The 121,234-nt window shown below is 43.4% G+C and overlaps 3 protein-coding genes across 3 annotated transcripts in view; 1 reads left to right on the top strand and 2 right to left on the bottom strand.

Moving 5' to 3' along the window:
- Nucleotides 1-18: 18 nt before the first annotated feature.
- On the top strand, nucleotides 19-13,679 carry LOC135529137 (uncharacterized). The gene is made up of 19 exons (XM_064958018.1): nucleotides 19-75; nucleotides 353-599; nucleotides 1,864-2,175; nucleotides 2,903-3,211; nucleotides 4,256-4,318; nucleotides 4,424-4,477; nucleotides 4,718-4,765; nucleotides 8,625-8,642; nucleotides 8,767-8,814; nucleotides 9,007-9,060; nucleotides 9,156-9,212; nucleotides 9,904-9,996; nucleotides 10,159-10,177; nucleotides 10,288-10,319; nucleotides 10,430-10,534; nucleotides 10,815-10,843; nucleotides 10,953-11,019; nucleotides 11,430-11,470; nucleotides 11,615-13,679. The coding sequence occupies exons 1-19, from the start codon at nucleotides 19-21 to the stop codon at nucleotides 11,705-11,707; spliced, it is 1,746 nt and encodes a 581-aa protein (XP_064814090.1). The 3' UTR covers nucleotides 11,708-13,679.
- Nucleotides 13,680-37,428: 23,749 nt separating this feature from the next.
- LOC135526985 (voltage-dependent calcium channel subunit alpha-2/delta-3-like) lies at nucleotides 37,429-92,552 on the bottom strand. The gene is made up of 38 exons (XM_064955659.1): nucleotides 92,431-92,552; nucleotides 91,390-91,471; nucleotides 84,301-84,417; nucleotides 81,671-81,730; nucleotides 75,709-75,871; nucleotides 74,186-74,317; nucleotides 72,811-72,871; nucleotides 72,320-72,470; nucleotides 71,886-71,960; nucleotides 71,599-71,688; nucleotides 61,819-61,932; nucleotides 59,137-59,215; nucleotides 58,282-58,415; nucleotides 57,158-57,175; nucleotides 55,109-55,180; nucleotides 54,912-54,992; nucleotides 53,356-53,430; nucleotides 48,242-48,325; nucleotides 47,447-47,518; nucleotides 46,283-46,344; nucleotides 45,517-45,584; nucleotides 45,306-45,351; nucleotides 44,430-44,527; nucleotides 44,145-44,238; nucleotides 43,774-43,869; nucleotides 43,542-43,660; nucleotides 41,426-41,503; nucleotides 41,164-41,225; nucleotides 40,992-41,036; nucleotides 40,738-40,800; nucleotides 40,564-40,634; nucleotides 40,394-40,469; nucleotides 40,191-40,231; nucleotides 40,021-40,076; nucleotides 39,792-39,909; nucleotides 38,650-38,762; nucleotides 38,253-38,335; nucleotides 37,429-38,057 (listed from the first exon to the last, which is right to left on the bottom strand). The coding sequence occupies exons 1-38, from the start codon at nucleotides 92,550-92,552 to the stop codon at nucleotides 37,965-37,967; spliced, it is 3,264 nt and encodes a 1,087-aa protein (XP_064811731.1). The 3' UTR covers nucleotides 37,429-37,964.
- A 10,048-nt stretch (nucleotides 92,553-102,600) lies between these two features.
- LOC135539680 (voltage-dependent L-type calcium channel subunit alpha-1D-like) overlaps nucleotides 102,601-121,234 on the bottom strand; it is a 123,509-nt gene continuing 104,875 nt past the window's right edge. The window contains exons 40-49 of the mRNA XM_064965719.1: nucleotides 119,295-119,428; nucleotides 114,939-115,055; nucleotides 113,933-114,345; nucleotides 113,028-113,051; nucleotides 111,499-111,624; nucleotides 111,131-111,297; nucleotides 110,757-110,863; nucleotides 107,418-107,572; nucleotides 106,505-106,691; nucleotides 102,601-106,276 (exon numbers count right to left, since the gene is read on the bottom strand). Coding sequence (XP_064821791.1) covers nucleotides 105,971-106,276; nucleotides 106,505-106,691; nucleotides 107,418-107,572; nucleotides 110,757-110,863; nucleotides 111,131-111,297; nucleotides 111,499-111,624; nucleotides 113,028-113,051; nucleotides 113,933-114,345; nucleotides 114,939-115,055; nucleotides 119,295-119,428 — 1,736 coding nt within the window. The 3' untranslated portion in view covers nucleotides 102,601-105,970. The remainder of the gene's footprint in view (nucleotides 106,277-106,504; nucleotides 106,692-107,417; nucleotides 107,573-110,756; nucleotides 110,864-111,130; nucleotides 111,298-111,498; nucleotides 111,625-113,027; nucleotides 113,052-113,932; nucleotides 114,346-114,938; nucleotides 115,056-119,294; nucleotides 119,429-121,234) is intronic.

Here is a 121,234-nt window from a genome sequence, read left to right as displayed (position 1 = left end):
TCCCAAACCAGTAACAAAATGCTCAGTTCCTCTGTCCTCTCAGAGCTTCCTCAACACAATCTGGAATATTTCTATGTATGTTGCAATAAGCCACTACTTAAAACAATATATACTTCATACTATAATTATATGTAGGAATGGGCCTTATTATCAAAAACCTTTAGTCTAAATAACATGAAGATAAATGTTTTTAGACATTAAATGTTGATAGATTTACTTGATTTTATAGACATATTTAAATCCAATTGAATGGTTGTTAGTACATTTCTCAAAACAAGTCAAACATTTGAAATACTCCTCTCTTCTGATCTTACAGGCCCTCCTCTTCCCAGGTTGACGGTGAGTCCTGCAGTCATCAGAGAGAGACTCAGTTCAGCTGAGCTGTGAGACTCCTCCATCCGTCTCCGTGTCTCAGTGTTATCTCTTCACTGAGAAGGGAGACTATAAACCATCCTGTCGGCAGACACTCACAGGGACTGAGCTCCTCTCGTGGTCAGATCAACGTTCACCTGCTGTGGTCAACGTGAGATGTTACTACTACGCTATTGGTAGTTCTTCCCCATCCTCTCACAGTGACCCTGGCTCAGTAACTGTCCAAGGTAAGCAGGTTATTTACATCATTGTGAACATAACCCTCCTATTACATATTACCATATTCTGAGATTCAATCAGCAACAATACATTAACCTGCAACAATATCATTCTGATTTCAAAGACAATGTTTCACAAAATTATTTACTGTCTTTTTACAATCTAGAAGTAATTTGTGTGATGAGTCATGTTCTTGAAATGCTCACGTCTGTTACACATGAAGATTTTATGTACATAGTAATCTGTTGAATATTAGATTAACATACTAATTCCCTCTGAACTCACAGTCCCTCCTCAGCTGACAGTGAGTCCTGAAGTCATCAGGGATACGGACACAGTTCAGCTGAGATGTCACACTTCTCAATCTACCTCTGTGTCTCAGTGTTACTTCTACATAGCGGAAAGACAACATCTCCAATATCCTACATCCTGTCAGCAGTCACTCACAGGGACCAAGCTGCTTGAATGGGCAGGTCATGGTCCAACCACCAAGGTCAACATGAGATGTATCTACTATGCTGTAGAGATGTCTATCTACTCTCCTTACAGTGACCCTGTCTCAGTCACTCTCCTGGGTAAGCAGGGTAGTTTATGTATTATTATACCCCAGTGTTTTTCTATTCTGGTCCAAGATTAACACACCAGATTATTTTATATTATTTATATAATATACATTTTAAATACTGGCTGAAGTAATAAGAGATGAAGTTATGCACTTTTAGATTTTAGGGTTTATTATTTCATCCGATGTATTTTAGCAAACTGTTGAGTGGTTTACTTCCTGATTCTGATATTACAGACCTCCCTCAGCCCAGGCTGACAGTGAGTTCTACAGTCAACAGAGAGAGAGACTCAGTTCAGCTGAGCTGTGACTCTCCTCCATCTGTCTCTGTGGCTCAGTGTTTCTTCTACACAGAGGTGAAAAATCCTAAACCCTCACCCTGTATGAGGTCACTCACGGGGCTGAGCTGCTCTCGTGGGCAGGTGAACGTTTACCTGCTGAGGTCAAACTGAGATGTTTTTACACAGTAGAGAATCACTATCCATCGATGCACAGTCATCCTGCGCCTATCACTATTCTTGGTAAAATAGTATTATTATTATGAATACACTGATCTGATTGGCTCACTGTAATCAGATTGGAATATGTAATGTCATGCTAACATATACAGACTCTTTAGTTCTTACTCTTTTCATTATCTGGTAAAGAAAGAGGTGTGTATTCTCATTAAGCTAAAGTAATGGACAGTTATTGATGTGTCCTCCTCACAGGTAAACTGCAGAAACCAGACATTAGTGTCAATGACGAATCTTCTCATGACATCACTATTGCCTGTGTACTTCCTGAGTCTGTCAGTGATGGTCATAGCTGTAACCTGTACACTGGAGACCAGCCTCAGGCCTACAAAGAGGTTTTGGTGAGGAGATTTAACGCAGCATCATCCAAACTATTCTGTACCTTCAGTGTTACTAAGAATGATCTGTTCAGGCATCTGCAGTTGGAGAGAGATGTGAGCTGTGACTATAGAGTGAACACAGGATCACACTCTCTGTCTCCCCGCAGTGATAAATACATAATTACTGGTAAGATACTTACACAAACAAATACAGAAATATGTATTATATGTAAAAAATTTAAGTTTAGAATGGTATGGGCAAAAACTGGTTGAATCAATGTTGTTTTCACGCCATTTCAACAAAAAAATATACATGTATAAATATGTTTTTCCTTCTGATGACATTAAATCAACGTGGAAAATGTATTGGATTTGCTGAAATAATTTGGGGGAAATTTGTCTTTTTTTTCACCCAACTTAAAAAAGAAAGTAAAAATTGTATTATTTTTACTCCCCTTTTTCTCCCCAATTTCGTGGTGTCCAATTGTTAATCTTTACTGTCTTGTCTCATCGCTACAACTCCCGCACGGACTAGGGAGAGGCGAAGGTCGAGAGCCATGCGTCCTCCACACACACTCCTGCATCCAACCCGGAAGCCAGCCGCACCAATGTGTCGGAGGAACCACCGTGCGCCTACCAACCTGGTCAGCGTGCTCTGCGCCCGGCCCGCCACAGGAGTCGCTAGTGCGAGATGAGACAAGGATATCCCTTCCGGTCAAACCCTCCCTAACCCGGACGACGCTAGGCCAATTGTGCGCCGCCCCAAAATAGTTATACAAATCATAAGTCCATGTCATGTTTATCATCATCATGATTTGACTTTGCATAGTGAAAGACTGCGGGCTCTACAGTATATTGTTATGTGCAGAATAGTGTGCCTTGTACTTCATTAAGTCGTTGTCCTCTCCCAACAGGTCAGAAACCAAATATTACAGTCAGTCTGAAAGGGAACCTCATCCTCACCTGTTTAATTCCTGGCTCTGTCAGTAATGACACCACCTGTAACCTGTATGTTGGAGAGAAGAGTAAGTGTCTTTTTAGAGCACAAATCAGGAAGAAGAAACACAAAGATTCCGAATGCTGGTTCTGTCAATTCTCTGCGGCTGAGAGTGATCTGATCAGTTGTCTACAGTCAGTGAGGCGTAAGGAGGTGAGCTGTGACTACAGAGCGAGCTCAGGACCAAACTCTCTCTCTCCACGCAGTGATTGGAACAGCTTTACATGTGAGTCATTATCTATACAATAATAATCTATCAGTGCAGCAGGTCTTCATGTTCTGACTCCCCTTACATTTTTTAGTATGACTATATTCATTCTGACCCTCCGTCCCTCTGTCCCTCCATCCCTCACTCACTCACTCACTCACTCACTCACTCACTCACTCAATCACTCAATCACTCAATCACTCAATCACTCAATCACTCACTCTTCGCTCGCTCCTTCGAGCACAGCACCTTGACATATGGATCTCTACACTGTCTTATTCTGGGCCAGGTCCCAGGCTGATCTGGTGTTGAGTCCCAGGTTGTGTAGGTCGTCCCCCAACTGGCCGGACAACCTGGCTCTCGGTCTTCCTCTTGGGTGTGACCAGTTGGGGGAATGCCCCCTGAGGATGAGGGCAGGCAGGGAGCTACTGCCACCAAATAACATTCTGGCCCATTTCCAAACCCAAAGTGGTGGTAAATCTAGTGGGAGTTCACATCATTGATCCAACAACTACACAGACAACCTCTACAGCAGGGAGACAAAAGGGGGTTAGCTTTGGTAATGTGTAGCTGTTAGAATGTCTTTCTCTGTAGTTCATTGTGTTAATAATGGAGGATGTTGTTAAGAACACTTTACAGTAGAAACCTTATGTAATTTGTTCATAGATATGAAACCAGTCTCATCACCAACGCCTGGAATCATTTCCACAAGAATTACAAATTATTTTTTGAACTGGTTCAGTGTTTAGATCATGTCTGTACACTGTTCAGCTTCAGCTGTTAGTTACATGGGGACCTTATTCTAGGAAGCTGATAACAACAATCAACACCTTATCTGTCCTGAAAGACTTGATCACCTTATGAATTGGTCTTATCATCTCTATAATGAGGAGAAATATAATCTACCAGGGCAGGAAGCAATCTGTCCGTAGTGATTTTATAGTCCTTCTTTTCCCACTTTGAATAGACAAGTCATGAAGGTATTTCAAAGGCCAACAACACCATGATGATCATTAATACAATCATGAATAAAATGCTAATTTCATTAATGTGTTTTCTCAGTGGGTTTGACTCCAGATCCTAGATCTACTTTGCCTCACAGCACGACAGTGAGTCCTACAGAAGGTGTGTTGGGCCTCTAATTGACCATCTCTGCAAATACCAATTGTAGTCAAGGGTTTAGATTAATGCTTTATCTTATTCTTGTGTCATCATATTGCTTCCCACTAGTTTTGACTGTTACTTCTACTTTGATCCTAGACACCACAGTGAGACCAACTACCAGTAAGTAGATCCACTCATTTTAACTGACATGTATATTTTTTGTTTACATTAATTCACTAAAGCTCCATCTGATTTATGAATTGACCCATTCATAGCTGCTGTAATTTCGTCTAGATTTGTGCACTTTTAGTCCATCTGATTTGTAGGTAATGTGTAGTGTACTTCTCTCTTTCTGCTTATTGAATGACCTAATAAATTAAATGAATTTACATTTGTTATTGTGTAATCTCCTTTCACCAGGTTTGACCTCTCCTTTGACCCCCAGCACAGCAGTGAATCCTACATCAGGTGAGTTGGTCATCTTTCTCTAGTTAGCAGATAGGACCTAAACAAATAGACTAGCTTTATTGAACCCAGGTTTTAACTCACAAATTTCCCCTGATTAAAAAAAGATGTTGATATTTCATTAATTAAACCCTTTTGTGACTAGGGGGCAGTATTTTCATTTTTGGAAAAATAACGTTCCCGTAGTAAACGGGATATTTTGTCAGGACAAGATGCTAGAATATGCATATAATTGACAGCTTAGGATAGGAAACGAAACACTCTAAAGTTTCCAAAACTGTAAAAATATTGTCTGTGAGTATAACAGAACTGATGTTGCAGGCGAAAACCTGAGAAAAATCCAATCCGGAAGTGCCTCATGTTTTGAAAGCGCTGCGTTCCAATGCGTCCCTATTGAGCAGTGAATGGGCTATCAACCAGATTACTTTTCCTCCGTATTCCCCAAGGTGTCTACAGCATTGTTACGTAGTTTTACGCATTTATGTTGAAGAATACCCGTAAACGGCTACATTGCGCAACTGGTCACCTGATGCTCCCAGAGAGATTCTCGCGTAAAATACAGAGGTAGCCATTATTCCAATCGGTCCTACTGAAAAACTAATTGTCCCGGTGGATATATTATCGAATAGATATTTGAAAAACACCTTGAGGATTGATTGTAAACAACGTTTGCCATGTTTCTGTCGATATTATGGAGCTAATTTGGAATATTGTTCTGCGTTTTCGTGACTGCAAGTTGTCACCTGATGCTCCCAGAGAGATTCTCGCGTAAAATACAGAGGTAGCCATTATTCAAATCGGTCTGACTGAAAAACGAATTGTCCCGGTGGATATATTATCGAATAGATATTTGAAAAACACCTTGAGGATTGATTGTAAACAACGTTTGCCATGTTTATGTCAATATTATGGAGCTAATTTGGAATATTTTTCGGCGTTTTCGTGACTGCAAAAAAAAAACTCAATCAGGACTTACCAGTGACTCGCTCAATACTGAAGTGGTCAGATGACACGCATGCTAAGCTAAAAGACTGTTTTTCTAACACAGACTGGAATATGTTTTGGGATTCATCCAATGGCATTATGGAGTATACCACATCAATCACCGACTTCATCTGAACGTACATATGCCATCCAGAAGCCATGGATTTCAGGCAACATCCGCACTGAGCAAAAAGCTAGAGCTGCCTCTTTCAAGGAGCGGGACACTAATCCGGATGCTTATAAGAAATCCTCCTATGCCCTCCGACAAACCACCAAACAGGCAAAGCATTAATACAGGGCTAAGATTGAATCCAACTACACTGGCTCTGATGCTCGTCGGATAAAGCAGGCTTGCAAACAATTCTTCTACGGATTACAAAGGGAAATCCAACTGTGAGCTGCCCAGTGACGAAAGCCTACCAAACGAGCTAAATCCCTTCTATGCTTGCTTCAAGGCAAGCAACACTGAACCATGCATGAGATCGCCAGCTGTTTCGGACGACTGTGAGATCACGCTCTCCGTAGCTGATGTGAGTAAGACATTTAAACAGGTCAACATTCACAAGGCTGCAGGGCCACACAGATTTCCAGAATGCATATTGAGAACATGCACTGACCAACTGGCAAGTGTCTTCACTAACATTTTCAACCTCTCCCTGACCGAGTCTGTAATAACGACATGTTCAAGTAGACCACCATAGTCCCTGTGCCCAAGAATGCCAAGGTAATCTGCTTAATCAAATCAAATGTATTTACATAGCCCTTCGTACATCAGCTGATATCTCAAAGTCCTTTACAGAAATAACTACTTGCCAGTAGCACTCACATCGGTAGCCATGACGTGCTTTCAAAAGCTGGTCATGGCTCACATCAACACCATCATCCCACCGTCTCCACACCGCATTTTCACACCTGGACAAAATGAACACCTATGTGAGAATGCTGTTTGTTGACTAAAGCTCAGCGTTCAACACCATAGTTCCCCTTAAAGCTTATCACTAAGCTAAGTACCCAGGGCCTAAAATCCTCCCTCTGCAACTGGATCCTGGACTTCCTGACGAGCCGCCCCAAGGTTGTAAGGGTAGGCAACAAAAAAATCTGCCTCATTGATACTCAACACAGGGGGAAGTCAAATGTGCGTGTTGAGTCCCCTCATGTACTACCTGTTCACCCACGTCTGCGTGGTCATGCACGTCTCCAACACCGTCATTAACTTTGCCGACGACACAATGGTGACATTGATGAGACAGCCTATAGGGAGGAGGTCAGAGACCTGGCAGTGTGATGCCAAGACAACAAGCGCTTCCTCAGCCCCCCCCATTCACATCAACAGGGCTGTAGTTCGAGAGCTTCAACTTCCTTTGTGTCCACATCACTAACAAACTATCATGGTCCAAACACAGCAAGACAGTCGTGAAGGCGGCATGACAATGCCTATCCCCTCTCAGGAGACCGAAAAGATTTGGCATGGGTCCTCAGAGCCTCAAAAAGTTATAGAGCTGCACCATAGAGAGCATCCTGACTGATTGCATCACCGCTTGGATTGGCAACTAATCGGCATCCGACCGCAAAGGTTAGTGCGTACGGCCCAGGACATCTCTTGGGACAAGATTCCTGCCATCCAGGACATCTATATCAGGCGGGGTCAGAGCAAGACCCTTAAAATTGTCAAAGACTCCAGCCACCCAAGTCATGAACTGTTCTCTCTGCTACTGCATGGCAAGTGGTACTGGATTGCCAAGTCCAGGTCCAAAAGGCTCCTTAACAGCTTCTACCCCCAAGCTATAAGACTGCTGAAGAGTTAATGAAATGGCTAACCAGACTATTTGCATTGACCCCCTTTTTTAATTCTGCTGCTACTCTTTGTTTATTACCTATAAATAGTCACTTTACACCTTCCTACGTATACATATTACCTGAATTTCCTCCTTTATATTGCCTCGCTATTGTTATTTTATTGTGTTGCTTTTTTTTAAAGTTTTAAAAATTAAACAAAGGTAGCAAATATTTTCTTACATTAAAACAATGCATTGTTGATAGTAAGTGTTTCATGGTAAGGTTGTATTGTAACACCTGTTGTATTCGGTGTATGTGCATAACGATGGTCATTATGGCCAAACAGTTACATTTTTCTTTCATCAGACCAGGGGATATTTCTCCAAAAAGTACGATCTTTGTCCCCATGTGCAGTTCCAAACCATAGTCTGGCTTTTTTATGGCGTTATTGGAGCAATGGCTTCTTCCTTGCTGAGCGACCTTTCAGGTTATGTTGATATAGGACTCATTTTACTGTGGATAAATATTATTTTGTACCTGTTTTCTCCAGCATCTTCACAAGGTCCTTTGCTGTTGTTCTGGGATTGATTTACACTTTTCGCACCAAAGTACGTTCATCTCCAGGAGACCGAATGTGTCTCCTTCCTGAGCGGTATGACGGCTGTGTGGTCCCATGGTGTTTATACTTGCGTACTATTATTTGTACAGATGAACGTGGTACCTTCAGGGGTTTGGAAATTGCTCCCAAGGATGAGCCAGACTTGTGAAGGTCTCCAATTTTTCTTTAAGGTCTTGGCTGATTTCTTTTGCTTTTCCAATGATGTCAAGCAAATAGGCACTGAGTTTGAAGGTAGGCCTTGTAATACATCCACAGGTACACCTCCAATTGACCCAGATGATGTCAATTAGCCTATCAGAAGCTTCTAAAGCCATGGCATCATTTTCTGGAATTTTCCAAGCTGTTTAAAGGCACAGTCAACTTAGTGTATGTAAACTTCTGACCCACTTGAAAGCCTCGTTATTGTTATTTTATTGTTACTTATTTAAATGTTTTTTATTTGATTTATTTAGAGTTTTTTAGCAAATATTTTCTTACTTTCAGCAATGCAGTGTTTTAAAGGTAAGTGTTTCATGGTAAGGTTGTATTGTAACACCTGTTGTATTCAGAGCATGTGACACAAAAACATTTTATTTTATTTGATATGAAACAAATGTACATTTCTCTTCTCATCTCTTCTCACCAGGTTTGACCTCTCCTTTGGCCCCCAGCACAGCAGTGAATCCTACATCAGGTGTGTTGGTCATCTTTAGTTCGTAAAACTGAAAATAATTTAATGATTTTATCTTACCCAGGTCTTTGTATACATTTTTTGAATCACAAATGTGCCTAATTACTAGAAATTAGGTTGATATTGGATTGATTAAATCATCCCATAAAGATACCTTATTGTATAACCAGATCCAATGACTTTGCTTTGCACCAGATTTGACTGTTAGTCCTACTTTGACAACTGACACACCAACGAGTCCAACTGAAAGTGAGTATGGCCACACGATTTTTGTTTATTGGTGTTGACTAAGTTGTGATGTGTGTTAACTGTTAACAAACTGTCTCTATCTTTTATGCACACAGGAGGTCAAAGCTCCACAGACAGCGTTGTGAATTCAAACAGTCAAAAAAGAGTTTGGGGTAAGTGTCCTTATTTAGTAATTCCACAGCAAAAGTGAGCTTGTCTTTTTCTGCTAGCTCTGACTTTGCTGATAACTACTTTGTTGAGGGAAAATGTACTTGTTGTGATTGTGATATGTTGTTGCCTCACCAAGCTATCTTCAAATGAATACACGTAAGTCGCTCTTGATAAGAGCCTCTGCTAAATTGCATGTCGCGGAAATTACCATCAGGGACACCTGAAGTCAATATTAAATGAATAATTATTTATTATCAACAAGCTGGAGAGGCTCCAACAAACTTAATGTACCATAGTACACGTTGGTCAGGAGATCCACCGGGATGTCCCATTAGTTGTCTTATATACTGCTTAAACAGACAAGTTATATTTGCAAGATTTAGCTTATTCATAATTCATAATTAATTCATCATTAACATTTAGTTCATGGATTCCTCCCAGTCACGATCAATCAGTCAGTTGCATGGACCCAGTCCAATTGGTTATTAGAAACGCACAAACATAACATTTTCCTTCACAGACTCAAATGTAAAACGCTTAGCTGACTAGTTGTCTTTTCTCACATATATGAAAACAGAAACGTTTACAAAGACTACTAATAAAGTGGTATTCTAACACCTGTCTACAATTGAAGTATTTACATTTGGATTAAGAGCTAATGACCTCTCCTGATGACATCATGTCACCAAACAGCGGTGCAACTATGGCAGGCAGCAGTGGGTGTGGCTTCTGGAGTGGGCGTGTTCCTGATGGGATTGACAGTTGTCTATCTCTGCAGGAGGACCAGTGAGTACTTCTGATTCTGCATAACAAATAACTTGCAAACATTTTCATTCTCATATTAATGTAAGTGCCTTTGACATGGGTTAATCTTTCAACTCCTTTTGGTGATATTGTGTAGTGTAGGCTATATTCAATATCATTCATTTAGCCTCATTTGTTTTTCAGAGAAAACCAATTCTCTGAGGTAAGAATTCCCTTGTGAATATGATGCAGATTGTATCAACCTTTAGTTCTGTATTGTCCATGATGAGATTTTCTGACCACAACCTTCTTATATACTGTTATGTTGTACAGCCCTACAGCCAGACAGGATGAACACAGCCAATGTATGTTCCAAACAAAATACATCAAACATACACACACTACAAACACAACTATACATATGCATGTCCAAACACTTATCCTAATTTAATTTTTAATTTTGTTTCCGTTGTAGGTGATTTGGTGATGGGAGCTATGAGCAGTGCAGTCATGTTGGATTCAAGGGATGCTGGGATCAATTCTCTCATCACCTCTGTACCGTCCACATTTTTGCACTCAGGTGAGTTTGTAACAGAATGTCTTCTGTCCCTGTCTTCCTGACATGGGAAGTGAATTTGGGACCCTCAGCACAATAACACTTAATCACTCAATGCCAACCTTACTAACTTACATTTTTAGTCAGAGCATCTTGAAAGCGTGAGAACAGAGCTGTCAGTCTCCAGGGTGGTTTGAGTCAGGAGGAGAAGTGTGAAGTGACATCAAGCCCTGTTATTTTCACTTCTTCTGACCCCCCCCCCCAACCTCTTACTTGTGGCTTTGTCTCTCTCTGTGAAATGCAGGTCCTGTGCAGCAATCTGCAAATGAAGATGTAAGTACAGCACAAATAATAGCCTTGGATATAGATACAAACTTGTATCAGACAGTCTGACAGACAGTCTGAGGGATAATAAGGATCTTTCTCTCTCTCTTTCCTCCAGGCTGATTCAGAGAATGCAGGGGTCTACAGCCGGATCACTTATGTACCATCCAGAACTTTACCATTAGGTTTGTCTATTTAACTCTGTCCTAATGTTTCATAACATGTAGGGCTTTTTATAGGACTCAACGTTGTTTAGGCTTGTTTGTTGGTCTGAGGTAGTCATATCAGTAAGCATGTATGTGTATAAGTTATACATAAGATAATGTGTTAGAGCATGAGAATAGAGCTGTAGGTCTACAAGATGGTTTGAGTCAGGAGGAGAAGTGTGAAGGGACATTAAGTACAGCAAAGTGACATGCAACCACACATCACTCACTCACTCACTCACCACCACCACCACCACTCACCACTCACCACCACCACTCACTCACCACCACCACCACTCACTCACTCACTCACTCACTCACTCACTCACTCACTCACTCACTCACTCACTCACTCACTCACTCACTCAGGATCCCTCTGTGTTGTACAGGTCATTTTGAAGAAAATGGAAAGTCATCTGAAAACGACAATGTAAGTTCAGAATCACCCACTGTGTTTGGTGAATGTGAACGGCTCTCAGTTTCAGATTGATGTTACATCCTTTTAAATTACATTACATTTACAGTACTGTAGAATTAAAGGACTGATGCTAAACTGCTTGTTTATTTTCTCTAGTCTGATATGTACCATGTATACAGCTCAATCCCCGACAGACCAGAAACCTCAGCCCAGCCGGATGGGTTTCACAGTCTTCTGCAGACACACTGAAACTACACCACTGGCTCTCTGTATGTCTCACAGAAAAGTGGTTTCTATCAGGATGTCCTTTATTTATCACACATCATGTTACTTTAAATAAGTAGCTAAAACATCTACCACAGTGCCGTTTCTGTTTATAAGCGACATACAGTAAGCAGCCGCTAGAGGCCCCTCCCCCCTCCAAAAACAACCGTAGGATAGTAGAATACACAACGTGCAGTTTCGAAATGTGGTTCTTCGTCAGAAGTTTTTCTCTTGTTATGTCAGTCACTGACAGTCACTCAATAAATCCCATGACAGCTAAGATTTTATAGATTGCTAGGCCCAGTTAGTCTTGCCAGCTATCTAAGCATTGTAGTAATGGCTGAATTACTGCCCAGGGGCCCTGACCTGCAGGGGGCCCCCAATAATTTTGTTAGTCACTCTCACTCAGATATCAAATGAACATAGCATAAGTCATGGCAAATGTTTAGAATTGCAGTAAATTAGCTTTAAAACCGAATGTTATTATTTCAACGACAATGGCATACTGTGTTGAATTGCAGGACATTAAGTTCTCTCCGCCCCATGGCAAAATGAGTAGAATTGCAGGACATTAACTTTAAAGCTCCAAATGTTTCTCTTCACCGCCATGAGCGGGGCCACTAAAATGTTTTATCGGTGAGGTGGGCAAATCTCGCTTAGGGCCCTCAAAATGCTTGGAACTGACGTAATTTACTGTATCACACATTGAAACCTGGATTGTGTTACATGCCTATCCATAATATCTGTTAATATGTTAGTATTTTTATTTGGGGATTTTGGAGGTGTCCGGGGCATACTCCCCTTTAAATATTTTTAAGTAAATGCCCAAATAAATATACACTGTATTTATATATATTCTGTCATCTGTGTGATACCTCCTTCCATAACGGTTTGATAAAATTTACTAAATAAAATATATTTGTGATCAAAATCGATAGATACAGACAATTAAAAATCAATAAATATATAACATTCACACAATGCAAAAAACAGGTAAATAGGAAATTAAGATCAATTCATTGAAATTAAGTCATTAAGATCCAAAGTGGTATTATTGATAAGACATTTTTCTTGGTGAAATTCATCTTGTGTTTAAATATGCTTATTATATAAGGCCCCCCCCCCCCCCACACACATAAAAACTGGGGAAAAAGTCTGTTAACTTTTGGTGCAAAAATTGTTAAATTATCAACCCCAAAAGCCTGATCTTATAGCAAAAGTATTGATATTGATATTTCCCACATACTTTGTTACAAGCTACAAAATATAACATTTTGGTTTTAAAAATGTTTACATTGTTGGTAAAACTGAAAAATATAGATGACCTAAATGCTATTCAAATCTCCAAACTTCTCCATGTTTACTTGTTATTTTCCAAGTTCCCAGATGAATTTAAACTTACTCAGAACATCAGTCGCTCCTACAATGTGCAGTGTTGTAGACACATTCTAGCCTTGAAGTCCAATGACTGCGGAGTGGTTAAGATGTAAACGGTGTGAGAACACAACTTCATTACATTGTTTTCCAGTTACCATGAGCTTACATTCTGTTTCGATGCACACTTGAGCCCAGCGGTCAGGGATTATGGTGATGGCTTTGTTTGTTGAAAAGGGGTGGCTCCCCTTCCCCTCCCATATACACTGTACACACTGTGCATAGATATTTCTATTGTGTTATTGACTGTACGTTTGTTTATGTGTAACTGTGTTTTTGTTGCACTGCTTGGCTTTATCTTGGCCAGATCGCAGTTGTAAATGAGAACTTGTTCTCAACTGGCCTACCTGGTTAAATAAAGGTGAAATAAAATAAAATATAAAATAAATCCCTCTTCAATGAGACCTTTAAGTTACAGTAAATACAAATCCTATGTATTTTTGTTTTTTTTTCAAATCCTCCATTTGAAATGCTCTCTTCTGTAAAACCAAAAAGTGAGAAGAATAAATTGAATACAACCATTCCCTCATCTTTGTTAGTATTTTACATGATTTGATTTTGATCTTGATTATTCAAGATAATGCAAATAATATGTACTGTTGTAAACGTCACATTTTCTGGCCAGTGGTAAAGATCAAGGTGCTATTTTTCTTTCAGTCCAGATACAGTGCATTTGGAAAGTATTCAGACCCCTGACTTTTTCCACATTTTGTTACGTTATAGCCTTATTGTAAAATGGATTAATTAGTCCGTCCCCCCATTAATCTACACTATCTTTCCAGAACGTCTCAAGCTCTGTTAGGCTGGATGGGGAGCGTCGCAGCTCAGCTATTATCAGATCTCTCCAGAGATGTTTGTTCGGGTTCAAGTCCGGGTTCTGGCTGGGCCGCTCAAGGACATTCAGAGACTTGTCCCAAAGCCACTCCTGCCCTGTCTTGGCTGTGTGCTTAAGGTCCTTATCCTAGTGGAAGGGAAACCGTCGCCCCAGTCTGAGGTCCTGAGTACTCTGGAGGAGGTTTTCATCAATAATCTCTCTGTACTTTGCTCTGTTCATCTTTCCCTCGATCCAGACTAGTGTCCCTGTCCCTGCTGCTGAAAAACATCCCCACGGCATGATGTTGCCACCACCATGCTTCACCATAGGTATTGTGCAAGGTCTCCTCCAGATGACGTGATGCTTGGCATTCATGCCAACGACTTCAATCTTGGGTTCATCAGACCAGAGATTCTTGTTCTTCGTGGTCTGAGAGTCCATAAGGTGCTGTTTGGCAAACTCTAAGCTGGCTGTCATGTGCCTTTTACTGAGCAGTGGCATCTGTCTAGCTACTCTACCATAAAGGCATGATTGGTGGAGTGCTGCAAAGATGGTTGTCTGTCTGGATGGTTCTCCCATCTCCACAGAGGAACTCTGGTGCTCTGTCAGAGTGACCATCAGGTTCTTGGTTACCTCTCGGACCAAGGCCCTTTTGCCCTGATTTTCCCAGAGACAGAATGCTTAGTCCTGGACTAAGAATATTATTCAAAGGACAATTTATAGATTATTTGTACTGTGGTTTGGTTCTACTGCGAGGGAGGTAAAGTGGCCTGCATTCTCCTGCAGCAGTCACACAGTCTACAGATCACATACCAACCAGTAAGTGTGTGCTGCCACGTATCCACACCTGCAATCAGGTGCACGAGTGCACACATGCACACGCACCCACACACACACACACACCACAGTCGGGTGGAAAGTTAGACGAGACTCTTGCCACATCCTGTCCTTCTGAAACTTCAGCCCATCATATTTCAGAGACCAGTTGTGTTGAGGAGATTGACAGAAGTACTGTTGAACCAAACCTCAGATACATCTAACTGAAACTATTCAAATACTTTACCAGACATTTTTAGCAAGATATAAAAAAACTCAACTAAATTCACTCCAAAATCACCATTATGAGAAATGTATTCATGCTTCTGACCATCACAACAAGCATCTCACGAGTGATGAAACCCCACTTGTCATGTTATATTTCCATGGAAATATTCAGTGTAGTTGTTTACTGCTTATGTATCTGCACCTCTTATCTTATTAAGCTAATAACTACAGTAGACAGGAAAAATATTGCCTCTAATGCACAATATGGAGAGTCATGTGGAGACACAGCAAGACAAAATCAAATCAAATTTTATTTGTCACATACACATGGTTAGCAGATGTTAATGCGAGTGTAGCGAAATGCTTGTGCTTCTAGTTCCGACAATGCAGTAATAACCAACAAGTAATCTAACTAACAATTCCTAATCTACTGTCTTATACACAGTGTAAGGGGATAAAGAATATGTACATAAAGATATATGAGTGAGTGATGGTACAGAGCAGCATAGGCAAGATACAGTAGATGGTATCGAGTACAGTATATACATGTGAGATGAGTATGTAAACAAAGTGGCATAGTTAAAGTGGCTAGTGATACATGTATTACATAAGGATGCAGTCGATGATATAGAGTACAGTATATAGGTATGCATATGAGATGAATAATGTAGGGTAAGTAACATTATATAAGGTAGCGTTGTTTAAAGTGGCTAGTGATATATTTACAACATTTCCCATCAATTCCCATTATTAAAGTGGCTGGAGTTGAGTCAGTGTCAGTGTGTAGGCAGCAGCCACTCAATGTTAGTGGTGGCTGTTTAACAGTCTGATGGCCTTGAGATAGAAGTGGTTTTTCAGTCTCTCGGTCCCAGCTTTGATGCACCTGTACTGACCTCGCCTTTTGGATGATAGCGGGGTGAACAGGCAGTGGCTCGGGTGGTAGATGTCCTTGATGATCTTTATGGCCTTCCTGTAACATCGGGTGGTGTAGGTGTCCTGGAGGGCAGGTAGTTTGCCCCCGATGATGCGTTGTGCAGACCTCACTACCCTCTGGAGAGCCTTACGGTTGAGGGCGGAGCAGTTGCCGTACCAGGCGGTGATACAGCCCGCCAGGATGCTCTCGATTGTGCCTCTGTAGAAGTTTGTGAGTGCTTTTGGTGACAAGCCGGATTTCTTCAGCCTCCTGAGGTTGAAGAGGCGCTGCTGCGCCTTCTTCACGATGCTGTCTGTGTGAGTGGACCAATTCAGTTTGTCTGTGATGTGTATGCCGAGGAACTTAAAACTTGCTACTCTCTCCACTACTGTTCCATCGATGTGGATAGGGGGGTGTTCCCTCTGCTGTTTCCTGATGTCCACAATCATCTCCTTAGTTTTGTTGACGTTGAGTGTGAGGTTATTTTCCTGACACCACTCTCCGAGGGCCCTCACCTCCTCCCTGTAGGCCGTCTCGTCATTGTTGGTAATCAAGCCTACCACTGTTGTGTCGTCCGCAAACTTGATGATTGAGTTGGAGGCGTGCGTGGCCACGCAGTCGTGGGTGAACAGGGAGTACAGGAGAGGGCTCAGAACGCACCCTTGTGGGGCCCCAGTGTTGAGGATCAGCGGGGAGGAGATGTTGTTACCTACCCTCACCACCTGGGGGCGGCCCGTCAGGAAGTCCAGTACCCAGTTGCACAGGGCGGGGTCGAGACCCAGGGTCTCGAGCTTGATGACGAGCTTGGAGGGTACTATGGTGTTGAATGCCGAGTTGTAGTCGATGAACAGCATTCTCACATAGGTATTCCTCTTGTCCAGATGGGTTAGGGCAGTGTGCAGTGTGGTTGAGATTGCATCGTCTGTGGACCTATTTGAGCGGTAAGCAAATTGGAGTGGGTCTAGGGAGTCAGGTAGGGTGGAGGTGATATGGTCCTTGACTAGTCTCTCAAAGCACTTCATGATGACGAAAGTGAGTGCTACGGGCGGTAGTCGTTTAGCTCAGTTACCTTAGCTTTCTTGGGAACAGGAACGATGGTGGCCCTCTTGAAGCATGTGGGAACAGCAGACTGGTATAGGGATTGATTGAATATGTCCGTAAACACACCAGCCAGCTGGTCTGCGCATGCTCTGAGGGCGCGGCTGGGGATGCCGTCTGGGCCTGCAGCCTTGCGAGGGTTAACACGTTTAAATGTTTTACTCACCTCGGCGGCAGTGAAGGAGAGACCGCATTTTTCCGTTGCAGGCAGTGTCAGTGGCACTGTATTGTCCTCAAAGCGGGCAAAAAAGTTATTTAGTCTGCCTGGGAGCAAGACATCCTGGTCCGTGACTGGGCTGGATTTCTTCCTGTAGTCCGTGATTGACTGTAGACCCTGCCACATGCCTCTTGTGTCTGAGCCGTTGAATTGGGATTCTACTTTGTCTCTGTACTGACGCTTAGCTTGTTTGATAGCCTTACGGAGGGAATAGCTGCATTGATTGTATTCAGTCATGTTACCAGACACCTTGCCCTGATTGAAAGCAGTGGTTCGTGCTTTCAGTTTCACACGAATGCTGCCATCAATACAAGGTTTCTGGTTAGGGAATGTTTTAATCGTTGCTATGGGAACGACATCTTCAACGCACGTTCTAATGAACTCGCACACCGAATCAGCGTATTCGTCAATGTTGTTATTTGACGCAATACGAAACATGTCCCAGTCCACGTGATGGAAGCAGTCTTGGAGTGTGGAGTCAGCTTGGTCGGACCAGCGTTGGACAGACCTCAGTGTGGGAGCTTCTTTTTTAGCTTTTGTCTGTAGGCAGGTATCAGCAAAATGGAGTTGTGGTCAGCTTTTCCGAAAGGGGGCGGGGCAGGGCCTTATATGCGTCGCGGAAGTTAGAGTAACAGTGATCCAAGGTTTTTCCGCCCCTGGTTGCGCAATCGATATGCTGATAAAATTTAGGGAGTCTTGTTTTCAGATTAGCCTTGTTAAAATCCCCAACAACGATGAATGCAGCCTCCAGATAAATGGTTTCCAGTTTGCAAAGAGTTAAATAAAGTTCGTTCAGAGCCATCGATGTGTCTGCTTGGGGGGGGATATATACGGCTGTGATTATAATCGAAGAGAATTCTCTTGGTAGGTAATGCGGTCTATATTTGATTGTGAGGAATTCTAAATCAGGTGAACAGAAGGATTTGAGTTCCTGTATGTTTCTTTCATCGCACCATGCCTCGTTAGCCATAAGGCATACACCCCCACCCCTCTTCTTACCAGAAAGGTGTTTGTTTCTGTCGGCGCGATGCGTGGAGAAACCCGTTGGCTGCACCGCATCGAAACCCGTTGGCTGCACCGCATCGGACTGTTTCTTGTTTCTTACTTTTGGATGTTGGCAATATATACTGTAGTTGTATATGAAACCTGCTTTTTATTGTGCAGTGTAGCTAAAAAGAAAGCCTGAATAAAATATAGTTATTTCCTCTGACAGATAAGCAAATGGTTTTGGCTCATGTTAGGAGCAGGAGACATTTACCTCTAATCACACCAGTTGATGGACTTTCGTTGTGGTTTCCTGTGAGCAGGCTCCTCGTCTTCCTCTCTATTAAATACATTCTCTCAGTCGCAGACACAGTTCATATTTCATGTGAATATTGTTCACTGAGTATACAAAACATTAAGAACACATGGTCTTTCACAAATTATATTTCAACTCGGGTGAAAAAATATCATTTTTTTTTCAAATCCAATGAATTTTCCACATTGATTCAACGTAATCACATTGCATTTTTTTGTTGAAAGGATGTGGAATCAAAGTTGATTCAACCAGTTTTTGCGAAGTGGGTAGTTACTGACTGATGGCAATCGATATAAATGTTAAACGTTTGTTCAAGAATAATATCCCCACCATGTTTTTAATGTTCTTTTCTTTCAAAACGTGACCCACCAAGCCGTGCTTCTTAACACCCGCTTGCTTAACCTGGAATCCAGTTGCAACAATGTGAAACACTGTTCAACTGACAACTGCAGTCAGCCTGCAAGTGCCCGGTCCACCACAAGGAGTCGCTAGAGCGCAATGAGCCAAGTAAAGCCACCCCAGCCAAAGCCCCCAGCCAATCGCGCACCACCCTATGGGACTGCCCGGTCGTGACACAACCTGGGATCCAACCCCAGGCTGTAGTGACCCCGCAACACTGCGATGTGGTGCCTTAGACCGCTGCACCACACAGGAGGCCATTAAAGAACATTCTAAAATAATCCCTCCCTTTTAGTATGCCGTACACTTGAGGATTCCATTGATCATTTGGTGTGTCTCAATACAAAGTGCCATTGGTGTAACTCAATTTTATTGTGAGCAAAACTATTAATCATATCGATTTAGTCAATTATTTTGAAAGGGTATTTAACTAAAACGACCAAAACATTGTCATTGGTGTTACTACTCTACTGATGGCACAATGTTACCATCATGGTAAACATGATTTAAAGTCATTGAGCTGCCATATCAGTTGATTTATAATGGGAAGATGTACCCAAATACATTAAAATTAATAAAAAAATCAACAAGAATGTATTAATGCCCAAATGCCTTCGCATTTCAAGAACGACTGTTGAACATTCAAAGTGTCAAACCAACAGTTGGTTGACTGCTGTTCCAGACAGACAGACAGGATAACTAAGATCTCTCTCTCTCTCTCTCTCCTAGGTGGAATCAGGGGATACAGGAAAGTACAGTCTGATCACTTCTGTACCATCCACATTAATGCCCACTGTTGGAGTGGATACGCAGGCATCTCAACAAGTAAAAATGAGCCATAATTTGTCTAATTCACCATCACCCATGTGATTGTGTTCTGCACTTCAAATTGTTCTTACCATATCATTTATATGCAAAATACCGTAGGCCAAATTGTCAAATTGTCTCTTTCTGTCTTGTAGTCTGATATGCACCACGTATTCAGCTCAATCCCCGACAGACCAGCAAACTCATAGTGAAACCACAACTGTCACTTTCTCTAGCTACAGATCCCAGATACCCCTCTCATATAATGTCATATGTCTGTTCTGCTCAACAAGTTAAATGCTCGTCTCTCACAGGATGCTGTATATAGAGCATGTCTTGAGTTTAATGGTCAGACAATAAGACCTGTTAAACACCTACCCATCTCTTACGCCTGTCTAAGTGATTCTATTTTTGGTATTTCTATCTCTCATGCTTTTATTCTGATAAACTGAGGTGGCTTGGGGTTTTTCATCTGTTTAGCTAATTCCATTAGGTGTCAGTCAAGCAAACTGTAAAACAACACCAACATCCAACCGTTGAAGTTGAACCAAACCTCAGATACATTCAACTGACGCTATGGTTACATTTAACATTTCTACCAGACTATTTTAGACATGAAAACCCAAACTAAATTCACCCTCTAAAAATACCAACATGAGAAACATACGAATGCTTCTGCAAGCACCTCAAGATGTCAACAGAAATGTAGTGTTGTTGAGTTACAGAGCCAGACATGGAGTCACAGCCAGAATATTAACTTTTGCGTGTTGCCAATGCTGTACATGAACCTTACTTCTTTTTATCAGAGTTGTCGCAGTCGAATAGGCCTCAAACAAAACATATGAATTTACTCGGACAGTGAAGCTAATGCTTTTTGGTTCATTGTCAATTATTGTAGCAAATTATAACTACAGAACATTGACTGATTGACCTTCCCCCAACCTCATGATGCGAGACACGACTTGATAGTTAATGGACTTTGTTTGTGGTTTTCCTGCAAGGAAGTTTCTCATCTATCTCTCTATTCAACCCGTTCTCTAAGTCACAGACACCATAATCCTAGTAGTTTGTGAGAGTCGATTACTATTGTCGGAACGAGAAGCACAAGCATTTCGCTACACTCGCATTAACATCTGCTAACTATGTGTATGTGACAAATAAAATGTGATTTGAGTTGGAGGATCTGTGAAACTGGTATTGTTCATTCCTGATATGGCTGGTCATCTGTTTTTGGTCATCCTCCTTGTCTGTGAGTTATTCCTCCGTTCCAAGTTCTTGTAGCATTCTACAGCTGTGGTAAGTTGATGTTTCATTTTATCAGTCCATTCTACTTTGATTTGAATGTTATTTTTCGCCTAGAGGAGTTTTGCCATTACTACTAAATAATGTGAGTTCAATTGAAATAAGATGTCAGATCTGAAGTAATAATGTCATCAGCTTGTGTGAATGGTTACTAACATTATGTTACTATAGAACTGTGACTCATGCCAATCTATACTGCTTTTGAAAAAAACAAACATTTTTTTTGTTATTTCTAGATACCTTTTGAATTGGAAGCACAAGGTCAGTATCATCATGGTCAAATAACTTGACATGGTCAAACAACTCAAGCATAGATTGTAACTCTTTTTCTAATTTGGCACACAGAAACGAGAGGCCATGAGTAATTGGTCAAAAAGATTGGCCTATAGGTGGAGCTGTTAGAAGAAGACTCACTTAAAACCTCATATCCGCTGCCCCGTTTGACCAAGAGCAGGAGTGTCAAACATACAGCTGGTTTGAGTGAGGAAAAACAAACTCAATATTCAGTGCATTCGGAAAGTATTCTAAAAACCAGTTTTTTCTTTGTCATTATGGGTCATTGTGCGTAGATTGGTGAGGGAATTTTTTTTAAATTCAATATTAGAATAACAAAATGTGGAAAAAGTAAAGGGGTCTGAATACTTTCCGATTTCATTGTACTTTAAAATTACTAAAATCAAATCTAAACTTTAGAAACAGTAATAAACCTACATTCATACAGTTTCTTGACGGTCTAGATTTCTTGTAATCACCGAAATGAAAGCTAGACAGTCAGGGAGCTTACATTTTTTTAAAGTGATGGATGGAGGACTATTTAGGGACATTTTACACGGCAAGGAAATATAAACAATTGTCAGCGGGGTCCTCCGGGCCTCGTTTATGACCGAATGCAGCCCCTGGGGAAACATTTGTTTAATACCCCTGACCTAGATACTTGAAACTTTGTCTGTAGGTGTCTGTCCTCAGGCTGAACATATTTGGCTCAATGACATGGTAGATTGTCCTCCATCTTGGAAATCTTTTCAAAACTTTGAAAAGTGTATTCTCAGGAAAGGTCCAAATAACACCCAATTCGGTAAGTAGTATTTGTTAGGGAACACCTACTCTGTGAAGTACACGTGTGCAATAACTCAATTTGCCCCTGCACTCCTTCTAAACAACGTCTTTGCCAAAGGATAGTCTGTAAAACTTAGTCCACTCTGTTCATAACAGATTTTCGTTTTGGGAACAGAAAACTGTTTGAGATCAAATGTTTTATCGATGATAAAAATTAGCAGAATAACAGACAAAAATCCATCTCACTCCAACTTCTCAGGCACCATTTCCATGTGGGACCCATATCGGTTAATGAAGGGCTGTTCCACGGGCCCCATTAGAGAAACCCAACAGTGGGCCCACTAAGTTTTGTCCTCAGTATCAACATTGGCCCTTATGTCGGTTCATGTTGGTCTTATTGAGACCACAGTGTGCAAATGTATGATAACGCACGTGGGCCCCAGATTTTAACCCAAGTGGGTTACCCTGTCTGGGAACGACAACAGCCAATGAAATTTCAGGGCGCCAAACTTAAATCAACAGAAATCTCATCATTCAAATTTCTCAAACATACCAGTATTAGACACCATTTTAAAGATAAACTTCTCGTTAATCCAACCACAGTGTCCGATTTCAAAAAGGTTTTTCGGTCAGCACCTAATCACAGAAAGCATACAGCCATTTTCCGAACAAAAGAGAGGAGTCACAAAAAGCATAAATAGAGATAAAATTAATCACTAACCTTTGATATTCACTTGCCTTTGATGATCATCAGAATGCACTCCCACGAATCCCAGTTCCACAATAAATGTTTGTTTTGTTCGTTAATGTCCATCATTTATGTACAAATACCTCCTTTTGTTAGCGCGTTTGGTAAACAAATCCAAACGCGTGTGCAAGTCCAGCCGAAAGGTCGGACGAAAAGTCCAAAAAGTTATTACAGGTCGTAGAAACATGTCAAATGAAGTATAGAATCAATCTGTAGGATCTTTTTATCATAAATGTTCAATAATGTTCCAAATCAGAGAATTCCTTTGTCTGTAGAAAAGCAATGGCACTCGAGCTAACTTTCACATGAATGCGCGTCACAAGATCTTGGCACTCTGCCAGACACCTGACTCATTCCCCTCTCATTCCCCCCTCCTTCACAGTGGAAGCCTCAAGGTTATAAAGACTGCTGACATCTAGTGGAAGCCGTAGGAAGTGCAATATGACCCCACAGACACTGTCTATTAGAATGGCAATAAGTTGAAAAACTACAAACCTCAGATTTCCCACTTCCTGGTTGGATATTTCTCAGGTTTTTGCCTGAAATATGAGTTTTGTTATACTCACAGACATCAATCAAACAGTTTTAGAAACTTCAGAGTGTTTTCTATCCAACACTACTAACAATATGCACATATTAGCATCTGGGACAGAGTAGCAGGCAGTTTACTCTGGGCACGCTTTTCATCCAAAAGTGAAAATGCTGCCCCGAAGGGTTAACACTTGAGCCCTCATAAAAGAATAACCACAAGGGGCCCACAAAGTTGTCCTAAATAACCACGTTGGCCCCACATGTGGTTGCCATGTTGGGCTTCATAAGTCATCCTAGCGGGGGAATTGAGGACTTACTTGCATGGGTCCCAGGTGTTTACCCAAATGGGTTACCCAGATGTAACCCATTTGGGTAAACACCTGGGACCCAAGTCACCAATTTTCCCGCTAGGACAATAAGTAGGCTGTAAATGTTGGTTTCAAATGGGCTGTCCACCTGGGACCAAACTGGTTTTATTCTCAGTCTCCCCAGATGTTGCTGCCCAAGCTGCTTTCCTAAGAGATCCCTCTAATTGAAGTGCCTTTATTTAGGACAAAATTATAGTTTTTAAAATAAAGTGTATTTATATCACATCAAATGCATTGTAGGAACTTCAACTAGAGGGATAGTTCAACATAATTACACCTTTACAAATTGGTTTCCTTACCCTGTAAGCATCCTTTTGACAAGGTATGACAACAATCCATGCTTTGCTTTATTTACCTGACTACTATTTCCAAATGCTAACTTTTTACAATTTGTAGTACAAAACCAAACGCAAATAAATTATACAAACTTTAGCATTTTTCGCACTTCATGTCTAAATCATCTTAAATCAATAATACAGTATGTACAATGTGTATTTTCAAAAGGTCTAAAGTGTAACTGCCCGTTTCTTTTATCTAGTCTGGTATGTACCACATATACATCTCAATCCCCGACACACCACTAACCTCAGCCCAGCAGGACAGCCTACTGATGCAGTTTTGAAACCACAACGATGACTTTCTCTACAGTGCCATGAAAAAGTATGACCCCTTTCTGATTTTCTCTATTTTTGTATATTGTTGATACTGAATGTTATCAGATCTTCAACCAAAACCTAATATTAGATAAAGGGAACCTGAGTTTACAAATAACACAAAAAAGAAATATACTTATTTATTTAATGAACAAAGATATGCAACACCCAATTCCCTGTGTGAAAAAGGAAATTTTCCCCTTATACTCAATAACTGGTTGTGCCACCTTAAACTGCAATGCCTGCAACCAAACACTTCCTTGGTTTTCGTCAGACATAATGGGACACATCTCATCCAAAAAGTTGACTCAACTTTGCCAAAAAGCACCTGGACGTACCTGGATGATCATCAAGCCTCTTGGGAGAACGTTCTATGGACAGATGAGTTTAAGTATAACTTTTTGGACGACATGGGTTCCCGTTATGCCTGGCGAAATCCAAACGCTGCGTTCCACAGTAAGAACCTTAACAACTTCAAGCGGTGGTGGTGGAAGTGTGATGGCTTGGGAATGCTTTGCTGCCTCGGGACCTGGACGACTTGCCTTAATAGAAGGAACCATGAATTCTGCTCTGTAGCAGAGAATTCTACAGGAACATGTCAGGCCATCCGTCTGTGAGCTGAAGCTAAAGCACAGCTGGGTCATGCAGCAAGACAATGATCTAAAAACACACAAACAAGTGAAAAATGGCTAAAAAGCAACAAATGGGAAGTTTTGGAATGGCCTAGTCAAAGTCCAGACCAAATTCCAATTGAGATGTTGTGTCAGGACTTGAAACGAGCAGCTCATGCTTCAAAACCCACAAATGTCACTGTGTTAAAGCAGTTCTGCCTGGAAGAGTGGGACAAAATTCGTCCACGGCGACGTGAGAGACTAATCTACAACTACAGGAAGCGTTTGGTTTGAGTCATTGCAGCTAAAGGTGGCACAACCAGTTATTGAGTGAAAGGGGGCTATTACTTTTTCCCACAGGGGCATTGGGTGTTGCATACCTTTGTTTCTGAAATAAATTAAATATGTAATTGTGTTATTTGTTCACTCAGATCCCCTTTATCTACTATGAGGTTTTTGTTGAAGATCCGATAATTCAGTATAAAAAAAATATGCAAAAGTAGAGAAAATTTGAAAGGGGAAAATACTTTTTCACAGCATTAGCTACTGATGGCAAAATGTCCTGTGTCTGCATACCCTTTGAGCCTCTTACAAGATGTATGTAGAGAATGGCTACAGTATTATCACTGCTCTCTATTATCACCTGGCTCAATGATTGTATTTATACTTATTTCATGTTTTACTAGTTCATGTTTTTGTGTAAGATCATTATGATAAACCGTAAGGGCTAAATACAGTAGCTTTTTCCATGAGGGTAACTGTAAATAAACACCCACATAAATGCAACTGTTGAAGTTAAGTAAAGAATTGGAGCTGAAAGACAGATAGAAAATATTGATTTGTGTTTATTTAGATAGTAGCAGCGTCCTCAAACGAGGGGGTTTGGGATCGGGGTAAGCATTAAGGGTTATAGGTTACAATAAACATTTAAAACATGCAAATGTTCTTATTTTCAGTTTACAGCCAGAGCTCTGAACTTTATTCCTTTCACGTAACTTAAATGTATTTTATATTATCCTTCACATGCATATTTAGAATCTGTTTAAGATGTTCTCTGCTGTAAAATTTAAAGCAGGCAGAATAAATTGACTTCAACCATCCGCTCGTCTCTACACCATCTTTTTTTACAGTTTATTTTCAATTGTATAGTACTCTTTTTTTAAGGTGGATTTTTTTTGTTCTTTTAATTCATATAACTACCTTGACGTAACTCTTGTTATTTTCTACAGTGCATGTACAGTACACAGGGATATTGATTTCTTTGCTCTGGCATCCACAGAGGGACCTGTAATGTGCTCAGGATCTCATCATTGCTGTCAAAGTGCTTTCTCATCCTTTTTGTGATCCAGAGCCAAGCTGTGAAACCTTTTGTTATTCTTCATCTTTCCCCTCTTGACATGGTCAAATAACTTAAGCATAGATTGATCATTTATTTCTATTTTTTTTGCATGGAAACTAGAGTAACTTGGTCAAAAAGAATGGCACTGATTGGCCTATAGGTGGCACTGTTACAAGCAGTCTAACTTAAACCTTCATATCTGCTGCCCCGTTTCACCTAGTGACAGGAAACTTTGTAGGTAGGTGTCTTTCCTCTTGGTGCACACATTTTCTTCAAAGACTCATAAGGTCTGTTTGGATAGATTTTCCTCCATCTTGGACATTTTGGAAAATCTTTGAAAAAGTCATTCTCATGAACCATAGGTCCAAATAAACCAAATTCCGTGTGTAGGCCTATGGAACATCGTTAAATTTAGGGTTATTGATAAATCTTGAATCAGATTGTACGTGTCCATTTAAATCCTTTGTAAATCCACTTCACAATGGCCTATGAACGTCAAACATTTTAGGGTCATCAAAGACATTACGTGATGAGCCATGTTAAGTTCCTGTCGCACATTGTCAAGACAACCATGAGACCAGACATAACCCTGGTGTCAGAGTCCACAATGACCATCATTATTGTTGAGCTGACAGTCCCTTGGAAATATCGTCTTCAGGAGGCGTACGAGAGGAAGAGGGCAAAGTACGAGGGACTTGTCAACGACTGTCAGAAGCAGGGTTGGAAGGCTAGGTCCATGCCTATCGAGGTAGGCTCCAAGGGTTTTGCTGGGCAATCCCTCTACAGTGCCTGCAGCGCACTTGGCATCAAGGGAGTGAAGAGGAGAAGAGCCATCAGCAGCACAATGTCTCTGGATCAAGAGAGGAGATCCATTGGGAGCAGCGTAATGCTACCTGGAGACAAGTCAGGATCTGATCAACCTTGGTTGGGTCGCCTGCGCGAGGGTGTGTGATGTTGACCCGAAACACCCTATGACTCCAGGTTACATCACTGATTATGTGTCCAGGAGCATCAAAATATGTATTCATTTGATTTTTTTTAAAACAAGGAAACTATTAACAATTCCCTGTTACTTATCTGTCGTGATTGGTTTTAAGGCTTCTTTGGTGCGTGACGTCACTCTGAGCCCTTACCAAAACACCAAACATGGCGGAGAGATTAACTCGTCATCTGAAACCAGTAGTGACCACTAACTTCAATGACAGTTAATAACATTGCTGCCGAGGAGGCCTAGCTTGCCAGCTACAGTGTTTGTGGAATCTCAGCCGTTTTCTTGTTAAACAGAATTAGCATTTCGCTAGCTAGCTAATGCGTTAGCTAAACTGCTTCTAGGTTTGGGATCTCATGGGGGCTTCAGGTGCCAGCAGGTTTGAATTTAAAACTAGATCCGTGTTTAGCTAGTCCTTGCTAGTTAGTGAGTTATTTGCCCAGTTATAGCAGATTGTTGGTCAGCAAACAGGGTTCGTTTGGTCATGAAAGTCGAGGGGGCTGTTGCTCAAGGAGAGAGAGACAATGCAGCAGCAGGTAGGCTAGTCTATAGAATAAATAAAGAAATAGATAGCCAATTCAAAACATATCATGTAGCCTAGTCTGGCTACTTACAGTGTTTAACTACACTGAACAAAAACATAAAGACAACATGTGAAGTGTTGGTCCCATGTTTCATGAGCTGAAAAACCCCCCAGAATCTTTCCATACACACAAAAAGCTTATTTCTCTCAAATTTTGTGCACAAATTACATCCCTGTTAATGAGCATTTCTCATTTGCCAATATAATCCATCCACCTGACAGGTGTGGAGTATCAAGAGGTTGATTAAACAGTATGATCATTACACAGCTGCACCTTGTGCTGGGACAATAAAAGGCCACTCTAAAATGTGCAGTTTTGTCACAACACAATGACACGTCTAAAGTTGAGGGAGTGTGCAATTGTTATGCTGACTTCAAGATGGTCTGTCCACACGAGCTGTTTACGGAGAATTTAACATTCATTTCTCTGTTTTAGAGAATTTAACTGACCTTTAACAACGCAGACTACATGTATTGCATTGTGTGGTTGAGCGGTCTGCTAATGTCAGCATTGTGAACAGAGTCCCCCATGGTGGCGCTGGGGTTATGGTATGGGTCGGCATAAGCTACGGACCAAGAACACAATTGCATTTTTTATCGATGGCAATTTGAATGCACAGAGATACCATGACGAGATCCTGAGGCCCATTGTTCGGCCATTCATCCACCTCCTTCCTGTTTCAGCATCATAATGCATGGCCCCTTGTCGCAAGGATCTCTACGCAATTCCTGGAAGCTGAAAATGTCCCAATGGCATGCATGCTTACTAGACATGTCACCCACTGAGCACGTTTGGGATGCTCTGGATCAACTTGTACGACAGCGTGTTCCAGTTCCGGCCAATATCCAGCAACTTCGCACAGCCATTGAAGAGGAGTGGGTCAATATTCACAGGCCACAATCAACAGCCTGATCAACTCTATGTGAAGGACATATGTCGCGCTGCACGAGGGAAATGGTGGTTGCACCACATAGTGACAGGTTCTGATCCATGCCCCTACCTTTTTTTAAGGTGTCTGCGACCAACATATGCATAGGACGGCTCACCTCTCACAGTCCTGGGCGACTTTAACCTCCCCACGTCTACCTTTGACTCATTCCTCTCTGCCTCCTTCTTTCCACTCCTCTCCTCTTTTGACCTCACCCTCTCACCTTCCCCCCCTACTCACAAGGCAGGCAATACGCTCAACCTCATCTTTACTAGATGCTGTTCTTCCACTAACCTCATTGCAACTCCCCTCCAAGTCTCCGACCACTACCTTGTATCCTTTTCCCTCTCGCTCTCATCCAACACTTCCCACACTGCCCCTACTCGGATGGTATCGCGCCGTCCCAACCTTCGCTCTCTCTCCCCCGCTACTCTCTCCTCTTCCATCCTATCATCTCTTCCCTCTGCTCATACCTTCTCCAACCTATCTCCTGATTCTGCCTCCTCAACCTTCCTCTCTTCCCTTTCTGCATCCTTTGACTCTCTATGCCCCCTATCCTCCAGGCCGGCTCGGTCCTCCCCTCCCGCTCCGTGGCTCGACGACACATTGCGAGCTCACAGAACAGTGCTCCGGGCAGCCGAGCGGAAATGGAGGAAAACTCGCCTCCCTGCGGACCTGGCATCCTTTCACTCCCTCCTCTCTACATTCTCCTCCTCTGTCTCTGCTGCTAAAGCCACTTTCTACCACTCTAAATTCCAAGCATGTGCCTCTAACCCTAGGAAGCTCTTTGCCACCTTCTCCTCCCTCCTGAATCCTCCTCCCCCTCCCCCCCCCCCTCCTCCCTCTCTGCAGATGACTTCATCAACCATTTTGAAAAGAAGGTCGACGACATCCGATCCCCGTTTGCTAAGTCAAACGACACCGCTGGTTCTGCTCACACTGCCCTACCCTGTGCTCCGACCTCTTTCTCCCCTCTCTCTCCAGATGAAATCTCGCTTCTTGTGACGGCCGGCCGCCCAACAACCTGCCCGCTTGACCCTATCCCCTCCTCTCTTCTCCAGACCATTTCCGGAAACCTTCTCCCTTACCTCACCTCGCTCATCAACTCATCCCTGACCGCTGGCTACGTCCCTTCCGTCTTCAAGAGAGCGAGAGTTGCACCCCTTCTGAAAAACCTACACTCGACCCCTCCGATGTCAACAACTACAGACCAGTATCCCTTCTTTCTTTTCTCTCCAAAACTCTTGAACGTGCCGTCCTTGGCCAGCTCTCCCGCTATCTCTCTCAGAATGACCTTCTTGATCCAAATCAGTCAGGTTTCAAGACTAGTCATTCAACTGAGACTGCTCTTCTCTGTATCACGGAGGCGTTCCGCACTGCTAAAGCTAACTCTCTCTCCTCTGCTCTCATCCTTCTAGACCTATCGGCTGCCTTCGATACCGTGAACCATCAGATCCTCCTCTCCACCCTCTCCGAGTTGGGCATCTCCGGCGCGGCCCACGCTTGGATTGCGTCCTACCTGACAGGTCGCTCCTACCAGGTGGCGTGGCGAGAATCTGTCTCCTCGCCACGCGCTCTCACCACTGGGGTCCCCCAGGGCTCTGTTCTAGGCCATCTCCTATTCTCGCTATACACCAAGTCACTTGGCTCTGTCATAACCTCACATGGTCTCTCCTATCATTGCTATGCAGACGACACACAATTAATCTTCTCCTTTCCCCCTTCTGATGACCAGGTGGCGACCGCATCTCTGCATGTCTGGCAGACATATCAGTGTGGATGACGGATCACCACCTCAAGCTGAACCTCGGCAAGACGGAGCTGCTCTTCCTCCCGGGGAAGGACTGCCCGTTCCATGATCTCGCCATCACGGTTGACAACTCCATTGTGTCCTCCTCCCAGAGCGCTAAGAACCTTGGCGTGATCCTGGACAACACCCTGTCGTTCTCAACTAACATCAAGGCGGTGGCCCGTTCCTGTAGGTTCATGCTCTACAACATCCGCAGAGTACGACCCTGCCTCACACAGGAAGCGGCGCAAGTCCTAATCCAGGCACTTATCTCCCGTCTGGATTACTGCAACTCGCTGTTGGCTGGGCTCCCTGCCTGTGCCATTAAACCCCTACAACTCATCCAGAACGCCGCAGCCCGTCTGGTGTTCAACCTTCCCAAGTTCTCTCACGTCACCCCGCTCCTCCGCTCTCTCCACTGGCTTCCAGTTGAAGCTCGCATCCGCTACAAGACCATGGTGCTTGCCTACGGAGCTGTGAGGGGAACGGCACCGCAGTACCTCCAGGCTCTGATCAGGCCCTACACCCAAACAAGGGCACTGCGTTCATCCACCTCTGGCCTGCTCGCCTCCCTACCACTGAGGAAGTACAGTTCCCGCTCAGCCCAGTCAAAACTGTTCGCTGCTCTGGCCCCCCAATGGTGGAACAAACTCCCTCACGACGCCAGGACAGCGGAGTCAATCACCACCTTCCGGAGACACCTGAAACCCCACCTCTTCAAGGAATACCTAGGATAGGATAAAGTAATCCTTCTCACCCCCCCTTAAATGATTTAGATGCACTATTGTAAAGTGGCTGTTCCACTGGATGTCAGAAGGTGAATTCACCAATTTGTAAGTCGCTCTGGATAAGAGCGTCTGCTAAATGACTTAAATGTAAATGTAATGTAGCTGTATTCCCAGTCATGTAAAATCCATTGATTATGGCTTAATGAATTTATTTCAGATGACTGATTTCCTTATATGAACTGTAACTCAGTAAAATATTTGAAATTTTTGCATGTTGCATTTATATTTTTGTTCAGTATATTTAGCCATTAGCAGCATGTATTATTGTCATGTCCTATGTTCTGTCCCTGTTTTGCTGTATGCTCTCACTCTCTCCCTACTTTGTGCACCGGAGTGAAGGGAGAGACTCATTCTGAAAGTGCAGGCACATGACAGTTGAGCAAGATTTGAAAATGTAAATCACAGCTAAAACACCGTTTTGAAAACAACTACTGTTACTATTTTAAAAGAGAGGGGAGACTCAGCTTTTGGTGAGTATAAATATTATATTTAAAACGTTCAATGTCATGTCAGATGTCCTCTTTCGTTGGCCTAGTCTTGTTAAATGTTTTGAAAATATAACGTGGGGTTTGTGGGGCAAACAGAAAGGGGATTCCAGACTGCATTTCATGCACTCTGCCTTGTGTTGTTAATAAAGATAATTGTTTTCGATATCTGTGTTGAGTTTGTGTCCTAACCTCGCTGGACCATACCAGTCAAACAAAGATGGTGGCTGCATCACACTACTTTGCTCCATCCAGTAACTGCCCCACCTATCGTGTGGTCTTTCGAGCATTATTACACTGGTGGGATATATATTTATATGTCAGACCATGAGGACACAAACTTAGGCACAGGTGCGGCCCAGATGGTAGCCCCCGTCCCACATAATGGTCAGCCACTTCCCCCCCAACATGCAGCATAAAATGTATCTCTGTTACTATCAGGGTGGGCTCGGGACATTAATAGCGGTCTCTCCGTTGATGATAGACGTGACTACACAGTTGAAAAATGGTATTGGGAAATGTTTAGACCCTTGTGACAGTCAAAATGGGAACTGTGCTAACTTCCTGGCTTGGAGGCTGCATAACGAAACAGCCTGTGAATTTGGCAATGCTCTATGCCGGTTAATGGAGAAAGCGTACCCAACTGCAGATGCCACTACTCTGGATATGTTTACACGTGATCATTTTATTGATTATGTATGTAGTGGGGACTGGCGAGTCAGTCTTCGTTCTGCTAGGCCCGCTACTTTGGAACAAAGCAGGTTTGCTTCTTTGGAACAAAGCGGGTTTGCTTATGACCGAGGGAACAGAGGCTGAAGGAAATTCTGCTAGGAATGTGGATGTAACCTTCATACACAAAGAAACTGCCGCTACCTGCCGGAAAACTAGAGCGGGTGTGCACGGCAGGCCAAATGCTCACCCCCTCCTCCTTCTTTTAGAATGGCCTCTCAATGTGACAAGAACACTTCTGGGGTGTACCTCAATGTTAAACTAAGTGGGCGGGACTAGCGTCTACCAGTTAATACCTGGGCTCAAGCTTCAATTGTTTCCATTGCTAAAAAACACTAATGGAGACACTGAGTTGATGGGTTTCCAGGGCTAAGTTGCTGTAGCTAATGGGGGGGGGGGGGGATTGAGATCCTGGGCTGTTGGCAGACCATTTGTCAATTTGAATCTTTAGCTGTAGTTACTGAATTCTTATGGTGGATATCCTGCCCTAAGACATTTTGCTTGGCACTGACTTTATAGCTACATTTGGTGATGTGATTGATATGGGGGAAGATGAAACCGACTAATGGGAAAGAAGCTAACTCTTGTTGTATGATGCTAACCAACCCAAACTTGTTACTGTTCACTATGATACAGTACTCTCACCCTGTTGAGAAGTAATTATCCCGTGGGCAGTTGAAGGTCTTCCCAAGAAGTACACCAAAGGCATGCTGGAACCCTCTTCCTCTTTGCTCAACCGTTGTGATGTCAAGGTGGCTCACGTCGTGTGTACAGTTGACCAGGGGATAATGCCAGTACGTGTAATTAATATGACTGATGAGAACCAGATTCTAAAACGGGGCATGGAAATTGCCATTCTGTTCACTGAGGTGGAGGTAGATAGTGAGACAGTGGACTTCAAAAAGTGGAGTAAAGAGGACATCACCACTTCCTGGTCTGTAAACACCATTGTGGCACAATTTGGTTTGGAAACGAGAGGTCTTGAACGCACTTCATTCCATTCGTGAACAGGAGATACGGATCTGGGGCAAACTCACCTTACGATGCATCAGATAGATACTGGTAACGCAAAACCCATTAAAATGGCCCCGCACAGGATCCCCCTCCAACTGCAACAGGAAGCCGTAGACCACGTTTAGCAGATGCTAAAGCATGGCATCATCCGCCCCTCATGTAGCCCCTGGACAGCCCCTGTCGTTCTGGTAAAAGAAAGAGACTCAATGATGTCACTGAGAAGGATGCTTACCTGCTCCGGAGAATTGAAGATGCTCTTGACAGTTCAACAAGGCTCGCTGGTTCTCCACCCTCGAGACAGTCGGGTTGGACCCCAAAGACAGATCAAAAACGATGTTTCCTTCCAGACGTTTTACATTTTGGTTTATGCAATGCACCAAGTACCTTCCAGAGATTGATGGATGTTGTCCTAGCAGATTCACAGTAGACCACCCGTTTAATTGATTTGGATGACATTGTATCCGTTCGTACCGTTCAAGAACATGAAGTTCTTTCCAAGCTGCGCCAGGTCAATCTTGCCCCTCTCTGCATCAGCGTACTGAGAAAGGAAGACAGTTTCAAATGGCAGGAAAACTGCAAGCGGGCCATTGACGCAGTTGAAAGTTAGCCTCACTACTGCATCAGTCGTGTCCTACCCAGATCCTAACAAGACCTTTATCCTAGGTACCGATGATAACAATGAAGGAATTGGAGCTGTACCATACCAAAGAAGGAAGGATTGGAGTGTATGGTAGCATATGCTAGTCCAGCTCTGACAATGCAAGTATGCTACAACGAAGGAGGAGCTGTTGGGCATGGTTACTTTCAGAAGATACTATAAACATTACCTCTTAGGCAAAGAGTTCATTCTGCGAACAGACCACATCCTCCTACGATGGCTTTGGAGTGACTCAGGGACAGTCTTTTCCATCCAGGATGGGGGACAGTGGGTTGAACTGGGATGTTCTTCTACCATATGTCATGATGGTCTATCGTAGTAGAGTTCATGGAAGTACCGGTTTCAACCCATTCAAAGTGCTGTTTGGTTAAAACATTGTGACTAGGGGGCAGTATTTTCATTTTTGGAAAAATAACGTTCCCGTAGTAAAAGGGATATTTTGCAGGACAAGATGCTAGAATATGCATATAATTGACAGCTTAGGATAGAAAACTCTAAAGTTTCCAAAACTGTAAAAATATTGTCTGTGAGTATAACAGAACTGATATTGCAGGCAAAAGCCCGAGAAAAATCCAATCTGGAAGTGCCTCATGTTTTGAAAGCGCTGCGTTCCAATGAGTCCCTATTGAGCAGTGATTGGGCTATCAACCAGATTACTTTTTCTCGGTATTCCCCAAGGTGTCTACAGCAGTGTTATGTAGTTTTACGCATTTATGTTGAAGAATACCCATAAGCGGCTACATTGCGCAACTGGTCACCAGATGGCTCCCAGAGTGATTCTTGCGTAAAATACAGAGGTAGCCATTATTCCAATCGGTCCTACTGAAAAACCAATTGCCCGGTGGATATATTATCGAATAGATATTTGAAAAACACCTTGAGGATTGATTATAAGCAACGTTTGCCATGTTTCTGTCGATATTATGGAGCTAATTTGGAATATTTTTTGGCCTTTTCGTGACTGCAATTTCTGGGCGATTTCTCAGCCAAACATGAAGAACAAACGGAGCCATTTCGCCTACAAAAGTAATATTTTTGGAAAAAAGGAACATTAGCGATCTAACTGGGAGTCTCGTGAGTGAAAACATGCGAAGCTCAAAGGTAAACTATTTAATTTGATTGCTTTTCTGATTTCCGTGACCAAGTTACCCGCTGCTAGCTGGACAAAATGCTATGCTATCGATAAACTTACACAAATGCTTGTCTAGCTTTGGCTGTAAAGCATATTTTGAAAATCTGAGATGACAGGGTGATTAACAAAAGGCTAAGCTGCTAAGCTATAGAGACACTTGTGATTTTCATGAATAGGAATATTTGAGGAATTTTTATGTCTGTTGCGTTATGCTAATTAGTGTCAGTCGATGATTACACTCCCTCATGCGGGATGGGGAGTCACTAGAGGTCAAGAAATTGTTCTTCTCGTCAATGTGATGCTTGACATAGATCACAGGAAAAAATGTACATCCGTCAGTGAATATGTATTATGGCTGGATGACACTTTGTCAAAATTAGTGCGGTCAGTGAAAAGACACCAAGCTAGTACCTCTGGTCAGCAGAAGGCTAGCTTTGATTTTCGGGCCAATTATCTATATTAATCTGTGGGTAAATTGGTTCGGGTTCGAAATAAGGCTAAGAAGCAGGGGGTATGTCCTAGGTTTCAGAGGTGCTACTGTAGCCGATGTGAAATGGCTAGCTAGTTAGCGGTGGTGCGCGCTAGTGGCGTTTCAATCAGTGAAATCACTTGCTCTGAGACCTTGAAGTAGTGGTTCCCCTTGCTCTGCAAGGGCCGTGGCTTTTGTGGAGCGATGGGTAACGATGCTTCGAGGGTGATTGTTGATGTGTGCAGAGCATCCCTGGTTCGCGCCCAGGTCGGGGCGAGGGGACGGACGTAAAGTCTATATCGTTACACTACAAACACCCTTTCCAAGTGGTAGAGCAGGTTTTAGATGTCCTGTGCCGTATAGAATTGGCAGAGAGAGAGAGATCCTGAAACTATCGTGCATTTCAAACAACTCAAACCCTTTGTTCCTTGTTCATTTGCAGACACTCCGGTACGACCCGGCTGGGTGGGAGAGAGAGATTTCCTGCCCAACCTCACAGGCCATCCCGCCGACTGGAGGTCAACCCAATTGGGTTATCACAGGCCGGAGTTCCATTCTGCTGTGTATTTTCCCGGAGAGAGGCTGTTCTGCATCCAGGACTGCTGTTGCCCGCTGTATCTAGCACACGATAGGGGTCATCTGACCTCCAGCATCTACGAGACGGTACTTCCAGCCTTCTTCAGCAACGGGAAGCACCAGCAGCATCTCTTTCAGTGGGAGGAAGGTCAATGGGAGCCCAACAATCTCAGGGAGCATGACCAGTGCAAGACTGGCAGCCACCAGCATAGTCCAAAGTTACCACATGGCTTTGGAACAACTCAGGGATGGTCTTTTCCACCCAGGATGGGGATAGTGTTATGAAGCTGTAGGACAGCTTGTAAGGGAAGATATCACTAAATCATGAACTAATTGCTCACACCTGTGCCTGCTTACAAGACTCTGACCAGAACTCTGAGACACTGACATAAGGCAGAGCCAAGAGTACAGGCAGGTCTTGGCAGGGGAGCTGTGCTTTGATGAACGCTGGACTTGTAGCCTTTGCAAGTATCTGCATTACACTCACCTTAATAGAGGGAGGTTTTGGCCAGTTCTCCTTAACCATTCGGACAAGAAAGAAAAAAAAGAAAGAAAAATAAGTCGTTCTTATCTGAAGGACACGTTTCAGAAAAAGTTCATGTCAAGCCCTGCAGATAATTCCACCATGGGTAACTGGCTATAAGAACTGAGCCGATGGACGAGGGGCAATGAAATGTGGTATGTCAACCTTATGTATGTCCTTAGTAGCTGTGTGAATATAAAGTCACTGCAACCTTAGATGGCTGCACCAGACCAAATGGTGGCACTATAGATCTCATCGTCACCAGTGTCACAATATTATACTGTATTAGAGCAATAACTAGTGATCAAGTGACTTTGTCGCATGCAATAAATTGTGTCCAATATTGTGTTTAGTATATCTGTACAATCACATATCGTTGCCCGTGTTATGTTGTCTGAACGTAGGGAAAAGTGGATCTTTTATTCTGTAAAATCCTGTCTTGCCGCTTGCACAGTCAGCGTATTACAGCTGTGAGAGTGTATTGAAGTATTTTGGAACGCTAATGTGGAGTGAACCAACTGAGATTTAAATCAACATGGTAATGCTTTCACTGACTGCACATAAAGGAAGATAGTTCCTACATCACAGAGGGCTGGCTTTGTTATCCAACTGATCTTGTGTCCTTTCTGTCATCCTGTGAAACCCGTTCATTGCTGCTCTCAGGTATATTTTCTCTGTCTAATGTCCATATTGTTTTCCCCCTTTGAATATTGTTCTGTTTCTCTTGAACAATGTCTAATTTGTTATTTCTCTGCTGGTCAGGGAGATGGCTTTACAATTGGTCCATCTCTCTGTTGGTAATAAGTAACTCAGTTGTGAGCAAGTTCTTCTTGTTGGCGAGGCTCCCTGTGCCTTGTCAGCATTTGATGGTGCGCCAGTCTATCAAGCTCTCCAGTGTTCGGTCCGGTGTTGGGTCCAGGAAGGTGGGCCTCGAGGGCGGTGTGGTCACCTGCTAATGAAAGTGGCCAGTAGGGGGAGCAGTGCTGCTGTAAGGGGGGCAGAGAGGCCTGCTGTTCCTCCACACTCCATGGCATTCTCCTGCATCAGACACAGGGGGCATCACAGGAGTTTCAGACCATAGAAATGAATTAATATATACAATACATGGTTCAGACAATATACAGATGGTCACATGCTTAATTTCTTGTTATTAAACACTCATAAACAGGCGTTCACGTACTTTCCGTGTAATCACAGAATTGTGACGCAGACACGTATCTACACACTGCGTACCTCGGGGTGAAAAGGATGACACGTTTCTGGCCGCTTTCTGTCTTTCTGAAACTTCAGCCGATCACATTTCAGAGACTCATTGTGTGCAGAGGGGTTAAGGATAGAAATACTGATGATGAACCACACCTCAGATACCGCCGATACATTTAACTCATAGCGTGGTGACGGTTTCTGCAACATCATTCTAGCACGATGAGAGAACCAAACCGTAATGCACGCTTCATAAATAGCTACATGTATGAGAAATGTATTAATACCTCTGACAATGAAGAAGCTATGCGCATTCTCAGAAAACTAAAGTCTAAGTTCAGAGTTCACTTACAAAACATGTATACTAAAAAACACCCAAAGGCTTTGTTATAACAATACACTCAAACACCTCAAACTTAAAGGATATAGATAATCTCGATGGGATCCATGGAAACCAGGGGGGCAGAGCTGCAGTCACACTTGTTGTCCACGACGACCATGAAGAGATTACTGCTGGGAATCTGCTGAATTACAAAAGATCTGAGGAGTGAGATAGAGAGAGAGAGTTGAGTTGATGCTTTTAACATAAGGCTAGGTCCCCATTTTCTCCACTTCCTGTCTGACGTGCCCAAGGTAAACTGCCTGTTGTTCAGGCCCTGAAACCAGAATACGCATATAATTGTACCATTGGTAAGAAGACACTTTGAAGGTTGTAGAAATGTTAAAATAATGTAGGAGACTGTAACAATAGACATGGTTGGAGAAAACCTGAAGAAAAACCAACCGGAAATGTGTTTTTTTGGGGTGGGGGGGGGGGGTCTTCTAAAATGAGTAAGAAAAATTAGTTTCACTACAGGGACACAGACTTGGAAATTTGTGTATGCGCACGTTGACACGCACATGTTAATATCATTTTCCTATTGAACATAATTCTTTCCGTATTAAATATTATAGCTTAATTACATGTTACGGTATCTGAGGATTAAATTGAAACATATTTTGACTTGTTGAAACAAAGTTTAGGGGTAGATTTTTGGATTCCTATCTTGGCATGTTGAACGAGTGGATTACTCAAATTGATGGCGCCAACAAAACACTTTTTGGGATATAAAGAAGGATTTGAATCTAACAAAACTACACTACATGTTATAACTGGGACCTTTTGGATGACAAATCAGAGTAAGATTTTCAAAAAGTATGTGAATATTTAATTTGTGTATTTATGAAACCTGTGCCGGTGGAGAAATATTTTGATGTGGGGCGCCGTCCTCAAACAATCATATGACATGCTTTCGCTGTAAAGCCTACTCTAAATCAGACAGTGCAGTTCTTAAGCTTTCAACCGATAGAAGACGCTTGTATGTACCTAAATGTTTAATATCCATAATTGTTATGATTATTTATTTGAGTCGCGTGTCCTCCAGTGTCACCGGAAGTTACGCTAGCGGGACGCCCTATCCCAGAACTAACGCATGAAATTACCCTGTATTGTGTATACACCTTCAACACACAGGCTAAGTGAGTTTATCGGTGCCTAATACACAGATAAGGTAACTGTGTTACAAGTACCTGGCACACCCCTCACAGTCGATGTTCCCCGTGGTCTCTTTGATGGTACGCTCAGAGACAAATGCGGGGTACTCCGTGTCACATGGCACCATCATAGTCTTTCCCCTCGACCTTTGGGCTGGAAATGGGACATGTAAATCTTAACATAATAAAAATAAAAAAAAGACACACTCGCATGTGTGCAAGCACCCCCACACACCCCTCAAGGTATATTCTTGCACACACTGACCTTTGACTGAGAGATCAACATGCCACCAGCTGTAAAGGTTGAACTCCAGCAGGAAACTGAGGAAAGCACAAACATACATTGATATAATAATACAATAATATGTACTGTGGTTGATAATCAGTGCATCTCATTATTTTATCATATCAAGGTGATTATTTTATTGTTCTCACATGACAAGTTTGGTCAGGAGCCATTTCACGATGGAGAAGGGCTGGGAGAGAAGAAATTAAATAAATAGCATCGACTGGCTGTATGTAAGTCTGATGAGTGGTTTCGGGACAGTATATGCATGTGATAATATTTAGGGATAGTACTTACATGTGATATTTAGGGAGAGTCCTTATATGTGACAATATTTAGGGACAGTACTTACATGTGATAGAGAGCGTGCGCTGTCACTGCTGCCAGCATACACTCTACAGAGAGCCTGGTAGTCATACAGAGTGATCCTAGAGAGAGGAGAAAAATAGACCATTCATTGTGTGTGTGTGTGTGTGTGTGTGTGTGTGTTCAGGGTATGACTAACATGATTTCTCCTCTAACCTTTTGAAGGAGCCCATGAGAAGCAGCTTGTCCATAACAGCACTCTCCACCTCTCCGAAGAACAGCCCTGTCTGAAGAAGTTTATTTAAAGGCAAATACTAAGAACCAGGGCAGTAACAGGACACACACACACACACACACACACACACACGTCTAGTATATAATTCATGGTACCTGAGAGTAGTCCTCTGTGACCAGAATAAATCCGTTGTTGTCAATAAGGTAACACTTGATGTCCTGTTAGAAATAATTAAAGGAACCATTAATTCAGATCTATAAGGCATGACGTCATTTAATAATTCAATACTGAGAGGAAACAGAAAGGTCAGACAGTACAGACAGGAAGTAGAACATCTGAGACATGGACCACAGGCTAAGAAACAGGAAGTAGCATGAGCCAGTGATAGACAGCTACTGTCTGGTCTTACCTCATTATCACAGCTAATGGTGCACTTCCCATCCAGAGCAGCACACTGGATCGAATCAATAAGATGAATAAATGATTAGAATAATCCATAAAGCATGTCTCACAGCACTGGATATTGTGTGTGTGTGTGTGTGTGTGTGTGTGTGTGTGTGTGTGTGTGTGTGTGTGTGTACCTGTCTACTAGCGGTCCAGAACTTCCTCTGAAAGAAATCCAGCTTCATCTGAATCCCAACGGCTATAGTGGGTTTTAACAAAAACAAACAGAACAGTCAGCACACTGTACATATAGAAGAGGATTTAAAAATGTATTAAAGAGTTTCTTCACATGTCTTCAAAGTTTTTTTTATATAGTTTAAAACATTAGTTACAAGCCTATAACAGGTACAGTAGCCCTCTATGTCAGGGAGAAGTTAGGGTCTTTTTCAGGGAGCTTACAGGCAACAATAGGCGACTTCCTGTCATCCAGCAGTTGTATGGCAGTGCTGGCTAAAACCACACTCTTATTCTCATTTCCTGGAGTAAAACAGGAACACAGAAGCACAGATATTAGCCTCAATCAACAAATGTTGTGTAAATGGAAAACAATTCCTACCATTTCAAAAGATCTTATAAAATACACTATGTATTCCATTCCACCCTCAACACCTCAGCATAATCACAGCTGGAAAACCAAGTCACAGAAACAAAAGGGAATACTCCTTTTTTAGCCAAAAGATGGCACCATACCCACAGCTTTCAGCAGGCAATAGCAAACCACAGTACTACACTCAGTGATGGAATCCCATCAGTAGCCTACAACCAGGATGTTTGACGTGATTCTGACAGAGGGATGTGTTCTTGTGAAAAATAAACAGTTCCGGTACTAGCACTACAGAACCTCTGGGGACAGGGATTGTTGGAGGAGGTTATAGAATTAAACAGGGGAGGTGATAGTAAAGGAGGGATATTTTACAGACTAAGGGATGAGAGCAGTTAGAGGAAGGTAGAGGCTGGTAGGGAACAGTGTGATCCTAATCCTCTCTTTCCCTCAGTGGGAAGAAAGTGGGGCACATTAATTACAGACAGCAGTGAGAGATGAGCTGTACAACACAACCCAGCTTCTCTAATATACAGTAGCTCACTCTCCCTAACTTGTAATTGAGTGTCATCTGTAGCCTGTTTTCCCCACTCAATAGATCTCTTTAGTTAACCCTGTGTACTGTATCTCTGATCGGTTTTACCATGACGATTCGCTGTATCTGTGTCTGATATAGGGTGTAGTTAGCCTCGTCGCTGAATGAGACTTGTACACATTAATCTAGTCTCCTGTCACTGCAGGCCACATCCTGTACCCCGATAACATATTTATCAGCCCCTCTGACCCATTTCCGTGAACCTTTTCCCATCACAAGGCAAAAATATAATACGGAATGCCTTACCGATCGGTACGGGCTATAATGTGTGTGAACTATGGTAAAAATAAACGTTTAAATCCACATTTTCCAAAAGTCACTCCCTAGTCCCATACTCCGTAGTTGTCCCCATGCAAGATTACCGCGTAATCTCAGCTGGCAACGAACCTTTGGCTTTAGGGCGTGTGAGGGCTCAGACGGGTCAAGTGGTCCGACTGCGCCCTCTGCTGGAGGTGGGCTGCAGCACAGCCACTACTGATGTGCTCACCTGGGGCCAATTGACTGATTATTGTTTGTGCTCTCGAAAGACCTGACTGAAGGGGCAGAGGGGGGAGAGTGATGAGCCAGAGACTATGGTGAATTCCAGGACAGTAGGATGTCCTGTTAATGGTTTGGCTCAAGCTGTTGATTGGCGTTTGGTACCAACTGTAGGTTTTTACGGTCCCAGGGAGAGTTGAAAGAACACCGAATACAGTCCTTTTTTTGTTGAAGTCACGTCTCTGCGTCTCATTTCGTGCTGTCCTGCCTAGGATTTTGTCAGTGAAAATGTACGGTTTCTCACAGGTGACATGGTGTGAATTCGGTAAACTCTGGAAAAGTTGGATTTAAATGTTTATTTTCACAGAGTGGATAGTCCGTAAAAACTGGTAGGGCATTCCGGGTTATAGATTTGCCTTCGGTGACAGGAAAAGTTGATCGGAAATAGATAACCAGAAGGCTGGTAAATATGTTTTTCGGGGTTCACGATGTCACCTTCAGCTACGGGAGACCAGATTAATGTGTGCATGTCTCCCAGAGTGACGAGGCTAACTACACCCTATATCAGTGACAAATACACTAAATCTTCATGGTAAAACCTATCAGAGACACACCGAATCTCTACGGTAACCCACAGAGATACAGTAGACAGGGTTAACTAAAGAGATCTATTGAGTGGGGTGTGGGGAAAATAGGCTACAGATGAGACTCAATTACAAATAGGGGAGAGTGAGCTACTGTATATTAGAGAAACTGTATATTGATTAAAGTAAAATGAAGTTGTATTTCAAAGACAACATAATTGAAATACAGTGCAAGTAAATGATGGTGTAACATCTTGTGTTAAGTGCGGGGATTCTGGACATAGAGTAAAGGTACGTTTTGTGTAAGTGTCTACATACCTCCAAAGGGGATGGAGTAGACGAAGGTGCCGGGAACCTGCTCTGCAGCTCTCTTGTACCACAGAGGGAAGTGGTCAGCGTTGAACACCCCCTCCTTATCCTCTGCCGTCAGGAAGTCTCTGATGAGACACAGGAGGACATGAAGGAGTCAGAGGAGAGACTACAAGTCACTGGTACATTGCTTTGTCTCAGTTGTTGCACTGATTGGCCAGATGCACAGTATCGTACTCACTGATTGGATAGGTGCTCTGGGACAACAAACAGGCTGGTTCTAGAGAGGCCAGTGCGTGTGCCTAGGTAAGCAATCTCCACTCCTTTGTCTGAGTTCCTGTTGGGGTGATGCAAACAATGAAAACAGAGTAATACATTCAGCACATTAATCACGATACCACAGAGTAGAGAGGATTGTGGGAAGAGGCGGGAACCACAAGAGTGATCAAAGCAGAGAGCCCTAGTGACGCGCTGATGTCGTTGATGTTTTGAACTGTTTCACGACGACTACCAACCCCGCAAAGAGCTGTGAGAGCAACAGAGGGAGGCGTGTTGCATAAAGGAGTTGAGGAGGAGTTAGTTCACGTTCAGGAGTTAGTAGGCTAGACTCACTCTGACTTGTTGAGGGCCAGGCCGGTCCAGTAGGCCTCCAGTGGGGCTGTGACCACAGCATCAAACAACACCTCCTGGATCAGCTCCCTGTCACCTACAGCAGAGAGGGAGTGGTTCAGTCCTGGAAACACACTACCAAGTCCTCTACAGACAGGACATAGGATATAGGGTTAGGGTTAAGGCTCGGATTGGAGCGAGGGTTAGGGTTACAGCTAGGTTATATGATTTCCCAGGATGTATAATGAAACCCCAGTAGCCTATAGATCCCAGTGTGGTGTAACTTACATTTGATGTGTGGCTTGCGTCCGGTCAGGTAGAGTTTAATGGCCTGGATCTGGGAGAGGGAGCGGTGCTCATGGTGCTCATCTGTGTTGCAATACGTCCTGTCAAATGAATAGGTAGACACACACCCAAAACACTTGAGGAGCTGACCAACAGAACCTAAATTACAGAAAGAAAAATATAGAAAGTGGCACACTATTTCAGGCAAATAAACCATGTTGCTGTGTTTCAGCTGAACAGAACATAGACAGACATGCTGTTATATCACATGGCTCAACATAACATGCCTACTAAGACAAACATAATTTCACTCCATCTACTCAGGTTTCAGAGCACTCTTGACTGAGTACCAGAGCGCAGAATAACTGATGAATTTACGAACGCGCAAACACTCGTTGAATATGACAGGTCTCAGTAAGTGACGGCAGATAAACATAATTCAATTATTGCCAGCAGCACAGCTACAGTCACCAATGCTCTAGATACCATGAAAGCAGCCGAACCAGCTCTGCTTGGGCGAGTAAAATGGTCAGAGTGATGTGTTCTCTCATTTGTGTCTGGAAGTAGCTAGCAAAGCAAGCTAGCAAGATTTAACCCGTTAGCTTGGGTGCTTGACAGCCTTTGAGGTCAAAACGCTCGGATCAACCCTACTCCTCGGCCAGAGCGTCCAATGTGCACTCAGAGCAAAACTCTGAATTTCCTAAAAGACAATCTTACAAAGCTCTTAATTTACAAAAGTCCAAAGCGCACACTGAGAGCACTCTGGCATTCCAGAGTGAATTTACGAACACACCCACAGAAAGCAATAACCTATATAATGCTTGACTGACCAATCCCAAGCTCATAACCCCCCACATTACCCAAAACCCCCTGCATTACCATTCATCTGCCAGCGCAACATCTGGCTGTTCCAGGTCAAGGAGCCCTGCAAAACACATGAACATCAGATAAGTGACGCTTCAACAGGGCCAGGCTGAGTGCCCTGATATATGGCCTTAAGAACAGGCAGACCACAGGTACAGAAAATCCATAAATGTCTATGAAACTGATGAAGCTCTCATAGTTTGTTGAGTGAGTGAGTGACTCTTACCTGCTTCCACTGAGACGTTTCCTCTGAAGAAGAATTTGCCATGGCCTCTAGACAAAGCCACTCCGACACTGAACACAGAAACACACGGCCGGTTGAGCAGCAGAGAGAAGTCAACGGTTACACTCTTAGGGCTGGTTTCCCAAACACAGAATAAAGCCTAGTCCTGGACTAAAAATAATGTTCAGTGGGGATTCTCCACTGTGGCGCAGCGGTCTAAGGCACTGCATCACTACAGACCCTGGTTTGATTCCCGGCTGTATAAAAACCAGTTGGGATTGGGAGTCCCATTGGGTGGAGCACAATTGGCCCAGCATCGTCCAGGTTAGGCAAAATAATTCTCTTAACTGACTTTCCTAGTTAAATAAAAAATAAAACTGCTTTTCAGTCCAGGACTAGGCCACAGGAGGTTGGTGGCATAATAAATTGGGAGAATTGGCTTGTGGTAATGGCTAGAGCAGAATAGGTGGAATGGTATCAAATACATAAAAACACATGGTTTCCATGTATTTGATGCCATTCCATTTGCTTCGTTTCAGCCATTATTATGAGCCTTCCTCCCCTCAGCAGCCTCCACTGGACTGGACTAGGCGTTATCTGTGTCTGGGAAATGGGCCCACAGAGACACATGGCACTTAAACACTCACTGAACCAGCCATTGTGTCAACTCTCAGGACAGAGTATTAATCCAGATTTATAGATGAATCAATGAATGTGCTGAAAAACTAAAGAAGCGTTTGTACCCTACTCTCAAAGCATCTCCCCTTACCTGAAGGGAGTTCCCTTGACTTCAGTGTAGAAATAGTCATTGTGCATCTTCAGGAGTCTTTTCTGAAAGCACATAGAAAAGCATGGAGAATGAGGAGTCACCCAGTGGCTCTCATTAAAAGATGAAGTCCGTGCCCCTGCGGAAATCAAATTAGCATAATCAAAGAATCCCCATAAAAAAAGATGTCTGTTTACGCTAGAGACTTCTGTTTTGAATGGGCTACGCCGGTGTCGGCGTTTCCGAATCTGCGGTGGAAGGTGGCAGAGCTACAGTGGTGGACCAGGAAATATCCCGCAAATCGGTCTTCTTATGAAAACGTCTGTAGCGTCCAAAGATGAGATTCTCACAAACACGATGAAGTTCTCCGTTTTGCTCTACGACCCCCACAAGCGTCAGTCGGCACCACCGATCTGCCAACTTCTTGTCGGTAGCTTGTGAAACGCTTAGCCTACACACTAATACAGGGCTTGCCAAACTCGGTCCTTGGGACCCAAAGGGGTGCACTTCTTTTTTTTCGCAATAGAACTACACAGCTGATTCAAATAATGATCTAATCATCATCATTTGAATCAGCTGTGTAGTGTTAGGGGGGGAGGGAAAAGAGAACAGAGTTTGGGAAACTTTGCACTAATATGACCCCACCATCAACAGGTGAGACTGTCACGAACACGTACATGCTGGTTGTTTTGCTCTAGGAAGCCCACCCCAAAAGCCTCATCTGAAGGTAGCCCGGTACCAGTTTTAAAAAGAAATGGAAGCATATATGGAAGTAGTTTAGAACATAAAAAAGTGGTTCAATTTGGTTAAAACCTTCTTTTTTTTAAAGATATCCTGATCTTACGTAGATCTCTCAGATATAGGACTTACACTGCAAAACATAGTTCCTTTTTAATTATTTTGGGGGATATCTGTTTGCAATGTGTTCAATGTGTTCCTATGGGCTAATAGCATTAAGGCCACATTTGATATAATAACTTTTATTGCAACTTTTTTTTAGGGGTCCTAAAATTCTAAATCAAATAGCTAAATGATCCTTGGTTTGACTTTCTTAAAACAATTCCATATGTTAACCCATTCCCGGGCCCATAGACATTAAGGGGTTCAAAAAGGAGAGTGTAATATTTTCTTTAATTGTCAGAGTCAGAATTTAATCTTCAGTCTCACCCCTTTGTCCACTGTCTTCTTCACCTCCATGGAGAATGTCCCAGTTTTCCTGTTGACCATGGCATTACGCAGCTGTAACATAAGAACAGGATATTTATCAAGATGCAAAGAGTCCATGCTGGAAGAGTATACAGCGGCAGGGTAGCCTAGTGGTTAGAGCATTGGACTAGTATCCGGAAGTTTTCAGGTTCAAATCCCCGAGCTGACAAGGTACAAATCTGTCTTTCTGCCCCTGAACAGGCAGTTAACCCACTGTTCCTAGGCCGTCATTGAAAATAAGAATTTTGTTCTTAACTGACTTGCCTAGTTAAATAAAGATTAAAAAAAATAAAAACTCCCTGGAAAACATTGGCAATTCTTACTGAGTGGACGTTCCAGGTTATGTAAATAAATAGGGATACCTCAGGATTTTGTCAATGAAGCCCTTTATCTACTTTCCTAAGAGTCAGATGAACTTGTGGATAACATTTGTATGTCTCTGCGTGCTGATTGAAGAATATTGCGCAACTGCTAACCAGCGTTAGCACAATGACTGGAAGTCTAAGGTGACTGATAGCATGCTAGTAGATACCATAGACCTCCAGTCCTTGCACTAACGCTACAGTAGTTAGCATGGGCTCACGAAACTACCTCTAACTTCCTTCATACTGGATGCAGAAACATAAAAATGGTATCCATGAGCTCATCTGACTCTGGGGACGTTATCCCGAAGTATCCCTTTAAGTATAATAAAGGCAGTAGTAGTTTAACAGGAGTGTGTGTCAATTGTTTTGTTACGTCATGATTTACACGTACAAAGTCATCCTTGTCCTCCCACTCCACTTCTGACAGGTCCACACTGCTGTAGTTGGGTTTCCTCCTCTTCTGGCCCTCCTGGTACTGAGGCACAGAGGAACACACATTTGATGGGAACAGTTGAGGAAGTCTAGATTTCGTTGTGGATGGTTTGGGTGCACAGCTAAGTTAAGAGTGAACCTATACAAGGCTTCGTTCACATAGTCTTGCTCTAAACCAGAACAATCCTAGCCAGGTTAAGCAGTCTGACCGCTGTGCTCAAACCAAATGTGAGCTATCGTGAGATCAGGCTGGTTCCACCAGGCTAGAACTCCCCAAAATTCAATCCCAAATTGATCAGTTCAATCAACAACCAATAACATAAACATGTCCAGTCCCACACACAAAGTCCAGTAGGGTCTAGTACAGCCTCAAAAGAGACAACCACAGTCACAGGCACAGAGAAACACACACTTACAGTACATAGAAAACCAACACATTCTAAAACACATATACACACACAAACACACACAGTGTCACAGAGAGGTACTAACATCACATAGACACTGTTACACACAGATCCACTAGCACCAGTTTCCAGTGGAACCCATGCAGGGTCCCAGAGAGAGAGTGAGTGTCTGTGGTCTAGTCTCTGTATGGTACAGTTACAGGACAGGAGGGTTACCTCTGGGTTAGTGTTAGCTCAGTTAGCCAGGGCCAGCCAGCCCTACAGTAGTAGCAATGGCCTGTATCCCTCCCTGCATGCATACATCAAAGGAAAAGGTGGGCATTACAGATTGAGTCTCCCAAACTTCCTCGGTAATACACACTCACACTGTTTACGTGTATGAGGTCAACATAGTCTGTCATGTAACAGAAAAGGACACTTTTTGTTTTTCAAAACACAGGCATTCAGTGTCTGTATTTAAACTATTTATCTAAAGAGATTCTCCGGTACTTTTTCTATACTTTACTTTTTAGCCAGTAGTTCTGAAAGTAAATGCTCACGAGCAAAAAGTTGTCTGAGAAAATGGTGTACTCACATACAGTGCATTCGGAAAGTATTCAGACTCTTTGACTTTTCCAAATTTTGTTAGGTTACAGCCTAATTCTGAAATAAGTTTAAAAAATCCTCATCAATTTACACTCAATACCCCATAATGACAAAGTGAAAACAGTTTTGGGGGAATTCTTTTCTAATTTATAAAAATGTAATAAACAGAAATATCTTATTTACATAAGTATTTAGTCCCTTTGCTATGAGACTTGAAATTGAGCTCAGGTGCATCCCGTTTCCATTGATCATGTCACGCCCTGGCCATGGAGAGGGTTTTATTCTCTATTTTGGTTTGGCCAGGGTTTGACTAGGGTGGGAATTCTAGTTTCTTTAGTTCTATGTTTTCTATTTCTTTGTGTTTGGCCGGTTGTGGTTCTCAATTAGAGGCAGCTGTCTATCATTGTCTCTGATTGGGAATCATACATAGGCAGCTTTTTCCCATCTGTGTTTTGTGGGTAGTTGTTTTCTGTTTCTGCACCTGACAAAACTGTTCGTTTTTTCTCTTTATTATTTTGTTCTAGTGTTTAGATTTTAATAAACATCATGAACACGTACCACGCTGCGCTTTGGTCCACTCCCTCTTCTTCAGACGAGCGTTACAGAACTACCCACCACCAACAGACCAAGCAGCGTGGTAAGGAGGAGCAGCGTGTAATGGACTCCTGGACATGGGAGGAAATCCTGGACGGGAAAGGACCCTGGAGGCAGGCTGGGGAGTATCGCCGAACTGGGAGCAGCTAAAGCTGAGAGGCAGCGTTATGAGGGAACATGGCTGGCAAGGAAGCCTGAGAGGCAGCCCCCCCAAAAATGTTTTGGTCAGGCACCGTGTTATGTGGTGGAGCGCACGGTGTCTCCAGTACGCGTTCTTAGCCCGGTGCGCTACATCCCAGCTCCCCGCATCTGCCGGGATAGGGTTAGCATTCAGCAAGGAAGGATTGTGCCAGCCCTGCTCTCCAGACCTCCAGTACGTCTCTACGGCCCAGGACATCCTGCGTCGGCTCTGCACACTGTGTCTCCAGTGCATCTGCACAGCCCAGAGGGTCCTGTGCCTGCGCCCCGCACGTGCCGGGCCAAAGTCACCATCCAGCCAGGACGGGTTGTGCAGGGTCTTAGCTCAAGATCTCCAGTGCGCCTCCACGGCCCAGTGTATCCAGTGGCTCTGCCTAGGACAGGGCCTCCTGTATGTCTCTCCAGCCTGGTGAGTCCTGTGCCTGTGCCCAGAACTAATCCTCTTGCATGTCTCCTCAGCCAGGTGAGCCCTGTGGCAGCTCCACATACCAGACTGCCCATACGTCTCCTCCATCCAGTGATGGTCCATGGCAAGAAGCCTCCAGTGATGATCCATGGCACGAAGCCTCCAGTGAATATCCATGGCAAGAAGCCTCCAGTGATGATCCATGGCAAGAAGCCTCCAGTGGTGAGACATGGCACAAAGCCTCCAACGAGGGCCTCCAGACCGGAGCCTCCAGCGCCGCCCTCCAGTCCGGAGCCTCCAGCGCCGCCATCCAGTCCGGAGCCTCCAGCGCCGCCCTCCAGTCCAGAGCCACCAGCGACAGCCTCCAGTCCAGTGCCACCAGCGACAGCCTCCAGTCCAGAGCCCTGGCCATAGAGGGTTTTATTCTCTATTTTGGTTAGGCTAGGGTGTGACTAGGGTGGGCATTCTAGTTTCTTTAGTTCTATGTTTTCTATTTTGTTGTGTTTGGTTCTCAATCAGAGGCAGCTGTCTATCGTTGTCTCTGATTGAGAATCATACTTAGGCAGCTTTTTCCCACCTGTGTTTTGTGGGTAGTTGTTTTGTTTTTCTGCACCTGACAGAACTGTTCATGGTCATTTTTGCTCTTTGTTATTTTGTTCTAGTGTTCAGATTTTAATAAACATCATGAACACGTACCAAGCTGCGCTTTGGTCCATTCCCTCTTCTTCAGACAAGCGTTACAGATCATCCTTGAGATGTTTCTACAACTTGATAGGAGTCCACCTGAGGTAAATTAGATTAATTGGACATGATTTAGAAAGGCACACACCTGTCTATATAAGGTCCCACGGTTGACAGTGCATGTCAGAGCAAAAACCAAGCCATGAGGTCGAAAGAATTGTCTGTAGAGCCCCCGAGACAGGATTGTGTCGAGGCACAGATCTGGGGAAGGGTACCAAAACATTTCTGCAGCATTGAAGGTCCCCAAGAACACAGCGGCCTCCATCGTTTTTAATTGGAAGAAGTTTGGAAACACCAATACTCTTCCTATAGCTGGCCGCCGGACAAACTGAGCAATCAGGGGAGAAGGGCCTTAGTCAGGGAGCTGACCAAGAACCCGATGGTCAGAGAGCTCAAGAGTTCCTCTGTGAAGATGGGAGAAACTTCCAGAAGAACAACCATCTCTGCAGCACTCCACCAATCAAGCTTTTATGGTAGAGTGGCCAGACGGAAGCCACACCTCAGTAAAAGGCACGACAGTCTGCTTGGAATTTGCCAAAAAGGCCCCTAAAGGACTCTCAGACCATGAGAAACAACATTCTCTGGTTGGATGAAAACAAGATTGAACTCTTTGGCCTGAATGCAAAGCGTTACGTCTGGAGGAATCCTGGCACCATCCTTATGGTGAAGCATGGTGGTGGCAGCATCATGCAGTGGGGATGTCTTTCAGCAGCAGGGCCTTGGAGACTCGCCAGGATCGAGGGAAAGATGAATGGAGCAAAGTACAGAGAGATCCTTGATGAAAACCTGCTCCGGAGCGCTCAGGACCTCAGACTGGGGCGAAGGTCTACCTTCCAACAGGACAACGACCCTAAGAACACAGCCAAGACAACGCAGGAGTGGATTCGGGACAAGTCTCTGAATGTCCTTGAGTGGCCTAGCCAGATCCTGGACTTGAACCTCATCTCTGGAGAGACCTGAAAATAGCTGTGCAGTGACACTCCCCATCCAAGCTGACAGAGCTTTGGAGGATCTGCAGAGAAGAATGGGAGAAACTCCACAAGTACAGGTGTGGCAAGCTTGTAGCGTCATACCCAAGAAGACTAAAGGTGCTTCAACAAAGTATTGAGTAAAGGGTCTGAATACCTATGTAAATGTGATATTTCTGTTTAGTTTTTTTAGAGATGTGCAAAGATTTCTACAAATGTGTTTTTTGCTTTGTCGTTATGGGCTATTGTGGATAGATTGAGAACTTTTTTTAAATCCATTTTAGAATACGTCTGTAACGTAACAAAATGTGGAAAAAGTCAAGGGGTCTGAATACTTTCATAATGCACCATGTGTACACATACTGTACATGAAATATGTCACTGTGCTCTCTCTCTCTCTCTCTCTCTCTCTCTTGCTCTGCTGTGTGTGCATCTTGCTTGTGTTCCCTCAAATGGTGAGGGGCTGAAGCTCATTGGCAAGAACTCGAATTGCTAGGAGGCTGACCCACTTGGGGGAAAATGTAGGGAAAATAGTGCAGCACAGCTTCCAGAAAAACAAACTCGGGATTTCGTGGTTAATTGAGGTAAGCCAGTAATTGTGCTCATAGATTATGCATGTATGAATTACACACTGACACATCCGACCCAAAGCAGGAAATAGTCGTCCAGTAGTCGCCAAAGTTCCGGAGAATGTCTTTAAAGGTCCAATGCAGCCATTTGTATCTCAATATCAAATGTCTGGGTAACAATAAAGTACCTTATTGTGATCGTTTTCAATTAAAATGTTTTAAAAAATGTTTAAAAAAGAATTTTGTTAGGACTCTCTGGGAGGAGTTTGAGTGGGGAGGGGAAAACTGTAATGTACTGTAGCTGTTTAACCACTCCAAAGATTAGTATGTGTAAAGGCTTTTTGGGTTAGGGTTAGTGCATTGTGGCAAGGCTTGGGTTAGGGACAGGGGTTAGGGACAGGGGTAGGGGTAGGCTCGCAAAATTCAGGCTACTTTCCCAGAATTCCCAGGTTTTCCAGAAATCCTGCTTCGACGATGCCCGGTATAAGGAGGGCATAAGCAGGAAATCCTGAATCCTCTACCCATTATTTCTGAGGAAACCTTTGATTTTACAACCTTAGGCAGGGGACATAGTGTATGAGTGTGTTTAAAAGACAGTGTGTTACCAGTGGCCTCAGGTCCGGATGGGTCAGGATGTAGCCGTTGTTTGTGATGGCAAAGGCGTAACCGTGGATACCCAGCTGAAGGCACAAAAACAATATATAGAGTAGAAGTCGACCAATTAATCGGCATGGCCGATTAATTAGGGCCGATTTCAAGTTTTCATAATAATCGGCAATTGGCATTTTTGGCATTTTTATAAAAAACAATCAATCTTAACATAATCCCGGGTTAACTACATATGGTTGATGATATTACTAGTTTAACTAGCTTGTCCAGTTTGGCAAATAATCAATGTGGTGCCTGTTCACTTATCATCGAATCACAGCCTACTTCGCCAAACGGGTGATGATTTAGCAAGTGTATTTGCGAAAAAGCGCTGTCGTTGCACCAATGTACCTAACCATAAACATCAATGCCTTTCTTAAAATCAATACACAAGTATATATTTTTGAACCTGCATATTTAGTTAAAAGAAATCATGTTAGCAGAAAATATTAACTAGGGAAATTGTGTCACTTCTCTTGCGTTCTGTGCAAGCAGTGTCCGGGTATATGCAGCAGTTTGGGCCGCCTGGCTCGTTGCGAACTGTGTGAAGACCATTTCTTCCTAACAAAGACCGTAATTAAGTTGCCAGAATTGTACATAATTATGACATAACATTGGAGGTTGTGCAATGTAACAGCAATATGTAAACTTATGAATGCCACCCGTTCGATAAAATACGGAACGGTTCCGTATTTCACTGAAAGAATAAACGTTTTGTTTTCGAAAATTATAGTTTCTGGATTTGACCATATTAATGACCTAAGGCTCATATTTCTGTGAGTTTATTATATTATAATTAAGTCTATGATTTGATATTTGATAGAGCAGTCTGATTGAGCGGTGGGAGGCAGCAGCAAGCTCGTAAGCATTCATTCAAACAGCACTTTCCTGCGTTTGCCAGCAGCTCTTCACAATGCTTGAAGCACAGCGCTGTACAGCAGGCAATACTATGGTGCCTATAAGAACATCCAATAGTCAAAGGTATATGAAATACAAATGCTATTGAGCGAAATTGTCCTATAATTCCTACTGTATAATAACTACAACCTAAAACATCTTAACTGGGAATATTGAAGACTCATGTTAAAAGGAACCACCAGCTTTCACATGTTCTGAGCAAGGAACTTAAACGTTATCTTTTTTACATGGCACATATAGCACTTTCACTTTCTTCTCCAACACTGTTTTTGCATTATTTAAACCGAATTGAACATGTTTCATTATTCTTTTGAGACTAAATTGATTTTTATTTATGTATTATATTAAGTTAAAATAAAAGTGTTCATTCAGTATTGTTGTAATTGTCATTATTACAAATATTTTTATGTATATAATCGGCTGACTAATCAGTATTGGCTTTTTGTGGTCCTCCAATTATCGTTATCGGCGTTGAAAAATCATAATCGGTCGACCTCTGATATAGAGATACTTGATTACATAAAGTAGAGTACAGTACAACAGTAAATGACAAGGCATCTAATGGGTCATAAACATGGGTTAGTAAACCCAGTACCAGGTGTTTAGGGATGATCTTCATGAGTTCCTGAAGAGGAATGTCTGTGCCCACTACCCCTAGGAGAATACCCTGGTTCTTCTGTAGAGGAGAGAGGAGAGAAAGAGTGAGTATAAAACAGACAGACAGACAGACAGACAGACAGACAGACAGACAGACAGACAGACAGACAGACAGACAGACAGACAGACACTTACGGTCTCGTTCTTGGTGCTGAACACAGGCATGGCCACAGTGGTCATCAGGCTTGGGCCCTTCTTGTTTCTGGACTGAGATGGAACACAGTGACAGTGACAGAAAGTGGCAAAGACCGATCTCGATTGCATTACTCCTCGCGCCCTCTTTCCTTGTCTCCTTCTCAAAACCCATTGGATAAGAAAGCCAGAGGTCCCTCCCCTCTGACCTTCTCCTCCAATGGGTTTTGAGAGGGAGACGAGGAGAGAGGACACGAGGAGGTTGCAATCGAGATTTTCCAATTATGTTAACCATCAGAGGCTGTTGCTACAGTATTCTACAGTATTCCATGTCTGACTGATACTAAATGCTATCTTATTCGTTGTCAATAGAGGAATATATGCACCAGTGTCCATCCCTACCAAGTAGGCTTCATCACAACACATCTACAGTCCAGTAATTTCATCAAAATAAACTTCACGGAAAACTGTGTCACCAAATGCTTTTTATACAAAATAGAAGTGAGTCTGCAGTGTAAATATATGGTAAATGTTGCTTGCGGTTTTACAGTAAATGCACAGTGAAGCTCCAGTTTAGAGCGATCCCCTGTGTGAGTGTGTGTGTGTGTGTGTGTGTGTGTGTGTGTGTGTGTGTGTGTGTGTGTGTGTGTGTGTGTGTGTGTGTGTGTGTGTGTGTGTGTGTGTGTGTGTGTGTGTGTCTTCATTTTGAGAGCGGGGCTGTGTTCAGCAGGATGAGAACTGACATGATTAAACACATGAGCTCACTGAAACTAGGTCTGCTATTCCCTCACCTCAGAGGCTCATGGCCACAGCTGTGAGTGCACTGTGTGTGAGGGTCATAGCCGCTGGAAGTAGAGGTTCTAATGGTGCTCCAGCACACCCTTATAAATCACAATTAAACAATAATGAATATAACAATTATAAATAAATAGTTTTAAAAATGTCATCTACCAAATTAGTGCACTCCCACCCTTAAACATCTTCCCGCAGACATGGTGAGTGTGTGGCTATTTGTGTATGTGTGTGTGTGCTTGTGTGTGTGTGTGCTTATGTGTTTGGCTATTGTGCGTGTTCATGTACGTGCGTACGAGAGAGGCAATGAACGGTTACTAGGGTGGGATCGTCTTGGCTGCTCGACAAAATGACTGATGGAGAGTCTCACCATCGACCAACCCGCTTCCCCCAGAGTGACAGCCTCCAAAGCCTAGTCTCACCTGTACAGGTAGACCCTGGTAGAATCCCCCAGTCCATCAGAGGAGCTTAGTAAAGACACACTGGGTATACGCAGCAGTAGATACGAGAACTTTCCGGGAAACGACCTTGTGCTAGCCCCGCCGCCCCCCCCGTCTCCCCGTCCCCTCTCCTTCTCTCTCTCCCTCTCTCCGCTCCAATGTCAGTTTTATTACAAGCTTGAGGAGATAAAAGGCAATGATCCACAGAATGATGAATGGCGATTCTCTGTGGCTGAGATACAAGAGCACACACGCCAGAGGACAATCCCCCCCCAGCCCTTACCTCTGTGTGTGTGTGTGTGTGTGTGTGTGTGTGTGTGTGTGTGTGTGTGTGTGTGTGTGTGTGTGTGTGTGTGTGTGTGTGTGTGTGTGTGTGTGTGTGTGTGTGTGTGTGTGTGTGTGTGTACTGTGCACAATACACATAAAGTTCTGGACAATCCACATACTGAGTAGAAGCAGAGCTTTACACATTACAGCAGTTTCAACTGCGGCTGCAATGCCTTAACTACACAGCAGGGGAGAAACTCACTACTCAAGGACCCTCAGCAACCAGATTACAGACAAAGATCCATGGCAACCATATAACACCTCAAATAAGGTATCCATGGTATACACCATAATGGAAAATAGTCCAAATGTGCACAGTAAATACTCTCTAAATGACAAGGAAATGAGAGAGTGAGGAAGAGAGAGTGATAGAGAGAGAGAGAGAGAGAGAGAGAGAGAGAGAGAGAGAGAGAGAGAGAGTGATAGAGAGAGAGAGAGAGAGAGAGAGAGAGTGATAGAGAGAGAGAGAGAGCAATAGAGAGAGAGGCTTTACCTTGTGTGCCTGGGAGAGCTGCAGAAGGAGACAGCAAAAAATGACAAATGAGAATTGAGCTCTCCTCCTGTACAACAGACAGACAGACTGCTCCTCCTGCATTTTAACATTCTAGACATAGAAGTGCAGAACATTCCAGTCAGAATTAATGAAGCTCATAATGAGGAATCAATCCTGTAGCATGAAGGGGACTGATCAGAGAGGACACGGACGCACACACACACACACACACAGATGCAGGAACACACGCGCACATGCACATACACACGCGCACGCACGCACCCTCGCACACACTCACCGATACGCAAGCATGTTCGGGCATGCATACATACAGTATGAACTCATATAGAGGGTGGAAACCAGTGTTGGGATTACTTACTTGAAACAGCAATATATTACATATTACTTGTTACATTTAATTTTATTTTTTTTAATTCCGCGTTACATTGCATTACGACTCAAAATCGTTCAGTTTGTTTGACTGTCGGAGGGAGCAAGGCGAGCCGCGTGCTCTACCAAGGATGTGCTACTTACTAACCCAGCTTTGATCGCTTGTTTCTCCTTTCATCTGTGGCGCTGCTTTCCTGTGCTCGTCTACAAGTGCTGCGCTATATAGGGGCTGCTTAATTAGCCGTATATATTGTTAGCCAAACATCTGTACCGATTCCCTATCTTTCCGTTCAAAATCTTTCTCTCGAGCTGCCAGTTCTGGTTATAGACTGCACATACACGATGGACTCATAGAGGTGTATAGAGGGCACACTTTCCACTGGACGGAAATGCCCTCTATGGGCTTTGCTATCACAGAAGCGATCAATGGCAAAGATGAGGGGTGCGCCCTCTATACATTTCTCTGGACAGCAGCTGTCATGACATTTCTCCAAACATCCTTTCTCCGCTCGCGGTCGAGATTGGATCATGGAAATATAAGCCCTGCAGAGATATGATTCTGAAAGCTGTTTGACAAAGTAACTGTAATAATAACACCCAATTTGAAAAAGTACCGCAGTCACTTGACTTCGTTACTTATAAAAAGTCATCTGATTACGTACACTGTACATAATACAGTACATTATGTACCTTACACACAGTCACTAACTTTTTCCACTCACTATGAAACTTACAGTGCTGTCCACGTAGGCCTCCGTCCAGACCGTGTCATGCTCATGGTCGATGACTTTAGGACGACTCATAACATGAAGATACCTCATCACATTTTCCTGTACGTCAGCCAGTGTGGAGATCTGACTGAAATACCCTGAGGCAACAAGCACACACACACGCACACACACACACACACACACACACACACACACACACACACACACACACACACACACACACACACACACACACACACACACACACACACACACACACACACACACACACAAACACTGTATCACTGTATTTCACAGGCATTTCCCAGTAAGTGTGTGTTACTGTGAGTATCAGAATAAGGTTAGACTAGCTGGGCTGTGTAATCCCGCAAGTCATCAGTTTTCCTGACTGTGACTTTCCCAGTCCAGAGCGTTCTCCTCTCATCCGGAGCGTGGGCACACGGGAGCCATCAGCGGCAGGCGGTCAGGGGGAAAGGCTCTGACAGGAAGAGGGATGAGGCAGGGATGCCCCCTGACCCCTCTGTGTCACTCCAATGCTGCTCCGCTCTGCACTGCTCACATCAGCAGCACAGCCACCCCCAACACCTCCAAACACACACTAAAACCTGCATATCTTCGCTCCCCACACCTCACACACTAACACCCACCAATTCCCCCCTCCCCAAAACACACTCACAATCTAACACCTGCGTCTCTTCTCTTCCCTCCCCAAAACTCACACACACACACACCTCTTTGACAAACACACACCAATAACCACAATTCCTATCTACCCGACACACACTCACACCCACCCACACATTTACACACAGCCAAGTGTATGTGTTTCTTATGGTATAGTACGAAGAGGATACACACCTTTATTAGCACAGGCCATCCATTTCATGTTATCAGCAAAGGCAGACTCTCGGCCAATCAGGTAAGGGAATATGCGCACCTATACGGAGAGGAGACGTTTACAGGGTGGTTGCCAGCTCAGATTTAAATAGAGAGTGCATAAACATTCACCGTGACGGAACGACATGGGGCTCCATCTTCCTGCTCTCATTTTATCTGTCTGGAGAGAGGAGATGAGGGGTGGCTGTATGCACTACTACAGTGCTAGATGTGCCTCACGAGGAAAGACCAGTGCTCCGTAGCTATTTATCTTTATTTCTCCCTTCCTCTCCTCATCCCTTTCTCTTTTTCATTGTTTTTCCCTTCCTCTTGCTCCCTTTCTTGCTCATCCATCCATCCATATATCTGCACGCATGTGCTTCATTAGATCTCTGTGTATGTATAAACCTAAGTTGACAGCACGGAGAGACAAGAGGCAGGTTACGTTCTCTCTGTGGCGTAAGCCAATCAGAGGGCTTCAAGCTGGACATGGGAACGGGTCCATGTGTGCACTTTCTGTGACTCTGCCAATACGGCACGGCTCATTGGCTCCAGATGCTATGCTAAGCATATAGGAGAACCGGAGTGAACGGCTGCCAAATACTGCCCCTCTGGGTATGTTTGGGGAAGGGGGGGGAGTTACACTGCCAAATACTGCCCCTTTGTGCGACACGCATTTGCTTGATAGTACTGGACAAAAGGGCCGTAAGCTGCTGTTTTTATTGCACTGTGAATAGCACAGCAGCCCATTTAATTTCAATTGCATTTGCCTAATGCTTTCGCCCAGCCGTTTGTCACAGAGTGGCCCAGAAAACACCCCCCCAGAAAGACCCTCCAATATAGAGCCAGCCTGGGGCGACAATGACAGAGGCTGAGAGGCAGAAGCAGGGCGAAGCCTGTGGTACTGGTGGAGGAGATTCAGAGATTCTATTGCCAGCCTGGGGAGCCAGAGGCGGAGGCAGGGGTAGAGGCAGGGGAATGACTGAGAGTAGATGCAGGAGGAGAGGGGCTCCACAGCACAGAGCTACAGTCTGGGGCAGTATAGCGGTAGAGGCAGGGAGAAGGCTACTCTATGTGGATACGTACAGAAGAAGAAGAAGGGCTCTAGAGCACTGAGAGCCAGCCCGGGGTAGTAGAGGCAGAGAGAAGACAGGAGGAGAGAGGCCAGACACTGGAGTACATTCAGTCCTCTTCCTCCAGCCAAGCACACGCAAGAGCAGAGTTCGCTGTCTGCGTGAGTGGCTGATTGTGTCAGGCCAATCGGTCGTTGAGGTGGATGGGAGGTCAAACAGAGATGCCACTGGACGCCAGGGACAAGCTCTCTGAGCCATCTCCGCAGCCCCTCCATTGTGACTCTTTATGTCACGCTTATAAAGGCTTTATGAATGCTACGTAATGTGTTGTCCGTTTTGTCCTCAATTATTTATTTTATTTTATCCAAGCCCCGTCCCCACAGGAGGCCTTTTTGCCTCTTGCCAGGCCGTCATTGTAAATAACAACTTGTTCTTAATTAAATCAACCAAAGCAAAGTTGCCAGAATGTTTGAATTGCAAATGTTTGGTTGATAAGAGCAACAGTGTTGCCATGGTGATTATATTGATTAGAATACAATTACATTTGAAAATGATGATATAGCAATTGAAAATGGAATGTTGAAATGTTTGGTTGATAGGCACAAATGTTGATTTTACCAGGATTTGGTTCATTGCTTATTTTTGTGTTTTACATGTTTCGAATGCATTTAGGTACATATCAGATCATCAAGTTCCTGCAGGAAACCAATGGACTCCATTTGAATTCAAATTCTATCACTTGAATCTGAATGAATGACTCGACTGCCCCCCACATGAAGAAAAAGCATTTCTGTGGGTTTCTGTTGCATTTATGTAAATCACGAAGTCCATTTGCACTCATTTGCATTTTCCTGTGGAGGAAAACTTTCTGCAACAAAAGGGTGATGAAAGGAAGTTTTACGAGGATGGAGTTTTACGAGGATGGAGTTTTACGAGGATGGAGTTTTAAGAGGATGGAGTTTTAAGAGGATGGAGTTTTACGAGGATGGAGTTTTACGAGGATGGAGTTTTACGAGGATGGAGTTTTACGAGGATGGAGTTTTATGAGGATGGAGTTTTACGAGGATGGAGTTTTACGAGGATGGAGTTTTATGAGGATGGAGTTTTACGAGGATGGAGTTTTATGAGGATGGAGTTTTACGAGGATGGAGTTTTATGAGGATGGAGTTTTATGAGGATGGAGTTTTACGAAGATGGAGTTTTATGAGACTTTTCTGATGAAGAGATTGAGTCCATTTCAGGGGTGTTGGAGATGGCTGTGAATCTCTGAGTTATTTTGCAGAAGAAATGAGAAATATAAGATAGGATTGGTAGGTATAGTAAGTTTGATAAATGCAAGTTATTGTCCATTTTATAGCAATACAAATAAAAAATAAAACATTGCAGGTGTGTGTGTGTGTGTGTGTGTGTGTGTGTGTGTGTGTGTGTGTGTGTGTGTGTGTGTTGTGTGTGTGTGTGTGTGTGTGTGTGTGTGTGTGTGTGTGTGTGTGTGTGTGAGTGAGTTAGTGAATGGTTGTTTGTATGAGAGAGAGAGAGAGAGAGACAGAGACTACCTATTGTAGCGCCTTCCCAGCCATGACCAGTATCTCACCTTTCTGTCTGGCCAATTGAACTTGGCGAAGACATCGTCGTACATCTGCGTTGCCCCGTCAGTCACCAGCATGATAGCCTGGCTACACACACTGCCATGCCCAGTCTGGTTAAACTACGCACACAGAGAGAACACACACGCTTACACAGAGATACACAATACATCGTTAGGAACTTGACTCTGTAGTTTTAGGCAGATTTTGGTTGATTAAAGTTCAGATGATTAATTGATATAGATGATCTACTATTGACTATTTTTCTAATAAGGAAACTCATTGAGTTGAACCAGATGGGAACATCACCATGGTTGTGCACCATGGTCTTCCCGACAGCCAGATGTCTATCCCCAAAAAGGAGCAACATCTATTCACGGGGCATGTTCATCTCTCCTCTAATCCTATCCCATCTCTGTCTCTGACACCTGGGCTACCTCCGAGACAGATCTGGGTTCAAACACTATTTGGGCTTGATTACCTGGGCTTGATTGAGCTAGTCTGACACAATTGAACCAATAGAATACTCGCAAGGAGTGCAAACCCTGCCCATCTCGACACTCCAAACGAAAATGCTAAAAGTACTTGAACGATTTCAAGTAGTGTTTGAGTATTTGAACCCAGGTCTGCTCTGAGACTCTGTGCCTGTCATCTCTGCCCGTGGCCGTGTAATAGCTGTTTTCACTGCTGATGTCTGATGATGTCTGATACTGGCGCCCGGCGTGCCCGCGGGCCCCGTCGGGGACTAAAACACAGATCATCTCTTTGTAAATAAACCGGGAAGTGCAGCCCACATGAATCTGATGGAAGAAGATGCATGGCGGTAATTAACTGGTTTATTGACCTGTGACAGAGGGAATGTGGAGAAATAGAGGTTTGTGGAGGGAGTGCCTTTATCGCCGTCCGAAAGCTGCTGAGCTGAGCACGACTCTGCTCCCAATACACACCAGCATAGCAAGAATGTGTGTGGACACACTGTCTCTTTTGACACCCACACCTCTTACACATCCATGCACAGTGGTCTCCACTGCGGATTACCACAAGTTTTTTTTTTTTTCACCTTTATTTAACTAGGCAAGTCAGTTAAGGGCATTCTTATTCACAATGACGGCCGAGGAACAGTGGGTTAACTGTCTTGCTCAGGGGCAGAATGACAGATTTTTACCTTGTTAGCTCGGGGATTCGATCTAGCAACTTTTCAGTTACTGGCTCAATGCTCTAACCACTAGGCAACCTGCCGTCTTCCAAAAGCTGACCTTGCTCAGAGCATCCCTTCAAGCTAGGGTAAAGAGTTACTGTAGCTATGTCAGACAGACCTAGACAAACACAGCAAATGATTTACATGTGTTTTCTCAACAATATGGTCATCGCTAAACGCTTTGACACCGCAAGCCATTTTAAAGCTACGGCGGTTTGTCTGAGGCAAAGAATTGTAAATAACGCTGTATTGGATTAAACAAACAAAATTCAAAGCCTGTCAACCACAGTGAACTACAACAAAGAAAAAAATTAATAATATATATATATATATATACCACCCAGACAGAACATAATGTTCACCATAATATTTAAAACAGATGCAGTGTAAAATACATGATTCCATGGTAGGGTCAGTGGTGTGGATCCATAGATGCCAAACAATTTGACCAGTATTTTTGGGTTTTAAACAACAAATAATTGATCGTTCATCTCTCTGTGTGTCATCATTTTCCGTCAATTCGCAAGAGGCTGAATGTGTCTCACAGGAGTTAACATCTGAGTGTGCAGAACAACGCCCTTCTGTCTCTGAACGTGTAGAGCGTCTATCTGGCGCTGTCTGGTCCAAACGAGGATGGAATTTCTGCTGCCCTTTGCGTTGAAGGCAAGGGAAGCCAGCGAGCATCTGGGCTTCCTTGACGACAAAATAAAGTATAAAACATTTGCCATTCACAGCTCAACTGGGAATGGTCCTGGCGCACCAAAAATGGATTTGGATTTGGCATCACTCCTATCAAATCCCATTGAGACCATACATCCTTTGAATTCGAATTGTTGCATCTCGCTGTGTTGTTGTCCTTCACTGGCTAGCTAGCTAGCTAAAATGGTCCCTTTTTCTAAATTAGCCATGGATGGAACTAGGGATTTGGACTTATTCTCTGTTCTGGGCAATGATTATAATGGCGATTCTGATCTAACCATTCATTTATACATTGTTGTGCCCCTGGCCGGAGAGGACGGAAGTTCAATATGTAGCTAGATGTAGAAGGCTAATGTTAACTAGCTAACGTTGCCCATGAATGGAAGTTAGGCTAGCGAGCAAGCATTTTAACCAGGTAGCCTAGGACAACAAAACAATTAAAGCATGTACTGTATGACAGAGTGATAGACCGTTTCGTCAGCATTAAAGAGAGGAGGATGGTATTGACGTTTCTCTACAAGTAGAGTGAGTCAACATGTTTTTCTACTTGCACTTGGCTTCCCAAGTGATTTCAACAGTGGTAGAAAAAGTACCTAATTGTCATACTTGAGTAAAAGTAAAGATACCTAAAGAAGCCTAAAAGTATTTAGTTTGAAGTATACAGACAATTCGGAAAGTGTTCCTCATTTTGTCACTTTACAGCCTTGTTCTAAAATGGATTCAATCGTTTTCCCCCTCAACCTACACACAATACCCCATAATGACAAAGGAAAAACAGGTGTTCGATTTTTTTGCAAATGTATAAATAACCTGAAATATCACATTTACATAAGTATTCAGACCCTTTACTCAATACTTTGTTGAAGGACCTTTGGCAGCGATTACAGCCTTGAGTCTTCTTGGGTATGACGCTACAAGCTTGGCACACCTGTATTTGGTCAGTTTCTCCCATTCTTCTCTGCAGATCCTCTCAAGCTCTGTTAGGTTGGATGGGGAGTGTCGCTTCACAGCTATTTTCAGGTCTCTCCAGAGATGTTTGATTGGGTTCAAGTCCGGGCTCTGGCTGGGCCACTTCAGGGCATTCAGAGACTTGTCCCGAAGCCACTCCTCAAATCAAATCAAATTTTATTTGTCACATACACATGGTTAGCAGATGTTAATGCGAGTGTAGCGAAATGCTTGTGCTTCTAGTTCCGACAACGCAGTAATAACCAACGAGTAATCTAGCTAACAATTCCAAAACTACTACCTTATACACACAAGTGTAAAGGGATAAAGAATATGTACATAAAGATACATGAATGAGTGATGGTACAGAGCGGCATTGGCAAGATGCAGTAGATGGTATTGAGTACAGTATAAACATATGAGATGAGTATGTATACAAAGTGTCATTGTTTAAAGTGGCTAGTGATATATTTTACATCAATTTCCATCAATTCCCATTATTAAAGTGGCTGGAGTTGAGTCAGTGTGTTGGCAGCAGCCACTCAATGTTAGTGGTGGCTGTTTAACAGTCTGATGACCTTGAGATAGAAGCTGTTTTTCAGTCTCTCGGTCCCAGCTTTGATGCACCTGTACTGACCTCGCCTTCTGGATGATAGCGGGGTGAACAGGCAGTGGCTCGGGTGGTTGTTGTCCTTGATGATCTTTATGGCCTTCCTGTGACATCGGGTGGTGTAGGTGTCCTGGAGGGCAGGTAGTTTGCCCCCGGTGATGCGTTGTGCAGACCTCACTGCCCTCTGGAGAGCCTTACGGTTGTGGGCGGAGCAGTTGTCGTACCAGGCGGTGATACAGCCCGACAGGATGCTCTCGATTGTGCATCTGTAGAAGTTTGTGAGTGCTTTTGGTGACAAGCCGAATTTCTTCAGCCCTCCTGAGGTTGAAGAGGCGCTGCTGCGCCTTCTTCACGATGCTGTCTGTGTGGGTGGACCAATTCAGTTTGTCTGTGATGTGTACGCCGAGGAACTTAAAACTTGCTACCCTCTCCACTACTGTTCCATCAATGTGGATAGGGGGGTGTTCCCTCTGCTGTTTCCTGAAGTCCACAATCATCTCCTTAGTTTTGTTGACGTTGAGTGTGAGGTTATTTTCCTGACACCACACTCCGAGGGCCCTCACCTCCTCCCTGTAGGCCGTCTCGTCATTGTTGGTAATCAAGCCTACCACTGTTGTGTCGTCCGCAAACTTGATGATTGAGTTGGAGGCGTACGTGGCCACGCAGTCGTGGGTGAACAGGGAGTACAGGAGAGGGCTCAGAACGCACCCTTGTGGGGCCCCAGTGTTGAGGATCAGCGGGGTGGAGATGTTGTTACCTACCCTCACCACCTGGAGGCGGCCCGTCAGGAAGTCCAGGACCCAGTTGCACAGGGCGGGGTCGAGACCCAGGGTCTCGAGCTTGATGACGAGTTTGGAGGGTACTATGGTGTTAATTGCTGAGCTGAGCTGTAGTCGATGAACAGCATTCTCACATAGGTATTCCTCTTGTCCAGATGGGTTAGGGCAGTGTGCAGTGTGGTTGAGATTGCATCGTCTGTGGACCTATTTGGGCGGTAAGCAAATTGGAGTGGGTCTAGGGTGTCAGGTAGGGTGGAGGTTATATGGTCCTTGACTAGTCTCTCAAAGCACTTTATGATGACGGAAGTGAGTGCTACGGGGCGGTAGTCGTTTAGCTCAGTTACCTTAGCTTTCTTGGGAACAGGAACAATGGTGGCCCTCTTGAAGCATGTGGGAACAGCAGACTGGGATAGGGATCAATTGAATATGACCGTAAACACACCAGCCAGCTGGTCTGCGCATGGTCTGAGGGCGCGGCTGGGGATGCCGTCTGGGCCTTCTTTTTGTAATCCGTGATTGACTGTAGACCCTGCCACATACCTCTTGTGTCTGAGCCGTTGAATTGCGATTCTACTTTGTCTCTATACTGACGCTTAGCTTGTTTGATTGCCTTGCGGAGGGAATAGCTACACTGTTGTATTCGGTCATGTTTCCGGTCACCTTGCCCTGATTAAAAGCAGTGGTTCGCTCTTTCAGTTTCACGCGAATGCTGCCATCAATCCACGGTTTCTGGTTTGGGAATGTTTTAATCGTTGCTATGGGAACGGCATCTTCAACGCACGTTCTAATGAACTCGCTCACAGAATCAGCGTATTCGTCAATGTTGTTGTCTGACGCAATACGAAACATATCCCAGTCCACGTGATGGAAGCAGTCTTGGAGCGTGGAATCAGATTGGTCGGACCAGCGTTGAACAGACCTCAACGTGGGAGCTTCTTGTTTTAGCTTCTGTCTGTAGGCAGGGAGCAACAAAATGGAGTCGTGGTCAGCTTTTCCAAAAGGAGTGCGGGGGAGGGCCTTATATGCATCGCGGAAGTTAGAATAGCAATGATCCAAGGTTTTACTAGCCCTGGTTGCGCAATCAATATGCTGATACAATTTAGGGAGTCTTGTTTTCAGATTAGCCTTGTTAAAATCCCCAGCTGCAATGAATGCAGCCTCAGGATATATGGATTCCAGTTTGCAAAGAGTCAAATAAAGTTCGTTCAGAGCCATTGATGTGTCTGCTTGGGGGGGAATATATACGGATGTGATTATAATCTAAGAGAATTCCCTTGGTAGATAATGCGGTCGACATTTGATTGTGAGGAATTCTAAATCAGGTGAACAGAAGGACTTGAGTTCCTGTGACCACACCACGTCTCGTTAACCATAAAGCATATGCCCCCGCCCCTCTTCTTACCAGAAAGATGTTTGTTTCTGTCGATGTCTTGGCTGTGTGCTTAGGGTCATTGTCCTGTTGGAAGGTGAATCTTCACGCCAGTCTGAGGTCCTGAGCGCTTTGGAGCAGGTTTTCATCAAGGATCTCTCTTTACTTTGTTCTGTTCATCTTTCCCTCGATCCTGACGAGTCTCCCAGTCCCTGCCGCTGAAAAACATCCACACAGCATGATGCTGCCACCACCAGGTTTCCTCCAGACGTGACGCTTGGCACTCAGGCCAAAGAGTTCAATCTAGGTTTCATTAGACCAGAGAATCTTGTTTCTCATGGTCTGAGAGTCCTTTAGGTGATGTTTCACAAACTCTAAGTAGGCTGTTATGTGCTTTTTACTGAGGGGCGGCTTCCGTCTGGCACTGATTGGTGGAGAACTGATTGGTGGAGTGCCGCAGAGGTAGTTGTCCTTTTGGAAGGTTCTCCCATCTCCACAGAGGAACTCTGGAGCTCTGTCAGAGTGACTATCACCTCCATGACCTCGGTCACCTCCATGACCAAGGCCCTTCTCCCCTGATTGCTCAATTTGGCTGGTCGGCCCGCTCAAGGAAGAATTCCAAACTTCTTCCATTTACAAATAATGGAGGCCACTGTGTTCTTGGGGACCTTCAATGCTGCAGACATTTTTTAGTACCCTTCCCCAGATTTGTGCCTCGACACAACCCTGTCTCGGAGCTCTATGGACAATTCCTTCGACCTCACGGCTTGGTTTTTACTCTGACATTAACTGTCAACTGAGGGACCTTATATAGACAGATGTGTGCCTTTCCAACTCATGTCCAATCAATTGAATTTACCACAGGTGGACTCCAATCAAGTTGTAGAAACATCTCAAGGATGATCAATGAAAACAGGATGCACCTGAGCTCAATTTCGAGTCTCATAGCAAAAGGTCTGAAAATGTATGTAAATTATGTACTTTTTACTCCATACATTTTTCCTGACAACCATTACTTATTACATTTTGAATGCTTAGCAGGACAGGAAAATGGTCTAATTCACACAATTATCAAGAGAACATCCCTAGTCATGCATACTGCCTCTGATCTGGTGGTGGCACTAAACACACATGCTTCATTTGTAAATGATGTCTGAGTGTTGGAGCATGCCCCTGGCTATCTGTGCCGTCTGGTTTGATTAATATAAGGAATATTAAATTATTTATACTTATACTTCTTATACTTTTAATTTATACATTTTTTTAACTTAAGCATATTTTAGCTATTACATTTACTTTTGATATGTTTTCCTAGTCAATCTCCACACAATACCCCATAATGATAAAGCGAAAACAGATTTCTAGAACATTTTGGAATACCTTATTTTATTTAGGAATGTCTTGAAGTAAAAGTGAAAGTTGACAAAAATATGAATAGTAAAGTAGAGCACAGATAGCCCCCCAAAACTACTTAAGTAGTACTTTCAAGTATTTTTACTTAAGTACTTTACACCACTGGATTTTACCCACAAACCGCTACTGGGTAGTATAGGAGGGTTGACAAATGTGGAGATTATGGGATGATGGTGATGATCAATATTATGGTCAAGGTGTGTTTATGCTCAGACCCACGGTCCTGCTTCTAGCAGAGAAACACACAAGCACCTTCAGGAAACCATAGTCTTGAGAATGCTGCAGTGGACTCCTAGTCAATCGCCTCCTACCTTCGATCTTCCCTGCGATAAGCCAGAGAGAAAAATGGCTCGAGCCCAGTCAGTATCCATTCACCAAGGTGGTAGCCTGGCCTACTGTAACAATGCATTTCACACTGGGCCTATTGGCCAACTGATTACCATATTCATTGGACTAGCTTCAATGAATCGTACCAATGCAGACATTGAAGCCGTGCTCCCGGGACTCTGCGCGTTGCGGCGGACCGCTCGCCTGAAAACAGAGAGATAAAAGGAGAGCAGAGAGGTCTTATCTCCACCGGCTTTGTGTTCCAATCATCCTCCTTATTAATCAGCACCGTTAATTACAGTCATTAATCACCTTCAGAATCGACGTGTCTGTGTTCGCTGGGGGTGGAACGGAGGATAGCGGGGACTGCAGTGAAGCGTTTCGAACGGGGAAAACGGGGAGGAGACGCGCTGTACTCAGAGTTTGAGAATAAGTAGGTGCACCTTACTGGAGTGTAGTGATGTTGCTCGTTTTCATCATTCAATTAGGTTGGGACATGAAACTATTGTGCCTGAACGAATTGCCTTTCTACTCAAACTTCTCTGGCGTGTACCCAAGAGTGTTTACGTATTTGTTGTTCAATCAAGTAAAAAGTCATTCTGGAAATTTACTGAAGTCCAAGACGCATTTGAGAACCAATTTGTGTTTAAGGTTTTGTGTTGTGTGTTTCATCCGCTCTACATAGTAGACATTTGCTGAGTTGAATATTACATTATGTGTGATGTTCATGATGTGGATACACAGATACGGCACATGTAAGACGCACAGTTGAAATCGGAAGTTCACATACATCTTAGCCCAATACATTTAAACTCAGTTTTTCAAAATTTAATCCCAGTAACGATTCCCTGTCTTAGGTCAGTTAGGATCACCACTTTATTTTAAGAATGTGAAATGTCAGAAAAATTATTTATTTAAGCTTTTATTTCTTTCATCACATTCCTAGTGGGTCAGAAGTTTACATCTACCAAATACTAATTGAGTGTCATTGCCTTTAAATTGCTTAACTTGGGTCAAACGTTTTGGGTAGCCTTCCACATGCTTCCCACAATAAGTTGGGTGAATTTTGGCCCATCCTGACAGAGCTGGTGTAACTGAATCAGGTTTGTAGGCTTCCTTGCTCGCACACGCTTTTTCAGTTCTGCCCACAAATTTTCAATAGGTTTGAGGGCAGGGCTTTGTGATGGCCACTCCAATACCTTGACTCCTTGTCCTTAAGCCATTTTGTCACAACTTTGGAAGTAGCTTGGGGAAGGTCATTTGGTCCATTTTGAAGGTCATTGTCCATTTGTTTCAATATATCCACATAATTTACCTTCCTCATGACGCATGATCTATTTTGTGAAGTGCACCAGTCCCTCCTGCAGCAAAGCCCCCCCCACAACATGACGCTGCCACCCCCGTGCTTCATGGTTGGGATGGTGGTTCTTCAGCTTGCAAGCATCCCCCTTTTTGATCTCCAAACATAGCGATGGTCATTATGGCCAAACAGTTCTGTTTTTGTTTCATCAGATCAGAGGACATTTCTCCAAAGAGTACGATCTTTGTCCCCATGTGCAGTTGCAAAATGTAGTCTGGCTTTTTTTATGGCGTTACTGGAGCAATGGCTTCTTCCTTGCTGAGCGGCCTTTCAGATTATGTCGATCTGGACTCGTTTTACTGTGGATATAGATACTTTTGTACCTGTTTCCTCCAGCATCTTCACAAGGTCCTTTTCTGTTGTTCTGTGATTGATTTGCACTTTTCGCGCCAAAGTACGTTCATCTCTACAAGACAGAACGCGTCTTCTTTCTGAGTGGTATGACGGCTGCGTGGTCCCATGGTGTTTATACTTGCGTACTATTGTTTGTACAGATGAACGTGGTACCTTCAGGCATTTGGAAATTGCTCCCAATAATGAACCAGACTTGAGGAGGTCTACAATTTCTTTTCTGAGGTCTTGGCTGATTTATTTTAATTTTCCCATGAGGTCAAGCAAAGAGGCACTGAGTTTGAAGGTAGGCCTTGAAATACATCCACAGGTACACTTCCAATTGACTCAAATTATGTCAATTAGCCTATCAGAAGCTTATAAAGCCATGACATCATTTTCTGGAATTTTCCAAGCTGTTTAAAGGCACAGTCAACTGAGTGTATGTAACTTCTGACCCACTGGAATTGTGATACAGTGAATTATAAGTGAAATAATCTGTCTGTAAACAATTGTTGGAAAAATTACTTGTGTCATGCACAAAGTAGATGTCCTAACTGACTGGCCGAAACTATAGTTTGTCAACAAGATATTTATGGAGTGGTTGAAAAACGAGTTTAATGACGCCAACCTAAGTGTATGTAAACTTCCGACTTCAACTGTTGCTACTGTATATTTCTTTGTGCAATGTCTGTGGTGAACGAATGAATGAATGAATTAACTTTTACAGTGTTAAAGTCGGAGGCTGAACTTACATCATTTAGAATGGTGAACGCTTCGGTCAGAGCATCACCCAGCAGACCAATCCCTTTGGCGAACAGCTTGTCCAGATGTTCTCGGAAATGCTAACAGATAACATAGGAAGAGGCAAACATGATATGATCTACATACAATTGTGTGTGTGTGTGTGTGTGTGTGTGTGTGTGTGTGTGTGTGTGTGTGTGTGTGTGTGTGTGTGTGTGTGTGTGTGTGTGTGTGTGTGTGTGTGTGTGTGTGTGTGTGTGTGTGTGTGTGTGTGTGTGTGTGAGAGAGGGGAACTTACAGCTTTATTATTTCTGTCTGCTCGTACCAGTGTACCGTTCAGACAAGGCTCCACATAGTGCATCTCCTGATTGTACTTTGAACACATATGGAGAGGGTTAGATATGAGTGGAATGCACACACACACACACACACACACACACACACACACACACACACACACACACACACACACACACACACACACACACACACACACACACACACACACACACACGTTGTGCAGGGAATTCTAGACATACCTATTCATCCATTGTCATTGTTTTAGATAAGAGGTTGACTAATCATCATAAACACGGTATAGAAAAACGAGCTGTAGAAACACCTTATTTTACTCAAATAAACAGATAAGTTTAATACCCCCCCCCCCCCCCCACACACACACACACACACACAAAATCCCACCCCCACAAACAAGTCATTAATGATACTGACAGCGATGATGTTGAAGAAGTCGTCGTCTCCCAGTGTGTCCAGTATAGAGGAGACCGTCTGTCTGGCAATGGTCAGTCTCAGGCCCTTCATACTGCCACTAACGTCCACCAGGATCACCATGTCTTTAGGTGACGTCGCTGCCTGGATGTACCTGAGCAAGGAGGGATGATAACCTTGTATCCACACAGTAGCCCAACATTGGATCTATCTATCCATCAAATACATGGGAGTATAGCATGTGCGTGGATAACAACACACAACCCATTGCCCAACCTAGGACTGCAATGCAGCAAACATTGACTGGAATCAATTTACTGTAGCGGAGCCAAAGCAACACACGACAAATGGACAACGTACGTGACAGGGTTCAAGACTTGCCATACTGTATGCTGCACAAACGTCTTGATATGGACATCATACTGTAGGCTACAGGGCAAGAGAGGAAGCCGTGTGCTAATTGGCTAATGTTGACCTATTGTGAAAAAGCATACCACTTCCTGTTCCTGCAGTCGAAGGCGATGACCCCGTGTTCGTCTGGATGCCATTTGACCCCTGCAACCATGAGGAGAAAGACACGTAGCTAGATACACAAAGCACCATGTTTAAGTCATACGGAGTGTAAGGACGTGCCAGAGTCAACTATGGGCTGCACATTGCCTGTAGAAATGGCGGTTAAACATGTCTCCATTTCTTTCATTGCTACTCAATAAAAATTAGAAAGGAGAGTCGGGTCTAAGGATGCCAGATCCCTGTAGGGCACAGTGCTATGCTAGTATGTCCTACACTCTAAAGCAGGCCTGGGAAATTCCATTCCTCGAGGGCCTGATTGGTGTCACAGTTTTGCCTCAGCCCCAGTTAACACACCTGACTCCAATATTCACCCAATCATGAGCTTCAGTTTCGAATGCAATTTGATTAATCAGCTGTGTTTGCTAGGGATGGGGTAAAAGTGTGACCCTGCTCTAAAGTCTCATTCACATTACTGAGCAGTCTGAACGTCATTCATTTCAATGGGGATCGTCCACAACGGAGTGGTACTGCAGCTCCCCCTTGCGGTTGAAGGCTCCTTTGCGGAACGGATGTCGCATGCTTCAAATTTTTCAAAACTTTGAGTTGTCTTCACTGCAGCCAGAGAGGAAGAGGCGAAGCTAGAGGGATAACTTTGTCCATAGTCTGTTTTAGTGAATAGTGAATACTACTTCAATAGTAATGTTAAATTGACTGTTGCCTCCCATTTTATTTTATTGTGATGGTAATGACCCCCCCCCCCCCCCAATGCTATCTCTGACAAGAGACTAGGCACTTCTCCATCTCGTCTTGCGTTGTGAAACCCTATGCTCTCGGTCCACCGGCGGAACGAGATTGTGTGAAGGTGACATACAACGTAATGAAACACGTCATGATGTGTACGGGGCATAGCACTACACGAGCCTGACCTAATGCGGGACATCATCCACTGTCATCCACAGTGGTGAATGACTTGAAATGATATGACTGCAATGAGAAGGGGACGCATTTCTGTATCACCACTTATTGGCCAACTTTGTGGTGTTACAGTAGGATATAGTACTGCAGTCAGCCCTGTGGCTGTCTGATGGTGCTGTAAAGATCCAATATCTCTGACTGCCATTGCTCTGGACTGCTTTGTAGTACGCCGCTGCTGGACTCACGCATTGGGATTAATTTGCTATATGCATCCTCTCTGACGGTCTGTAAAATTACAACATTAGCAAAATCACCCTTTTAGCGATTCCATTTCATTTCCCCGCAGTTTGTACAGTGACTGCTCCCAGCACCTCCCCCACACACGCATACACACACACTTAGACACACAGACACACACTTAGACACACACACACAACTCACCGGGATACTGCCTAAAGAAGCCCTTGGCACTGCCAAAGTACTGCCATATCAGGGACGGATCTTTTTCAAAGTTATCCACAAACACTTTATTCAAGGCCTCTGACCAGTACACCCCATTCACTATGGCTGGATCTGAGCGAAAGAGACAGAGAGAGACAGTGAGCAGGAGACAGACAGACAGACAGACAGACAAGAGAGAAAGAGAAAGAGAAAGAGAAAGGGAGAGGGGAGGGTGGGGGAGAGGAGAGGGGAGGGAGACAGAGTGAGTGAGATAATAACCAGGTAATAATGATCATCATCACCATTAACACTGAACACAGGTGTGCTGGACCGTTAACCTTTGGCCCTTATTGACCCTGCTGGTGGAGGGACATTGAGGTTGACAAAATACTGTCCTCCCGTCCTTCTGCTGCATGGCCTCCACATACATACACTCACACAGAGACACAAACGCACACACACACACACACACACACACACACACACACACACACACACACACACACACACACACACACACACACACACACACACAGCCAAAGCAGAGACTGATCCTGTCAGGGAGCCTCTCATTGTGCCAAGAACAAAGGGGGAGTGTGAAGCGCTGATGAGGCCATTATATCCAAAGGAAAGAGGTCATTATATCCAGAGAAAAGTCAGCCAGGACTACACAGAGAGGCCACACACTGGGCTAGAAAACAAATAACAGTCAGTCACTACAAGAAAAAAAAAATTAACATCCCTTCCTCTCTCCTCTCGTCACTCACTCATGCTGTGACTGCTCTCTCTATCGTCGGGCCATTATGGACCACACACCCTCCAGTGATACCGACACGGCTAGAGCACTGCACCTCATTCTCACCATGCAGGGTTGGGGTCCATTCCATTCCATTGAAAATATATGGCACGTTTCAGTTGTTTTAATTCAAATTTTTGAATTTGACATGAAATTGACCACAAATCAGCTTCTCATTCAATTGAAAATATTTGTATTTTCACTGAAGGGCAAATCTGCTCCCGCCATGCACCCACTCCTATCTCATCTCTTGTGGGCATGCCCCTACTTTTGCTGTATCCATTTTTGCACACAGTGGTGTCTGAGTGTCCCTACCTTTGTTGTAAATGTTGGTGGGCACCCGGACCACAATGAGGCTTAGATCTACTCATACACTTTATTTCCAGTAGGCTCTGTTGGGTGTTCGTGATGGTGTGTGCTGTTGAACGTACCTTTGCTGTAAACGTTGGAGTGTGCTGTTGAACGTACCTTTGCTGTAAACGTTGGTGTGTGCTGTTGAACGTACCTTTGCTGTAAACGTTGTAGTGTGCTGTTGAACGTAGCTTTGCTGTACACGTCGGTGTGTGCTGTTGAACGTACCTTTGCTGTAAACGTTGGAGTGTGCTGTTGAACGTAGCTTTGCTGTACACGTCGGTGTGTGCTGTTGAACGTACCTTTGCTGTAAACGTTGGAGTGTGCTGTTGAACGTAGCTTTGCTGTACACGTCGGTGTGTGCTGTTGAACGTACCTTTGTTGTACATGTTGGTGGGCACTTGCACCACACTGAGGCTGAGGTTGACTGACAGGTTGTTGAAGTGGTCGTTGGGTTCCAGAACGAACTCGCCTCCCAGCTCCACGTTGTTGCCCTCCTCATCCACCTCGTTGATCAGCACCGCGTTAAAGTACTCATACTGAGGAGAGGGAAATAATCCAGACCGTAATGATAGAAGTAACATTGAGTTAGCATCAGCACCGCGTTGAAACACTCATACTTGGGAGGAATAGACAGTACACCAGTGGAGGCTGCTGAGGGGAGGACAGCTCATAGTGATGGCTGGAATGGAGTCAATGGAACGGTTTCAGACACATGGACGGCAGATAGCCTAGTGGTTAGAGTGTTGGACTAGTAACCGAAAGGTTGCAAGATCAAATCCCTGAGCTGACAAGGTACAAATCTGTTGTTCTGAATAGGGCAGTGAACCCACTGTTCCTAGGCTGTCATTGAAAACAGGAATTTGTTCTTAACTGACTTGCCTAGTTAAATAAAGGTCAAATATGCTTGATGCCGTTCCAATGACTCCATTCCTGACAATGTTATGAGCCAGCCTCCACTGCAGTACTCATAGGGTTAACAGAGTTAACATCCACATCGTCAATCAGCACCGTGTTGAAGTACTCATACTGGGGAGGAACTGATACAATGCCTTTGGAAAGTATTCAGGCCCCTTTGATTTTTTTCCCCACATTATGTTGTGTCACAGCCTTATTTCTAAAATGTGTTAAATATTTATTTTTCCTCTGTACTCTACACACAATACCCCATAATGGCAAAGCGAAAACAGGTTTGACAGAGCTCTTGATCTGATAGAGCTCTAGAGTTCCTCTGTGGAGATGGGAGAAACTTCTAGAAGGACAACCATCTCTGCAGCACTCCACCAATCAGGCCTTTATGGTAGAGTGGCCAGACGGAAGCCACTCCTCAGTAAAAGGCACATGACAGCGCACTCAGAGTTTGCCAAATGGCACCTAAAGACTCTCAGACCAAGGGAAACAAGATTCTCTGGTCTGATGAAACCAAGATTGAACATCTCTGGAGAGATGAAAATAGCTGTGCAGCAACGCTACACATCCAACCTGACAGAGCTTGAGAGGATATGCAGAGAGGAATGGGAGAAACTCCCCAAATACAGGCGTGCCAAGCTTGTAGCGTCCTACCCAAGAAGACCCAAGGCTCTAATCGCTGCCAAAGGGGCTTCAACAAAGTACTGAGTAAAGGGTCTAAATACTTATGGAAATGTGATATTTACATTTGTTATTTGTAATAAATAAAAAAACAGTTTTTGCTTTGGCATTATGGGGTATTGTGTAGATTGTAGATTGATGAGGGGGGGAAACGATTTAATCCATTTTAGAATAAGGCTGTAACGTAACAAAATGTGGAAAAAGTCAAGGAGCCTGAATACTTTCCGAATGCACTGTATATAGAGTTACAAATCCAATAATCAGAACAGTGCTGCATTGAAGTACTCACACTGACAAGGGGAAACGGCAGAGTTAACATTCAACTCAACAACCAGTTTCAATAGCCTTGTAGCTATAAAGTCGTACTTTATTTCTCTTGACAACCCAGACCCTGATGAGAAAAACACAGAAGTGTTACATAAACGGGACATCCTTTGTGATGAGGTCAGAATACAATAGAGGTGCGTTCAGACTGTGCATTTACACAGTAACTAGGAGTCAAGTTCAGCAGTCTCTCGGAGATGTCTCAAATGGAGTGGATGGTACAGTGTAGCAGACTAGCAGTGGTGGTTAGCTCTGCAGCTCGGCACTCCGGACGATGGGGGTTAAGAGAACAATCAGACTTCTCTGAAGTGTAACTCTGCCGTGTGATTGGCCTGTCCTTCACAGGGAACCTGCTTAGAGGAGAGACTCTCTCATTCTTTCTAAGCAGCCCGGATTTGGCTCTGGCTGTGGACTGACGGGGCCCCCTGTTTGCCAGTGTGGTGCTGGGGGGAGGGATGGAGGGAGGGAGCTGGAGAGGGGAGGTGTGATGGACTCTGTGGCGTACTCTGGGAAGGCCACGCCGGCATCACCATAAAGCACGGCCTGACAGCTCATATCACGCCTGAGCGCCCCTCTGACTGGCCGAGGCGGGGGGAAGGGAGGAGGAGGGAGGAGGAGGGAGGAGGGGAGGAGAGAAATGTGCACGCTCAGCAGAAGTGATAGTGCTGTAGAGAAAGAGGGCCGTTAACCATCAGGGTTATTACTGTAGTACAGAGCAGGAGTAGAGCAGGGCCAGGCTGGGCAGGGGACACTGGGCAGGGGACACTGGGCAGGGGACACTGCGGCTCCACGTCCGAGACGCTCCACTGACTCTTCATGTAGGTTACTGTACACCACTGCAGTGAGATTGGGCCTACATTCTTCGAAAAAAGGCGCAATCTAGAACCTAAAAGGGTTCTTCGGTTGTACCCGTAGGAGAACCCTTTGAAGAATAGTTTTTCCACAGAGGGTTCGACATGGAACCATAAAGGGTTCTCCTGATTTCTAAGAGCGTACTGGACCAGGGTTAGCAGCATAGGCAGGCATTGGTGGGTCTAATCCCCTTTTCACATTATTACGCAACCCTGATTTCTAAGAGCGTACTGGACCAGGGTTAGCAGCATAGGCAGGCATTGGTGGGTCTAATCCCCTTTTCACATTATTACGCAACCCTGATTTCTAAGAGTGTACTGGACCAGGGTTAGCAGCATAGGCAGGCATTGGTGGGTCTAATCCCCTTTTCACATTATTACGCAACCCTGATTTCTAAGAGTGTACTGGACCAGGGTTAGCAGCATAGGCAGGCATTGGTGGGTCTAATCCCCTTTTCACATTATTACGCAACCCTGATTTCTAAGAGCGTACTGGACCAGGGTTAGCAGCATAGGCAGGCATTGGTGGGTCTAATCCCCTTTTCACATTATTACGCAACCCTGATTTTTCACAATGTCCTTTCCAGTACAGTTCCATGCAACAACTATGGATGGATACGTAACCGGGCCAGGCACAGTACAGCTTGGCTTGGCTTGGCTTGGCTTGGCTTGGCTTGCCTCAGTAGTGTATAAAGGGTATAACTGGTCTAAAACCAGGCTGACTCATATGATCCCTTCCTTAGTCGACCCCATCTCGGAGGTCAGTGTGTCGCCTATGAGAGTGTCTCAAGTCTCTTCAATGAGACCCCGTGCTTCGTCGTGGCCATTTGATCCTCAGACTGAAGGTAGGCAGCCAGAAATGACTGAGACTTCTCTGCAATAGTAACAGGCTTCCCACAAAGTTTTCAAAAATACTGTCTGTAGAAAAAGACTGTAGATTAATAAATGTAATGATATATACAGGCCCGTGTTCTAATATTATTTCCCAGCTATAAGCAATCCCTCTGGTTACACACTGGTTGAATCAACGTTGTTTGCACATCGCTGCAATGAAATTACATTGAACCAACGTGGAATAGATTTGACGTCTGTGCCCAGTGGAATGTAACATTGTTTGATTTTTTTAAAGTCTTATGTTGAAGCAAATACACTGTAGCCTATATGCAGCCTACTTTATCGAGTGGAAATTCAAACAGACGAAAACGAGGCTACATAAAAAAAACAGCGTTATAAGGACATTAGATCATTTTATAACATCAAACTCTGTGACGCATCATTTCATCAACCTATTACCGTTTTCTGACACCGTGTATTTTTCACGCACCATTTCCCGAATTCACTATTGTCTCGTTTTAAGAGGGTGTAGTGTTTTACATTGACCCGTGTTAGGTTTGACAGACAGGGTTTAAGGACGTGCAGGTGACAACATGGTATACCGCAAGGTGAACTCTCTCAACCACTGTATCCGCTCAGTAGCCCCTAGGTTATCGATAACAGATCCCACAAAATAATAATGTATTTTTACTGTTGTGTAATTTTATGTTAGATGTCTCTCAGCAGTGTAGGTTTAATTGTTGAATAAGAGATACGTGTTTTGTAAGCAGTAGACGTTTATGAGGCTTTAAAATAGTCTGGCTACTTTTGCTGTAATAAATACACATCAGACCTTGTTTTGTAGTTCAAAGCAGGATATGCTTTGAAGGGGGGGGGGAATCTGGTTTAGCCTACTCTAGATCTTATAGATCAACGATTAGCAATTCTGAAAATCTTTTACGACACTTTTCTAGAGAGACGTGGAGCTGCGGGGTAGCCTACACTAGATATTTACAATGAAGAATAGGCGTTAGGATTTTTACAATGAACATGCGGGCATGAAGTTGCAGCAAGTTCACTGTAAAAATAAGTAGCCTGAATAGAGCCTAAAGGAAATAACGAAAGTACATGTTTTGACGTAATAATAACCACGTGAGAGATCGATGCACGTTATTCGCCAATAGGTTGCATCTCATATAGAGTTAACAAAGGCATGAATTTGGTCACCATTTCAAACAATACCAAACAATGCTTATCTAAAATAGTGGCCCTGTTAAGTACGCACTAAAATGTCAGCTAAACAATCAGTAACAGCCTTCAAAATATGTGAAAATGTGTTACAAAGCTTGTGTAAGCATGTGTAGCTTAATGTAAACGTCTAGGCCTATACTGTAAATACAGCGTATGTGTAGCATAAATATAACACCCATAAAAAAAACAGGAAACCATATTCCCAATGACAATATGCTATTAAATCATAAAACAATACAATAACGTTGTGTACATACATATATCACCAGAGCAAGGACCATACATAATCATCTGGACACATGTAATCAGAGTGTTATCCCCAAACTGCAGAGTAATGAAGAATAATAACATTGAAATATGGAGAAGGAAATGTGGTCCTATAATGGTAATAATGACCTGCTCGACCTTCTTCCACTGCGTTCATATAATCATCAGCGAAGCAAACCCTGCAAACCATGGGGTGATCAAAGTATTCATAACGCAAATGCGTCTATTAACTGGGACGTGTGGCGCCATAAATTTCAAAGTGTTTTTGTTGCCCGAGTGAGTTTCTAATCTTCAGGAGGAAATGTGGAACAATGCACTGTGCATAAGAGTTGCATTAATCTTTGTCTACTGGAAAGAGGGAGAAAGGGGGGGATAGAGAGACAGAGGGAGGGAAGCAGGGTCCTGTACATTCTCAGTGTTACAGAATTACTGCAATCCCGCCGCATAGGAAGAGGAGGCTCACTGCGCCAAGGAAAGGGAAAGGAAGCCAGTGATAACAGCTGTACTGTCCTTTAAAGAGCACAATGGCCTATGACGAGCTGTACAATACACCTGCATGAGAAGTTGGAAACCACACCTGAACAGATGCCGCAGCACACACAATGGGAATATTTAATTCTCTCAAATTCCACAAATGTACGAGTATGTATGAATGTATGAACAGTTCCTGTATGAAGTGAGCATATCCCGAAGACACAGCTGAATTGTCGTAGCATGACAATCCAATAATTTGTTTGTGCAGCATTACGTCTCATATCAGTGTACAATTTATATCACTATGCTTCGTTAGAAGACAAAAAAAAAAAAAAAGTTCCTTGAGTGTGAAATTGCATTTCGGACTTGTCAAAAGAAGAAGTACCCCATTATTGCTAATGGTGCAGTTACAGAACATTATGATATAATATGAGTCCTTTGTGGTTTGTCAGTGGGCGCTGAACTTGAATATTTGGCTTGTGTTTTTCCCAACAGCAGTTTACTGGAACTGTCGCCACTCCCTCTTCAACAGGCTACTTATAAATGATGATTACGCGTTCAAATAATCAGCGAGTTGTGACAGCCGCAGTTTGGTATGGCGTTCGTCAATGTATGCAGGGTTTGCTTATTACAATGCGTCATTTATCATCACTGTGACAGGGTAATCATGCGAATGACTGGCAATGCCAGCAGACACTATACTGTCCTTAACCCCTTCTCTCACCTTGCTATAACTTACACCGCCCCCCCCCCTCCCATCCGTCTTACCTGCAGCTCTGGGTCCTCCTCGTGCTGTAGATGGGCCTCCTCTGCTGCCTCCACCAGCCGCTGAAGGAGGGAGAAAGGGGAGAGATAAGGGAGGAGTGGAGATAAGGGGAGGGACACTGAGGGGAAGCATAAGCACACCAGCTCAACTCAAAGTCATCACCCATGTCCAGGAGTTATTTGACCCCCGACAATGTCAGACCGTCTGAGTAGCTTCTAGTTCCAGCCAGCCTTCTGCAGGGAGACATTAAATCTGCTGTAACAGAGGGCCAGAGAGCTGAGGGCTAAGGAATGGTCCTGACTGCCTGGCTGCCTGCCTGGCTGTTTGGAGCACAGAGACATACGCCTTCTCTACAGTACTCCTTTTGCAGTTCTGGGAAGGGGACAGCCCAAGCCAGTCACGGACATAAAGACGAGACCAACATAATGTTTAGTCCAGTCTCCCTTCCATGTCTTGCACTATTCTATATCTTTTCCCACATTTCGATATATCTGAAAACTAATGGCTAGACAATTTGCTGTGTTGTATTACTTTTCACATCAGTGTCCTATTTACATTTATGCTTCGTGACACCCGAGAAGACAAACCAACGTTCCTTGAGTGTGAAAATGCATTCAGGACTTGTCATAAGGTGAAGTACCCCATTATTGCTTACGGTGCAGTTACAGTATATTGTGATATTGTATGAGGCCATTGTGGTGTGTCAGTGGACGCTGACCATGGTGCTGAATATACAGTTGTGTTCTAATAGCAGTTTAACCCGAAAACTGTCGCCACTCCCTCGTCAACAGGCTACTTGTGAATGATTATAGCGATATGTTGATGCTATTTTAGTGATGCTCATGCTCTTCGGTCGATGGATATAGTCTTAATCCACTTTAAATGTTATTCCTGATGCTACCCTCCCAGGATAAGGTTTCTTCAACACAGTTATATCAATAACCTGCCTCAAACGAAAGACCCCCTTGCTGTTGGAAACAACATGAAACTTGTAGCAATAGGCCTATATTCTGTAATATTTTTCTGTGATAAGATTTTCCCATTCACGTAGGCTACTGTAGGCTGGGGTCTATATTTCTGCCTCAAAAGGCACCCACGGAAATTAGTGCGTTCAGTGAGATGCTTGATTGCCATATGGCCCAGTGTAGAACCGGATCCCATAACACGCAAAACCTTATATAGCCTCCTTGAAATGTGCTTGCCTGCGTGAGAAAATGCCGGCTGAACACCACAGTCATCGACGCGATTCTGGAACAGGTCATTAATAACTGTCCAGCACATCAAAATAGTTGCAACGCAAACAGAAAATGGCGGCATAGCATGGCGTAAACACTATTGTGACAGTTAAACTTAATTTATTTTCATACCGTTGCGTTTCAGTCTTAGATGGTGTCGTCAGCAATACAGGCATAATGAAATAAATAGGAAACCTCAAGCCACTAAATGCAAACAAATGTTTCTCCAGGCCTAGGTTATATTTTTTGTGTGCGAATGACAAGATGCCAACATGTGCTATTGGGTGGTCTTTCAAACCATATCAAATTAGTCTTACTGCCGAAAGGCAATTTCAAAACAGGTAGACTACCTCTTAAATCAAATATGCACGGCTCGCAAGGACTCGGTCAATATCATAAAGACAAATTACATCGTAATTGTTTAATTTTCATTTCGAATAGGCTACGCCACGACGCTGGTATAATGTGTCAGTTAGTGACCGTTGGAATTTCTCTAACTGGATATAACATCTCAACTGCTGCCAAATTGTTTTCATTTTATAAAAAATATGTTTGTATAATTTCCATCCGACGAATATAGGCCTCCAATCATTTTAAATATGCCCAAGCAATTTAGTAGCCTGGGCTACATTCAAATAATGAATGTGTTTACACAGAAAGCATTAGTCCAATTTGCAGCACTGTAACACAGATTGGAATTCTGCCTAATAAATAGGCCTAGAGAATGATAAAGGCAATGGGCACACTATGTAGAATTACAACCATACAAGTAATACAGCCCGGCGCGGGGAAATCTGGCTGTGCGAGATAAACGCTATCATCTCACACCACTCAACTGGGGTTAACTATTAAAATAGGCTACTTGCACCTCTCCTCTCAAGCCCAATATACATTTCCAACGGCTATATATCTGTCTCAGGAGAATGTCTTGTAGTGAATTGCATACCGCCGCTGGATAAAATGCAACACTAGTGTAATTTAAACCCGTGTTATGAATAGAAATACCCACAAAGCAGAAAGTGTGAGGAGGAAAAACGAAAAATACATGTCTGACCACTGAAATATGCTTACAATTGGTTATAACAGCTTCATTATCATGTATAGGCCTGTAACGAAAAAATGCCAACGATACAAAACGTGATAATAATCATAATAATAATAACAATACATCTAGATAATCTGTTGATCATTTTATATAGCCTAAATCTAGATCTTTTCTTAACCTGCTTGCGGTGCATGTCTACAGCTGAGGCTGAGAAATAACAGAACGTCTGATATTTTTCTGAATTAGTTTTAAGTCTCTTACTCTCAGTAGTCTACATTGGGCTTACTTCCAGAAAAAAACGCAAAAAGCACGTGAATTATAGATAAAAGGACAGATATGCGACAGTACATACCCGCATGGCCTCCTTTTTCATCCGGAACATTTCCTCCATCTTCTTTGCGAGAGTTTTGACCACTTTCATGCCATCAATTTCTTCCACTCGGACGGACTTCTCAAATTCTTTATATTTCTGTAAATGACAAAGAGAAAAAATACATGTTTTAACTCTCTATTATTTTGATACTGAACGAATAATCATCTTATGTTTGTGCACAGTTCACATACTACTATTACAAACGGAGGCTTCTAGGCTATGTCATTTATTTCACTGATAGATGTGAACAAAATGTGAACAAAATGTGAACAAAATGTGAACAAAATGTGAACATGTTACAATAAATCAAAGCAACTGAACTCAAAGTTTATTGGTCACGTGCACAGGATACGGAGCGGCAGTAGCCTAGTGGTTAGAGCGTTGGGCCAGTAACCGAAAGGTTGCAACATCGAATCCCTGACCTGACAAGGAACAAATCTGTCGTTCTGCCCCTGAACAGGCAGTTAACCCACTGTTCCTGGGCCGTCATTGTAAATAAGAATTTGTTCTTAACTGACTTGCCTAATTAAATAAAGGAAAACTACAGGGTGTCAATGGTAAAATGTGTGTGTGAGAATCACAAGTACATACTGTACATCTCATGTAAATGAGTGGGGTAAGCCAATGTGCCCTTTGTTTTAGTAACAGAGAAGGTGAGGTGAGCCTTGCACACACACACGTCACATCTGATGAAGAAAATGCCTTCCCACTGGGCACAAACCGGTTTAAGGAACGTTGTTTAATTTCAATAAAATTACATTAAACCAATGTTGAATTGACGTCTGTGTCCAGTGGGGTACTACATCTCAGAGAGTGGCTTGCAAGACCCAGTCTCAGATGATTGGCTGATAAGATGGATCCTGTTTCATTGAATTGATTGATAGGTTATCTTGTCTCAGTAATTGGTTGACAAGCTGTGGCTCTGTCTCTGATTGGCTGCTGGGTGGCCTGGGAGTGAAGGCCATGCACGGTTGGAGGGTAATTGAAATGAAGTCAAAGCACAGGAGAAAGATAATAACATGTCAGGCTTGGGAGGTTCTGGATAATGAACTAGACTTCACACAATGCTGAGTCTGCAGGATACACTGCACCTGCACTGGGACAGAACAAAGCCCAGCAGAACACACAAAGATAATAGAACAGAACATTTAAAAAAGGTACAAACACAAAATAATAATCACAGTATAACCTGCACGTCCCTCACACACACACACACACACACACACACACACACACACACACACACACACACACACACACACACACACACACACACACACACACACACACACACACACACACACACACACACACACACACACACACACACACACACACACACACACACACACACACACACACAAATCCTAGTACATGAGGCAACAAATTACCCAGGGAAAGGAAGAGTGTGTGCAGGCAGTGGAGCAAAACAGTTCATTTCACGCCTGTCCTCCCTGCCTCAGCACCCCCCACCTCCAGTCATCGGGGAGAGGTTAAACCCCATCAATCAATAGAACTGAGTATGATTATCGATTAAGGTAATGACTAATGTGTAGATGAGGCCTGAATGAACCCAAGCCTGAGGAGTCAAAACACACACACACACACACACACACACACACACACACACACACACACACACACACACACACACACACACACACACACACACACACACACACACACACACACACACACACACACACACACACACACACACACACACACACACCACAGTGTCTCAATTCTGTGTCTATAGTCCTGTTCTGTTGCCCACACAGCAGCTTAGCCCTGTGTGGAAAAATGCTAATTCCCCATAAAGCACCCAATGATCATCCTTAATGATCAGCCCTTACCATTGAGATGTTTCTCTCTCTCTACCTCCCTCACTGGCTGCTAAGAGAGGAAGAGGCCTGCTGATTGGATGTAATGTGTTCTGAACCAGTCACGCTTCCTTGAACCAGAACATGAGGAAAGTGCTTACATAGGCAGAAAGGAAAACAACTGCCGGGGACATTTGACTTCAGAGTGTTCTGTTCTCACACAAGTCAACAGAGCATCAGCTGTGGATGTTACGCAGTTAAAATAGTAGGGAAATGTTGGGGGTATTTTTATTTTATTTTTAAATCTCGGAAGCACACGCTCATCCAACACACACACACACACACACACACACACACACACACACACACACACACACACACACACACACACACACACACACACACACACACACACACACACACACACACACACCACCCATATCTTGCTACAGAAGTGTGTACATTGCTAGCGCTAGCAGTGTTAATGGTAATAGAATTGCAGCAGCAGCCTGGTGCTGAGCTGAGCTCCTCCTTATCACACACATGCAGTGAGGCTGATGAATGGAGTTGAATGGGGATATTTATCTCCTCGCATTTATCACCACTGGGTTCACACACAATCACATACAATCACACAACATATCGCACCAGCAGTATACAGTATGCAGTATGCACTGTATGAATGTAACAGATCAGGGTCGTATCAACTAGAAACCAAATGGAAGAAAACGGACTGAAACAGGAAGGGACTACCCGAACTTGTCCAATAAGATAACTGTCAATTTCATTGCAAGACGTTTTCCATTGCAAAACTGTTTGCTACGGATTATTACGGTGTGCAATAATGAACACGACCCATTTTTTCATCTGTCTCCGGTAATCCTCTATTTCTGGCTTCAATCCAACTCATTTTTAAACCCCTGCAGGTCTGGAATAATAGAATTGCAATTCATTTCACTGTTTCATTAATAGCGCAATTGAAGGTAATTGAGCGTAAAAATCTGTAGGAATACAATTATTATCTACATCCAGGTGTATGCACATAGGGCAGAGTTCCAATTCAATCTGTCTGCGTATTTAACTCAGACTTTCTGATCAAGTGTACACATTAATGCCCAGTTCTAATCCTGTGCGTTTACTACAGCATACAGTGTCTTCAGAAAGTATTCACATCTCTTTACTTTTTACACATTTTGTTGTGTTATAGCCTGAATTTAAAATAGATTCAATTGAGATTTTGTGTCACACAATACCCTATAATGTCAAAGTGGAATTTTGTTTGTAGAAAAAAATGTAGAAATGAATAAAAAAAATTGTAAAGCTGAAATGTCTTGAGTGAATAAGCATTCAACACCTTTGTTATGGCAAGTGTAAATAAGTACAGGAGTAAAAAAAGGGGTTAACAAATCACATGGACTCCTTCCGTGTTCAATAATAGTAGTTAATATGATTTTTGAATAACTACCACGTCTCTGTACCACACACATACAATTATCTGTAAGGTCCCTCAATCGAGTAGTGAATTTCAAGCGCAGATTCAATCACAAAGACCAGGGAGGTTTTTCAAAGCCTCGCAAAGAAGGTCACCAATTGGTAGATGTGTAAAAAAATCAAATAAATGCAGATGCTGAATATCCCTTCGAACATGGTGAAGTTATTGATTAGGCTTTGGATGGTGTATCGATACACCCGGTCACTACAAAGATACAAGCGTCCTTCCAAACACAGTTGCAGGAGGGGAATGAAACTGCTCAGGGATTTCACCAGTGGCGGCTCGCCCATTAGGGTGTTAGGGGCGGTGCCCCACTTGTGATTGGTAAAAAAAAAAGTTTAAAACTATTGATTAGTCAAAATAAATACACAATAATTTCATACAAAAATCTAGATTATATAACTAATGGATTATGTTTTAAATGCTCATAAAAGTGTAGCAAATGTGTACATTTTCCTGTTTCGAAAATATATTGCTCAAAACAAGCTGTGGACGTACAGGCCGTGCGAACATTGCTTGGATTGTGTTGCCAGCTATTTGCTATGAAGGGGAACTGCCCCAATGAAATCGCAGGATTTCATATCACAGGATTTCAAAGCGCAGGATTTCATAGTATGAATTATAGCAGCACCAAATACATGGACAGTCCTGGGGCGCTCAAATGTGCATTCAGTCAGATCTTCTGGGTCTGCTCTAGTCTCCTCCCAATGAGTCTCTCGCGCCAGATGGCTTACTTCCGCACCTGACTAGATCTGCTCCATCAGGTACAAGTTGTAATTCACTTGTAAATAAATCATCCTAACAGTCATGGGAGCCTGGACCTGATAAACTGGACAACTACATCCAGCAAGAGTGGAAGGACAGAGGGATATACTAGCTAGAACCTTCTCATTGAAGATGTGGTGTGACAAAAAAGCACAACCAATTTTATTGTTTCCCCCCGATGTTGTTTGTCAGGTTCTACTATAGGTGACAGGGCGGCATGTGTGGACTAAAACAGCATAAAACCGGGAGTATTACAAAGCATGATCAAATGAATTAGCCAGCGACAGTAATTTTTGAGAAACATTGAGAAATAGTTTGGTCAATTTCTGGGGTTAAAATGAATAAGTTATGTACCTTTATTAAGCTTGCTTGTTATAGCTCCCCAGACAATTTCAAGTCTTTCGAAACTCATATCTGACTAACTTGGAAATATGAAGCTATTTCAGAATGAACGTTAACTGGCTAGCGCATCATGCTTTGTGACATTATGTTAGCTGTCTATCCCCTTTTAGATCACGTGTTTTCACTTATTGCATCTGCGTTCGTATTGCGTTTTCCCTAGTGCACTCGTTCATTCGTGAACTGGCTGCTCTAATCTGTTCAAAAAAGTGGCAGCATGTGCAGCAGGGGTCATTCGGTTTTTGACATGCAAAAGTGAAACAGGTGTATTTGTGCTGTTGTTCAAATGCTCAGATGGCTTCATATATCTCCTCAAAGAAACTACCGGTAGTTCAAAAACTTGGCATCATATCACTGTCAAGCTGCTTGGTCGACAACTCCAACCACCTGGCGCCCTGGGTATTCAGCCAATCCATTTTAAAACCGTTAAGAGTTTAATAGTTGTGATTTGAGAAAACGGAGAAAACTGATCAACCACATTGTAGTTACTCCACAATACTAACTTAAATTACAGAGTGAAAAGAAGGAAACCTGTACAGAATACAAAATGTTCCAAAACATGCATCCTTTTTGCCACAACTATTTTGCAAAAAAATGTGGCAAAGAAATTAACTTTTTGTCCTGAACACAAAGCATTATATTTGAGGAAAATCCAACACATCACATCACTGAGTACCATTCTTCATATTTTCAAGCATGAGGGTGGCTGCATCATGTTATGTGTATGCTTGTTATCGACAAGGCCTAAGGAATCTTTCAGGATAAAAAGAAACGATATACAACTACAAGCACAGGCAAAGATCCTAGAGGAAAACTTGATTTGTGCAGTCTGCTTTCCAACAGACACTGGGAGACGAATTCACCTTTCAGCAGGACACCAACCTAAAACACAGTTTTTCCTGAGTGGCAGAGTTACAGTTTTGACTTAAAATCGTCTTGAAAATATATTGCAAGACATGAAAATGGCTGTCTAGCGATGATCAACAATCAACTTGACAGAGCTTGAAGAATTTTGAATTAGAATATTGGGCAAATATTGTACAATTACAGGTCTCCAAAGCTCTTAGAGACTTACCCAGAAAGACTCACAGCTGTAATCGCAGTCAATGGTGCTTCTACAAAGTATTGACTCAAGGGTGTGAATACTTACGCAAATGAGATATTTCCGTATTTCATTTTCAATACATTTGCAACAATTTTAAAAAATCACGTTTTCTATTTTTCATTACGGGTTATTGTCTGTAGACGGGTGAGAAAATAACCAATTAAATCCATTTTGAATTCAGGCTGTAACACAACAACACGTGTAATAATTGCAGGGGTGTGAAGACTTTCTGAAGGTGCTGTACATAGTGCTCAGACTCCATAATGCCCATAACACTGACCACATTGCCAAGAGAACACACATGCTTTTCTTCTAACATTACAAACACACAAACAATAGATTGCCAATGGAAACTCCAAGGAACACATCTTATTGTTAAAAGAGTTTGCCCTTCCTGAAGTACTGTGAGACACACACAGGCCCAGCCAGAGCTCTGGCTCCCGCATTAGGGTTTCAAAATTCTGGTTCATTTTTGAAGATTCACAGATTTTCCAGAAATCCTGATTGGAAGATTCACAATTTCCTGCTTATTTCCTTTAATCTTCCAATTGAGATTCCTGAAAAAACTGGGCATTTTGGGAAAGCTACTGGAAACTTTCAACACTGACCAGCATGCATTGCCTCCACTTGGATGACAGGTGCTGTAGTGTACACAACAGTACCTCTTTTCACACTGTAGAGCCCACATCTGCCCCCAAGTGGTCATTTACTTTCACTTAGGGGGTTTTCTGCAAACCCATCTCTCTTTATCCCTCTACCCCCCCCCCCCCCCGCTCTCTGAACCCCACCTATCGCCTCCAAACCCATCTCTCTTTATCTCTTTCTCTCTCTTGATCCCTCTATTGCCCCCCCCCCCTCTCTCTCTCTCTGAACCCCACCTATTGACTCCAACCCATCCCAGCCTATCCCACTCCACACACTTGTATTAAATGTGTCTCCTTGTCCCATTCATATCCTGGGGTTGAAACTCTTGACTCCAGAGAGTGAACTGGAAATGAGATTAGAGAAGAAACAGTGCTGTGGTTAATGGGCCATGTCCAGTACACACACACACACACACACACACACACACACACACACACACACACACACACACACACACACACACACACACACACACACACACACACACACACACACACACACACACACACACACACACACACACAAACACAGGCCTCTGTACAACACACCTGAGTCCTTTCTGACCCAACATCCATATTTAACTGGGACACAGAATTGTATCAGCAGTCATTAAAGGAGAATGCAGCATTACAGCGTACAGTGTGTGTGTGTGTGTGTGTGTGTGTGTGTGTGTGTGTGTGTGTGTGTGTGTGTGTGTGTGTGTGTGTGTGTGTGTGTGTGTGTGTGTGTGTGTGTGTGCGTGCGTGCGTGCGTGTGTGCATGAGCTCACCATAACGTGAAAATGTGTGTGTGTGTGGGCAGGAATGAGTATAAGGAAGATTGAGGGAAGAAAGAGATACCTTCTGCAGCAGCTGGGATCCAGAGTATTTTGCAGAAATTGATTTAATTTCCCCACCAAACGCTGAGGCCCATAACTTCACCCTGGAAGCGAACAGAACATTGCTACATTGTGATATTTTGGTATTTTAACAGGTGAAAATAGTTGACTTGGTGAGATCACACACGTTATGTCAGTAAGACATTTCAAAACAAATCTCTAGGCATGAAATCATACATCCATGGATATCTCGATAAAATCAGAGATATCTATTGTCTGTGTGTCATATGGTTGAGGACAAACTATGTTCTCGAAGATACTCCTGTTCTCGAAAAACCACAAGACCCTCATATAAGAAATACATTGTTGGAGTGTTTTGAGTTTGAGCTGAGAGGACAGAGTCCATCAACTATATGGCAAATACTCCATATTGTACACAAGTACTTCATTCAATGTAGCTGTTTACTAATGTTTATTTGGTGCGTATTGATGTGCTATAAACTGATGATTTATGTGGAGAAAGTTGATGCAAAATGTTGCTCAAGTCTTCCCAAGTAGCCTCTAGATTGTTTCAGACTGTGGTGTCTCAATGCAGTCAGGGTTAACCCTGGAAAATGAAAATGGCAAGTGCAGTATTTTGTATAGCAGCGATTTTAGACATATGTGTATCAAAGACAACACTCTGTTTAAAATAAAGACATCTGTAGGCGACATTTAAATAGTGTGTACGTGTCATTGGCGTATTATCCTTGTGTTGATTTGAGCTATTATTTTTATCATGCCAGATATTATAGGCTAAAGAGTACGCCCATTTTTTAAATGTATTTATTTGGACACCAACACTAATAAATAATTTACAAACAACATACATTATTATTATGATTATGCTTGTTGTTGCTACAATGTCATTACATGCTGCTTGTTTACATTTGTTTATATAACAAGTCCACTATTTACACACTTCAGGTAATCTAGCAGCTGAAAAACTCAACAATATGCCGAGGAGTGACTTACTGAGTACCCTGAAAGGTTGTAAAATATGAATATGAAACCTTCCACTCACACTGAGAGAGGAATCCCTGGCTGGGACCCCATCACCTCTACCACCGTGCCCAGCATAATCCAGAACAGAAGGAAGCTGGCGCAGCACACGTGTGGAAAGAGGATCCTCCAATTCCACAGCATCTTCACGAGTCTTCCCGACAACCGACCCCGGTACAATGGCACGCGCAAGCTCTTCTTTTACTAGTCCCGAAAACGCACTCAGCGCGAAAAGCAGCACATACAGACCCGGCACATTCGTGCCGCCTCCCTCGCGCCAGTCCCGCGTCCAAGGTGCCAGTTGTCACTCCTGAAGGGACCCGCGTGCTGAAGGAGATGGTTGAACTATGAACGTCGGTACAGGGAGGGATAGCAAGAGACTCAAATCAAGCCTCCATTTCTGGAAAACATTACAATTGCTGTTATCGTCTCTCAAGCAAGTGACGATATTCTCTCGTGGGGATTTTCCCAGATTTGCGGAGCTCAATCTGAAAACCACCTCAGCTGCTATCCCAGGGAACACTGGGGGAGTAAAACGAGGTGTTGCAGGTAGAGCAAAGAGCGCGAAGCAGGGCGCGAGAGAGCATGAGCGAAAAGGACCAATATGTGTGTGGGGGGTAACCTAGCCGCATCACTTGCTGTAAGAACCCCGGAAAGAAGGTGAAAAGGTGAAGAGGTAAAACACGAAACTTTCACGCGGGAGCGCGCGCGTGCATCACAGGGGGATTCGACGGGTTCATTCAAGGCAGTGCAGCGTGACGGATCGACACTCGCGCTTCGAGGAGGGACCACAGTACCGAGAACATTACCGCAGAAACAAAATCTATTCCTATGGCGCATACATTCTGAATAAGCATGAGAGTTCTCGGCCTAGATAGCATTTTCTTCATACAGTCTTCCAGATGTGAATTTGACTCAAAATAGCTTTGACCTGCTTTTTGCTTCCTGGAGTGTTTTAGACGTTACTTTGCTGTTTGAGGCAGATTGCACCGCCTGGGCTACCGCTCGTTGTCTTTCAAGTCGGTAGTGGATGAAACGATAGAACCATGCAATATGCACACCTTCCATTAAATCGACATGACTGATTAAGCGTTTATAAGGCTAATCAAAGATCGATGTGTATGTCAAGACATTGATAAAGTGGCCGAGTGGTATTCCGCTCTTACTTTGGCCTAATGCGCAGGCTCCACATTTTAAGCGATTTTTCATGAAATTGTTTTCATGACAAGTTTTGATTACTTACAGATAACCTAAGAGACTCAGCATTAAGTGCATGTTTTAGGTGGGCTATAGCCACAATTCCATACACTGCAGTGCATAGGCCTATGTGAATTCCAATTACAAATTGTTTCACTCAGCAAGACTAAATGCATATTAGAGTTAATGTTGGGAGTGGGCTAGCCCATAATATGGAAGATAGCCCATATTTTTCACTGGTCAATTACCAAACTGTCCTCTATGAGGATGTCCTCTTAGGCCACATTGTCCAACACGGCTTTTAAAACTAAATTTGCGCTCACAGTTATGTCATTGGCCACTTTGTGTATCAAACAGAACCCTCTCCTTTCTGAAGTACTCGAGAGGTCCTCTTTCTAAACGTGATAATGATGTCAAGGCGGATGGATTTCCCGCCACGCATGCAGCGTTTCGGCGCTAGGCCATTATTAGCTTGGTAATTACGTCGTACATCAAAGGCGCGAGGAGCCTCTGCCAGGCTGGGAACGTGCAGATAAGGCTCATGATGATGGACAATATCAACCGCTACGGCACGCGGTCACAGCCTCTCCTCTGTCGGGGCCGCAATCACATCTAGTGCGAGGAGAGTCGCTGCTTTTAATTAACTATCGACTTCAAATAAAAAGTTTGCCCCGCGTTCCGCGACACTTTATCCGAGTTGTACTCAAGACCGGCGCCACATAGGCCTATTCAGGGAGAGGGATTTTGTTCCAATAAACTCAACTATTGGCATCAGATAGGATAGATATAGCCGGTTAAACTCGTATAAGAACACGGCATTGAATAGCTCTCTTTATTAATTCCCCCCTATATTATACTTCAATAATGTAGAGTACCGTAAGCCCATGTAGAAACAGCCTCGCCATTAATGAGCTGCCGCCATCAACGGAACTGTCCATGGGTCTGATTTCAGTGTTGTTGCTGGAGGCGCTGTCCCAGGTGCTGATTTTCGCGCAAGTCATTGCAAAGCGAGAAATGTTATATGGCTCAGGAAGTGTCTCTACCACACAGCCAGTCGTGTCCAATTCTGAATAGTCTTGTACCATATATGGGTGCTTCCTAAATGGCACCATATTCCCTATATAGTGCACTGCTTTTGACCACAGCCCTGTGGGTCCTGGTCAAAACTAGTGCATGATAGGGAATAGGGACCCACCCTATATCCCTATGTTTGTTTCTTTCTTGCAAACCAACTCTAACCATCCAGTCACAGTCAAATACCCTTTATTGAAGTGTAGTCTACTTTAAAGGTATCATATCTATCTTCTTACAATGAGGATTGTTCTGACAACCATAGCCACCACAGGTAAGGGTGCTAAGGGTGCTGAAGCACCCCCTGAAAAATGTGAATTAAAAAATAAATAATTCTTCATCTCAACAAGCTCTCACAGTCTCACTGCAGAATTAGACGTTGATCCAAGTTCTCCAAAAGACACATTTCAAAGTGTTTTTGTTGCTCCTGCTGCTCTATATCATTCCGTTTCTCCAAACGTCACATTTCGAAGTTAAGGGTTTAAGTTAAGGCATTGATTCCAAATGGTGAGAGTTAAGGTTGGGATAGGGTTCAAACTAATTCTGATCCAGAGTCATGGGATTCAGACCATCCGGTCAGTCCACAACACTCTAGCAAAACCCAAGCCTACTTGATGGTAATAGTGCTCACTGTTGCCCCTAGTGGCCGATTTTGAAGTAGTTTCTCGACATGGATATACATCCAATTTCGACATCAATCTTGAACATTCTCCCTGCTTCATCTAAATTCAAATGAGAGTCCAAGGTTATCATAAGACAAAATAATAAAAAGCGTAATAGATAAAACACAGATTATCTTATAGAAATTGTTACAGAAAGAAAATTCACTGAATAGTAACACACACACAGCTCTGTTCTAGATCAGTAAGGAAGTCTGGACAGGTCAGATCAATCAGGAGAGAATAGTGACCTTTTGTTCCCCTTTCTTACTCACACACCTCTTAGTCTGAGGCTGACACTTTCAACTTTCACTGACCCCCGTGAGTGTGTGTGACACGACTTCCTCCGAATTTATCCCTTCTCCTTGTTCGGGTTGTGTTCGGCTTTCTAGTCACTACCGATCCATTTTTCTGTTTCACTTTGTTTTGTCTGATTACATACACACCTGTTTTACATTCCGTCATTACATTCCTTATTTAACCATCTGACATACATTTCTGTTCTGTCCGTGAAAGTTTATGTCGTTAGTGGTTGTGTTTGTGTTAGAGTTTTGTTGTATGTTCCATTTTGGAATGTTTCTTTATTCTTGGAGTAAACTCAGTTGCATTACTCTATACCTGTCTCCTCCGCCTGACTCCGCTTTCACTCTGCACCCAATCGCTGACAGTGTGTGTGTGTGTGTGTGCGTGTGTGTTTCATTCATGAGTGCTTTGTCAATTAACACTGTTGTGACAGCAGGGCAGGGACAGCACAAAAGCGTAGTTGATCAGACATTTTCCAGATGGCCCTTATCTGGAGCAGCACAAACTTTTTCATCAAGGGTGTCAGAGAAGGAAATGGGATCAGGAGAAGAATACAATTCCCATCACATTGACTGGAGTCATGTAATGCACACATTCCTGTGAGGGTACTTGCAATTCCTGAGAGCCAACTTGTTCTACAATCAGTAGCAGAGCGGGATAAAGGATCTCCGACTGAGGGAATTACTCTTTGCTAAATCCGGATCTGTGGGATATTACACCGCATGACTTAGAACACCTAATATTCGATAGAGAGGCCACTCTCCGTGTCTCAGTCTATACATTGATGTAGTTCTGTCCTTGAGCTGTTATTTTCCATTAATGTTCTGTATTATGTCATGTTTCATGTTTGTGTGGACCCCCAGGAAGAGTACCTGGTACTTTTGCAACAGCTAATGGGGACCCTAATAAAATACAAAATACCCTTAGATTGAGTGGTGTGGGATTCTATAAACAATAAGAGAGTGTATGAGACCTGTGGAGAAGTGGGGCTGTTACATGATCACCACTAAGAGATTGTACCAGCCTGGAAAAGGTGTTGGAGAGTGTGTGTGTTCTTGGTCATTCAATAGCCTACCCATGATGCAGCTCCCAGCCTCTCTCCCCCCGAGGGCGAGGAGCTCCTGCATCGCGCTGGCTTCAACCTTCCCTCTGTCCTCATAGTGATGTTCACCATACTGACCATCGTGTTGAACTCCACGGTGATTGTGTTATTGCTGATTGACAAGCAGCTGAGGCAGCCTCTGAACTATGCCCTGGACAACATGGCCGTAGCTGACCTGGGGACAGTGCTGACCGGCGGGATTCTGTCTTGTGGTCAACAACGCTCTGGGGTACTTCTCCCTTGGACGGAACCGACTGCATCACGGAGGGATTCTCTGTGGCTCTGTTTGGTGAGTGGCTCTCAGAACCGTCTGGGACATAGAAATAGAATAAGTAGAACAGACATAGAAACATACACCATGGTAATTTGACTGGTATACTCATCGACATGGAAGACAATAATTCCTTTTTTACAAACATGGCCTTTCTGTAAAGTAAAACCGTATTTCACGAACGTCGTCTTGAAAATTACCGGACCAAGGTGCAGAGTGGTGAGCGTACATTTCTTTTATTGATAAATGTCGCCAACAAAACAAAGAACAAGGAAACGACCGTGAAGCTTACTTAGGCTATAATGCCACTAACAAAGACAACTACCCACAAATACAAAAAGAAAAAAGGCTGCCTAAGTATGATTCCCAATCAGAGATAATGATAGACAGCTGTCCCTGATTGAGAACCATACCCTGCCAAAACATATAAACAAAGAACATAGAGTTTCCCACCTGAGTCACACCCTGACCAAACAAACATAGAGAATAAAAGGATCTCTACGGTCAGGGTGTGACACCGTATGACTGTATTTAAAATGTTCACCTTTTAAACATTCACATTTTATCATATGAGACCATGTTCATTTTGTTCATTTTAATTAGTTTCTTATAGCCATCTAGTTGAAACATTATTTTTAATCAATTAAAAATTTAAATACTAAAAACAATTCTCAATGAATGAATTAAAACAAGTTCTCTCTTGATTCATGTTAATCAATCAATGCAAGCATATCCAGGCAACAAAATGTTGAAGTTACACTAATACACTGTTCCTTCTGATAATCTGATTTCCATAGAGAGGATGTTTGTGGTGTGCAAGCAACTGGGACCTACAATATCTCCTTTCAGACCAGGAAGAGGTGATACGAATTATGGACATCTCTACCCAAAAATGATGATGTATGTTGCGCAGCTAGAGTTGAGTGGGGGACGGACGGATACAGTTGAGTCAGTTCAGTCAGTCGTCTTAAACGAGCCACTGCTTTTATACCTCAGTGAGCTAGTTTATGTTTGTGGCTTGAAACTTGGTGTCCACATCACCAACAAACTATCATGGTCCAAACACACCAAGAAAATTGTGAAGAGGGCACGACAACACCTTTTCCCACTCAGAAGACTGATAGAATTTGGCATGGGTCCGCAGATCCTCAAAAAGTTCTACAGCTGCACCATCGAGAGCATGGTTGCATCACCTCCTGGTATGGCAACTGCTCGGCATCCGACCGTAAAGCACTACAGAGGATAGTGCGTACGGCCCAGTACATCACTTGGGACAAGCTTCCTGCCATCCAGGAGCTATATACTAGGCCAAAAAAATGGTCAAAGACTCCAGTCAACCAGTCATAGACTGTTCTCTCTGCTACAGCACGGGAAGCAGTACCAGAGCGCCAAGTTTAAAAGTGAATGTTCTGTATTATTGTCACGGCGGTCAACGTCATCGGTCTTCTAGCCAACGCGGATCCACCTTTAATTTTCCATTTGTTTCGTCTTGTTTTCCCACATACCTGGTTTTCATTACCTCATTACGTGTCTGGTATTTAACCCTCTGTTCCCCCATGTCTGTGTGTGAAATTGTTTGTTGTAAGTGCTTGTGTACTATTGACTGATTCCCGACGAATTCTGTTTGTACCCGTATTTTGTTATTTCTGGATGCCATTGGTTTTACTATTAAACTGTTCCGGTTAATACCCAGTTCTGCTCTCCTGCTTCTGACTTCCCTGCAGCCAGTCAGGCACCCCTTTAATTATGTATTATTAAGTGAACAATTAATGAAATGGCCATCCGGACTATTTGCATTGACACCCCTCCCCCTTTTTTTTACACTGCTGCTCCTCGCTGTTTATTGTCTATGCACTTGTATAAATTATCTCGACTAATCTGTACCCCAAACATTGACTCTGTACCGGTACTCTTTGTATATAGCCTCATTATTGTTATTTTATTGTGTTACTTTTCATGTATATATATTTTTTTTACTCTAGTTTATTTAGTAAATGTTTTCTTAACTCTATTATCTTAAAACTGCATTGTTAGTTAAGGGCTTGTAAGCATTTAATGGTCAGGTTGTTGTATTCCGCGCATATGACAAATACAATTGGATTTGATTTGAACATAAGGGAGGAAACAGCGCAAAAGCCGCTCTAACTGCAAAAGCCGCTCTCACTGTTATGCCCGCAACCTGGACCTACAGGCCTCGGTAAAACAGTTGCTCACAAAAATGCAAGGCGACGTAGTTGCAACTGCCTAATTAATGTATCTACTATAGTGCTCGATGTAAAAAAGAGAGAGAGACAAACACAGACACAGATATAATAAAGTCTAAGAGAAAGCCAGGCAGAGACAGAAGCAGCAAGGAGGACTTCAGGAGACCAGGGAAGTCTCTCAAGTTGAATTTCATTTACCTTGAATATTGCAGCCCATTTTGTGGGCTATTAGCCAGAAAAAACCCGCTGAGTTCAACAAGTGGCTGAATTGATCCTCAAGCCGACTACTTTTTCCCTCATTGTTAGGCTATTTGATGTGTAATTTGTATATACAGTTGATATATATCAGCTAAATACAGTATAGATATTAGGCTACAATGCATAATAAAACATTGCCTAGTAGGCTATTTATTTTAGGGTGGAATGACTGCATTATTTGGCATTAATAATATACTGGTTTAATGCACAACAACTTTCCATCCAAGCTGGGAGAGAGCGCGAGGACGCTCATGTAACTGAAAAGTTGCAAGATCAAATCCCTGGGCGGCAGGTAGCCTAGTGGTTAGAGCGTTGAACTAGTAAGGGAAAGATTGCAAGATGGAATCCCTGAGCTGACAAGATTAAAATCCGTCGTTCTGCTCCTGAACAAGGCAGTTAACCCACTAGGCCGTCATTGAAAATAAGAATTTGTTCTTAACTAACTTGCCTAGTTAAATATAGGTTTAAAAAAAATGCGGTTCAGGTAGGGCGGGCTATACAAGACAGTTGTACAGTATAGGCTACTCTAAAACATCTATTGGCGGCCATCTGTTCTACGACATGCAACATTTTACATTATTGTCGCCAGCCAGCAGTCTAAATGGCACCGCTGCTTTGTGAGGCTGAGAAAATGACGACCAAATAGGCCTACCAATAGATAGAATATTAATTTAGACACTAATCTGTCGAACGACCAACGCAATACTCCTTACCACAAACTAGACACTCGTAGGCACATTCCACAGGCTCCATCTAGTGGAGATCAATGATAATTCAATTTCCCTGTCTTTATTGGCTTCTGAAGTCATGCTGATTTTTGATTTATTTTTCTATTTCACCTTTATTTAGCCAGGTAGGCCAGTTGAGAACAAGTTCTCATTTACAACTGTGACCTTGCCAAGATAAAGCAAAGCAGTGTGACACAAACAACAACAAAGTGTTACACATGGAATACACAAATGTACAGTCAATAACACAAGAGAAAATCTGTATACAGTGTGCACAAATGAGTAAGGAAGTAAGGCAATAAATAGGCCAATAGTTGCAAAGTAATTACAATTTAGCAATTAAGACTGGAGTGATAGATGTGCAGATGAGGATGTGTAAGTAGAAATACTGGTGTGCAAAAGAGAAGAAAAAAAACAAAAAAACAAATATGGGGATGAGGTAGGTAGTTGGTTGGGTGGGCAATTTACAGATGGGCTGTGTACAGCTGCTGCGATCCGTAAGCTGCTCTGACAGCCAATGCTTGAAGATAGTGAGGGAGATATGTCTCCAACTTCAGTGATATTTGCAATTCGTTCCAGTCATTGGCAGCAGAGAACTGGAAGGAAAGGCGGCCAAAGAGGTGTTGGCTTTGGGGATGACAAGTGAAATATACCTTATGGAGCGCGTGCTACGGGTGGGTGCTGCTATTGAGACCATTGAGCTGAGATAAGGCCAGAGCTTTACCTAGCAAAGACTTATAGATGACCTGAAGCCAGTGGGTTTGGCGACAAATATGTAGTGAGGACCAGCCAACCAGAGCATACAGCTCGCAATGGTGGGTAGTATATGGGGCATTGGTGACAAAACGTATGGCACTGTGATAGACTGGATCCAATTCGCTGAGTAGAGTGTTGGAGGCTATTTGTAAATGACATCACCGAAGTCAAGGATCGGCAGGATAGTCAGTTTTATGAGGGTATGTTTGGAAGAATGCGTGAAGGAGGCTTTGTTGAGAAATAGGAAGCCAATTCTAAATTTAACTTTGGATTGGAGATGCTTAATATGAGTCTGGAAGGAGAGTTTACAGTCTTGCCAGACACATAGGTATTTATAGTTGTCCACATATTCTAAGTCAGAACCGTCCAGAGTAGTGACGCTAGACTGGCGGGCGCGGGCAGCGATCGTTTGAAGAGCATGTATTTAGTTTTACTAGCATTTAAGAGCAGTTGGAGGCCACGGAAGGAGTGTTGAATGGCATTGAAGCTCGTTTGGAGTTTTGTTATTAACACAGTGTCCAAAGAAGAGCCAGATGTATGTCATCTGCGTAGAGGTGGATCAAAGAATCACCCGCAGCAAGTGCGACATCATTGATATATACAGAGAAGAGTTGGCCCGAGAATTGAACCCTGTGGCACCCCCATAGAGACTGCCAGAGGTCCGGACAAGAGGCCCTCCGATTTGACACACTGAAATCTAGGCGAGAAGTAGTTAGTGAACCAGGCGAGGCAGTCATTAGAGAATCCAAGGCTGTTGAGTCAGCCGATCGATAAGAATATGGTGATTGACAAGAGTCGAAAGCCTTGGCCAGGTCGATGAAGACGGCTGCACAGCACAGTTTTTTTTAAATCAATGGTAGTTATGATATCATTTAGGACCTTGAGCGTGGCTGAGGTGCACCCGTGACCAGCTCGGAAACCGGATCGCATAGCGGAGAAGGTACGGTGGGAAGAAGGCTGATGTCCTCTGGTAGCACAAGTGAGGGCAGTGGCTCACTGCTACCTAGTCTCATTCATATTTCCCCCACTGAATAGCTGCTGTTCAACATGCACAATTGTGTTATAAACAATGAATAAACCTTGAAGCCATTTGATACACAACTAACTACATGACAGTAACAGCCGGGATGACGGTGTTGTGTCTTGTCTAGTTTTGGAGATACACCTGCTCTGGTCCTTCTGAGGGTGGGTCAACGATGCAGGCCACCAAAGGCACCATCAACAACAGTCTCCCCCGGCTGAACACATACAGAAATACAGATACATCCAACCATTGATTGCACCAGCAGCACCAATAGTGTCACTTATATGTTCTCAGACCTTAAAAAAAGAAGAAATATACCTAATTTGGAAAACTTAATCATACCTTAATAAGGTGATTTATATGACCGTCGTACCTTATCATAACCAAACAAATATAGAGTTTGATTTTAATACTACATTCAGAATGGGGTGTGACAGACAGAATTGCCTGTATTCTATTCAAATTGACCACAACCCTGGTATTTTGTCTATAGTAGGTTGCAGAATGTATGTCATCTGTAGAATGATGACTTCATGGTGAATGTAAAAGACTATGAAAATGGTACAGAATACATTAAAATGTATGATTTCTCAAACAAAGCAGCGATAAAGGACAGCGCAGAATTTCAGTGTAAGTTTATTCAGTAATAATCATTAGAAAATTAAATATTATCGATTCAAATGAATTCAAGGCCAAAATAAAATGGGAAAATACAAAAAAAATGTGTTAATACAAAACCTAGAATGTCAAAATAACGCATTTGCTACTAAGAGAAATCATTGTTTACTGAATAAAAACATTACAGAGAAAATTTTTGGGGACTTTCAAGTAGAGAACATTGCCACGGGTCTTTCCATACATTTGTTTTATTACATATTTAATAACAGTAATATTAGTAATCATAATAATGATAGAATGAAAACGATGCAACAAGTCTTTCTCTGTAAACAGGTGTATGACCATTTTTAACCCGCAAACAGAGGAACAGTGCACCTTGAAAATGTTTTATTTCATTGGTTCTTTCATATTTCTGTCCCAGCAATGTAATGTGAGGTGTAAATGACAAATATAGATTTCACTAAACCATACACACAGTCACAAAAAAGTACAAAATTGTCTCACCTTAATACACAAACATTTGTATAGAAAAATGAGAAACATTGGTACTATACAGTTACTTGTGCAAAGACAAACAGCTATGTGCTAATATTTAAATACCATTGGTATAGAACCAACTCATTTTCTCTTTTCTTTTTTTCAGGAATCCCTGACATGAGGTAAAGTAAATTGGTTTTATCTGTTGCTTAACACAAGTGTTTACAAAACAATGCATATTTTCAGTTCAGTAATTGCTACGAATAGTACAATGTGCCTGGAATTCGCATTGGTCCTTTCACAAGATAGTTATCAACAAAAAGACCAGAACACTTTTTTTTTTAACTCACAAACGATTCAAAGAGCCCTTTCAATGTGCACGCAAAGTGGAAAACCTACATTTTCACGACAGTATTCGGTTGACTGAGAACGCATCGCGAACTCGTGAACTACAAATCAAACCCTCATGAACGACAGATCACACGTCTCATCACCTACCCATCGTCTGAGCTTATTCAAAATCTCCAGGGAAGCGCCTGGGGGAAAAAAGCTTGATCCTTTGTCGTCTATATTTTGTCTGTTTGTGTAAAGTCATTTTGTGGTCCATCAATTTTCAACTTTCGTCAAGAGCCACAAGAGTGGAGTTTTCTGGTAAGAACGAGCCGCAGTACAAACCCTCCCTTCTCATTGGAAGGAGAAGCTCGCTGTGGGAAAGAGACTGGTTGGTTGAGAGGGAGGCTGATATGTTTTCCCCAGACGGTGCTGGACCACCACGTGGTATAGCGTATGCAGAGAGAAGCCGGAGAGAGAGAGACGCCGAGAAGAGTGGGGTTTAGTATTGCTTAGCCTCTCTCCAGCTTAAACCCAATAAGACACGACAACACAACAGAAAAAAAAGAGAACAATGGCAGAGACTGTGGACCCACCTAAACCATGATGCCTCATTAAGGTCTCATCTGTCCTGTGAACATCTCTGATGAATTACGTGCCTCATCAGTCAGCTACCATGCCAATCCGGTCTATCCTGGCTCACACAGGATCAGTCTGTCACAAGCCTCACACAGCAACAACAACATGAAGGCCAAGTGATTAGGATGATTCCGTTTGAAAGGGTTCGGTGGAATTAACTGACACGAATCATATATTGAGAAATAATCCCAACACAAGCATTGAGAACGACAGAGATTCCCGTTCATCTCATTTCTTCGATCATAACGTTTTCTTTCAGCAGCAGAAGGCATTTCAGTTGGGGTAGATGAGATGAATGAAGTTGTTAGAATGAATCTCAAAATGGGTGAAGCAGCGTTGTCAATGTACTAAGCATCTGACCTTCCCGTGCTGTGCACCTGCCCTGCACAACATATGCAAACACAAATGTTTATCATCACATCTTTATTAAGGTGGAGTAGCCTCATTGAAGACTAGCTAACTTCAAGTCCAACAAAGATGCCCTTAGTAAAAAGGGGTCTTATAACGTTGTGGTACTGGTGTGGTTGGAGGGGCGCACAAAGTGTTCTTACCCTCCCTCATAAAACAAGTAAAAAAAAAACACAAACAAAACATTTGCATATCTTGTGCAGCTGTGTTGTTACACCAAGAACCAAACGCTTTCACAGACAAGCCAAGGATGCATATGAGCAACAACAAAGAAAACGACCAATTCATCTCAGAATATTGTACCTAATAAAATAATAACACCAGCGAACGTCTTTCCTGGTAGCATTATAGGACTCATTACGGCGTGTATTGCTGACCTTTTGAAATGGTACATCATTACAAAATATAGAACATCTCTTTACAAAGTTTTTTTTGTTTGTTAATATAATACAATTCATTTACAGTGTATCTACTATGAAATATTAATTCTCAGGCTATTCTAAGACTAAAAACAACCTGCCTGCTAGTGCATTTATCCCAAATGCTAGTAGTCACCTCAGAAGTGTATATTTAAGCGATAAGGCACGAGGGGGTGTGGTATATGGCCAATATACCACGGCTAAGGGCTGTTCTTACGCACGATTCAACACCTGGAAGCAGCCCTTAGCCGTGGTATATTGGCCATATACCACAAACCCCGAGGTGCCTTATTACTATTATAAACTGGTTACCAACGTAATTAGAGCAGCAAAAATACATGTTTCGTTGTACCAGTGGCATACGGTCTGATGTACCAATGCTGTCAGCCAATCAGCATTCAGGGCTTGAACCACTCAGTCAATAATTCTGGTTTGATGATGCTATAAATGTGACTGATATCTCCTGCATACTTAAACTGGTTAATCTTAAACTAAAACAGCTGGGGGAGGGGGGGTTAGTTGGGGGAGATATGCCTTTCTATGCTTGCATTGAAAACTTGCATGATATGCCAAAACCTTAATAAAGTGACAGAGGGAATGACATCTTTCATCTGATTGTCAACACCCTTAATGACCCGGCCCGGTACCTCACGCCCTCTGCCAATAGGTCCACCTCCTCCGCTGACACTCCATGTTCTCATCTGCGACTGGCTCGTTGAGGAGCCTGTGTCACTTCCAGACTGTAACCTATGACCTACGGGCATGGTCCACCATGTACCAGTAGTGCCGGTCTGGGAGGGCGGAACTAGCATACTTTCCTGGCACCAGGATTGGTTCCTGGCCCTGGGATTGACAGATGTTGACGTGAATGCCCTGGCTGGCAGAGGGCGAGTTACAGGATAAGTGGGCGGAGCCAGTGTGTCTCTCTCTCTCTCTCCTCATAGGTACCTTTCTCTTCCATGTAAAAGGCACTTCTTTTGGTCGTAAGCCAATAGATGCATTTCTCATTGGGTTTTCCACTGTTGGTGCTGTAGTCTATATTAAGTAGAGTACATACAGCTAGCAGTTCACTTCCAGTCGTTTATTCTCCAGCCGATGCTATAAAGTGGTGATGCAGATCATCTCGTCTGCCAGGTCCTCCTCGTACACCACTCTAAGCTCCACCTCCGGCTCCTCATCACTATAACTGGCCGTGGCGTCTTGGAGGTCGTAGTCCCGCTCGCTCATGACGGGGTACACGTGGACCCCGTTAACCGCCGGCGCCACACCAGCGCTCAGCAGGTGGCTGGCCGCGCTCTCCATCTCGTCGATGGTCATCTCGCACGCGTCCGCTATCTCGTGCTTGGTGGCGGCCACAAACTTTGGATCCATGGCGTATCTCCCGAGACCCTCTGATATCAACACCTGCCCGGCGACAGGAGAAAACAGACCACATTGTGTTTATTATTAAAGTTACTGTGTCGCGATAAAAGGCCTGTTTGCATATCTGAAACGTAATGAGTTTGAGTGTTCAAACCATCCACACCTGGCTAGCCGTAATATACTGTACTCACTAACGTGGTAGCCTACTAACGACTTCCATATATCATCTCAGAACACAATCCACCCTCCTCTACCCTGCCCTGGACTCACCGCCTCCACCAAGCTGGTGGCGCTCTTCTGATTGCGCTGCTGGTGGTACTCCGGGGCCACCTGGGGGTGGACGGGGGAATAGATCCCCTGGGAGTACTCTGGGTCGTCTGTGTACCAAGAGCTCTTCCTCAGAGGCACCTGGCTGCTGACGGCACTCTCCCCGAAGAGAAGAGGAGATTCAGACACTCTTGGAGGAAAACAGAGGGCCAATGATAGGGAGGAGGAAGCAGGGGACAGTGTGACTCAGTGTCAGACTCAATGTTCAATATCAGAGTGCTAGACAACTTCCTAGTGACAAAATAATAACAGTGAGACATGCAGTGTGGCTCCTGCAACCCCCTCCATACGCAAGACTGAATCATTACCCATCAAACCTTACTCTTCCTCCAAGAGCCAGATGAACAGCTCTCCGAATAAAACCCACACATTACACTACACACACACACTATACATTTCTATATGTCACACTATACACACACACTATACATTTCTATGTCACACTGTACACACACTACACACACACTATACATTTCTATATGTCACACTATACACTTCTATATGTCACACTATACACTTCTATATTGTCACACTATACACTTCTATGTCACACTATACACTTCTATATGTCACACTATACATTTCTATGTCACACTATACACTTCTATATGTCACACTATACACTTCTATATGTCACACTAAACACTTCTATATGTCACACTAAACACTTCTATATGTCACACTATACATTTCTATATGTCACACTATACACTTCTATATGTCACACTATACACTTCTATATGTCACACTATACACTTCTATATGTCACACTATACATTTCTGTCATTTACTAAAACAGAAATGTGTGTCAGCATGTATCCTTCATCGGGGTTGTACAGACAGAACAGCGGTATACCTGTGTCCGGGGTGATCCACCTGGATGAGGGGCGTGTAGTAGGGCGACTGCTCCTTACTGGACGGAGTGGCGGGGGGAGTGGTCCAGGACCGGGTGGAGCGGGAGGGGGAGAGATGGTGGGCTCTGCTGGAGTCCAGCCCTGCTACAGCCATCACCTGTAGAGGGAGGTCAGGAACACACACACTGGTCTAACAACACACACTGGTCTAACACACACACACACACTGGTCTAACAACACACACACTGGTCTAACACACACACACACACTGGTCTAACAACACACACTGGTCTAACACCACACACACTGGTCTAACACACACACACACTTGTCTAACACACACACACACTTGTCTAACAACACACACTGGTCTAACACACACACACTGGTCTAACACACACACACACTGGTCTAACAACACACAGACTGGTCTAACAACACACAGACTGGTCTAACACACACAGACTGGTCTAACAACACACAGACTGGTCTAACACACACAGACTGGTCTAACAACACACACACACACACACTGGTCTAACAACACACACACTGGTCTAACACCACACATACACACACTGGTCTAACACCACACACACTGGTCTAACAAAACACACACTGGTCTAACAACACACACACTGGTCTAACAACACACACACACTGGTCTAATAACACACACACACACTGGTCTAACACACACACACACACACACACACACTGGTCTAACACACACACACTGGTCTAAAAACACAAACTGGTCTAACAACACACACACACACACTGGTCTAACAACATACACACTGGACTAACAACATACACACTGGTCTAACACACACACACACTGGTCTAACACCACACAAACCGGTCTAACACACACTGGTCTAACAGCACACAAACTGGTTTTACACCACACAAACTGGTCTAACAACACACACACTGGTCTAACAACACACAAACTGGTCTAACAGCACACAAACTGGTTTCACACCACACAAAATGGTCTAACAATACACAAACTGGTCTAACAACACAAACACTGGTCTAATAACACACAAACTGGTCTAACAACACACACACTGGTCTAACAACACACACACACTGGTCTAACAACACACACACACTGGTCTAACACACACACTGGTCTAACAACACACTGGTCTAACAACACACACACTGGTCTAACAACACACACACTGGTCTAACAACACACACACTGGTCTAACAACACACACACTGGTCTAACAACACACACACTGGTCTAACAACACACACACTGGTCTAACAACACACACTCTGGTCTAACAACACACACTCTGGTCTAACAACACACACTCTGGTCTAACAACACACAAACTGGTCTAACAACACACACACTGGTCTAACAACACACACACTGGTTTAACAACACACACTCTGGTCTAACAACACACAAACTGGTCTAACAACACACACTGATCTAACAACACACACACTAGTCTAACAAAACACACACTGGTCTAACAACACACACAATGGTCTAACACACACTGGTCTAACAACACACACACTGGTCTAAAAACACACTGGTCTAACAACACACAAACTGGTCTAACAACACACACACACACACACACTGCCCTAACACACACATACTGACCTAACACACACACATACACTGTTCCAACACACACACACACACACTGGTCACAACACACACACACACAGTGGTCTAACACACACACAGTGGTCTAACACACACAAACTGGTCTAACACCACACAAACTGGTCTAACAACACACAAACTGGTCTAACAACACACACTGGTCTAACAACACACACACTGGTCTAACAACACACACACACACTGGTCTAACAACACACACACACTGGTCTAACAACACACACTGTTCTAACAACACACACTGTTCTAACAACACAAACTGGTCTAACAACACAAACTGGTCTAACAACACACACACACACACACACTGGTCTAACACACACACACACACACTGGTCTAACACACACACACACTGGTCTAAAAACACAGACTGGTTTAACAACACACACACACACACTGGTTTAACAACACACACACTGGTCTAACAACACACACACTGGTCTAACAACACACACACACTGGTCTAACACACACACTGGTCTAACAACACACACACTGGTCTAACAACACACACACACTGGTCTAACAACACACACACACTGGTCTAACAACACACACACACTGGTCTAACACACACTGGTCTAACACACACTGGTCTAACACACACTGGTCTAACACACACACGCACTGGTCTAACACACTGGTCTAACACACACACACACTGGTCTAACACACATACACACTGGTCTAACACACACACACAAACTGGTCTAACAACGCACACTGGTCTAACACACACACTGGTCTAACAACACACACACTGGTCTAACAACACACACACACTGGTCTAACAACACACACACACTGGTCTAACACACACTGGTCTAACACACACTGGTCTAACACACACACACACTGGTCTAACACACACACACACACACACACACACACACACTGGTCTAACACACACACACACACACACTGGTCTAACACACACACACACTGGTCTAACACACACACACACACTGGTCTAACACACACACACACACACTGGTCTACCACACACACACACTGGTCTAACAACACACACACTGGTCTAACAACACACAAACTGGTCTAACAACACACACTGGTCTAACACACACACTGGTCTAACAACACACACAGTGGTCTAACAACACACACAGTGGTCTAACAACACACACACTGGTCTAACAACACACACACTGGTCTAACAACACACACACTGGTCTAACAACACACACACTGGTCTAACAACACACACTGGTCTTACAACACACACACTGGTCTAACAACACACAAACTGGTCTAACAACACACACACTGGTCTAACAACACACACACTGGTCTAACAACACACACTGGTCTAACAACACACACACTGGTCTAACAACACACACTGGTCTAACAACACACACTGGTCTAACACACGCACACACACACTGGTCTAACACACACTGGTCTAACACACACACTGGTCTAAAAGCACTGGTAGAGCACTGCACTGGTAAATCAATTCATGCAACATAGAGCACTGGTAGTGTGTGTGCTATATGGTGCTGCAGATGCAGAGCTGTGTACTGGAGTGTGTGTTACCTGCTGGTGCATCTCATGCAGTGGTAGAGCAGTGTGTGTGTGTGTGTGTGTGTGTGTGCGTGTGTGTTATCTGGTGCTGCATTAGGTGCAGTGGTAGATCAGTGTGTGCATGTGTGTGTTACCTGGTGCTGCATTAGGTGCAGTGGTAGAGCAGTGCGTTGGTGTGGCAGCTCGTCCTGACTGCCTTGCCTTCTCAGACACTCAAAGTTGAAGGAGGGCCTCCTGTGACCTGGACGAGTGACGGGCGGACAGGACAGGAGGGTGAAACTAAACTACTCATGCAGGAAACAACGACTACATGCAACTGAAGGGCATCAACACACATTCAGAAACAAAACATTGTCATGCTCTTTAAAATCTGAGAAGTCAGTGACAAGTCAATTTAAAAAAAACTGTGTGTGAATAGCTGTCGAAGATTAGCATCTATCTGACCTTAGTAACAGTTTATTTGTAGACAAGCTTCAGAAGCATGCTGGACAGAGAGCAGGGATGTTACCTTGGGGAGTGGCAGGAAGCATCCGTCTCTTAGGCGACCTCCTTCCGTCTTGGTAGAGGGGTTGCTCATCGTCGTTGTAGTAACTGTTGGGGTGATGGTAGCCTCTCGGCGTCTCGTACTCCGTGTCACTGTTCTGGTACCTGTCCACGTGTTCCATATAGGACCTCCTGTAAGGATAGGGTGTTGGGAGGTGAATTAGCTACTTGAATACTATTTTAATATGCTCGGGGGCCGCATCTGGCTCGGTGACCGCTAGTTTGAGACCCCTGCTCTAGCAGAAAGGAACACGTCGTGAGGTACGGTAGACACAAAATGTAGGATACATTTATTTCTCTGAAGTTGTAAGGGTGGAGTGACGGTTACTTTACCTGTCTCCTGACAACATGCTGTCATCCTCGTAGAACTCCTCCCCGCTGTAGTACTCTCCCGAGTACCTGTCATCATCAAACTCCTCCCGCCGGATGGTGGGAAGGCGGGCGTCTCCCCGGTGGGACCTGGTGGGAGGGGTCAGGGTTCAGAGATCGGAGGGGGGTAGTAGGCAGTGGAGGCTGGTGTCACTTTAAAATCAGAGGACAGGCTCATTGGAATGGAATGAAGAGAATGGTAGCGTTTCCAGCCATTACTATGAGAGATCCTCCCTTTACCAGCCTCCACTGGTGAGGCTGGACTGCGGGAGAAGTTGTGGGGGAACAGGGCCATGCACTGCCATGCAGACGCAAACCTCCAGCCTCCAGGGGGCAGCGAATCAACAGAACTAGCGTCCTCCTCATCCACCACCACAGCCTCATCAAGACAACAGGGACAGTAGAAGTTGTAGTAGACCAGCAGACAATGCATACAGTACCAAAGAGCAACACTCAACGTTCACTTAACAGTTATTTTTGTCGCTCCAAAGAAAACCATGGTTGCCTGTAACACGATTGTTTGTGAAGTCTTCAATCAGACGTGTCAAAACTTACATCCACTTCTCATCATCCCCCATCTCAGCCGTGGGGTAGCTCACCCAAATTACAAACTGACCTATTGTTTTCCTTACCCTGCAAGCAGTCTATGGACAAGGGAAAACATCAATACATGTTCTGGTTTGTCCATAAAACATATTCAGCTGTCCCCATTGGAGAACCCTTTTTGGCTCCAGGTAGAACTCTTTGTTTGGTTCAATGTAGAACCCTCTGTGGAAAAAAAGGGTTATTCAAAGGGTTCTCCTATGGGGACAGCTGAAGAACACATTTTGGTTCTAGATAGCACATTTTTTCCCTCAAAAGAGTGCTTGCAGGATAAGGAAACCAATATTTAATTTTGAAATGTTGGTTATTAACAATCCCTTTAATGAAAGACATTTCTGAGGGCCTTCTATAGAGCTCCTGGTCATTGCTGGCCTCAGGAAGTAGTCAGGGTTTAAGGGGAGCAGGGTAAGTTTCCATTCATATCCATGTGGTTTGAGCACCCAAGTTCCTCCAAGGCAAAAGCACTTCACTTCACCTCTCTTAGCAGTGCCCTCCTTCCTAGCAGACACATGCATACACCAAGATTGGTCTAGGCGCTAGGCAGTGTGCTGGCCAATCAGGCCTTTCCATTCTCTTCATTAAACATCAGACTACTAGGCCAAGGGAGATGGGATGACTGGCCACCACTAATTTAGCAGGGATTAGGGTTGCAAAATTCCCAGTAATTTTCCCAAAACTCCCAGTTTTTCCAGAAATCCTGATTGGAGGATTCCCATAATCCGGATTTCTTGGAAAACCTGGGAATTATGGAAAAGTTACCAGAATTTTGCAACCCTAATAGGGATGCAGTTAGTCACTTACTGGGCCCATAAAACATAATTCAAATGAAAAGTCCCCCCTTGTGGTGGCGGACACATACTGCTCTAAACATACCTAGGAAAGTAACATACCTAACATAGGTCTCATAGTAGCGCCTTTTGTCCAAGAAAGCAGAGGGATGGTTGAGAGAAAGCATTTTGTTAGGTAGGAGAACGGGAGGAGAGAACAGAGGGAAAAGGGACCCCATGAGTGGCATATATTTATCGTACAGTATATGAAGCATATACATGCATTCCTATATGTGTATAAGTGAAGAAAGAAGACAGAGGGGTGACGTTTCTACCAATGTTGGGGGGCAGATACATTTCAATTACAGGCAGTTCAGGAAATCATTTCCAATAATTTCTTGAATTCCTAAGAATTGAAATGGACTTTCAACCCAACCCTGGGGCGCTCCAAAGAGATGTATTGACTGCTTGTGGGATGGGTTACCTGAATAAATATGAAGTGTGCTGTTGGTCAGTTATATGGAATGAGGATGATGATAAGCATGTGATTGGTCAGTTTAAGGGAAGGTCTGAGAGGGTATGTGCTATAGGTCAGCAACAAGGGGAAGGTCTGATAAGGAGAGGCTAGGTCCTGCCTTTGGCAATTCTTTTGTGATAGATACACAGAATGGCCTTATGGCTAATGGTAGCTGCATGCTAACTCTCCATGCGACCTTATATCCCAGGTTTGTTATATTGTACAAAAACCCATAGTGTTGACATCATCATACACATGGAGACAGATGTATGACTACAAGGGACTACGAGAGTACCTCAGGTGAATTGACAAGGGACGGAAGAGTTTAAAGGTTAGACATTATAGCTTCTAAATAGTGTGGCATTTGAAGTTTACACGAAGCTTCAAGCCACATACATTTCCCCATTTTCTCTTACTCTAACTAATCAATCCCATTCAGCAACACACGACGCGTCACCCATTTCATTTCTCGGCCAGAGAAAGAGATAGCTGATGGTCAGTGTGTGGTCACCTTTGTCCCTGCGGCGTGCCGCGAGGTGGCGGCTTGTCGAAGTCGGTGTAGTAGAGGCCACCGCAGTGTCCCGGGTAACCGTTGGCGGGGGGCGGAGTGTACTCATAGTAACGGTGGTGGTGTCCTCCTCCGTTGGGCAGACTGGACACGTTGGCGTTGTTCAGGTTGACGTTGGTTGACTTGGGCGACTTGCCGTATGAGGAGTTGTGGTGGTGGTGGTGCTGATTGGGGTGCTGGTGGGACATGACGTTGGCCCGGCAGAGACGCCCCACCGGCTGCTCCATGTGGGCATAGTGCGGAGGTGGCTGCACCTGCAGGGGCCTCTGGGTTGTGTTGGTCTGTTGCCCTGACGAGCGCCGGTTGTGGTCCCCGTTCACATGGTTGATGTGGTTACCGAACAGGCCACCATTGCGCTGTGGAGGAACACTCAGGGTCAAACGGTCAGGGACAACTTTCTGTTCAACACAGAGGATGAATACACAACGCTAGTGATGTGCAAACTGGGTTGACTTGTTGTGGTTGGTGATTTGTTTTCCTTTCAGAAATCATCGTATGGGCAGAAAATAAATTCAAAAGCTGGTTCGTGATATATGTGTGATGAAGGCATTATAATTCCTTTTTCTGAACTGAAAAAAGAAAAACAGAAGAACTGCAAATGGTTTACTTCCTCTGACAGGAACATAGTCCTGTCCCTACACCTACAGGTTTCATCCATGCAACTTGTACGCCCAGTCCACCTTGGTGACTAATTGAGTTTATAGCTTTGTGATTTTGCTCGGTAAATGGAAAGTGCCATACAAATCAAATATAACATTATTACCACTGTGTGTATATCTGTGCGTGCCGTGTACAGTATCTACCTCCATTAAGGGCATTGATGTGAGGCATAATACACTGCCATTACCATTGTCCCAATATTCCATTTACCCAAACCAACCCATTCCAGCAAGACAAAATACATATGCGTGCCACACACCCCCTCAGGCAGATAAATTGAATAAGTTACCCTATAAATCTCCTCGTCCTCCTCTGGAATAAAGTCTACTAGCTCCTCATCTTGCAGGTCACATGATATCGCTCGTCGAATTTCGGGCCCAATATCATGTAGCGTGCGAAGGCCAGCCTGTAACCATGACAATAGAGGGAGGGGCTAAGGGCTGGTAGGAAGGTTCTCTTCCAGGCAGAGGCTCTTCACACACACACACACACACTTGCCCTTTGCCGGCTCTCACGCAATACCTGACGTCTACAGACGCCCATACTGGACAGAGCTAGACAGACTGTGAGAGATGAGAACATTCACAAGAGACAAACAAATGTGCTCCCCCTGAATATGCCTTGTCGTTAGTGTTTCTCCTATGACATCACATTATCCTGAGTGTTAAGGGTTAAGTGGGGAATGTCAGTTCCACCTTTGTCTACGCGGACCACTACAGCTAGCTACAATAGGCACATACTGTAGTTTACTTCCTACAGGACATGTTTCAATGAGGGCAAAATATAGCTTGGGATATGAGGGAGATGGACATTAGATAGAGAGGACTACCTGAATGATAAAACCTCACGGCTCGAAGCTAACGGTGATGGAAACAGAAGTAAGCTGCTTGGAGTGTGACCTTCATGAGTTGATGGGTGAGACACATGTTAAAGCGCTGGATGACCATAACGAGTGGACAGAGACGACCCGTGCGTCCCAAAATTGGCACCTTACTCCCTACACGGCGCACTACTTTTGACCAGAGCCCTACGGGCCCTGTTGAAACGCAGCGCACTATGTGGTGAATAGGGAACCATTTGCGACGCCAGCCCGACATACACGCATTACATTGTGAACGGTAACACTGAGACGGAGACGCGCGCCTCTGCGAAAGAGCCGTACGTTGGTAAACACGTCCGTCATCACATAAACAGGATCACACCAACAGTTCTGATCATGAATGACCTGCTGAATCGTGAATCACAACATTGGCACACTTGTTGGTATGCCACGCACTAAAAAAATATAAAAAATAAAATGCAAGCACACGTTTCGTCACACATATATTCTCACATATATTCTCACATATACACATATATTCTCAACAGTCATGTTGCTCACACACACACACACTCTCGTGCGCCAGGGCTGTGAACGTGTTTGGAATTTTGGGGGTTATGCAATTGGCCAGGTTACCTGAGATAACCGTTGGGGTGTGGGGGGGGGTCCCCTCTACTTTTCGGAACAATTCGCAAAACGTCACCAACGCCGCAGTGGTTATTCTCCGTGGCGATATGTTGTTCAAATTGGCTATAGAGGATGCAGTAATGAGAGAAAAACAGTACTGGAAAAAGAATATTCAAAAATATTAGAATATAGGCTACGCATCCTATAGGATGAATCGTGAAAGGAGCTGGGCTACAGTAGCCGATGTTCAATTCAGTTGCACTCCATTTAATAAGGGAGGAAACGCAAAACTGGCACCTGTCCTCATTCCTCGCACATTTACCGAACCCTGCAACAATACACAAGTTTTCTCTCTATCTGAACGGGGCGATGAAGTCCAGAAAGGCCTATTTTAGGTAACTTTCCGAATGGACACAGATAATTAGTGGACTCACACCCACCCACCTAAAAGGACACATCAATCAAAGCCGCCTACAACGCATCGTACTCAAGAAACATCAGCAAATCACATTGCGTCCTTTCTCAAAACCGCAATAAAAACCTTGCCTTAGATTCAAATCCTTCCCGTAGGGTAGGAAAAAAATTGTCTACATTATAGGCTGATGCTAAATCAATGTAGCCAAACATATAAATTGACGAGGAAAGTTTTAAGGAGGATATACACTGAGTGTACAAAACAGTAAGAACAATGGACAGCATTATAACAGCAACTTATTCGGAGCAATTTTTTTAAACCAATAGGCGGAGGCATTGTTGCTTGCTGAATCGCATGCAAAAAGAAGCTAAAATCGATAAATAAATAAATAAATAAATAATTAACGTGTACTGACAGGACGATATTTCGACAATTGGTGTGAACGGCGTCATAAACAAGACATTTCCTTGCTTTTTTTACTTCCTAATTATTCAGACAAAAATAACAGACTTGTTGAGAAAGGGCCTCTACTGAAAATAGGCCTTTTACAAGATTAAATCATGACAGGTGTGTTTGATTATTTTTTTAAAGAGATAGAGTCCAGACAGGCTACTTCCGGAAACTTCCTGAATGGACATATACTGTAGGCCTTTAGAGAGAATCAGTGAACTCACACACGGCACATCCCAGTAAAAAGGACCTGTCAATCAAAGCCACCAGCCTATGTCAGACACAAGAGCGAACGTCTCCTTTCCTTAAAACGTATAAAAAAAACCTAGGCCTACTTTAGGCTTTCCAAAAGTTGACTATGAGATAATGAATTGTCAAGGAAAGTATGAAGGGGAGAGAGACAGCTATGCGATTGTATAAAGATGAAATTGACCATCATTAATTAATAAACAAATACAAGAAACATGTCCATAGCCTAGTTATCAGCTTTGATTAGTCTATAAATTAAGAAAAGATTCCATTTCAAATTACACCATCCCAGGTTGAATTGGATTGGCGCATTGTCCATTTGACAGAGCATTAGCGCATGATAGGCCTCAGAGCCAAAACAACATTGTCGACCTTGTCGCTGTTGAATAATTCACGAATAGTCACAGACACATCCAGCCTTTCTTTAAAAACCTCTTGGTGTTAGGGGGCAGTATTTTCATTTTTGGAAAAAAAACATTCCCGTTTTAAATGGGATATTGTGTCTGGAAAAGATGCTAGAATATGCATATAATTGAGAGATTGGGATAGAAAACACTCTAACGTTTCCAAAACTGTAAAGATATTGTCTGTGAGTATAACAGAACTGATGTTGCAGGCGAAAGTCTGAGAAAAATCCAATCCGGAAGTGCCCCAAGTTTTGAAAGCGCTGCGTTCCAATGACTCCCTATTCAGCTGTGAATGTACCATCAATGAGCTTACGCTTTCTACGTATTCCCCAAGGTGTCTACAGCATTGTGACGTAGTTTTAAGCATTTCTGTTGAAGAATAGCCATAGGCGGCCACATTGTGTAAGAGGTCACATGGTGGCTCCGAGAGAGATTTGAGTAAAATACAGAGGTAGCCATTATTCCAATCGGTCCTAGTGAAAAACGAATTGTCCCGACAGATATATTATCAAATAGATATTAGAAAAACACCTTGAGGATGGATTCTAAACAACGTTTGCCATGTTTCTGTCGATATTATGGAGCTAATTTGGAATATTTTTCGGCGTTGTGGTAACCGCAATTTCCAGGCATTTCTCAGCCAAACATGAAGAACAAACGGAGCTATTTCGCCTACAAAAATAATATTTTGGGAAAAAATGAACTTTGCCTGTCTACCACCCAGAGGCCCCTGGAGTCTCGTGAGTGAAAACATCCGAAGTTCATCAAAGGTAAACGATTTAATTTGATTGCTTTTCTGATTTCCGTGACAAGGTTGCCTGCTGCTAGCAAGGCATAATGCTATGCTAGGCTATGATAAACTTTCACAAATGCTTGTCTAGCGTTGGCTGTAAAGCATATTTTGAAAATCTGAGATGACAGGGTGATTAACAAAAGGCTAAGCTGTGTTCCAACATATTTCACTTGTGATTTTCATGAATAGGAAGATTTTCTAGGAAGATTTATGTCCATTGCGTTATGCTAATTAGTGTCAGATGATGACAACGGTCCCGTTCACGGGATGGGGTGTCACTACAGGTTAAAAGAAGACAGATTTATTTATATACTAGCAAACAATGAAAACGTGCATTGTATAAATCCATACATCAAAGATTTATTTTTACTTAAGTGGCGTAGCCTATACAGCTTCTAATCCCACGCTCATTTTGCGAATTAGCTGGTTTAGCTGGTTGACCATCAAACGACAGTTGGAAAGAGATGTAGACAGTTTAATTTATAGGCAGACTAAGTTATCAAAACAATTGCTTATAATCATTAGTAAACACTCCCGCTATTAGGTCAAGTTTATCGACATGAAAAGAAAGATAGTCAAAGTTAAACAATAAAAATAAAAAAATAAAAAATGAATGTCGGCCTATTAAAACGGTTTTGAGCTTTATTTTCATGTCAGTCTTCATCCATAACCATTAGTTACGCGGTTATTAAATTGCCGTCACAGCCCTAGCACACGTACATGCACCGTCCCACAGTCTCGCAGACAGACAGACAGACAGACAGAGACAGACAGAGACAGACAGAGACAGACAGAGACAGACAGACAGAGACAGACAGACAGAGACAGACAGACAGAGACAGACAGACAGACAGACAGACAGACAGACAGACAGACAGACTCACCTGTAGAGCGATGGCTGTGTTGCTCTGGGAGGCGTGCACCCCCACCAGGCCCTCCTCTTTACGTTTCTTGAATTTCCTAAAGTAGTCCTGTATCAGGAAGGTGGCATAGAACTTCCCCACGGTTACCTCATCATCTAGGTGAACAGACCACACAAACGCTTCCTGTGTCAGACAGCAGGACACTGCACAGCATCCTGGGAGATTGAGCCTGCCCATGTCCCTGCCCCAACTCGCTGACCATACCCCTCAAATACCGGACCCTAACCAAAAGGATAGCCTGTAATAAACCTATGATGAGGCACTATATTCCTTAGATCACTATACTGTACTGGAATATCATGCGCTATACTGCACCGGTAAATAAACTGGCACAGTGCCTTCAGGAAGTATTCTTTTAAAAGTTGGTTGTTGATCAAGTCTTGCCATAAATTTTCAAGCCAATTTAAGTCAAAACTGTAACTAGGCCACACGGAAACAATCAATGTCATCTTGGTAAGCAACTCCAGTTTATATTTGTCCTTGTGTTTTAGGTTATTGTCCTGCTGAAATATGAATTTGTCTCCCAGTGTCTGTTGGAAAGCAGACTGAACCATGTTTTCCTCTAGGATTTTGCCTGTGCTCAGCTCTATTCCATTTCTTTTTATCCTAAAAAAAAATCCCTAGTTCTTGCCGATGACAAGGATACCCACAACATGATGCAGCCACCACCATGCTGTGAAGGGTGGTACTTAGTGATGTGTTGTGTTGGATTTGCCCCAAACATCACACTTTGTATTCAGGACATAAAGTTGATTGCTTTGCCACATTTTTTCAGTTTTACTTTAGCGCCTTGTTGCAAACAGGACGCATGTTTTGGAATATTTGTGTTCTGTACAGGCTTCCTTCTTTTTACTCTGTCAATTAGGTTAGTATTCTGGAGCAACTCCAATGTTGTTGATCCATCCTGTTTTCTCCAATCACAGTCATTCAACTCTGTAACTGTTTTAAAGTCACCATTGTCCTCATGGTGAAATCTCTGAATAGTTTCCTTCCTCTCCGGCAACTAAGTTAGGAAGGACACCTGTATCTTTGCAGTGACTGGGTCTATTGATACACCATCCAAAGTGTAATTAATAACTTCACCATGCTCAAAGGGATATTCAATGTCAGATTTTTTTTATATACCCATCTACCAATAGGTGCCCTTCTTTGCAAGGCATTGGAAAACCTCCTTGGTCTTTGTGGTTGAGTCAGTTTTGGAAATTCACTGCTCGACTGAGGGACCTTACAGATAATTGTATATGTAGGGTACAGAGATGAGCCAGTCTTCAAAAATCATGTTGAACACTATTATTGCACACAGAGTCTATGCAAATGATTATGTGACTTGTTAAGCATTTTTACTCCGGAACCTATTAAGGCTTGCCACAACAAAGGCTTTGTCTCAAGACATTTCAGATTTTCATTTTTTTCCTTATTTTGTAAACATTTCTAAAAACATAATTGTGTGAGGGTCAGTGACTCAACATCTAAATTGAATCCATGTTAAATTCAGGCTGTCACAAAACAAAACGTGGAAAAAGTCAAGGCGTGAATACTTTCTGAAGGCAATGTATATCATATTGGCTGTCATAATTTGGTGCCTTTGAGAAGTGCAACTTGGTAAAAAAAAAATATATATATATATATTTTTTTGGTTTCACCTAATTTTAACATTCTGTCATAAAAAGCACACCCATCTGGATGGTGTATATACTATACCTCAAGATGCATCACATGGATGGCCAATCCTCTCTGTAGGCCAAAGACCACAATCACTCAATAACAACGCAATAATAACTCAATGATAACTCAATAACTTAATCTAGATCCACAACTACATCTTTCAGTCCTGGGGACATAGCTTGGAGAGAAGAGGCAACACAAGTTCCATGCCACCACCCTAAAACAGAACTGGTATA

This window comes from Oncorhynchus masou, chromosome 5, assembly GCF_036934945.1.
Source record: "Oncorhynchus masou masou isolate Uvic2021 chromosome 5, UVic_Omas_1.1, whole genome shotgun sequence".
Taxonomy (NCBI): Eukaryota; Metazoa; Chordata; class Actinopteri; order Salmoniformes; family Salmonidae; genus Oncorhynchus; species Oncorhynchus masou.
The sequence above is the reverse complement of the archived record's forward strand: the minus strand, read 5'-3'. Positions and strand labels throughout refer to the sequence as shown.

Coding starts and splice junctions, on each gene's coding strand:
- LOC135529137 (XM_064958018.1), top strand. CDS start 19: ATGCTCAGTTCCTCTGTCCTCTCAGAGCTTCCTCAACACAATCTGGAA. Junction 76..352: donor ACAATCTGGAATATTTCTAT/GTATGTTGCAAT, acceptor TGAGTCCTGCAG/TCATCAGAGAGAGACTCAGT. Junction 10,535..10,814: donor GTCCACATTTTTGCACTCAG/GTGAGTTTGTAA, acceptor TGTGAAATGCAG/GTCCTGTGCAGCAATCTGCA.
- LOC135526985 (XM_064955659.1), bottom strand. CDS start 92,552: ATGCTGTGGAATTGGAGGATCCTCTTTCCACACGTGTGCTGCGCCAGC. Junction 91,472..92,430: donor CCAGGGATTCCTCTCTCAGT/GTGAGTGGAAGG, acceptor GTTCGCTTCCAG/GGTGAAGTTATGGGCCTCAG. Junction 43,870..44,144: donor CTGGCCCTCAACAAGTCAGA/GTGAGTCTAGCC, acceptor TCACCCCAACAG/GAACTCAGACAAAGGAGTGG.